At 46.9% G+C, this 127446-nt stretch overlaps 3 protein-coding genes, 2 long non-coding RNA genes and 2 other non-coding genes across 21 annotated transcripts; 4 read left to right on the forward strand and 3 right to left on the reverse strand.

The window, feature by feature from the left end:
- Window positions 1–17621: 17621 nt before the first annotated feature.
- Window positions 17622–45621, reverse strand: LOC140418229 (uncharacterized). Of its 8 annotated transcripts, none has more exons than XR_011944861.1 (3): window positions 21858–21923; window positions 20490–20603; window positions 17622–18750 (listed from the first exon to the last, which is right to left on the reverse strand). XR_011944861.1 is itself a non-coding variant. In XM_072501660.1 (3 exons), the coding sequence occupies exon 3, from the start codon at window positions 35315–35317 to the stop codon at window positions 34118–34120; it is 1200 nt and encodes a 399-aa protein (XP_072357761.1). In that variant the 5' UTR covers window positions 35318–35741; window positions 39247–39370; window positions 45443–45621; the 3' UTR covers window positions 31896–34117. The 8 variants fall into 8 exon arrangements, 3 of the variants coding, with proteins under 3 accessions (XP_072357761.1, XP_072357760.1, XP_072357759.1); XR_011944862.1 differs by having other exon boundaries at window positions 20483–20603; XM_072501660.1 differs by lacking the exons at window positions 17622–18750; window positions 20490–20603; window positions 21858–21923 and adding exons at window positions 31896–35741; window positions 39247–39370; window positions 45443–45621.
- Window positions 22117–28424, forward strand: LOC140418230 (uncharacterized). Its single transcript, XR_011944865.1, has 2 exons — window positions 22117–22504; window positions 24864–28424. It is a non-coding gene; the product is annotated as an uncharacterized lncRNA (long non-coding RNA).
- trnak-cuu (transfer RNA lysine (anticodon CUU)) lies at window positions 44240–44312 on the forward strand. Its single transcript has one exon. It is a non-coding gene; the product is annotated as a tRNA-Lys (tRNA).
- A 365-nt stretch (window positions 45622–45986) lies between the features above and the next one.
- On the forward strand, window positions 45987–58979 carry LOC140418242 (uncharacterized). 3 transcript variants are annotated; one of them, XR_011944881.1, is made up of 6 exons: window positions 45987–46009; window positions 48724–49017; window positions 50091–50177; window positions 53240–53346; window positions 55856–55965; window positions 58104–58979. It is a non-coding gene; the product is annotated as an uncharacterized lncRNA (long non-coding RNA). The 3 variants fall into 3 exon arrangements; XR_011944880.1 differs by lacking the exons at window positions 45987–46009; window positions 48724–49017; window positions 50091–50177 and adding an exon at window positions 52411–52497 and having other exon boundaries at window positions 55856–55972; XR_011944879.1 differs by lacking the exons at window positions 45987–46009; window positions 48724–49017; window positions 50091–50177 and adding an exon at window positions 52411–52497.
- A 6011-nt stretch (window positions 58980–64990) lies between these two features.
- Window positions 64991–96974, reverse strand: LOC140418232 (uncharacterized). Of its 2 annotated transcripts, none has more exons than XM_072501668.1 (2): window positions 96932–96974; window positions 64991–69096 (listed from the first exon to the last, which is right to left on the reverse strand). In XM_072501668.1, exon 2 carries the CDS (start codon window positions 68684–68686, stop codon window positions 67421–67423), a length of 1266 nt encoding a protein of 421 aa, XP_072357769.1. In that variant the 5' UTR covers window positions 68687–69096; window positions 96932–96974; the 3' UTR covers window positions 64991–67420. The 2 variants fall into 2 exon arrangements, with proteins under 2 accessions (XP_072357769.1, XP_072357768.1); XM_072501667.1 differs by lacking the exon at window positions 96932–96974 and adding an exon at window positions 72616–72700.
- Window positions 96975–107263: 10289 nt separating this feature from the next.
- On the forward strand, window positions 107264–119269 carry LOC140418233 (uncharacterized). 5 transcript variants are annotated; one of them, XM_072501672.1, is made up of 3 exons: window positions 107264–107468; window positions 113647–113739; window positions 117429–119269. In XM_072501672.1, the coding sequence occupies exon 3, from the start codon at window positions 117862–117864 to the stop codon at window positions 119050–119052; it is 1191 nt and encodes a 396-aa protein (XP_072357773.1). In that variant the 5' UTR covers window positions 107264–107468; window positions 113647–113739; window positions 117429–117861; the 3' UTR covers window positions 119053–119269. The 5 variants fall into 5 exon arrangements, with proteins under 5 accessions (XP_072357773.1, XP_072357772.1, XP_072357770.1 ...); XM_072501671.1 differs by having other exon boundaries at window positions 107264–107412; XM_072501669.1 differs by having other exon boundaries at window positions 107264–107404.
- trnak-cuu (transfer RNA lysine (anticodon CUU)) lies at window positions 108520–108592 on the reverse strand. Its single transcript has one exon. It is a non-coding gene; the product is annotated as a tRNA-Lys (tRNA).
- Window positions 119270–127446: the final 8177 nt, after the last annotated feature.

Genomic DNA, 127446 nt, shown 5'->3' on the forward strand with positions numbered 1-127446 from the left:
ACGCAAAGTACTTATTCAGTTCCTCAGCTATTTCCTTGTCTCCCATCACAAAATTACCAGCGTCATTTTGGAGCGGCCCAATGTCAACTTTTGCCTCCCGTTTGTTTTTAATGTATTTAAAGAAACTTTTACTATCATTCCTAATGTTACTGGCTAGCCTACCTTCAAATTTGATCCTCTCTTTCCTTATTTCTCTCTTTGTTATCCTCAGTTTGTTTTTGTAGTCTTACCAATCTTCTGACTTCCCACTACTCTTTGCCACATTATAGGCTTTCTCTTTTGTTTTGATGCATTCCCGAACTTCCTTTGTCAGCCATGGCTGCCTAATCCCCCCTCTGATAACCTTTCTTTTCTTTGGGGTGAACCTCTGTACTGTGTCCTCAATTACTCCCAGAAACTCCTGCCATTGCTGTTCTACTGTCTTTCCCACTAGGCTCTGCTCCCAGTTGATTTTCGTCAGTTCCTCCCTCATGCCCCTGTAGTTACCTTTATTTAACTGTAACACCTTTACATCTGATTCTACCTTCTTTCTTTCAAATTGGAGATTGAATTCGACCATATTATGATCACTGCCTCCAGAGTGTTCCCTTACTTTAAGATCTTTAATCAAGTCTGGCTCATTACATAACACTAAGTCCAGAATGGCCTGTTCCCTCGTGGGCTCCATCACAAGCTGTTCCAAAAAGCCCTCCTGTAAGCATTCAATGAATTCCCTTTCCTTGGGTCCACTGGCAGCATTATTTACCCAGTCCACCTGCATGTTGAAGTCCCCCATGATCACTGTGACCTTGCCTTTCTGACATGCACTTTCTATTTCGTGGTGCATTTTGTGTCCCCGGTCCTGACCACTGTTAGGAGGCCTGTACATAACTCCCATTATGGTTTTTTTGCCTTTGTGGTTCCTCAACTCTACCCACACAGACCCCACATCATCTGACCCTCTGTCGTTTAGTGCTATTGATTTAATTTCATTCCTAATTAACATGGCAACCCCGCCCCCTCTGCCCACCTCTCTGTCTTTTCAATAGGTTGTGAATCCCTGGATGTTTAAATGCCAGTCCTGAACCCCTGCAACCATGTCCTTTATATATGGGTTGGTGTAATGCCCCCCTGTGGTTGTGTCACCTCCTTGTGTATCGTGAATGCCCATTAGTCATGTCCCATCTACTTGATCTATTGGTTGAGTGTGTTTGTGTGATGTTTCTGGTGCTCCCTCTAGTGTCTAGTTAGCCTACATGCATTTACATTGATGCACATCACCACAGAGTCTTCCTTCTACCTCCTTTGTGACAGACAAATTAAGCCAAAGTTTTCTGGGTCTTTTGCATAAACGGCCCTCGTCCCTGGCAACATTTACATATACAACATCAGCACTTTCTCCAACGTCCTAACACTACTTCTCATTTGTCGTGCAGGACTTGGAAAGTAACGGCCAGCAAAGAATAATCGATTTAATATCCCTTTCTGACATAAACATCAACAGTAGTCAAAATTGTCTCGTAGCAGATCCAGTTTAGATTTCTGGGAAACATTAGTGTCTTCTTGTGTATTTCAATACGCCCTGAATCCATTCACTGGCTGCATTCCAACAGGAATGAAACTACTCCGGCACCAGAGGGCGCCACCTTCAACCATGGGGATGATGAAGTTCCGTGATGGAACCGCCAAAACCAATGGGCGTCGTGGCCTGAGTGATGTCACAATAGGCATAGCCTCCTGCAGGATGTGGGTGGAACAATGAGCTGAACACAGCACCCCCCGCCCCCCCTCCTCTCAATCTCTCCCTCATCCCATTCCCATTCACTCAGATAGATTCAGCCAGACATGTTTTTGTTAATACTGGCAGCGCTGTTGGACGGTGAGTAATGGACAATGTTCATAATGTCAGATTAGCAGGTTATTTCGTAGAATGTACAATGCAGAAGGATTCCATTCAACCCATTGAGTCTGCACCAGCCAAACACACGCCTCCACCCGATCCCTGTAACCCAGTAACCGCACCTTACCTTTTTGGACACTAAGGGCAAATTAGCATGGCCACATCTTTTGACTGTGGGAGGAAACCGGAGCACTCGGAGGAAACCCACGCAGACACGGGGAGAATGTGCAGACTCCGCACAGACAGTGACCCAGCAGGAAATCGAACCTGGGACCCTGGAGCTGTGAAGTGACTGTGCTAACCACTGTGCTACCATGCCGCCCAAATTATAGATTGTAATAACATTTAATATAATTGACGATCAGAAATATCCACATGATGAGTAGAGTTGAGTTTCCACAAATTCACACATATACAAACAAATTGGATCAATTATGTTTAAACTATTGATATTTCATTTATCTCCCTTTACAGGCGGTCTGAGCGCAGATCCAGTAACTCAATCACCGATGACAAAACCCGTGTCAGAAGGGGGTTCAGTGCGGCTGGATTGTGAATATACAGACTCCAGTATGCAGTACATGCAATGGTATCAGCAACAAGCGGCACATCCACCAATCTGGATTATTAGAAAATTCGTAGCTCTGAAGGAAGATGCAGTTTCAGTTCGATATCTGGCGGCTGCTGACAAATCCAAACAGAACGGTTACCTCAATATCAGCGCCCTCAGTGTGCAGGACGGCGCTGTCTATTACTGTGCAGTGAGGCACAGCGTTAGATAGCAGCTCGAGCACCGTACAAAAACCTCAGCTAGTCTGTACAGCTCCAGTAAACCTGCTTTCCCTTTTCCACGTCAACATGACAACACGTCATTGATGACGATGAACATCTTGCCAAGGTCATCCCCACACCCCCACTACTTGCCTTCAAACAACCGCGCAACCTCAAACAAACCATTGTTTGCAGCAAACTACCCAGTCTTCAGAACAGTGACCACGACACCACACAACCCTGCCATGGCAATCTCTGCAAGACGTGCCAGATCATCGACATGGATACCACTACTACACGTGGGAACACCACCCACCAGGTACGCGGTACATACTCGTGCGACTCGGCCAACGTTGTCTACCTCATACGCTGCAGGAAAGGAAGTCCCGAAGCATGGTACATTGGCGAGACCATGCAGACGCTGCGACAATGAATGAACGGACATCGCGCAACAATCACCAGGCAGGAATGTTCCCTTCCAGTCGGGGAACACTTCAGCAGTCAAGGGCATTCAGCCTCTGATCTCCGGTTAAGCGTTCTCCAAGGCGGCCTTCAGGACGCGCGACAACAACGCAGAATCGCCGAGCAGAAACTTATAGCCAAGTTCCACACACATGAGTGCGGCCTCAACCGGGACCTGGGATTCATGTCGCATTACATTCATCCCCCAGCATCTGGCCTGCAAAATCCTACCAACTGTCCTGGCTTGATACAATTCACGCCTCTTTAACCTGGGGTTACCCCATCTCTGGATCTGTAAAGATTTAATCACCTGCTAATGGTCGCATTCCAAGCATTGTTTGGCATCTTTGAATTTGTCTATATATGTAGTTCTGGAACATACCACTTCATTCACCTGAGGAAGGAGCAGCGCTCCGAAAGCTAGTGACATCGAAACAAACCTGTTGGACTTTAACCTGGTGCTGTAAGACTTCGTACTGTCCTTTCTCAAGTAAGGAGACCAAAACTGAACACAATACTCCAGATGTGGCCTCACTAACACCTTATACAATTGCAGCAGAACCTCCCTAGTCTTAAACTCCATCCCTCTAGCAATGAAGGACCAAATTCCATTTGCCTTCTTAATCACCTGTTGCACCTGTAAACCAACTTTTTGCGACTCATGCACTAGCACACCCAGGTCTCTCTGCACAGCAGCATGTTTTAATATTTTATCATTTAAATAATAATCCCTTTTGCTGTTATTCCTACCAAAATGGATAACCTCACATTTGTCAACATTGTATTCCATCTGCCAGACCCTAGCCCATTCACTTAGCCTATCCAAATCCCTCTGCAGACTTCCAGTATCCTCTGCACTTTTTGCTTTACCACTTATCTTAGTGTCGTCTGCAAACTTGGACACATTGCCCTTGGTCCCCAACTCCAAATCATCTATGTAAATTGTGACCAGTTGTGGGCCCAACACTGATCCCTGAGGGACACCACTAGCTACTGATTGCCAACCAGAGAAACACCCATTAATCCCCACTCTTAGCTTTCTATTAATTAACCAATCCTCTATCCATGCTACTACTTTCCCCTTAATGCCATGCATCTTTATCTTATGCAACAAGATGAGATCAGCCATGGTCGTATTAAGCGGTGGCGTCGGCTCGAGAGGCTAAATTGCCTACTCCTCATTCTTATGTTCTGAGAAAAAAACTACTCAGCATGTTTTCACCATTCAGCTCTTGGTCTGTAGCCCAGGAGGTAACAGCATGCCAGGCACAAATATGGTGTTCATGATCAACGTGGGGATTTCTTGATTAATGTGCAGATCAGGGGTTATGGGGATGAGGAACATATCAGCCATCATCGAATGACGGAGCAGACTCGATGGGCCAAATGGCCTAATTCTGTTCCGATATCTTATGAATTACGAACTATCTAAATCCCTCATAACTTAGTAAACCCCGGCAGCGCATCGCCACCCCCACCCCCACCACTACCCAGAGGCATGAGTTAGCTCTGTAATTGCAGCTATCAATTGAACTGTAGCTGAGGTGGAGTTTGCGTGAATAGTTGCAGGAGCACTCACCGCCAGAGGGCAGTGCGAATCGGTTCGAAATTCTGAATGTGGGCGGCCCTGTGTGAACGCAGTGGCAGTGTGAGCCGCTGCTCGTTTAAAACCTCAAGCGGGTAAAGCCCAAGATACGGCTTCTTTTTCTTCATTTCGACTGGAGGAAGCCTCTGAGTTGCATCTGAACTGGGTCTTTGGCTCATTTTTCGTTCATATTAACTTAATCTACGTTTCCTGGTGCCAATCTGAACATACAGGAGAATTGCTTCCGCCGACATTTCAGGTGATTTGATAATGGTCCGAGTTTACAGAGTCTCTTTGCTGTTTTTCACTCTGATCTACACCGCTGTGACTGCAGAAGATGAGCTGCTGCAGCTCCCTCGGCGGATGGGTGTTAATGAAGCGGGAATTGTGTCCATGAACTGCACCAGCACCGTTGTGATGAACATGCTGCGTTGGTACAGGCAGCAGCCGAATCAGCCACCCCAGCATCTTGTGCTGGCCACAAGAGAAACCGATCAACCCGCCAGGATCACTGCCTCAATCGGGGGAGAAAACAAACTCAGTGTCCTGACTGTGAGAGAAGCCCGAGTTACAGACACTGCCACCTATCTCTGCGCCGTGAGGCACAGTGTCACAAGTAGATGGAGAGCTCGTACAGAAACCTGCACTGAGTGGGAGCACTGCTCTACTGTGCTCGGAGAATCGGCATTGTGATTGGCGCAGTAATAATACAACTGCCTGGGAAATGAGAGCAAGAGCCAGAAAATATAACAGAGGAAGGATTAGAGATGAATGAAATGAAAACCGCTTATTGTCACAAGTAGGCTTCAAATTAAGTTACTGTGAAAAGCCCCTAGTCGCCACATTCCGGCGCCTGTTCGGGGAGGCTGGTACGGGAATTGAACCGTGCTGCTGGCCTGCCTTGGTCTGCTTTCAAAGCCAGCGATTTAGCCCTGTGCTAAACAGCCCCAGATGACGAATGTTAGAAACATAGACAAAGAGAAACGAGGAACAATCAGGCGAGCGAGATTGAGTGCGCAACAAAGGTAAAACTAAAATGTACAGGAATCGCAGAGAATATAAAATCAAAGCACTGTGGAAAAAGAAATGAGATAAAGTGAAAAGGAACAAGCATCATGCGTTGAAAGATGAGATCAAGTCATAATTGTAAATCATCCCAAATCAATTTATATTTTCTCTTCTTTAACACACCTCACATTTCCTTGATAATTAGACAGTTTAATCCTCTGAAAACGTTCTCTAATAACTGGTCCTTGGATATCGCTGCAGTAAATGAACTGTTTTCTCGTTGTTCTGCAAAATTCTTTCCGATCCCCCCCCCCCCCCCCCCGCCCCCCGTCCCAGCCTGCAGTGATTCCCGCGCCCCTCATTATAGCCTGTGAAATGTATTCGTTTTGTACCAACGGTGTCTAAACTAACAATATACTCTGAACAAATAGACAATGTGCACCGGCTGTGGTCAAAGTGACGCAGAAACGGAGAAAGAAGATTGAGAAAGGACTGCACATGAATTCAGACAGACAGGGAAGCTCACAAAAAGACTGAATGCGAGTGAACACAACATACTTTGATTTATGAAATTAATTTTCAGCATGGATCCTAGTTAGAAGTAATTAATATAATTATTCAGTTCCTGCTCAATTGTTTTTGTTTAGTGTTGTGTTTTGTTATTTTATTAATGGCTCTGAGACCCCCACAGGCTGTCGACTCGTTTCTGTCTATCAGTGCGAGCGCGCCCTCTGCTGATCAGTAACTGGAACTCTCAGTGTGGGTTTTTTGTACGAGAGCCCCTCGACCTGCAGCAGTGTGGGCTCCATGGCACAGAAATACACCGCGCTGTCGGATAGACGAGCACTGGCGGTAGTTAAAGTGACCGTTTTGTTTCCGCTGTGCCAAACAGCAGAAAATCTTTCTGGTAAATCTTCAGACGTATCTCCCGAGCTATATATAACGAATAAATAACTGAGTGCTTCTGCGGGAGACTGGATGTGCCAGAGCAGATTTCGAGAACCAGCTGCCGAGTAACTGCAGTCCAATGTGACGGTCTGTTCTTCCAGAACGGTTAATTCAGGGGGATTCTGGGACACTGCATATCTGCCATTGGTTCCTGCAACACATTACAGAATCTGTTAAATGTCTGTAAGAAAACCCTGGCGACAGACACTGACTATTAAAATACAGACTCACTGGGTAACAAGACCAAGAGGATAAGTGAAGAACATCGGGAGAACATGGTTCCTGCTTTGGAATTTCACAGAAGTCACAGCAGTTTTAAAGTATATGAACACTTATAGTCTAACATGAGAAAAGTAAATGCAGATCATGGGCAGGCTTCATTTATTGGGAAACTGAGGGGCGGTGTCCAATGGCATGATTGGCGGACTGTGCGCAGATCCAGTACCTCAGTCACCGGTGACAATATCCGCATCAGAAGAGGGTTCAGTGCGCTTCGATTGCGAATATACAGACTCGACTATGTACCACATGCTCTGGGAGCACAGCCGCCGAAATTGATCATCATTAACATATTGGCGATGAAGAAAGCGGAGATCTCAGGGCGATATCTGGCGGCTGCCAACAAGTCTAAATAAAATGGTTATCTCAATATAAACGCGCTCAGTGTGGAGGACGGGGTCTATTGCTGGACATTGAGTACAGTGTCACAAAGCAGCTAAACCACGTACAAAAACCTCAGAGTTTTTAAATTCCACTAATGTTGTGTTCCTGCCCTTGTCTGATTCTCCATGTCCTCGAACTTCTCCTGCCATTTCTTATGCAGCACCTCGTGCGCCTCCGCCTTCACCGCCAGGCCCAATATCTCGTCCTCATTCTCCGAGGCCTTCTGCCGAACCTCCCGGATCGCAGACCCTTTGGCCTTCTGGGTCTCGACCAGCTTGCCGATAGTAGCCTTCATCGGCTACAGCAGCTCTGCTTTCAATTCCATTAAGCAGTGCTTGAGAAACTCCTGCTGCTCTTGACCCCACTGCGCCTACGCTGCCTGGTCTCCACCCGCCGCCATCTTGGCTTTCCTCCCTCGCACTTTTCGCTGCACCAAAATTACTTTTTTCACCGCTCCACTCCTGGTCCAATCCATACAGTGCCGGGGAAATCGTACTGTCACCTTCCCACACTGGGAACCGTCGAACAAATGCCGCTGGGGCCCCTCAAAAGAGCCCAAAAGTCCGTTTCTGGCAGGAGCTGCCGAACGTGCGACTTAGCTCAGCATAGCCGCAACCGGAAGTCAACCTGTGTATTAGTCAGGTTGATGGTGCTGTCTACCTATTGGACAGGAAGTATTCCTGTATTAGTGTGTGTGTCTGTGGTTCTGTGTATGAGAATGTGGTTGTGTGTCTGCAGAATATCTGTGCTGCTTCTAATCAGCTGCAACACAAACTTCCTCTCTCTGAGCAAATGATGTTGGTTCACTGAGAATCCCATCCAGTGATTTGAAAAGTACCACTCAGAGATTCATAAAATTGTAGGAGGCCATTCGGCCCATCACTTCACCAACAACCCTTTGAAAGACCAATTTAACTAGGCCCAATCCCCTGCCCTATTCCTGCAACCCCACCCTAAGGGGCAATTTAGCATAGCCAATCCACCTAACCTGCACATCATTGAACTATGGACAGAAACCAGAGCACTCTGTTGGAGGAAACTCACGCAGATAAGGGGGGGGGGGAACAATTCAAGGAGACTGTCACCTCCAGCCACAGAGATCACCATCCCCCTGATGTGGGTCCAGTAAACTGTTCCCACCTGATCCAGGGTCATATGCCTTTTCTGTCTATTTAGCTGATGCATTATATCTAAACTGCTGCATCTTAATCAACTGCTTTATATTCACCTATGATTTCAACCCCCTTTTTGGATAATCTGTGACTCCCGGACACTTGTCCGTTAGAGTAGCGGAAGGTCTGAGAACTGAAATAATGCAGAGTAATGATGATGTGTATTTCTATCACCACTTTTCTTTGAAATCTCCCCCTAAACCAAAAAGAGTCAAAAAGGTTCTTTAAATGGTGTACAAGGAGTTTCACTCCTTAAGGCAGACTTAAGTAGGTGCTATTCGACTTCCGGGGGCGGCGATGACCAGCTAAGTCGCATGTTTCGGCAGCTCACGGTGGAACGGACTTTTGGGCTCTTTATAGGAGCCCCAACGGCAATTTTAACGGCTAAAAACGCTGTGCGGTAAACCAGAAGGGAATTCCCCCTGGATACGGATGGAAAAAGGAGGGGAAAGTGACCGGATTGCAGTGGATCCCTTAGAGCAGCGGCAAGGAAGGCAAGCAAAAACCAAGATGGCGTCGGAAGGTGGCAGTTTAACATGGGGCCCTGAACAACAAGAGTTCTTGAAATGCTGTGTGGAAGAACTCAAAAAGGAAATGAAGAAAGAGCTATTGGCCCCGATATTACAGGCGATCAAAGGGCTAAAGGATGAGCAAAAGACCCAGGAGCGGGAGCTTCGGGTCGTGAAGGCAAAGGCTGCCGAGAATGAGGACGACATACAGGGCCTGGTGGTGAAGACGGAGATGCACGAGGCACACCATAAACGATGTGTGGAAAGACTGGAGGTGCTGGGGAACAACGCGAGGAGGAATAACTTAAGGATTCTTGGTCTTCCTGAAGGTGCGGAGGGAGCGGACGTCGGGGCATATGCGAGCACGATGCTGCACTCGTTAATGGGAGCGGAGGCCCCGGCGGGCCCACTGGAGGTGGAGGGAGCATACCGAGTGATGGCGCGAGGACCGAGAGCAGGAGAAATTCCTAGAGCCAGAGTGGTGAGATTCCTCCGTTTTAAGGATAGAGAGATGGTCCTTAGATGGGCAAAGAAAACTCGGAGCAGTAAGTGGGAGAACGCGGTGATCCGCGTATACCAAGACTGGAGTGCGGAGGTGGCGAGAAGGAGGGCGAGCTTTAATCGGGCCAAGGCGGTGCTTCACAAAAAGAAGATAAAATTCGGGATGCTGCAACCGGCAAGACTGTGGGTCACATACCAAGGGAGGCACCACTACTTTGAGACGGCGGATGAGGCGTGGACTTTTATCATGGAAGAAAAATTGGAATGATCGGGTTATTAAAAAGAACGTTTGAAACAAAGTGGCGGGGCGAGTATGGGGGGCGAAGTGGGGGGTAAAAAGGGGGGAAAGAGGAGTTTTATGTTATTAATCCTGCGATGTGGTAACTTTTCTCTCTTCCGCAGGTGGTGGTGGGGGGAGGAAAGGAGGTGGAGGAGATGGGGCGTTGGCCATTGGGGGGCGGGGCCAAGGGGGAAGCGCGGGCTTGGTTCCCGCGCTATGATAATCATGGCGGGAATAGGGAAGCAGGAAGGAGGGGGCGTCGCATGGTGCGAGCCGAGGTCACGGGGGGAAGCCGAGGTCGGCCAGAGTTTGCTGACTTCTGGGAGCAACATGGGGGGTGTAACTACGCTAGTGGGGGATCTAGCTGGGGGGGGGGGGGGAGGGGGGAATTATTGGGTTGCTGCTGCTGGGGAGAGGGGGGAGCTGGTATGGGGTGGGGTGGGCGGGGGGGCACCGCCTGGGGGAGATACAGCTGCGTGGGAACCGGGGGAGGAGCTGGAAAAAGGGGATGGCTAATCGACAAGGGGGGTGGTAAAAAGCCCCCCAACCCGGCTGATCACGTGGAATGTGAGAGGGCTGAACGGGCCGATAAAAAGGGCAAGGGTACTCGCACACCTGAAGAAACTTAAGGCAGACGTGGTTATGTTACAGGAGACGCACTTGAAACTGATAGACCAGGTTAGACTATGCAAAGGATGGGTGGGGCAGGTGTTTCATTCGGGGCTAGATGTGAAAAACAGGGGGGTGGCTATATTAGTGGGGAAGCAGGTCATGTTTGAGGCAAAGACTATAGTGGCGGATAGCGGGGGCAGATACGTGATGGTGAGTGGCAAATTACAGGGGGAGACGGTGGTTTTGGTAAACGTATATGCCCCGAACTGGGATGATGCCAATTTTATGAGGCGTATGCTAGGACGCATCCCGGACCTAGAGGTGGGAAAGTTGGTAATGGGGGGAGATTTCAATACAGTGTTGGAACCAGGGCTGGACAGGTCGAGGTCCAGGACTGGAAGGAGGCCGGCAGCAGCCAAGGTGCTTAAAGATTTTATGGAGCAAATGGGAGGAGTAGACCAGTGGAGATTTAGCAGACCTAGGAGTAAGGAGTTTTCGTTTTTCTCCTATGTCCACAAAGTCTATTCGCGAATAGACTTTTTCGTTTTGGGAAGGGCGTTGATCCCGAACGGAGGGGAACGGAGTATACGGCTATAGCCATTTCGGATCTCGCTCCACACTGGGTGGACTTGGAGATTGGGGAGGAAACAGAAGGGCGCCCACCCTGGGGAATGGACATGGGATTAATGTCAGATGAGGGTGTGTGTCTAAGGGTGAGGGGGTGCATTGAAAAGTACTTGGAACTCAATGATAATGGGGAGGTCCAGGTGGGAGTGGTCTGGGAGGCGCTGAAGGCAGTGGTTAGAGCGGAGCTGATATCAATAAGGGCACATGAAGGAAAGCAGGAGAGTAGGGAACGGGAGCGGTTGCTGCAAGAACTTCTGAGGATGGACAGGCAATATGCGGAGGCACCGGAGGAGGGACTGTACAGGGAGAGGCAAAGGCTACACGTAGAATTTGACTTGCTGACAACGGGTACTGCAGAAGCATAGTGGAGGAAGGCACAGGGTGTACAGTACGAATATGGGGAGAAGGCGAGCAGGTTACTGGCCCACCAATTGAGGAAAAGGGGAGCAGCGAGGGAAATAGGGGGAGTGAGGGATGAGGAAGGAGAGATGGAGCGGGGAGCGGAGAGAGTGAATGGAGTGTTCAAGGCATTTTATAAAAGATTATACGAAGCTCAATCCCTGGATGGGAGGGAGAGAATGATGGGCTTTCTGGACCAGCTGGAATTTCCTAAGGTGGAGGAGCAGGAGAGGGTGGGACTGGGAGCACAGATCGAAATAGAGGAAGTAGTGAAAGGAATTAGGAGCATGCAGGCGGGGAAGGCTCTGGGACCGGATGGATTTCCAGTTGAATTTTATAGGAAATATGTGGACTTGCTCGCCCCGCTACTGATGAGGACCTTTAATGAGGCAAAGGAAAGGGGACAGCTGCCCCCGACTATGTCTGAGGCAACGATATCGCTTCTCCTAAAGAAGGAAAAGGACCCGCTGCAATGCGGGTCCTATAGACCTATTTCCCTCCTAAATGTAGACGCTAAGATTCTGGCCAAGGTAATGGCAATGAGGATAGAGGACTGTGTCCCGGGGGTGGTCCACGAGGACCAAACTGGGTTTGTGAAGGGGAGACAGCTGAATACGAATATACGGAGGCTGCTAGGGGTAATGATGATGCCCCCACCAGAGGGGGAAGCGGAGATAGTGGTGGCGATGGATGCCGAGAAAGCATTTGATAGAGTGGAGTGGGATTACTTGTGGGAGGTGCTGAGGAGATTTGGTTTTGGAGATGAGTATGTTAGATGGGTACAGCTGTTGTATAGGGCCCCGATGGCGAGTGTGGTCACGAATGGACAGGGATCTGCATACTTTCGGCTCCATCGAGGGACAAGGCAGGGATGCCCTCTGTCCCCATTATTGTTTGCACTGGCGATTGAGCCCCTGGCAATAGCATTGAGGGGTTCCAGGAAGTGGAGGGGAGTACTCAGAGGAGGAGAAGAACACCGGGTATCTCTGTATGCGGATGATTTGTTGTTATATGTAGCGGACCCGGCGGAGGGGATGCCAGAGATAATGTGGACACTTCGGGAGTTTGGAGAATTTTCAGGATATAAACTGAACATGTGGTAAAGTGAGTTGTTTGTGGTGCATCCAGGGGCGCAGAGCAGAGAAATAGAGGATTTACCGTTGAGGAAGGTAACGAGGGACTTTCGTTACTTGGGGATCCAGATAGCCAAGAATTGGGGTACATTGCATAGGTTAAATTTAACGCGGTTGGTGGAACAAATGGAGGAGGACTTCAAGAGATCGGACATGGTGTCCCTGTCATTGGCAGGGAGGGTGCAGGCGGTTAAAATGGTAGTCCTCCCGAGATTCCTCTTTGTGTTTCAGTGCCTCCCGGTGGCGATCACGAAGGCTTTTTTCAAAAGGATTGAAAAGAGTATCATGAGTTTTGTGTGGGCCGGGAAGACCCCGAGAGTGAGGAAGGGATTTTTACAGTGTAGTAGGGATAGGTGGGGGGGGGCTGGCACTACCGAGCCTAAGTGGGTACTACTGGGCCGCCAATATCTCAATGGTGAGTAAGTGGATGGGAGAAGAGGAGGGTGCGGCGTGGAAGAGACTGGAGAGGGCATCCTGTAGGGGGACTAGTCTACAAGCTATGGTGACGGCCCCATTGCCGCTCTCACCGAAGAAATACACCACAAGCCTGGTGGTGGTGGCTACTTTGAAAATTTGGGGACAGTGGAGACGGCATAGGGGAAAGACGGAAGCCTTGGTGGGGTCCCCGATAAGAAATAATCATAGGTTTGCCCCGGGGAGAATGGATGGGGGATTTGGAATATGGCAAAGAGCAGGAGTAACACAATTGAAAGATCTGTTTGTGGATGAGAAGTTTGCAAGTCTGGGAGCGCTGACCGAGAAATATGGGTTGCCCCAAGGGAATGCATTCCGGTATATGCAACTAAGGGCTTTTGCGAGGCAACAGGTGAGGGAATTCCCGCAGCTCCCGACGCAGGAGGTGCAGGACAGAGTGATCTCAAAGACATGGGTGGGGGACGGTAAGGTGTCAGATATATATAGGGAAATGAGGGACGAGGGGGAGATTATGGTAGATGAGCTGAAAGGGAAATGGGAAAAAGAGCTGGGGGAGGAGATTGAGGAGGGGCTGTGGGCGGATGCCCTAAGTAGGGTAAACTCATCGTCCTCGTGTGCCAGGCTAAGCCTGATACAATTTAAGGTGTTACACAGGGCGCATATGACTGGAGCACGGCTCAGTAAATTTTTTGGGGTGGAAGATAGGTGTGCGAGATGCTCGAGAAGCCCAGCAAATCACACCCACATGTTCTGGTCATGTCCGGCACTGCAGGGGTTTTGGGTGGGGGTGACAAAGGTGCTTTCGAAAGTAGTGGGGGTCCGGGTCGAACCAAGCTGGGGGTTGGCTATATTTGGGGTTGAAGAAGAGCCGGGAGTGCAGGAGGCGAGAGAGGCTGATGTTTTGGCCTTTGCGTCCCTAGTAGCCCGGTGCAGGATACTGTTGATGTGGAAGGAAGCCAAGCCCCCGGGGGTGGAGACCTGGATAAATGACATGGCAGGGTTTATAAAGCTGGAACGGATTAAGTTCGTCCTAAGGGGATCAGCTCAAGGGTTCACCAGGCGGTGGCAACCGTTCGTCGAATACGTCACAGAATGATAGAGGGAATGGAAAAGAAGAAGGCAGCAGCAGCAGCCCGGGGGGGGGGGAGGAACCAGAAGGACTCTCAGGTCCGTTAATATATATGTATATGTATAGGTTGTTGCTATAGTTAATTGTATATTGGACTGTCAAATCTTATTTTTGGAGAGTGTTTATCTGAGACGAGGCAGTTGCCATTTAGAGTTAGTTTTCGTTTTTTGTTAGATATTATTTATTTTTTGTTTATAAAACAGGCCATTGTTATTTATACTGTTATATTACTGTGTAAAGGATACACAATGTACTGTGATGGTTGGCCAAAAAGTTTCAATTAAAAAAATATATATTTTTTTTAAAAAGTAGGTGCTATTCAGGGTCAAACTAATATTTCAAGTTATTCCTGGTATAACCTATATCTACAAAGAAGTAAAAGATCTTGCTTCTGGAGTGCCTTTCGAGTTGATCAGACCTTTGTGACCCCCTTCCAAATCTCTCTTCTTATCTGTGGGTGTTCTCAGTAGTTTAGATTCTCTGTTCGGCTCCTCAGTACTGCAGTCCCCATGCACCGAAGTAGCTGTAAAAGCTCATGCTGGTAATTAGCGATTCAGGGTATTTATTACCCTTCTAGCAGCCTTACTGTTTACATGGCGTTCTCCTGAAGTAATATCTTCTGCTTATTGATATATATATTTTGTCAATTTCTTAACATATGTTTAATTCTGCTGAAGCGTAAGTACACCTCTTTTTAATGTGGTGTTAACATGACCTTAGCTTGTCAGACTTTTACCTAAAGAGTGATACATCTGACCTTAGCTTGTCAGATCACTGGCAGGGAAGCTTCCTGCTAATTATTTTGTTGTATTTCAGTTTTTTAACCCCTTATCATTTTTAAACATTGCACTTTGTCATATTCCTTTCAAATGTTTCAAATGACATTCTTTCTATTTTACTATTTTACAAAAGTGTTGGTTGCTTTTTGGGAAGAAATTGTACCATAGCAAAGGCAACTGTTATATCCAGATTTCCACTTTTAACTCGTGTCATTAAGTTTCTATCTTTCACAAATAAACATTATTTCAAGTAATTCAAATTTAAGACTCTGGCAACTCCAATCAATTGCTTGCTAAAATAATTACCTTCTATCAAAGGGACTTGTTCCCTTTATGTAACTTAAAATTTAACTTTGCTAGAATTTCTCTAACTTTAAGAAAGGTATTGGGTTACAGCACGAGTTGTTGCGAGGTGTTATCTCAAAGCCTGTGTGATAATAACTGTCTGCAGTCTGAAACCTTTTGCTGCTGTTAACCCTTTGAGAGACTTCTGCTTTAACTTCTCTATCTTATTTTTAAGCATTGCATTTTCTCATATTCCTTCAGGTTGATCATCAGACCTTCATATATCAATTGACATTCTTCCCATTTTAATTTACAGGTGTTAGTGTGGCTCAGTGGTTGCATTCTTATCTCTAAAGTCAGCAGGTTGTGGGTTCAAATCCACCTCCAGAAACATGAGCATCAAATCCAGGTTGATGATCTGATGCAGTCCTGAGGGAGCACTGCACTGTCAAAGGTCCCGTCTTCCAGATCAGATCTTCAACTCTGGCCCCATCTGCTCTCAGTTGGGTGTAAAAGTTTCCATAATGTTATTCCAAAGAGCAGGGGGGTTCGCCCTGGTTTACTGCTTAATATTTATCCCTCAACAAACATCACTGAACAGATTCTCTGGTCACAGTCACATTTCTGTTTGTGGGACCTTGGTGGATTGGCTGTGCTAAATTGCCCCTTAGTGTCCAAAGGTGAAGTGGGGTTACAGGGAAAGGGTGGGGGAAGTGCACCTGAGTGGGGTGCTCTTTTGTAGTATTGGTGGAAGCTCGATGGCCGAATAGCCTCCTTCTGCACTGCAGGGATTCTATGATGCTGCCAGACCTGTTGAGTTAATTTAGCATTTTCTGCTTTTATTCTATATTACACACCCTTTTAATCCACTGATTATATTTATTGAACCACTGTACCATCAACTACCAGGAACAGTGTGTTGATGTTTCAGCTATTCTGGCCTTGGGTGACTGTGTGGAGTTTGCACATTCTCCCCGTGTCTTTGTGGGTTCCCTCCGGGTGTCCCAGTTTTCACTCGCTGTCCAAAGATGTGGTTAGGTGGATTGGCTGTGCTAAATTGCCCCTTAGTGTCCAAAAAAAAGTTAGGTGGAGTTACTGGGTTACGGGGATAGGGTGGAGGCATGGGCTTAAGTAGGGTGCTCTTTCCAAGGACCAGTGCAGGCTCGATGGGCCAAATGGCCTCCTTCTGCACTGTAAATTCTATGATTCAGTATGATTTTCTCTCTCAGTCTGATCCAATGGGTCTGTCTGGTAATATTTCCCTGATGGTGTCACAGTGGTTAGCACTGTTGCTTCATAGCAGCAGGGTCCCGTGTTCAAATCCCGCTTGGGTCACTGTCTGTTCGGATTCTTCCCGTGTCTGCATGGGTTTCCTCCGGGTGCTCCGGTTTCCTCCCACAAGTCCTCAAAGATGTACTTGTTAGGTGAATTGGACAGTCTGAATTCTCCGTGTACCCGAACACACACCAGTGTGGCGACCAGGGGCTTTTCACAGTAACCTCATTGCAGAGTTAATGTAAGCCTACTTGTGACAATAATAATAATCTTTATATGTTTGGGTGTTTGGTATATTAAGGAGCAGGTAGAACTTCCTTGGTTCGACCTGTTGTCCCCTCAGATATTCCATCTGTTTTTGGTTAATGTGTCTGGAGTCTTTGAGTCCTTCCAGTCCGTCTCCAGTTCTCCTTCCTGTCTCGGGTATATGAGTCAAGGGATCTTGGTACTGTAATTCGTGTTGTTTAGTTGTCTGTCTGTCTCCAGCAGGTATTGTTGTCTCTCGATAATGACTATGATGCTACCCTTGCTTCTGGTCTTATGAACATATCCGTGTTTAATCCAAGCTCCCGGATTGTCTGTCTGACTCTCCGGGTAAGATTCTGTTTGTCTCTTGTATTTCACTACTGTGACAGGGCAGATGATTGAAGAGATTTAAACAAGGAGTTCTGGGAAAGATGGGCAAAGATTTGGGAGGTGACAACATGTTCAATAAGTTTGGAGAGGAGAGGGAGGTTGAAGATGGGGCAGTAATTTGTAAGGATGGCAGGGTCAAGGGTTTGTTTTATTGAGGAGGGGGTGATGATGGCAGATTTGAAGGACTGAGGGACAATACCTGAAGAAAGAGAAATGTTGACAATATCCATGGACACAGGGTAGTTGGCTGATCAGTCGCTGAATGGGAATAGGGTCGATGGGAGAGACACTAGAGAAAGATGTAGGTTCAGGGCTCGGGAAAGTATGAAATTTAGAGACAGTTTGGTCCGGTGGGTTCGTGGAAGGGAGGGAAGCAGCAGAGGCAGCTGATCGGATTTACTCAATCTCAGTTACAAAGAAGCTCCTCACACTTCTTGTTGGAGATGAGGATGGAAGAGACAGGGGAGAGCGAGAGTACTTCAAAAGGAACTAACTTGGGTCAGAGATATTAAAAAGTTTCAACACACTGCGTATTTAACACCAATATGATTTATTTGACTTTTAGTCAGATTATTAGCCCCTGTAAATGGGCTGGAGTTTGTCATCAGCAGAAAGAGATCCAAATGAACACGATTCAGTCCTGAATGTGAGGAACAGCAAAATCCAATCACTGTCGTTACTTGTGGCCTCGTTGGTGACTCAGCAGGTGGGATGAAGTGGTGAATCCCTTCCCACACTCAGAGCAGGCGAATGGTCTCTCCCCAGTGTGAATTCGCTGATGTACAGCGAGGTTAGATAATCGCCTGAACCCAGTCCCGCAGTGAGAGCACCTGAACGGTCTCTCGTCAGTGTGAACACGTTGATGGACCATCAGATTCGTAGAACTTTTATAGCACTTCCCGCAGTCTGCACATTGAAACGGTCTTTCATCAGTGTGAACTCGCTGGTGACTCAGCAGGTGGGATGACTGAGTGAATTCCTTCCCACACTTGGAGCAGGTGAATGGTCTCTCCCCTGTGTGAATTCGCTGATGTGCAGTGAGGTCAGATGATTGCCTGAACCCAGTCCCGCAGTGAGAGCACCTGAACGGTCTCTCATCAGTGTGAACACGTTGATGGAACATCAGATTCCCAGAATTTTTATAGCACTTCCCACAGTCTGGACATTGAAACGGTCTCTCAGCAGTGTGAACTCGCTGGTGACTCAGCAGGTTGGATGACCGAGTGAATCCCTTCCCACACTTAGAGCAGGTGAATGGCCTCTCCCCGGTGTGAACTCGCTGGTGTGTAGAAAGACTAGATGACTCAGTGAATCCCTTCCCACACTTGGAGCAGGTGAATGGTCTCTCCCCAGTGTGACTGCGTCGATGAGTTTCAAGCTTGGATGGAGAAGTGAATCCTTTCCCACAGTCCCCACATTTCCATGGTTTCTCCTCAGTGTGACTGCATTTGTGGCTTGTGAGGCCTGATGATCGACTGAATCCTCGTCCACACACACAACACGTGTACGGTTTCTCCTCACTGTGAACAATGCTTTTTCCTTCCATGTTAAAAGTACGCTGATATTCAGGATATGATAAATTGAGGACTCTGTCAGATCCTGAAGTGATGTTAGGTTAGAGTTTCTGGACTTTGAAGCCTCCCCTTCGAACACCCTGTGAAACTGATTTAAAACAGAAATTAGGGAGTGAGAGAGAACCCACAAAAACACAAAAGGCAGGTTGTGAAATTGAGCTGAATGAATCTGGTCATTTGTGGGGCCGGCATTGGGAAAACGCGACTATGAAAACTGCTGGATTGTTATAAAACCCAACTTGCCTCTTTGGGAGGAGAGAGAAAGAGGCAAAGAGGGATTTTGTATATCTACAAGACATATTAAGAGAGTAGTTGGCAAAGCATATTCGACCTTGAGCTTCATAAATTGAAATATTGATACTGAAACTATGCTTTAGGTGGCAACGTGGTTAGCACTGCTGCCTCACAACTCCAGGGGCCCGGGTTCAATTCGAGTCTCGGTGACTGTGTCTGGAGTTTGCAATTTCTCCCCGTGTCTGCGCGGGTTTCCTCCGGTTTCCTCCCACAGTCCAAACATGTGCAGGTTAGGTGGTTTGTCCATGTTAAATTGCCCCTTAGTGTCCGAAGGTTAGTTGGCGTCACTCGGTTCCGGGGACAGGGTGGAGGCATGGTCTTAAGTTGAAGGAGGGTGCTCTTTGCAAAGGCCAGTGCAGACCTGATGGGCTGAAATGCCGCCTCCTGCACTGTAAATTCTATGATTCTGCACTGTAAGAATTCTATGAACCTCTGGTCACCACGCTTCAGGAAGGATGTGAAGTGGGCAGCATGGATGTGAAGGTTCTTGGGGAAGGTGCAGAGGAGATTTACCAGAATGGTTCCAGCAAAGGAGGTTGAGGGGCGATTTGATTCAGGTACACAATATTACGCCAGATTTCCATCGGGTGGTCAAAGGAACTGTTTCCATTCACTGATCTTACAAGCAGTCGGGACACAGATTTAAAGTTTTGGGTAAAACCTGGATTGAACGATATAAGATCCTGAGGGGTTTTGACAGGGTGGATGTGGAGAGGATGTTTCCTCTTGTGGGAGAATCGAGAACGAGGGCATCACTGTTGCAAAATAAGGAGTCGCCCATTTAAGATGGAGATGAGGATTTTTTATTCTCTTGAGGGCTGTAAGACTTTGGAACTCACGTCCTTAAAAGGCAGTGGCAAGAGAGTCCTTGAATATGTTTAAGGCAGAGCAGGATAGATTCTTGATGAGCAAGGAGGTGAAAGGTTATCAGGGGTAGGCAGGAATGTGGAGTTGAGGTTAGAATGAGATCAGCCGCAATCTTATTGAATGCTGATCAGGCTCGAGGGGCCGAGTGGCCTGTTCCGAGTTTGTATGTAAAAGGTACAGGAGATATGAGGTGATATGAGATATGTTTTTACACAGCGAGCGGCAATGACCTGAAACTTGTTGCCTATGAGGGAGTTTGAAAATAGACACAATGAATGATTTGATTTCAAAAGGAAATTGGATAGACATCTGAGGGAAATAAACCTGCGAGGATACAGGGATAGAGCAGGAGAATGGGACTAACTGGATTGCTCCAGAGAGCTAGCATGAACTCAATGGGCCAAATGCCCTTCTCTGTGCCATCATGTCGCTGACTCTTTTGTGCAGGCTAGTTTTGTAATTTAACCCCGGGAGGTTCAGATATCACTCAGGTAAATCTGTGCTACACTCCCTTCGAGGCCATTCTATCCTTCCTCAGGTTTGTTGCCCAGAACTGAACACAGTTCTCCAGGTTTGGTCTAACCAGGGTTTGTGAATCTCGAGGCTTTTCCAGTCACACTGAGACCTGAAATCTTCCCTCACAGACAGAACAGACAAACCTTTTACCTTCCACACCTAGATGCTGCTGAAATTCAGTTTTTAATTAATTGAATGACTGTCAGATCGCATTGTGATGTTTGGTTTGCGTTTCCCGCCTGTTCAACCTCCACTTCCAGTATCCTGTAAATTTACAGAAACCTCACTGTCAGTTTACTTTCCTTGCCAACTTTGATTAAATGTATTCCTGGAGGTTTGATCACATGACCTGCCACCATCCTCCAGCCATTAATCGGTCAACATATCCATCCTTGTGACACACTGCCTTCCTCGGCCAATTGGGAAGCAAAAGGACTCGGTACCTTACAGGACAGTGATTGACTGTCAGCCAAACAACTTTTATTCCATTTTCACTATTTTAATGTCCGCTGAAGAGAAATGTTCAAAGAAAATTACCAAAAATGTTTTTGACTGTCTTAATGATTTCCCAGCTTTGACTCTCACTAAGGCAGAAGGTAAAATTTGAATTCATTGAATGTCTACGGATGACCATGAAACCATGGTAAGAAGTCTTACAACACCAGGTTAAAGTCCAACAGGTTTGTTTGAAATCACTAGCTTTCGGAACGCTGCTCCTTCCTCAGGTGGATGAAGAGGTATGTTCTAGAAACATATAGAGACAAAGTTGATACAAGACGATACTTTGAATGCGAGCATTTGCCGGTAATTAAGTCTTTACAGATCCAGAGAGAGGGGTAATCCCAGGTTAAAGAGGGGAACACTTCAGCAGTCAAGGGCATTCAGCCTCTGATCTCCGGGTAAGCATTCTCCAAGGCAGCCTTCAGGATGTGCGACAACGCAGAATCACCGAGCAGAAACATATAGCCAAGTTCCGCACACGTGAGTACGGGCTCAACCGGGACCTTGGATTCATGTCGCATTACATTCACCTCCCACCATCTGGCCTGGGCTTGCGAAATCCTACCAACTGTCCTGGCTTGAGACAATTCACACCAGAGGAAGGAGCAGTGCTCTGAAAGCTAGTGATTTGAACCTGTTGGACTTTAACCTGGTGTTTTAAGACTTCTTACTGTGCTCACCCCAGTCGAACGCCGTCATCTCCACATCATGAAACCATGGTCATCTTCGATGGTCAGCACGGTAGCATAGTGGTTAGCACAGGACTGACCGAGAGCGGCTGGGCCTCCAACCAATCAGGGTGAATGGGAGGCGGAGCAAAGCCGGCGCTCTCGCCCACTACGCATGCGCTCCGGCGCGTACTTCGTCCACTCGGGCCTGTCTCGGGTAAAAGCCCGAGCAGCATTCGCCGATTCAACTGCCGTGTCCGAGCTCCGTATTCGGGGCTGAGGGCCGACACGGATTGTTTATGAAGCCTCCCGACCCCTCAACCGGCTCTGTCCATCTCTCATGACTTACCGAGCGGGATCTGACCAGTGGATTTCCACCCGACTGCCTGAATCCTGGTCTATCATCGGCACTGCGCATGCTCCAAATCACGTGGGCGACCTCGCTCTGCCCCGCCCCTCATTCACTCCGATTGGTTGGAGGACCAGCCGCTCCGCTGGGTCCCCCAGTCACGCCCCCTCTTCCTATTGGACGGGCTGCCGTCAATCATTCGCAGGGCATGGTGAGCTGGAGCATGCGCAGTGCCGATGCTGGGCTCGGTCGGGAGGTTTCGCTGAAACCGGGTGGAGGCCCCGAACCCCAATAAGAAGTTTCCGGGCCCGGGTTTGCATCGAGCGGGGGGACAGCTGCGGCCTGCTCCCGGTGACAGGCCTGAGTTAACGGCCGCCGTCTTTATAGAGGCTGCAAACCCACACGGGGCAAAACATCAGAGACAGAGTTTGTTGTGAAACCAATGGGATGTAAAACAGGAGGTCAGGGTTACAGTCAACAACAACAACTTCTATTTATATAACACCTTTAACATCATAAATCATCCCAGTCAACCTCACAGGAACATTATAAAACAAAGTGAGACACCCAGACACAAAAGGAGATATTAGGGCAGGTGACCAAAAACTTGGTCCAAGAGGCGAGTTTTAAAGAGAATCTGAAAGGAGGTAAGTGAGGTGGAGACGGGGAGGTTTCGGGAGGGAATTCAGTGCTTGGAGCCGAGGGAACTTAAAACCATGGCGAAGTAATTACAATCGGGGGTGTGCAAGAGTCCAGGATCAGAGCTGTGCAGATATCTCAGGGGGTTGTGGGGCTGGAGGAGATGACAGACACAGGGAGAGACGAGGCCATGGAGGGATTTGAAAACAAGGGTGAGAATTGACTGGGAGCGAATGCAAGTCTCGGAGCACAGAGATCATAGGGGAAAGGAACTTGCTGTGAATTAAGACATGGGTAGCAGACTTTTGGATGGCTTTAATTTGCAGAAGTAGAATGTGGGAGAGCAGCCAGGTGTGTAATGGAATTGTCGAATCGGGAGGTGACGACAGTAAATTGCCTTCGTATCTAAAAAGGTTAGGGGGGGTTACGGGGCTAGGTGGTGGTGTGGGCTTAGCTAGGGTGCTCTTTCCAAGGGCCAGTGCAGATTCGATGGGCCGAATGGCCAGCTTCTGCACTGTAAATTCTATGAGGTCAGAAGCTCCTATTGGATCAAGTGTGAAACCAAGTTTACAAAGAGACTGGCTAAGTCTCAGACTGTTGCGAGGGAGAGGGATAGAGTCGGTATGTCAGGAATGGAGATTGGAGCAGGGACCGAACAGTGTGTTCAGTCTTCTCCATATGTGATTGAAGTTATTTAGTCAGCAGGAAGAGAACCAGAATGAGCCCTGAGTCTGATATCCGGTATAACTTAGTTCGAGAGGAAGAACAAAGGAAACCCAGGAAGGTTTGGAGAAACGACCTTTGCGATTGCTCATCAGATCTCCACACAGTCAGTTCTGGACACAAGGTTCACATCTGTTATTCTAATTGGTCAGTCAGGGTAATTCAGATTAATGTCTGTCACAAGTCATGAAGGAAGTGACTTATGAAGCGTATTCTTACCTCTAATTATATAACTTTGGTAAAAGGATACAGAAATAATGATCTAATACTTTATTTGGATTTCAGCCCAGGGAGGAGGGAGAGTGTGTGGGATGGGGATTTGCACCTTTGGGGACAGAAGAGAAAAAAAATGTTCCACAGAAACTGGAATTGTCTGTTCTGAATTTCTATCTTGTACTGATTGTGTGACCTTTGTAAACTCCTATTCCAGGGCATTAGGAGAGGATTTTTAAACAGGAAACAAACCAAATATCACATTAAGATCCGACAGTGTCACTTAATTGATCAGGACCTGAATATTCTTAGGCTATGAATGTGGAATGAAAAATGTTTGTTCTGTTTGTGGGAAAATATTTCAAACATCAGTGTGACTGGAAAAGCACCGAGACATACATGCACCCGAGTGAATGTGTTCCAGTGAACTGACTGTAGAAAGAGCTTTAACTAGTTACAGCCTGCAAAATCATACCATTCACTAAGGGGAGAAACCATACACGTGTTCTGTGTGAGGAACAAGCTTCACTTGATTGTCTAAAGAGGAAACGGACAACAAGACTGACTCCATGGAGATACCATTGAAACCGTGGGGTATGATTTTCGCTTAGGGGGTTTCCAAAATGTGAGAGTTCCAGGGTTCATATCCTGGACGAGCTCTGCAAAGTGCTTGACTGGGTAGGTGATGGTGTAGTGGGATTGTCACTGGATGAGTAATCCCGAGACCCAGCACAATTCTCTGAGAATGCAGGTTCAAACCCCACCACAGCAGATGCTTCATCGTGGCTTGTATTTGAACTTGAATCCAATAAATCAGGGGCACAGTGGTTAGCACCGTTGCTTCACAGCTCCACTGTCCCAGGTTCGATTCCCGATTGGGTCACTGTCTGTGCAGAGTCTGCACATTCTCCCCATGTCTGCGTGGGTTTACTCCGGGTGCTCCGGTTTTCTCCCACAATCCAAAGATGTGCAGGTTTGGTGGAGTGGCCATGCTAAATTGCCCTTAGTGTCCAAAAGGGTTAAGTGGGGGTTAGGATTACGGGGCTAGGGTAGAGGTGTGTGCTTGAGAAGTGTGCTCTTTTGAAAGGCCAGTGCAGACTCGATGTGCCGAATGGCCTCCTTCTGCACTGTAAATTTTAAGATTGTGAGAATCAGGTCAAAGGAGCAATGGGTAAGTCTCACAGACAAGATGAGCACGATGGGAAATAGCAGGAAAAGAGGGGCAAGATGTGAGTTCAGAATGTGGACAAGAAAGGTCTTCGAGGCAGTTTTACAGAGTGGTTTAGTGGAAGAGGAGCTGTAGAATCAGCTGATCGGATTGTTTCAATGGGAGGGGTTTTCCAGCCCAGCCTGCTGGCTGGATCTTCCAGTCCCACAGATCTCTCAGTCTGCTGTTCTGATTCACTGTTTGTCTCATTGGGTTCGCTTTAGGCCTCTTGGGGTCTGTGGAAGAACTCCCGGTGCCTCATTTGCCTGATGAATTCCCTGGAGCGGAGAAACTACGACATCTTCTTTGCAGCCTTCAACATGTCATCGATAGAGACAAACATCTTGCCAAGGCCATCCCCACTACATTCCATCAAACAACCGCGCAACCTCAAACAGACCATTGATTGCAGCAAACTACCCAGCGTTCAGGAGAACAGCGACCATGACACCACACAACCCTGCCATGGCAACCTTTGCAAGACGTGCCAGATCAACACGGTACCACCATTACACGTAAGAATACCACCCAACCAAGTATGCGGTATATTCTTGTGTGACTCGGCCAACGTTGTCTACCTCATACGCTGCAGCAAAGGATGTCCCGAGGCATGGTGCATTGGTGAGGCCAAGCAGACGCTGTGACAACAGACAAATGGACATCGCGCAACAATCACCAGGCAGGAATGTTCCCTTTAGCAGTAAAGGGCTTTTAGCCTCTGATCTTCGGGTAAGCGTTCTCCAAGGCACGCACGGTGGCATTGTGGTTGGCACAATTGCTTCACAGCTCCAGGGTCCCAGGTTCGATTCCCGGCTTGGGTCACTGTCTGTGCAGAGTCTGCACGTTCTCCCCGTGTGTGTGTGGGTTTCCTCCGGGTGCACCAGTTTTCTCCCACAGCCCAATGATGTGCAGGTTAGGTGGATTGGCCATGCTAAATTGTCCTTTGTGTCCAAAATTGCCCTTAGTGTCCAAAATTGCCCTTAGTGTCCAAAATTGCCCTTAGTGTCCAAAATTGCCCTTAGTGTTGGGTGGGATTACTGGGTAATGGGGATAGGATGGAAGTGTGGGCTTGGATAGGGTGCTCTTTCCAAGAGCTGGTGCAGACTCGATGGGCCGAATAGCCTCCTTCTGCATTGTAAATTCTATGAAAAGGCAACCTTCAGGACTCGCGATAACGCAGAATCGCCGATCAGAAACTGATAGCCAAGTTTCGCACACATGAGTATGGCCTCAAACGGGACCCTGGATTCATGTCACATTACATGCACTTGTGAAATCCTACCAACTGTCCTGGCATGAGACAATTCACACCTCTTTAAGCTGTGATTATCCCTCTCTCCAGTCACACCGTTTTGACCTGTAAAGACTTAATTCCTTGCAAAGCCTCGCATTCAAAGTACCATCTTGCATCATTGAATTTTTCTACATATAGAACATACAGTGCAGAAGGAGGCCATTCGGCCCATCGAGTCTGCACCGACCCACTTAAACTCTCACTTACACCCTATCCCCGTAACCCAATAACCTCTCCTAACCTTTTGGGATAGTATGGCCTATCCACCTAACCTGCACGTCTTTGGACTGTGGGAGGAAACCGGAGCACCCGGAGGAAACCCATGCAGATACAGGGAGAATGTGCAGACTATGCACAAACAGTGACCCAGCGGGAAATTGAACCTGGGACCTGGCACTGTGAAGCCACAGTGCTATCCACTTGTGCTCCCCTGCTGCACATATGTGTTTGTGGAACCCACATCTTCATTCATCTGAGGAAAGGAGCTGCGCTCTGAAAGCCAGTGATTCTAAACAAACCTGTTGGACTTTAACCTGGTGTTGTAAGACCTTTTTACTGTGCTCACCCCAGTCCAACACCAGCATCTCCACATCATAAATTAGAAGCATTTAATGCTTCTGCCAATTTCGAATCCGACACCTTTCGCTCGTGAGGTGAATGTGATAACCTCCATGCTACAGAAACAGCTGGAAGACCAGTAACAATGGACCTGTGCAAGATTCAACTGCACAGTCTTGCTGCGGCTTTCAATGGTTCGGCTGGGAGGCCAGGTCACTTATTACATGAAGACAGTTGTGCCTTTAAAACAGATGTCTCAATTTGTAAGACCATAAGATGTCGAACTTATATTGTACTTTTGCATTTGTTCAGTAAATATGTAATGGAATAATGCTCTCTGTTCAATCATTAATACTTCATTCTTATCTTCCTGCAGAAAATTTCCACCAGTTTTACTCAATATTTGTTTCATTATTCAATGTTGAACATCAGTATATTTATTTGTTATATATGACTTCATTTTGAATTGAATAGCTCTCGAGTTTTCACTCTGAATAACTGAAATATACACCATTGAATTGCAAACATGACTGACCAAGAAAAGAAAGTGTTTCACTGGGTAACAGAAATCCCATGAATCTTTACTCAATATTGGTTCCGTTATTCATTGCATCAGTATATTTATCACGTGTCGTCATTTCAAACTGGATAACTCTGAAATATACACCATTGAATTGCAAACATGACTGACCAAGAAAAGAAAGCGTTTCACTTCGTAATACAGATCCCATGGTGCTTTGTTGAACTTTTAAATAAAGTCAAATATCGTTAAATGGAAGTGAATTGAGAATTATGTGTTGCTTATATTTGGCCCCTCTGTGTTTTGGTGTGAAACATTCTGCAGCCTAAATCCCGTTCAAGTATAAGAAAGGAGGGGTGACAGCAAATCCGCACTGAGCCTGGATTTCCTCATCTCCCCGAGTGGCTTATTCTGATCCTCTGGCATTAAGGCCGAATTTTTTAAAAATGTGGTTCAGTTAAATCTCTGCCATTTCCTCGAATTCAGTGACAGTATCGTTTGTGTCTGTCTATATGAACTGTCTAGCTATGTTTCAGAGGCTGATTAAAATCTTAATCTGCATCTGGAAAGCCATTAAATTCTTTTGTGAACTGAACAAACTGCCAAGATCTGCACTTTGTTTTTTCATGTATGGAACAATCTGTCTGGACTGTACACAGAACAATACTTTTCACTGTGCTCGGTACACGTGACAATAAACCAAATCCAATCAAAGAGACAGTTTCTTACTCGTCTTCAGATTGAACAATGAGCCGCCTTAAAAATTATTCATTCATGGGAGGTGGGGGTCACTGGCTGGGGCATTTACTGCTGTTAAGGGAAATTTACATTAGAGGTTATTCATTTAATCTCTTTATTTTATTATGTTCAATTATTAGCTTATGCCTGCAATAGTGTGGACTGCTGAGTCATTCGACACTAGCTTATGCCTGCAATAGTGTGGACTGACAACGACGGCAATCTAATTCTGCAAGGCCCTGATAAGTAGGGTTAGTGGCGAGTCATTCTTTAACTGATCTACGAACACATCTTCAATGTTCCGATTAATTGCTGAGTCATTCTGTAGCTGACAAACTGACCATTAACTTTTTAGACATCTGTTATCCTTATAATTGGAAACAGAGTTGCGAGCATTAGATAACAAATGGTTTCAGAGGAATGTGATTGGAAGCTAATTGTTGCTGGGGGGGTGCCTAATTGGCCGTGTATGTAACCCCCACAAGCTAGTTAGGAACTAACCCACGTACACGTATAAAAGAGGCGAACTGCCATTGTACAATTGAGAAGGTGACCACGAGCACTGCGGAGTGCCTGGCTTTCTCCCAAAAGCTTTTGCCAATAAATTGACTTGACTCCATTCTTTGGTGTGAATAAGTTATTTACCGAGGATGTTTGGAATGTTAAATACATGGTCGAAGGAGCTTTAGGGAATAAAGATAGTGGACCAGAAATTAGATTAGGGGAATTATTTGCAGTATCAGGAAATGAGAATCTGATGGCAGGAAAGATTTAATGAAAATAGATGCAGGAAAAATTAAGATATTAAAACCAATTGATAACACAGAGGAAGTTTGGGTGAAGCTACCAACTAAAACCACAGGCAAAGTAATCAGTGACGCTGGAAAAAGGAAAGACACAATTGTTCAGAATTTGGGTAAACATACAGTTGAATTAGAGAAGCATGGTGTCTGGAGCAAAAGAAATTGTATCACAATTAAAACACATGACCAATTGGTGGGAAGACTGTGAATTAAAACCCGTTAGCAGCATTGATAGGGCAGATGATAAAGTTAAATGTCATGTTCGGAACTTACCTTCATAACGATCCGGTCATAATCAAAAATAAAGAAATTGAAGTAAAAGCAGCAGCAATACCTGAAATGTATCAGGGTAAGGTTTCGACCGGTTTGGATTACTGAGCGAGCAAAAGAGGAGGAGTGTGAGATTCTTCGAATCTCACTCGGGGGTGCATGACAGAAGGAGGAGGCTTAACAGGCATTAATTGTACGATGTACATTAACGATAAAGACAACAAACCATTCAAAACGAAAAAGGAAATGATGGCAAAGGAAATCTGGAAGTCCTGGAGAGGACACTTCTGGAGTATCCAAACACAAATAGAAAGTACACCTGTTCATTTCATTTTTCAGATGGAAAAAATAATAGACATACATGTTCGGGCGAAGAAAAGAGAACTACACTCCAGAAAAAAATATTTTAGACAGTATTGGGGGGAAACCCGTTTTGTTGATGGGTCCTGTAAATACATGGAGGGGTTACCCCGGACAGGCTGGGCAGTGGTCAATGACAGGTTAAAAACAATAAAGTCAGGAAGGACCGATGGAGGATTTCAGCACAGGTAGCAGAAATAGTGGCACTCACACAAGCCCGAAAATTATCTGAAGGAAAGGTTGTGAATATTTACACTGACAGCCGGTATGCATTCGGGGTAGTACACAACTATATGACATCATGGGGACGACGAGGATTCATAACTACAGACGGAACCCCAATCAAACACAGACAGAGGACGGAAGCCCTATTAAAGGCTAGTGAGCTCCCTTGAGCAGTTTCAGTAATCAAGATCAAGGCCCACCAATGGGAACCAGGAAAGGAGGACCCTGAGTGGACACAATTTAAAGGTAATCAAGCCGCAGATAGAGCAGCACAATTCGCATTAGAACAAGAGGTAGTTGATGAACTCCCAGTAGCTGCAGCAGACCCGACAGAAAACAAAATAGATATCCAAAAGCTGCACGCGGACATCTGAGAGAGAGAGCGAGAGATGGACAGCATACGGAGTCCAGAGAGGGAATGGTGGTGTGTGGAGATGTAATGATAAAGTGGTAGCGCCAGAATGTATACTAAATACCCTCCTGAAATTACATCATGGACTCTCGCACGCAGGAAGGGAAGCCATGACAGCTAGTATGAGAAAGGAATGGTGGTGGAAATGAATGGGGAGAGACATAGCCCGGTATTGCCACCGATATGTGACCTGTGCGCAATATAATCCCGGTCGATCCATAAAAATGGGACACCAGCCCCGGCCCAAAGGCCGTGGGAACATCTACAGATAGACTTCACGGGACCCCGACCACCATCCCATGGGAAGACGTACGGTTTGATGATTATTGATCAATTTACCCGGTGGGTGGAAACGTCCCTTACTGGGAATTGCACGGCCACCACGGTGGCCAGAATATTGGAAGAAGAGGTCATCCCGAGATGGGGAGTACTGCTACAAATTGATTCTGACCACGGAACACACTTTACTGGGAAAGTAATAAAAACAGTGTGCCAACTCATGGGTATAAAACAAAAATTCCACATCCCCTACCATCCACAAAGCTCTGGAATGGTAGAACTAATGAACCGAACCCTTAAAAATGCTTTGGCAAAAGCTATTCAGGTGTCGGGACTAACATGGACTGAGGTGTTACCCGTAATCCTGATGAAATTAAGGGCTACAACAAACCGGACAACTGGTTTGACCCCGTATGAATTAATGACTGGGTGGGCGATGCAACTACCAGAGAACATTATCACTGGTGGGGCTGATGTAGGTCCGCTGAAAGATAGAATCAGATGTTATGTACTGGAGCTGTGCGCCCAACAGAAAGAGATGCGTAAATCAGTAAAGGACAGTCAGGAACAATGAGACAAAAGAACAAAGAAATGTACAGCACAGGAACAGGCCCTTCGGCCCTCCAAGCCCGTGCCGACCATACTGCCCGACACACAGAGAGAACTTGAGACACTTCCTGATGTCCGTGTTGCTGGGAGTCTAATGGTGAAAACGTTATCTGCAAAACCCGATTTTGCCCCTAAATGGAACGGGCCATACCAAGTTATAATTAGTGGCGATACTTGTGCATGTACAGACATGAGAGGGAAAGGGGTCTGGAAACATTGGACTTAACTCAAGACGCACGCAGGCGACAATTGAAACCAATATTTGAATATATGTGATTTGCTTGGCTTACAGACCCTCTCCTCTCTGACCTCCAAGCAAGCTGAACGGGAATGCGGGCAGTAGCGCGCGGCCGGTATAGACTTTGGGACATTTTTTATTTAAAGTAATAAGGATGGATCTGATAAAATTGATACTGTGTTTAGGATTGCTGGGAACAGACAGCTGTCTCCATAAAAGCAAACGAGAATTGCATGTGAATACGTACCTTGTCCTATGTGTATGCAAGGGAATCAGTGGATAGTACACAATATCATAATTTACCATTCGAATGAGAAACGGAAAGCAATTTGGATGATGGAAAATGGGACACTAGACAGCCAGTGATGGACAAAGATCCTTTCGGTTACTGATGGACTGAGTTGTGTGCTGTTTCTAAGGGACATGAGGAAGCTTCTACGGTGCTGCTACCCCAAGGAAGTAAAATGCTTTAGAGGTAGTGGAACATATGGATATAGCCATTGTGTTACCTTCCTGCGCAGCTACAGATGCGGTTCACGGTGATTGGACTTGAGGGAAGAACGAAAAAGGGTCTATCGGCACTGGTCTAAGATATGGATAAATTTATAATTGATTTTGGAGCATAATTTAAAATCGCGACATGAACACACAAATGACAAAGATCAGGGATATATGTTAGTCAGTACAATTAGAAGGGGGATATAAACCCTAAAAATACAGGGTCAGCTCAGAGCCAGCTCTCATAGCTCGGCCATGGGGGTCCTACCTGATGCATGGGTTGATAATACTTGTCGTTATTATAATTGTATGCTGTATAATCATTGGATGCCTTAATCTATGTTGTAAGATGGCTATGGTTCGGATGATGCCAGTAGACATCGCCAAGAAGACATCCCGTTCATGTACACCACCGACCAAGACGGAGAAGAAGACGACGCGGAAAAAGGGGGTGACAAATATGATGATGTGTTTATATAAGAAATGCAAACAAGACAGCAACCGGAATAGTGTTGGTCTGAGGAATTGTTAACACAATTCTTGACCAAAAGGAGGGATTGTTAAGGGAAATTTATATTAGAGGTTATTCATTAGGAATCTCTCTATTTTATGATGTTTAATTATTAGCTTATGCCTGCAATAGTGTGGACTGCGGAGTCATTCTATACTAGCTTACTTACCACGGCAATCTAATTCTGCACTGACCTGATAAGTATACGGTTACTGGCGAGTCATTCTCTCAGTCACCTACTGACATCTGCCACATTCCGATTAATTGCTGAGTCATTCTGTAACTGACAAACTGACCGGTAACTATTGAGACACCTATTATCCTTGTAATTGTGGACCAGGAGATGTGCACGATAGTTAACGGATCGTCTCCGAGGAATGTGATTGGAAACTAATTGTTGCTAGGGGGGCCTAATTGGTAGCGTATGTAACCCCCCCCTCCAAGCTAATTAGGAACTAACCAAGTGTGTGCATGTATAAAAGAGGCTAATTGCCGTTGTATAATTGAGAAGGTGACCACGAGAACTGCGGAGTGCCTGGCTGTCTCCCAAAAGCATTTGCCAATAAATTGACTTGTCTCAATTCTTTGGTGTGAATAAGTTATTTACCACTTCAACGGGGGTGGGTGTTGAGCTGAAGCCAGTATGGATCATTTCAAAATTTCTTATTTGCCCAAAGTGACTTTATTTTCCTCTTGAGAGCCTGTTTTAACCTTTACACAGACAAATGGTTTATGTATGAGTATAGAGATGCAATAGAGATGTAATTGTATCAGAGTTCAAAACATCTAGTTTCAGGATTTGTGCTCAAGACACAGCCTGGGCAGAGAGAACAGATCAGAACACCCAGCAGCTGCTATGGAAATGAGAGAGGAAATGAGCTATTCCTAGAATATTTGGTCGATTTCTTAATATGTTATCGATTATTTATTACAAATCTCCCAACGTGAGAAGGTGATTGACTTCTGAGAACTGATTTCTAGTTAACTTAGTTATTTCACAACTATAAGCTGCTAATTTCTTGATTACATACCGCTGACAACATACTGAAGCTACGAGAATGATCTGAATCAGCAGCACAAATACTTGAGCTGCCACTAAGTATAAATGTAAAACCTTTCGACTAAAATGTTGTAACGATCAACATAGATTCATCCTCCCCACATGCAGACCATCTTTCACAATTCTAAATTATTGGCATGTCATAAATACATCTGCTTCAAACAGAAGTTCATGCACTGACTTTAAAGATTCTCCAGCTCTCTGTTCACCTGCATCCACCTTGTGAATATTTTCTCAATACAAATTCCAGATCCCGCTTCACTTTAATTTTACTCCCTCTGATAGGTACTGTGAGGGGGAAGTTTTGTTACACAAAGGGTGGTGGCCTGGAATGCTCTGCCAAGTGAGGTGGTTGAGGCAGATACATTAGCGACCTTTAAGACTTATCTGGATAGGTACATGAGCAGACAGGGTATATGATACATGTGGTTGGTCTAGATAGGACACGTGACCACCGCAGGTTTGGAGGGCCGAAGGGCCTGTTCCTCGGCTGTATTGTTCTTTGTTCTATACAGGGCCCTGGTGAGGCCGTACTTGGAATATTGTGTGCAGTTTTGGTCTCCTTATCTGAGGAAGGATGTTCTTGCTCTAGAGGGAGCTCAGCGATGGTTTACCAGACTGATTCCTGGGATGGTGGGACTGACGTATGAGAGATTGAATCAGTTAGGATTGTATTCGCTGGAGTTCAGAAGAATGGGGGGATCTCAGAGAAACCTATAATATTCTAACAGGACTTGACAGGGTAGATGCAGGAAAGATTTTCCTGATTGTGGGATTGTACAGAATCAGAGGTCGGAGTCTGTGGATAAGGGGTAGACCATTTAGGCGGAGATGAGGAGAAATCTATTTGACCAGAGAGTGGGGAGCCTGTGGAATTTGTTACCACAGGATATAGTTGAGGCCAATACATTGTATGTTTTCAAGAAGCAGTTAGATATAGCACTCAGGGCGAAGGGGATCAAAGGATATGGAGAGGAAAGCGGGATTAGGCTATTGAGTTGGATGATAAGCCATGATCATAATGAATGGCAGAGCAGGCGCAAAGGGCCAAATGGTCCCTTCCTGCTCCTATTTTCTACGTTTCTCTGTAATCCCTTCCCACACTAAGAGCAGGAGAATGGCCTCTCCCCAGTGTGAACTCGCTGGTGTGTCTGGAGACTGGATAAATCACTGAATCCGTTCCCACACTGAAAGCAGGTGAACAGCTTGTCCCCAGTGTGAACTCGCAGATGGCTCCGCAGGCTGGATGAAGCTCGGAATCTCTGCCCACACGGAGAGCAGGTGAATGGCTTCTCCCCAGTGTGAACTCGCTGGTGTGTCTGCAGGCTGGATGACTGAGTGAATCCCTCCCCACACTGAGAGCAGATGAACGGGCGCTCACCAGTGTGAACTCGCTGATGGATCCGCAGGTTGGATAAATCACGGAATCCCTTCCCACACTGAGAGCAGGTGAACGGTCTCTCCCCAGTGTGAATTCGCTGGTGTCTCTGCAGGTTGGATGAATCAATGAATCTCTTCCCACACTGAGAGCAGGTGAATGGCTTCTCCCCAGTGTGAACACGCTGGTGAGCCTGCAGGCTGGATAACTGAGTGAATCCGTTCCCACACTGAGAGCAGGTGAATGGCCTCTCCCCAGTGTGAACTCGCTGGTGTATCTGCAGGCTGGATAACTGAGTAAATCCCTTCCCACACTGAGAGCAGGTGAACGGCCTCTCCCCAGTGTGACTGCGTCGATGAATCTCCAGCTCCGATGGGAATCTGTATCCCTTCCCACATTCCCCACATTTCCACGGTTTCTCCATGTTTTGGGTCTCCTCTGGTCTCTCCAGATTGGACTGTGTGGATCCCTTTCCACAGAGGGAGCAGGTGAATGGCTTCTCCCCAGTGTGAACTCGCTGATGTCTCGGCAGACTGGACAAATCACAGAATCCCTTCCCACACTGAGAGCAGGTGAATGGCCTCTCCCCAGTGTGAACCCGCTGGTGTCTCCGCAGGGTGGATGAATCAATGAATCCCTTCCCACACTGAGAGCAGGTGAACGGTCTCTCCCCAGTGTGAACTCGCTGGTGTGTCTGCAGGCTGGATAACTGAGTGAATCCCTTCCCACACTGAGAGCAGGTGAACGGCCTCTCCCCTGTGTGAACTCGCTGGTGTGTCTGCAGGCTGATTAACTGAGTGAATCCCTTCCCACACTGGGAGCAGGTGAACGGCCTCTCCCCAGTGTGACTGCGTCGATGAATCTCCAGCTCAGATGGGACTCTGTATCCCTTTCCACAGTCCCCACATTTCCACAGTTTCTCCATGTTTTGAGTCTCCTCTTGTCTCTCCAGATTGGACAATCAGTGGAAGCCGTGTCTACACACAGAACATGTGCACTGTCTCTCCTCACTGTGAATGGTGTGATGTTTTTTCAGGCTGTGTAATAGTTGAAGCTCTTTTCACAGTCAGTTCACTGGAACACTCTCACCCGGGTGTGTGTTGTGTGGGTCTCGGTGCTTTTCCAGTCACACTCCTGTTTAAATTCATCTGAAGCCAACCGATTGGACAAACATTTCTCCTTCTTGCCGATGATATTCAGAGCCTGATGATATTCAGAGCCCGATGATATTCAGAGCCCGATGATATTCAGAGCCCGATGATATTCAGATCAGAAGGAATCGAGTGAGTTTGTCATATCAAGGTGTGACATTTGAGATTTCTGTCTATAATTTCTCCTCTTCCAATATCCTTTAAAAACAATTTACAAAAGCCATCAGTTAGTACAGGATAGAAATTCAGAACAGACAATTCTAGTTCCTATGGAACATTATTTCCTCTCTCGTTCTCCAAAAGCTGTAAATCTCCATCGCACACAATCTCCCTCCATTCTCATTCTGCTGTATCTAATATTCACCCTCCCAATTCTCCTGAAGGTGCTGATTCATGTTGATTGACAGATCCGAGCTCAGCTCACTGCTTCCTGACCAGGATGCAGAGATTATAATAGGAGCAAGAGTAGGCCATTCAGCCCACTGAGTCAGCTCAACTATTCAATGAGATCCTTGGCCGATCTACCTCAGCACCATTTTCCCACATGGTCCCCATATCTCTTAATATCTTCAATATCTAGAAACCTATCAATATTTGTCTTGAACATACCTGATGACTGAGGCTCCACATTCCTCTGGGGTAGAGAATTCCAAAGCTTCACCACATCCTCGAGTTAAGAGATCCCCCCTCATCTCAGCTTTCACTCTACTTTCCTACCTGTTCCCCATAACCCTTAACTCCATTGTCAATAAAATATTTGTCCAACTTGTGCTTCAGTATATTCAATGACCCCCAGATACAACTGGTCCCTGTGGAAGAGAAATCCAAAGACTAACAACCCTCTGAGGGAAGAGATGACTGGAAATCTATAACGTAGCTACAGTCTTATATTACAACACGAGAAATAATAATACATTCACCTTATTCCAGAACGGTAAATAATATATTTAATTTGTTCCATGTAACAACACGAGACACATCTCTGTCCATTATTAATTTGATGTGGAGATGCCGGCGTTGGACTGGGGTGAGCACAGTAAGAAGTCTTACAACACCAGGTTAAAGTCCAACAGGTTTTTTCGAATCACTAGCTTTCGGAGCGCTGCTCCTTCCTCAGGCGAATCTTCTTTTTGCGCGATCTTCCTGGAGATCCTCTCCACTTTGAGCCGGCAGTCTGCGGTGTCAATGGTAGCCATAATGTGGAGATGCCGGCGTTGGACTGGGGTGAGCACAGTAAGAAGTCTTACAACACCAGGTTAAAGTCCAACAGGTTTGTTTCGAATCACTAGCTTTCGGAGCACTGCTCCTTCGTCAGGTGAATGTTTACATTACATTATTAATTTAATTGCCCTGAAATGTCAGCCATCTCCTGGGGAACCCACCCCTTTAATTGTGAACCTGAGGAAAGAGACAATCATTTTTTGAAATTTAGAGTAACCAATTATTGTTTTTCCAATTCAGGTGCAATTTAGCGTGGCCACTCCACCGATCCTGCACATCTTTGGGTTGTGGAGGTGATACCCATGTAGACACAGGGAGAATGTGCGAACTCCACACGGACAGTGACCCGAGGCCGAGATCAAACCCAGGTCCTCGGCGCCGTAAGCCAGCAGTGCTAATCGCTGTGCCACCAGAAACCATTCTTTTAGTCAGACAAATAAATGCGCCAACCTGTTAAGGAGATGGGTGGGAGGAGTTGGAAACACTTGTGGAGCCTTGAACCTTCATGTATTTTTTTTTCCCAATTAAGGTGCAATTTAGCATGGTTCTAGGATGGGCTCAAATGAGGATTCACAAACACCCGCTGGAGGCCCCAAACCCCCAATAAGACCCATTGATTTTATTGTCAGTCTGCAGACAGGATCTGGAGAACTGAACCCAGGCAGAGGAGAGGGAGGGAGAAAACTGGGAGTGGAGGAAAGAAATGGTGCTGATGCTGAGATGGGATTGGATTTCAGCCCAGGGAGGAGGGAGAGTGTGTGGGACGGGGATTTACAGCTTTGGGGGAACAAGAGAGGAAAAAATGTTCCAGAGAAACTAGAATTGTTTCTTCAGAATTTCTATCCTGGACTGACAGTGATGGATTTTGTTTGTTTTAATTACAAAAATAAATAAATTTCGAGTACCAATTCTTTTTTTCCCAATCAAGGAGTAATTTTAGCGTGGCCAATTCACCTACCCTGCACATCTTTTTGGATTGTGAGGGCCAGATCCACGCAGACACGGGGAGAATGTGCAAACTCCATATGGACAGTGACCCAGGACCGGGTCCTCGGCTAACCACTGAGCCACCGTGCCTGCCCATGGTGATGACTTTTGTAAACTCCTTTTACAGAATATTACAAGGGGAGGATTTACAGATGGAAACTCAAATCAAACTTCACATCAGGATTTAACAGTCACTCCATTCATCAGGACCAGCATATCATTGGCCTGTGAACGTGGAAGAAGAAATGTTTGTCTGATCTGTCTGTAGGAAAGATTTTCAAGATCAATACACAGACGACTCGTGTGAGAGTGTTCCAGTGAACTGACTGTGGAAAGAGCTTTAACCAGTTACACAGTCTGAAAAAACATCACACCATTCAGAGCGGGGAGAGACTGTACACATGCTCTCTATGGGGACAAAACACAAACGTGGAAAGCGACAAGGAGACCAGCAGCATCCTGAAATCATGGAAATGTGGAGACTGTGGGAAGGGATTCAGATCCCCATGTGAGCTGGGGACTCATCACCGTAGTCACACCGGCGACAAACCATTCACCTGTTCTGAGTGTAGGAAGGGATTCACTCAGTTATCCCAGTGAGGATGTACCAAGATGTGGGAGCCGAGCTGGTGAGCGGCCTTTAATAAGGTTCAGGCTGCTCTGTGTAAGAAAGGAGTTTGATTCGGGGTGGTATACCCGGCAAAGCTGCGGGTGACAAATGAGTCCAAAGACGTCCATTTCGAGACTATGGAGGAGGCAAACATTGTAAAGCATGGACTGGGGTCCAGTTATCTGTATTGGACAAGATCTACATTTCCTGTGGGGTGGGATGGGTGCTGTGATATCCTCTGCATAGATTTCATATTTTCTGATAAAATCGTTTTTCTGTTCGGAGTGAAGGGAGATTTTCTTTATACATAGAAAATACAGCACAGAACAGGCCCTTCGGCCCACGATGTTGTGCCGAACCTTTGTCCTAGATTAATCATAGATTATCATTGAATTTACAGTGCAGAAGGAGGCCATTTGGCCCTTTGAGTCTGCACCGGCTCTTGGAAAGAGCACCCTAACCAAACTCAACACCTCCACCCAACACCAAGGGCAATTTGGACATTAAGGGCAATTTATCATTGGCCAATTCACCTAACCCGCACATCTTTGGACTGTGGGAGGAAACCGGAGCACCCGGAGGAAACCCACGCAGAATGAAGCACATTACGAAGCACAATGTGGATATATAGGGGGTGGGGAGGGAGACGGGTGAGCTAACTGATGACTAAAGAACTGTTTTTGTTTTACTCTGTGAGTGTATGGGTGCGTATATGGCGGCCATCTTGGGTGGACTCTTGGCCTGTACATTTTGAAGATTTACTGGATAGTCCCTCATGGCAGATTCCGTGATGGAGTGGGTGGGGGCAGACCTCTGATTCAGCTGGTCACCTGGAACGTAAGGGGATTGGGTGGACCAGTGAAGAGGTGGCGGGTTTTCATTCACCTAAAGAATCTAAATGCTGGTGTGGTGTTCTTGCAGGAGACTCACTTGCGGGTTAGAGATCAGACCAGACTGCGGAGGGGTAAGCCAAGTGTTTCACTCGGGCTTTGACAAAGGTTTCGAGGTGCTGCAATAAAAAAAAAAATTTAGAATACCCAATTCATTTTTACAAATTAAGGGGCAATTTAGCGTGGCCAATTCACCTACCCTGCACATCTTTGGGTTGTGGGGCAAAACCCACGCAAACATGAGCAGAATGTGCAAACTCCACACAGGCAGTGACCCAGGGCCGGGATCAAACCTGGGACCTCGGCGCTGTGACACAGCAGTGCTAACCACTGCACCACCGTGCTGCCCCTGAGGTGGTGCAATTCTAAACGATAAACAGGTCCCTCTTTCGGTCACTTAAGATCATTGCGGACACTAATGGGAGATACGTGGTAGTCAGTGGGTCATTGGCGGGTATATTGGTGGTGCTGGTGAATGGCTAAGCCCCTAACTGGGACGATGTGTCATTTGTAAAACAATTGTTGGGATCCATCCCAGATCTGGATACACAACAATTGATTCTTGGAGCAAACATCAATTGCATACTGGATCCTAAAATGGACTGGTCCAAGCCCATTCAACCGCTACAAAAACAGGAAAAAGGAATGAAACCGGACGGATCACCCGGCAGCGACCCAGGCACCGGAAATGACAACGGCAAATCCAGCAAAAGATAAAGAAAAGCTGTTCATTAGCAGATTGTGAAAGGATTATGGGACACATATTTAGGATTGTGAGCAAGACCGACAGGGGAGATATGAGGAAGAAATTTTACACAGTGAGTGGTAATGATTTGAACTCAATGCTCACACACAAAGGTCGATAATCTCTAGGTCCTGATAACTCGAATGGTGCTGTCAGAATTTGATGTGAGGATCGGTTGTGAGTTTCCTGTCTGCGAATCCCTTTCTCAGCCCCCGTGAAAGAAGTTTACAAAGGCATCACTGCGTTCACTTGCTTTGTTCTTTCGAGTTCAAGGTGAGAGGGGAAAAGTTTAAGGGAGATATGCGTGGAAAGTTCTTTACGCAGAGGGTGGTGGGTGCCTGGAACGCATTGCCCGCAGAGGTGGAAGAGGCGGGCACGATAGCGTCATTTAAGATGTATCTAGACAGATACGTACAAGGGCAGGGAGCAGAGGGATACAGATCCTGAGAAAATAGGTCACAATTTTAGATAGAGGATCTGGATCGGCACAGGCTTGGAGGGCCGAAGGGCCTGTTCCTGTGCTATAATTTTTCTTTGTTCTCTTTGTCAGTCTGGAAATAAAATTCAGGAAAGATAACCAGGAAAGATAAAATTGAGTTTGCTGTGTGTAAATCCTCCGACTAATCCCCTTTAAATGAGTTCCCAAAATTAATCACAGTCAGTCCAGGATAGAAATTCAGAACATTCTCCCCTCCTGCTCCCTGGTCCAGGATGACCGCTCATGGCCCGGCGCCCACCCGCCCCCCCCCCCCCCCGCCGGATGCACACTGACCCTCTTGTCATCAGCAGTCCCCTGATTTGAGGGCATTGTCTACTCAGGGTTGGATGTTTCTGCCTTGGGTCTTCATGTGACTGAACAGAGCCGCAGAGCTTTGGACACATGGGACAGGATGTCCAATGAATCTTGTATTTACAGTGCAGAAGGAGGTCATTCAGCCCATCGAGTCTGCACGGCCCTTGGAAAGAGCACCCCATTTCAAGCCACACTTCCAACCTATCCCACCAACCCAGTCACCCCATTGCCCTTTCAACACGAAGGGCAATTTACCATGGCCAGTCCACCGAACCTGCACATCTTTGGACTGTAGAAGGAAACCAGAGCACCCGGCGGAAACCCACGCAGACAGTGAAATGAGACAGTGAAATCCGGAGAGCAGGATTGGCTTCCTTTTCTTTCCATCTCTGCCACCACTTTGCATCATCAATAAGACATTGGGACTCAAAGACTAATCCAGTTTGATGGACAAGTTGTCTCCATTCTGAACAATGGGGAACAAGCTCCTCCCATTGAAACATCGCCCCTACAAAGATGACAAACGCGCATGCGCCCTGATGCACATCCAATAAAGATGGTGGCCGTTAACCCGAGCCGAACATGAGGAGCTGCAGCCCCGCTCGGTACAAACGGGGTCCCGTCAACATTTCCGAGGTTTGCGGTTTCCAACAGCTTTACACAACGTTTCCGCGCACTCCCGCGATCTCTCGCTTCCTCCATATTGTTAAACGCTTCTTACCAATTTCGCATTTGAAAAAGACGCCCTTCTGCTCCGCCATTACCCACACTGCGCATGCTTCAATCAAAGTCTGCCCCCACCCCCCCTCATTCATTCCGATTAGTTGGAGGACCAGCCGCTCCCGGTCGGTCCTCCAGACCCGCCCCTCCTCTTCCTATTTTCCTCGGATGGTGATGTCTCGCATGAGGGGACATAGCTTTAAATTGAGGGGAGATAGATATAGGACAGATGTCAGAGGTAGGTTCCTTACTCAGAGAGTAGTAAGGGCGTGGAATGCCCTGCCTGCAACAGTAGTGGACTCGCCAACATTAAGGGCATTCAAATGGTCATTGGATAGACATTTGGACGATAAGGGAATAGTGTAGAGCTTGAGAGTGGTTTCACAGGTTGGCGCAACGCCAAGGGCCGAAGGGCCTGTACTGCACTGTAATATTCTATGTTCTATTGGTCTGGAGCTACCGTCGGTCACCCGGGCATTGTGACGGTTCCAGATGGTGATAGCGGCCACAGGCTCAGGCTGACTCGCTGATTGTCCAATAATAACAGTGAGAGTCTCAGTGGGACAATCAGACAATAATAGTGGAGATGGGGCCCAGAGGAGAAACAGCAAAGGATTCACTCACTTTGAGAGCAACAAACACAGTGTCTGTTCCCATAATAAGAGTCAGGCTCCATTGTGTGAGTGAACACATCATTGGATCCAATGTAGAATCATAGAATCCCCTCAGTGCAGGAGGTCCCCACAGTGCAGGAGGTAATTCGGCCCATCTGATCTGCAGCAATCCTCTGAAAGGGTAGCATGGTAGCCTTGTAGATAGCACAATTGCTTCACAGCTCCAGGGTCCCAGGTACGATTCCCGGCTTGGGTCACTGTCTGTGCGGAGTCTGCACATCCTCCCTGTGTCTGCGTGGGTTTCCTCCGGGTGCTCCGGTTTCCTCCCACAGTCCAAAGATGTGCAGGTTAGGTGGATTGGCCATGATAAATTGGCCTTAGTGTTGGGTGGGGTTACTGGGTTATGGGGATAGGGTGGAGGTGTTGACCTTGGGTAGGGTGCTCTTTCCAAGAGCCGGTGCAGACTCGATGGGCCGAATGGCCTCCTTCTGCACTGTAAATTCTATGAAAGAGTATCCTACCATGGCGAATTCCCCACCCTATCCCCACAACCCCTCCCAGCGACAATTTAACACAGCCAATCCATCTAACCTGCATATCTGTGGACTGTGGGAGGAAACCAGAGCACCTGGAGGAAATCTACACAGACACAGGAAGAACGTACAAACCCAACACAGACAGTGACCCAAGGTCGGAATTAATCATAGAATCTACAGTGCAGAAGGAGATCATTCGGCCCAATGAGTCTGCACCGGAATTACCTGATCTGGCCAACTCACTGAAATGTGGTTAATTCTGAATTGCCCAGCAAGCCACTCAGTTTAAAGACAATTAGGAATGGGCAACCCAGCTGGTTTGCCCGTGACACTCACATCCCATAAAGAATAGAGAAAATCAAAGGGCTGTTTCCAGTGCCGGTTTCAAAGGAATCAGTACTGGGCCCTTCACCCCTGGTTTACATCACGGATTTGAAAATAAATGCAGGAACATGAATAAGAAGATTACCTGTGACACAAAAATGATTAAACACTTGATAGTGAGGAAGAAAGCTGGAGGGAAAACAAGGCAAAGGATTACATGATAAATGGCAGGACAGGACTAGTTAGGCCAGAGCTAGATTCGTGTCTACAGGAAGATTGCACTCGAGAGAGTAGAACAAAGAAAACTATGGCACAGGAACAGGCCCTTCGGCCCTCCAAGCCTGTGCCGACCATGCTGCCCGTCTAAACTAAAACCTTCTACACTTCCTGGGTCCGTATCCCTCTCTTCCCATCCTATTCATGTATTTGTCAAGATGCCCCTTAAATATCACTATCGTCCCTGCTTCCACCACCTCCTCCGGCAGTGAGTTCCAGGCACCCACTACCCTCTGTGTAAAAAACTTGCCTGTACAGTACATCTCCTCTAAACCTTGCCCCTCGCACCTTAAACCTATGTCCCCTAGTAATTGACCTCTCTACCCTGGGGAAAAGCCTCTGACTATCTACTCTGTCTATGCCCCTCATAATTTTGTAGAACTCTATCAGGTCGCCCCTCAACCTCCGTCGTTCCAACGAGAACAAATCTAGTTTATTCAACCGCTCCTCATAGCTAATGCACTCCACACCAAACAACATCCTGGTAAATCTCTTCTGCACCCTCTCTAAAGCCTCCACATCCTTCTGGTAGTGTGGCAGCCAGAATTGAACACTTTTCTCCAAGTGTGGCCTAACTAAGGTTCTATACAGCTGAAACATGACTTGCCAATTCTTATACTCAATGCCGCGGCCAATGATCATAGATCATAGAACTTACAGTGCAGAAGGAGGCCATTCGGCCCATCGAGTCTGCACCGGCTCTTGGAAAGAACACCCCACCCAAGGTCAACACCTCCACCCTATCCCCACAACCCAGTAACCCCACCCAACACTAAGGCAATTTTGGACACTAAGGGCAATTTATCATGGCCAATCCACTTAACCTGCACATCTTTGGACTGAAGGCAGTACAGAGGGGATTTACGAACATCAGCCAGAAATTGAAAATGTTTGCTCAGAGGAAAGTTTGGATAAACTGGGGCGGTTTTCTTTGGAACAAAAAAGGCTGAAGGGAGACCAAAATGAAATTTTGAAAAGCAGCCTGGCTAGCTCAGTCGGTAGAGCATGGGAGTCTTAATCCCAGGGCAGTGGGTTCAAGTACCACTCTGGGCGCTTCAGCTTCTTTAATCTGAGAACATTGAGCTGAACTGTTTTATGGGCGGCACAGTAGCACAGTGGTTAGCACTGTTGCTTCACAGCACCAGGGTCCCAGGATTCAATTCCCACTTGGGACACTGTCTGTGTGGAGTTTGCATTCTCCAGTGTCTGTATGGGTTTCCTCCCACAAATCCCGAAAGACGTGCTTGTCAGGTGAATTGGGCATTCTGAATTCTCCCTCTGTGTACCCGAATAAGTGCCAGAGAGTTACTAGGTGATTTTCACAGTCACTTCATTGCAGTGTGAATGTAAGCATGCGTGTGACAATAATAACGATTATTCTAAATGTATAAAATTCTGGGGGATCATGGTGGCACAGTGGCTGTGTGCCTGCATGCTGGGGACCCGGGTTCGATCCTGGCCCCGGGTCAGTCTGTAAGGAGTTTGCAGATTCTCCCATCGTCTGTATGGGTTTCACCCCCACAGTCCAAATATGTGCAGGATAGGTGGCTTGGCCAAATTAAATTGCCCCTTAATTGGAAAAATATATACATTTATATTTTTTTAAAACTCAAATTTATATATTTTTTAAATTCTGAGGGATCGAAATAGATTGGATAGGAATGTCCTATTGCCTTTGGTTGAGGGATACAGATAAAAGGGGGCAGAGATTTAGGGAAGGACTCGGAGGTTTAGAGGGTGGTGAGGATCTGTGACATGCTGCCTGAAATGATGGCAGAAACCATCAAAACATTTAAAAGTATTCAGATAGACATTTGAATTGATGTAACTTAAAAAGCTACAGGCCACAATCTGGAAACTGATATTAGGCTGAATACCTACTTTGTAGCCACGATGAGCTGAATGAAATGCAACAGGAACAACAAACTTTAATAAAATCCGGGACAGCATCTCTCACTACTAACAAGGTCAGCAGTTTGCCCCAGTTTAGCTGCCAAGTATGCTAATGCGGTCATTTTAAAATTTACCTGCATACAAAAGAGTACAACAGCAAATTATTTAACTTCCCCAATGTGATCGGTGTATTTAGTCTCAAATTTAAACTGGAATGGTCATTAAAAGTTTCCCAGTCACTCTGATATCTGAAATCTTTGTCCTCAGACAGAACAGACAAACCATTTTACCTCCCAATGATATTCAGGTCCAGATGATTCGAGTAAGTCAGTCAGAGGATGATGTGATGTTTGGTTTCAGATTCCCGGTGGCAAATCCTCCTCTTTCCAAAGGAATTTTACTCTCAGTCCAGGAGAGAAATTCACAAGATTCTCTCTTCCAGCTTCCGGGTCCAGGACGGCCGCACATGCGCCCTGATGGACCTGAGAAAAATGGCGGCCGCGCAGGCGCCTTGCTGCATATCGCCCCCCCGAAACAGATGACAGCCGTTAACAGGGGCCGGTCAGAGAGAAAAACACCGATGCGGCCGCCCCATTCCGTACAAACACCGACCTGTATCAAAAGTGCTGGAACCAAATTATCACCCTGAGGAACGGAATGGAATAATGGTGGATAAAGCTACCCGGAATGTCGGGCGCGGAACAGGAGCCAGAACGCGCAGGCGTCAGAATGTCCCGCCCCCGGAAGTCGCCTCTGTGCGAAGCATGCGCGGTGCTGCTCCGGGCTGAGCGCAGCCGCGGTGAGAGTGAGTGCGGCTCCCAGAGGCTGAATGAGCCCAGCCCCGAGCGGGGACAATGGTGAGAACCCAAACACCCCAATAAGACCCATTGGTTTTATTGTCAGTCTGCAGACAGGAGCTGGAGAACTGAACCCAGGCAGAGGAGAGGGAGGGAGAAAACTGGGAGTGGAGGAAAGAAATGGTGCAGATGGGTTTGGATTTCAGCCCAGGGAGGAGGGAGAGTGTGTGGGACGGGGATTGACAGCTTTGGGGGAACAAGAGAGGGAAAAATGTTCCAGAGAAACTAGAATTGTCTGTTCAGAATTTCTATCCTGGACTGACAGTGATGTGGATGTGATTTGGAGGAAAATGTAACTGGTCTGATTAGTAAGTTTGCAGACGACACAAAGGTTGGTGGAATTGCGGATAGCGATGAGGACTGTCTGAGGATACAGCAGGATTTAGATTGTCTGGAGACTTGGGCGGAGAGATGGCAGATGGAGTTTAACCTGGACAAATGTGAGGTAATGCATTTTGGAAGGGCTAATGCAGGTAGGGAATATACAGTGAATGGTAGAACCCTCAAGAGTATTGAAAGTCAAAGAGATCTAGGAGTACAGGTCCACAGATCACTGAAAGGGGCTACACAGGTGGAGAAGGTAGTCAAGAAGGCATACGGCATGCTTGCCTTCATTGGCCGGGGCATTGAGTATAAGAATTGGCAAGTCATGTTGCAGCTGTATAGAACCTTAGTTAGGCCACACTTGGAGTATAGTGTTCAATTCTGGTCGCCACACTACCAGAAGGATGTGGAGGCTTTAGAGAGGGTGCAGAAGAGATTTACCAGAATGTTGCCTGGTATGGAGGGCATAAGCTATGAGGAGCGATTGAATAAACTCGGTTTGTTCTCACTGGAACGAAGGAGGTTGAGGGGCGACCTGATAGAGGTATACAAAATTATGAGGGGCATAGACAGAGTGGATAGTCAGAGGCTTTTCCCCAGGGTAGAGGGGTCAATTACTAGGGGGCATAGGTTTAAGGTGAGAGGGGCAAAGTTTAGAGTAGATGTACGAGGCAAGTTTTTTACGCAGAGGGTAGTGGGTGCCTGGAACTCACTACCGGAGGAGGTAGTGGAGGCAGGGACGATAGGGACATTTAAGGGGCATCTTGACAAATATATGAATAGGATGGGAATAGAAGGATACGGACCCAGGAAGTGTAGAAGATTGTAGTTTAGTCGGGCAGTATGGTCGGCACGGGCTTGGAGGGCCGAAGGGCCTGTTCCTGTGCTGTACATTTCTTTGTTCTTTGTATTTTCTAAACTCCTTTTACAGGATATTGGAAGTGGAGGATTGGCCAACAGAAAACTCAAACCAAATATCATATCGAAATCACTCAATTCATTCAGAGCTCAATATCTTCAGTCTTTGAATTTGGAAGGAGATGTGTTTGTTCTGTTTCAGCTGTGTGACTGCAAAAGCACCCGAGACCCACCCCCAATGAGAGTTTTCCAGTCCACTGACTATGGAGACAGTTTTAACCAGTTACACAGCCTCAAAAAAAGTATCACATCATTCACTGCAGGGAGAAATTAAACGCTTATTTGTGTGTGGACAAAGCTTCAACCGGGAGAGACATAAAGACCCCTCACCATGGAGAAACTGTGGAAATGTGCGGACTGTGGGAAGGGATTCAGTTACCATCACAACTGGAAGTTCATCATCGCAGTCACACCGGGGAGAGACCATTCATCTACTCCATTTGTGGGAAGGGATTCACCCATTCATACAACCTTATGACACCCCAGCGACTTCACACTGAGGAGAGGCCATTCACCTGCCCTGTGTGTGGGAAGGGATTCACTCGGTCATCCCACATTGTTACTCATCAGCTTGTTCACACTGATAAGAGACCGTTTACATGTCCTGACTGTGAGAAGAGTTTTAAATGTAATAAGGATCTGCTGACACATCAACGTATTCACACTGGGGAGAGACCGTTCTCCTGCTCCTTGTGTGGGAAAGGATTCATTCAGTCATCCCACCTGCAGACACATCAACTTGTTCACTCTGATAACAAACATTTTAACTGTCCTGACTTATGAGAAGAGCTTTAAAAACAAAAAGGATTTACTAACACACCAATATGCTCACACTGGGGAGAGACCATTCACCTGCTCTGACTGTGGGAAAGGATTCATTAATTCATCCAACCTTCTGATACACCAGCAACTTCATACAGGGGATAGACCGTTCACCTGCTCTGAATGTGGGAAGGGATTCACGTTCATACAACCTTCTGACACATTAGCAGGTTCACAGTGAGGAGAGGCCGTTCACTTGCTCAGTGTGTGGGAAGGGATTCACTCGTTCATCCAACCTATTGAATCACCAGCGAGTTCACACTGGGGAGAGGCCATTCACCTGCTCCATGTGTGGGAAGGGATTCAGTCAGTCATCCAACCTGCTGACACACCAGAGAGTTCACAGTGGGGAGAGGCCGTTCACTTGCTCCATATGTGGGAAGGAATTTTCTCATTTATCTTATCTTCTGAAACACCATCGAGTTCACACTGGAGAGCGGCCATTCAACTATAATGTCTGTGGAAAGGGGTTCACTCACTCATCCCACCTGTTAACACACCAGCGAGTTCACAAGCAACCACAAGGTTTAGATTATCCCCTTATTGATGCTGTTAATCATGTACAGGACTGAATAATGTTCACTCTGACAGTCTTAATCTGCTGATGAGGTTTATTATTCTGAATAAATGTGTTTGAAACGTTGTTGCAGATTTTTGTCTTTCCCACCTGAATGTTGAACATCACCTGCCTGCAGCTCAGAAAGGACAATCTGGGGGAGGATCATACGTCAGGAACAGAACTTCAGCCTGGACGCAGTCTTTCAGGGTCACACTGAGAGGGACAAACAACACTTTGGTCTCTTCACTGACAGCAAAGTACCCGTGTGGGTTAATCCTGAGGCGTCGAAGAAATGTGTCCCAGCCGCTCTCTTCCATATCTCAGAGCTCCTAGACACGGAACAGAAGCTCCTTTACAACTGTGTTTAGAGTCAGGAAGAACAATGGTGAATGCTGGAAAAGTGCTGTCAAATCTGAGATTGGTGTAAAACTAATGTTCCTGATTGAATGTAAAGCAGCTGGTTCCAGACTGAAAATGTGTTTGTGTGACAGTCACAATGAATTAATTGAATAGAAACCTACTTAACATAGATTGGTTGAAGTCTGCGTTAAAATAGCAGCTGTTAACTGCTGGGACAATTAGACAATAGTTTCATTCCTGGATAAAGAAGGAGCTCCAGTGTGTGTCCAAGAATTCCCAATTTTATTGATGTGTGCTTCCCACATTCTGTCCTTTTAAATAAACCTCACCCCTACCAGCCTTTAACAATCAGAAACACAAAAGAGAAAAGGGCGAAGCTGTGTCTGCCCCTTTAACTGGGAGCTGAACAGTGTCAGAGCCCCGACTGTCCCTTTAAGAATAAGTGATGTGTTCAGCTGAAGATTCCTATTGGCCGTTTTCTGGGTAGTCTCCTTATTCTGATCATTCTCAGTGATCCTCGGGTATGTGAACCTGCTTTCCTGTCTCTCATTCTCTTCTCTCTCAGATTCTCACCTAACCTCTCTCCGCTCTCTCACACATTCATTTCACATACCTCCCACCTCTCTCTATCTTTCTCTCAGACACTCACTCCTTTAACCTTTCTATTTCACAGAGCGCCTAAACTTAATTTCTCTCTCTGAAGAAGCACCAAACACACTGAACCTCTCCTCCAACATCTCATTTATGGAGACTCAATCCTTTCTCTCTCTATTTCCCACTTTCTTTCTCTCACTGATTGGCCCTGACTAACTTTAAAACTCCTATTTTCTAATAACCCTCTTCGGGGAAAATTTAATTTTGTATAATGTGCCCTTAATTCTCCCAGTTATAATCCTCAGTCCATCTCAGTGAATATGTAAAAAATCTAAATAACCTCATATTTTGATGTTTAAAATGGGAATGGAGGTGAATGTAATGCTGAGACCGGCAGCAATCTGTGTGGGTGTTCTTGATGCTGTTAGAGTGAGGTCACCCTCACAGGCAGGAAGACTGTTCATGGTGACAACATGAAACTGATGCCTGCTGTTTCATTCTCAGGTAACACAACTTCCTGTTTCTCTGCTGCCGGTTCCAAACCGCACATCTCACTTCTGAGCAGAAAATAAATACAAGGACCACAATCTGGTGAGAACATCTGTCAGTGCGGCCTTTATCTGTCCACCGAGTCAGGGCAGAGTCACACAGATCACATTGTGGTGATATTTACAAATGAGCCGGTTATTTCTGTTCAGAGTCTCCATTCCCAGACAGAAGCGGCTGCGTCTGTGAATCAGTCACTGAGTTCCCTCTGCTCTCTGTAGCTGGAAACTGATCACTTTCTCCCTTATATTTTATATAATTCTTTCGGTGTTACTTGTTTCCTCTATTTCTCAACTTTTATTTCTCGCCACCTCATCTTTCTGTTGTTTAAAATCTCAGTTTTTCTCACAGTTCTTCTGCCTCTCCTTTCCTCTGTATGTCTCTCTTCGTGTGTGTATGTTCCAATTTAATAGAGGTGTTGAATTTCATGAAGGGATTGTCATTGATTAAAGAAAGAAAGAAGGAGAAAACCAGTAAATGGTGGAAAAACTCAGCAGTTATGGCAGCATCGGTACTGAGAGAAACAGAGTTAACGTTTCAAGTCCCTGTGACTCCATCAGGAGAAACCGGGATTGGCCCTCTGAGATCAGGGAAAGTGAAGGGGAGATTTAATAGAGGTGTTTAAAATGAGGAAGGATTTGTGATAGTGTCGATGGGGAGAAACTGTTTCCCAAGAGCAGGAGGGTTTGTAACCAGATGACACAGAAATTTAAGATATTTGACAACAGAACCCAAGGGGGTGATGAGGAAAATTGTTTTTACACAGTGATGTTATATGATCTGGAATTCACACTGACAGGCTGCTGGAAGCAGATTTACAGTAACTTTCAAAGGCAGTTACACTTGTAGAGGGTGAATTGGCAGTGTTCTGGTGAATCAGATGAATTCAACAGTTCACTCATAGAATCTCTACAGTGCAAAAGGAGGCCATTCGGCCCATTGAGTTTGCACTATACCGAGGCCCAATCCCCCACCCTATCCCTGTAACCCCACCTAACCAACACATTTTTGGACACTAAGGGGAAATTGCTCATGGCCAATCCAGCTAAGCTGCAAATCTTTGAATGGTGGTCGGAAACCCATGCAGACACTGGGAGAAAGTGCAAACTCCACACACACAGTCACCCAAGGCCAGAATTGAACCAGGGTCCATGGTGCTCTAAGGTAGCAATGATGCCCTTTGCGACAGTCCGAATTTTCCTTTCCTGATGTTTTAACATTTGATCTTTTCAATCACAATATGTCTCAAAGAGAAGATTGAAACTTTGGTTTTAGCTGTCATATATATTTCCTGTGTGACTGTGTAAATCGAGAACCATTAGAATGATTTCAGTTCCTCGACTGATGCACCTCAGATACCAGAAATCTCTGGACTTCCCCATGTCCTCATTGCTCTCACCTTGGGTAGAACAGCTCTGAATCAGGTGGAGTCAGCCACACGTGCACGTCATGATGTTTCCATTCCTATTTTATCACACACCTCCGAGTGACACTGACTATAACACAGAAGCATCAAATTATCATTGCTACCTTGCATCTTGCCCTCCTATTATTGTATAATGATAACAGTGACAGAGTAACACACACCAGAATTGGAATGACAGGCAGGTTATTGTGTAATAATAACAGTAACAGGCCTGTTACTGTTAACAGGCATTCCCGTACCAGCCTCCCCGAACAGGCGCCGGAATGTGGCGACTAGGGGCTTTTCACAGTAACTTCATTTGAAGCCTGCTTGTGACAATAAGCAATTTTCATTTCAGGCAGGTTATTGTCTAATAATAACAGTGACAGAGTTATTATCTGGGACCCTGGATCTGGGAAGCAACAGTGCTACCCACTGTGCTACCATGCCGCCCTAGATTGGCCCAGGTCGGGTGATATTTCATAGGGTCGGTGCAGATTCGATGGGCCGAATGGCCTCCTTCTGCACTGTAGGGATTCATGATTCTACATTGGATCCAATGATATATTCACTCACACACTGCAGCCTGACTCTTATTATGGGAACAGACACTGTGTTTGTCAGTCTCAAAGTGAGTGAATCCTTTGCTGTTTCTCCTCTGGGCCCCATCTCCACTATTATTGTCTGATTGTCCCACTGAGACTCTCACTGTTATTATTGGACAATCAGCGAGTCAGCCTGAGCTTGTGGCCACACTCACCTTCTGGAACCGTCACAATGCCCGGGTAATTGACGGCAGCTCCGAACCAATAGGAAGAGGGGGGCGGGACTGCAGGACGACGGGAGCAGCTGGTCCTCCAACCAATAGGAGTGAATGAGGGGCGGGGCCCGCTGTTATTGAAGCATGCGCAGTGTGGGTAATGGCGACGGAGAAGTGCTGCGTCTTCAGATCCAAAATTGGTAAGGGGCGTTGAACAATATGGAGGGAGCGAGAGATCGCGGGAATGGGCGGAAACATTGTGTAAAGCTGTTGCAAACTGCAATCCTCGGAAAAGAGCTTCCGGGATCCAGTTCGAAACGAACGGGGCTGCAGCTTCTCATGTTATGCTCGGTTTAACGGCTGCCATTTTTATTGGATGTGCATCAGGGCGCATGCGCGTTTGTCATCTTTGTCGGGGCGATGTTTCAATGAGTGGGAGGAGCTTGTTCCCATTGTTCAGAATGGAGACAACCTGTCCATCAAACTGGATTAGTCTTTGAGTCCCAATGTCTTATTGATGATGCAAAGTGGCGGCAGAAATGGAAGGAAAAGGAAGCAAATCCTGCTCTCCGGATTTCACTGTCTTATTAGACATCCTGTCCTATGTGTCCAAAGCTCTGCGGCTCTGTTCAGCCACATGAAGACCCCTAGTAGAAATTCACAACCCTGAGTAGAAGTTACCCTCAAATTGAGGGACTGCTGATGACAAGAGGGTCAGTGTGCAACGGGGGGCATAAGCGGTCATCCTGGACCAGGGAGCAGGAGGGGAGAATGTAGTGAATGTATATCCTGGACTGATAGTGATTAATTTTGGAAACTCCTTTTACAAGGGATTAGTAGGGGAGGATTTACACACAGCAAACTCAAACCAGGAGAAATGTTTATCTTTCCTGAATTTCATTTCTGGACTGACAGTGATGCCTTTGTAAACTTCTTTCACAGGGGCTTAGAAAGGGATACGCAGGCAGGAAACTCACAACTAACCCTCACATCAAATTCTGACAGCACCATTCGAGTTATCAGGACCCAGAGATTATCGACCATTGTGTGTAAGCATTGAGTTCCATATCATTATCGCTCACTGTATAAAATGTCTACCTCCTATCTCCCCTGTAGATCTTGTTCACAATCTTAAATCTGTGTCCCGTAATCCTTTTACAATCTACTGATGGGAACAGTTTTTAAAAAACTTTTGCTGGGTTTGCTGTTGTCGTTTCTGGTGCCTGGGTCGATGCCAGGTGGTCCGTCAGGTTTCATTCCTTTTTCATGTTTTTGTTGTGGTTGAATCAGCTTGGATCAGTCCATTTAGGATCCAGAACACAATTGAAGTCTCCTCCAAGAATCAATTGATCTGTATCCAGGTCTGGGATGGCTTCCAACAATTTTTTAACAAATGTTTCTATGAGAATCCCCTCATTAAAAAAATAGATAGAGAAGCAGAATTAGGCCTATCAGCCCATCGAGTTTGCTCTGCCGTTCGATCATGGCTGATATGTTTCTCATCCCACTTCATCTTGTATTGTAGCTCTCTTGAAATGAATGCGAACATTGCATTTGCCTTTGTAACTGCCGACTTTCCTTTATTTGTTCTTCGGATGTGGGTGTCGCTGGCTGAGCCGTCATTTGCTGCCCACCCCTAATTGCCCTTGAACTGAGTGGCTTGCTGGGCCATTTCAGAGGGGGCAGTTTGGGAGGATGTGAGGCTGAAGTGATTAACTGACAAGGGGGATAATGGTGCAAGACAAAACTGGGAGACAATGAGATAAGTAAATAAACTATTAGGACAAGAGAAGAAATAAAAGACAGGTCCAGGTGAGGTATAAATGGCAACAGCAGAACCGTTACCAGCACCAACTGTCTAAAAATATAGGTGTGATGATTATAATCTGAAATTACTGAAATGAATGTTGTGTCTGGAAGGTCAGAAATTGCCTGATCAAGGATGAGGTTCTGTTCCTCGAGTTTCCTTTGAGCTTTATTGGAGCAGTGCAGGAGGCCGAGGACAGAGTGCGAATGGGGCAGGGAATTAAAATATTAAATGGTCAGAAGCTCAGGATTATGCTTGCAGACTGAATGGTGATGTTCCACAGTCACCAATCCAGATTTAATCTCCTCAGTGTAGGGGAGACCAAATCGTGAGCAGTGAATACACAACACTGGATAGCAAGAAATACAAGTAAATCACTGTCACCTGGAAAGTGTGTTTGGAATCCTGGATTATGGGAAGGATGGCGATTAACTGGTGGTTGTTGCATCTGTTGTGTCTGCATGGAAATGATTTACAGTGATGTTCATAACACAAGAAATGGAAGGGGGTGGAAACCATATGGCTCATCGAGCCTCTGCATTTCTTGCTGGCTGTAACCTCGTTCAGGCATCATTCTGGTACACTTTCCCTGTATCTTCCCCAGTCCTTCCAGAACCATTTTATGATATGGATACATTAGCTCAACAATCCTGTGTACTAATTTAGTCTGGCCTAGTGTCACCGAGCTGAAATCCAGTCTTTCTCTGACACATTATTCTTAATGCCATAACTGACAGGTTAAGAGTGGAAAAAGTCAACTGTTTAGCAGTAAGGGGAAGAGGCAAGTTTGCAGATGCTCTACAGTGTTACAGACTCGTTGGATCTGCTTCTTCTGTCCCATCTTATATTCAGCTAATAGTAAAATTATTAAAATACTGCAACATACAGGCATTTGGGGGCAATTGTGAGTTTGCTGCTCAGATTAGTTAAAGTCTCTATATTGTAAAATGGATCGAGAACTGGAGAAGATGCAGGAAAAGATATTTAAATTATGCCTGAACTGGCAGGTTATACCCGGCAAGAGGGATTGGACAGGGTGTAAACCTTTTCTCTGGAAAAAGGAATGAAGGATGGCCTGATCCTTTAAGATTATAAAAAGGTTTGACATGATCGACAAGTGGAAGATGTTTCCATTGGAAGAGAATAAATATGAGTTAGTCATTAGTTAATCTAATGTGCAGTTCAGAGGGAGATCACTCTCACACTTCACGTGTGCAAAGGGATTTCCTCAGTTTTCCCACCGGTGAACACTCCAACTTTAAAAGCTCAAACTATTTGACCCAATTTGACCCATCCCTAATTGCCCTTGAACTGAGTATATCTCAGAGAGAATTTTAAGAGTCAACCAGCTGACTGGATCTGGAATCACATGTAGGCCAGACCAGGTAAGGATAGAAGATTTCCTTCACTGAAGGACATGAGTGAACCAGATGGGTCTTTACAACAATCAGCAATGGTTTCATGGTCATCAGTATACTTTCAATGAATTCAAATTTTACCTTCTACCTTGATGAGATTCATGTCTGGGAAATCATTAGGACAGTAAAAAAGATTTCTTGAGTCCTTTTGCTTCCAAATGGCCGAGGACGGCAGTGTGTCACAAGGATGGATGTGTTGACCGATTAATGGCTGGAAGATGGGGGCAGGTCATGTGATCAAACCTCCAGAAATACATTTAATCAAAGTTGGCGAGGAGAGAATGTTGTGAATTTCTATCCTAAACTGACAGTGAGGTTTCTGTAAATTTACAGGATACTGGAAGTGGAGGTTTAACAGACGGGAAACGCAAACCAAACGTCACATCTGACAGAGTCACTCGATTCACCAGAACCTGAATATCAGCAGCATCTGGGTGTGGAAGGTAAAAGGTTTGTCTGTTCTGTCTGTGAGGGAAGATTTCAGGTCTCAATGTGACTGGAAAAGCCCCAAGATTCACAAACCCTGGTTAGACCAAACCTGGAGAACTGTGTTCAGTTCTGGGCAACAAACCCGAGAAAGGATAGAATGGCCTCGGAGGGAGTGTAGCACAGATTTACCTGAGTGATATCTGAACCTCTAGGGTTAAATTGCAAGGTGAGATTACACAAAAAAGTTAGAGTCAGCTGACACAAAAAAGGGCATTCGGCTCATTGAGTCCATGATAGCTCGGTAGCGCAGTGGTTAGGACTATTGCTCACAGCGCCAGGGACCCAAGTTCGATTCCCAGCTTGGGTCACTGTCTGTGCGGAGTCTGCACCTTCTCCGTGTCTGCGCGGTTTCCTCCGGGTGCTCCAGTTTCCTCCCACAATTCCACTCCACCCGATCAAAGGCCTTCTCCCTCTGAGGGCATCATGATAACGTTTAAGAGCCTTCTAACATTAGCCGTGAGTACCTAGCCCGTTACAAATCCCGTCTGGTCTTCCCCTACCACCCCCGGGACACAGTCTTCTATCCTTGTGGCCAATATCTTAGCCAGCAGGTTGGCGTCCACATTCAATAGAGAGATTGGTCTGTATGACCCGCATAGCTCAGGGTCCTTCTCCTGTTTCAGAATCAATGTGATCGAGGCCTGCGACATTGTTGGGGGAAGGACTCCCCTCTCCCTTGCCTCATTAAATGCCCTCACCAGCAGTGGGCCCAATATCTCCGAGAACTTCATGTAGAATTCCACCGGGTAGCCGTCAGGCCCTCAGGCCTTGCCCGACTGCATGACCTCCAGCCCCTCCATTATGTCCTCAATTTCAATTGGGGCTCCCAGCCCTTCCACCAGATCCTCATCAACCCTCGGGAACCTCAACTGACCCAAGAACTGCCTCATCCCCTCCACCCCAGCCGGGGTTCTGACTCGTATAAACTTGCTATAAAAGTCCTTAAACACCTCATTCACCGCCACTGGGTCCAGGGCCACATTCCCACCTCTGTTCTTTACTCTCCCTATCTCCCTGGCCGCCTCCCTTTTCCTCAGCTGGTGCGCTAACATTCTGTTGGCCTTTTCCCCAAACTCATACACCGCTCCCCTTGCCTTTCTCAGTTGTTCCACCGGTTTCCCTGTAGATAACAGCCCAAACTCCATCTGTAACCTCCACCGCTCCTTCAATAACCCCCCGTCCGGGGCTTCCGCATAAATCCTATCCACCTGGAGTATCTCCCTAACCAACTTATCCCTCTCTGCTCGTTCCACCTTTTCTCTATGGGCCTGTATCAAAATTAATTCCCTCTAACCACCGTCTTCAGAGCTTCCCACACCGCTGCTGCCGAGACTTCCCCTGTATCATTTATTTCCAGATCGACTTGCTCATCCGCCCACAGACTTCCTCATCTGCGAATAGTCCCACATCCAACCTCCATAATGGACGCTGCCCTCTCTCCATACTAACCCGTAGATCCACCCAATGTGGGGCTGATCCTACAGAGCAGAAGGAGGCCATTCGGCCCATCACATCTGCACTGATTCTCTGAAAGGGCACCCTGCCTAGGCCCACACCCCAACCCTGTCCCTGTAACCCCATAGCCCCACCGAACCTGCACATCCCTGGACACTAAGGGGCAATTTATCAAGGCCAATCCACCTAACCTGCTCTTCTTTGGACTGTTGGAGGAAACCGGAGCACCGGGTGGAAACACACACAGACACGGGAAGAAAGTGCAAACTCCACACAGACAGTCACCAAGGCCGGAATTGAACCCGGGTCCCTGGCGCTGTGAGGCAGCAGTGCTAATCACTGTGCCACCAGAAGCATAGTTTCAGTATCAATATTACTGTTTATGAAGCTCAAGATCGAATTTGCTTTGCCAACTACTCTCTTAATATGTCTTGTAGATATACGAAATCCCTCTTCACCTCTTTCTCTCTCCTCCCAAAGACGGCAGTTGGGTTTTTGTGACAATCCGGCAGTTTTCATGGTCACTTCTTCCCAGTACCGGCCCCACAAATGACCAGAATAATTCAGCTCAATTTCACAACCTGCCTTTGTATTTTTGTGGCTTCTCTCTCACTCCCTATTTTCTGTTTTCAATCAGTTTCACAGGGTGTTCGAAGGGGAAGCTTCAAAATCGGGAAACTCAAACCAAGCATCACATCCGGATCTGACAGAGCCCTCAATTTATCATATCCTGAATATCAGCAGATTTTGAACATGGAAGGAAAAAGCATCGTTCAAAGTGGGGAGAAACCGTACACGTGTTGTGTGTGTGGACGAGGATTCAGTCGATCATCAGGCCTCCGAAGCCACAAATGCAGTCACACTGAAGGGAAACCGTGGAAATGTGCAGACTGTGGCAAAGGATTCACTTCCCCATCCCAGCTGGAAACTCATCGACGCGTTCACACTGGGGAGAGACCATTCACGTGCTCCGAGTGTGGCAAGGGATTCACTCAGTTATCCGACCTGCTGAGACACCAGCAAGTTCACACTGATGAGAGACTGTTTCAATGTCCAGACTGCGGGAAGTGCTATAAACGTTCTGGGGATCTGATGAGCCATCAACGTGTTCACACTGAGGAGAGACCGTTCAGGTGCTCTCACTGCGGGACTGGGTTCAGACACTCATCTTACCTCACTGTACATCAGCGAATTCACACTGGGGAGAGACCATTCTCCTGCGCCCAGTGTGGGAAGGGATTCACTCAGTCATCCGACCTGCGGAAGCACCAGCGAATTCACACTGGGGAGAAGCCATTCGCATGCTCCAAGTGTGGGAAGGGATTCACCACTTCATCCCACCTGCTGAGACACCAACGAGGCCACAAGTAACCATAGTGATTGGATTTTGCTGTTACTCACATTCAGGACTGAACCATGTTCATTTGGGTCTCTTTCTGCTGATAACAAACTCCAGCCCATTTACAGGGGCCAAAATTCTGCGAAAAGTCTAATAAATCAGATTTGTGTGAAATACGCAGTGTGTTGAAACTTTTTAATATCTCTGACACAGGTTAGATCCTTTTGAAGTACTCTCGCTCTCCCCTGTCTCTTCCATCCTCACCTCCAACAAGAAGTGTGAGGAGCTTGTGGAGTTTCTTTGTGACTGAGATTGAGTAAATCCGATCAGCTTCCTCTGCTGCTTCCCTCCCTTCCACGAGCCCACCGGACCAAACTGTCTCTAAATGTCATCCTTTCCCGAGCCCTGAACCCACATCTTTCTCTAGTTTCTCTCCCCTCTCCCCTCGTGCCCCCTCAGAGCTCATCTTGTCCATGAGACCCAGCTCCTGCTCCATCGACCGTATTCCCACTGAGCTACTGATCAGCAAACTACCCTGTGTCCATGGATATTGTCAACATTTCTCTCTCTTCAAGTACTGTCCCTCTGTCCTTCAAATCTGCCATCATCACCCCCTCCTCAATAAAACAAACCCTTGATCCTGCCATCCTTACAAATTTTTGCCCCATCTTCAACCTCCCTCTCCTCAACTTTTTGAACGTGTTGTCACCTCCCAAATCATTGCCCATCTATTCCAGGCCTCCCAAGGACAGCACAGTGGTTAGCACAGTTGCTTCACCGCTCCAGGGGCTCAGGTTAGATTCCCGACTTGGGTCACCGTGTGGAGTCAGCACGTTCTCCCAGTGTCTGCTTGAGTTTCCTCCCACAGTCCAAAAATGTGCAGGTCAGGTGGATTGGCCATGTTAAATTTCCCTTAGTGTCCAAAAAGGTGGGGTAGGGTTAACTGGGTTACGGAAATAGGGTGGAAGTTTGGGCTTGGGTATGCTGCACTTTCTCGGGGTGTTGCAGACTTGATGGGCTGAATGGCCTCCTTCTGCACTGTAAATTCTATGATTCTATGAATCCCTTCAATCATCTGCCCTGTCACAGTGAAATACAAGAGACAAACAGAATCTTACCCGGAGAGAAAGACAGACAATCTGGGAGCTTGGATGCAACACGGATATGTTCATAAGACCAGAAGACAAGGGTAGCAGCACAGTCATTATCGATAGACAACTATACCTGCTGGAGACAGACAGACAATAGAACAACACTAATCACAACACCAAGCTACCTCGACCCATCTACCCGAGACAGGAAGGAGATTTGGAGATGGGCTGGAAGAACTCAGACTCCAGACACGTTAACCAAAAACAGATGGAATATATGAGGGGACAACAGTTAGAACCAAGGAAATTCTACCTGCTCCTTAAAATACCCACACACATAATAATCTTTATTATTGTCACAAGTAGGCTTACATTAGCACTGCAATGAAGTTCCTGTGAAAATCTCCTAGTCGCCATATTCTGGCGCCTGAGTGGGTCCACAAGAGGGAGAATTCAGAATGTCCAATTCACCTGACAAGCTCGTCTTTCAGGAGTTCTGGGAGGTAACCCACGCAGACATGGGGAGAATGTGCAGACTCTGCGTAGACAGTGACCCAAATGGGAATTGAACTGGGGACCCAGGTACTGTGAAGCAACAGTGCTAACCACTGTGCTACCGTCACGGCATTACCACCAGACAGAGCAATCGGAAGAGAATGTGAGATAGAAAATTCGACTGAATGATACAACTAACAGTGCAAAAGGAGATTATTCGGCCCATCAAGCCTGCACTAGCCCTTGGAAAGAGCACCCCACTCAAACCCATGCCTCCACCCTATCCCCATAATCCAGTAACCCCACCGATCCTTTTTTTGGACACTAAGGGCAACTTAGCATGGTCAATCCACCTAACCTGCACATCTTTGGACGGTGGGAGAAAACTAGAGCACCCAGAAGGAACCCACACAGGCACGGGGAGAATGTGCAAACTCCACACAGTCACCCAAGGTCAGAATAGCTGAAACATCAACACACTGCTCCTGGTAGCGATGGTACAGTGGTTCAATAAATATAATTAGTGGATTAAAAAGGTGTGTTATGTAGAGTAAAAACAGAAAATGGGAGATTAACTAAACAGAAAATGGGAGATTAACTTAACAGATCTGGCAGCATCACAGAATCCCTACAGTGCAGAAGGAGGAATCGTCCCATCGAGTTTGCACCAACCCGACAAAAGAGCACCCCACCCAGGCGCACCTCCCCCGCCCTCTCCCCCTAATCCAACTTCACCTTTGGTCACTAAGGGGCAATTTAGCTTGGCCAATCCACCAAACCTGTATATCTTTGGATGGTGGGAGAAAACTGGAGCATCCGGAGGGAACCCACGCAGACATGGGGAGAATGTGCAAACTCCACAGTTACACCAGGCTGGAATTGAACCCAGGTCGCTAGTGCGGCAGTGCTAACCACTGTGCGATGCAGCAGTGCTAACCACTGCGCCACCATGCCACATCTGTGGCAAGTGAAACAGAGTTAACGTTTGTTGTTCCTTGTTGTGACAGTTCTGTAGAAGGCTCAATGGACTCTAAAAGCGTCCACTGAAGTGGAAAGAAATTATTCAAGTTTGACTCAGGAAGCAGTTTCAGTCTGTGTGAAGCTCAATCTTCAATCACACAAAACCTGCAGTCTGATTGGCGGGAGGACCGGGAGAAGTTGCTGAACACAGCGGGTCTGGTGGCCTGAAGTGCATATGTTTTAATGCAAGAAGTATTACGGATAAGGCAGATGAACTTAGAGCTTGGATTAGTACTTGGAACTATGATGTTGTTGCCATTACAGAGACCTGGTTGAGGGAAGGGCAGGATTGGCAGCTAAACGTTCCAGGATTTAGATGTTTCAGGCGGGATAGAGGGGGATGTAAAAGGGGAGGCGGAGTTGCGCTACTGGCTCGGGAGCATATATCACAGCTGTACTGCGAGAGGACACCTCAGAGGGCAGTGAGGCTATATGGGTAGAGATCAGGAATAAGAAGGGTGCAGTCACAATGTTGGGGTTATACTACAGGCCTCCCAATAGCCAGCGGGAGATAGAGGAGCAGATAGGTAGACAGATTTTGGAAAAGAGTAAAAACAACAGGGTTGTGGTGATGGGAGACTTCAACTTCCCCAATATTGACTGGGACTCACTTAGTGCCAGGGGCTTAGACGGGGCGGAGTTTGTAAGGAGCATCCAGGAGGGCTTCTTAAAACAATATGTAGACAGTCCAACTAGGGAAGGGGCGGTACTGGACCTGGTATTGGGGAATGAGCCCGGCCAGATGGTAGATGTTTCAGTAGGGGAGCATTTCGGTAACAGTGACCACAATTCAGTAAGTTTTAAAGTACTGGTGGACAAGGATAGGAGTGGTCCTAGGATGAATGTGCTAAATTGGGGGAAGGCTAATTATACCAATATTAGGCGGGAACTGAAGAACATAGATTGGGGGCGGATGTTTGAGGGCAAATCAACATCTGACATGTGGGAGGCTTTCAAGTGGCAGTTGAAAGGAATACAGGACCGGCATGTTCCTGTGAGGAAGAAGGATAAATACGGCAATTTTCGGGAACCTTGGATGACGAGTGATATTGTAGGCCACGTCAAAAAGAAAGAGGCATTTGTCAGGGCTAAAAGGCTGGGAACAGACGAAGCCTGCGTGGAATATAAGGAAAGTAGGAAGGAACTTAAGCAAGGAGTCAGGAGGGCTAGAAGGGGTCACGAAAAGTCATTGGCAAATAGGGTTAAGGAAAATCCCAAGGCTTTTTACACATACGTAAAAAGCAAGAGGGTAGCCAGGGATAGGGTTGGCCCACTGAAGGATAGGCAAGGGAATCTATGTGTGGAGCCAGAGGAAATGGGCGAGGTACTAAATGAATACTTTGCATCGGTATTCACCAAAGAGAAGGAATTGGTAGATGTTGAGTCTGGAGAAGGGGGTGTAGATAGCCTGGGTCACATTGTGATCCAAAAAGACGAGGTGTTGGGTGTCTTAAAAAATATTAAGGTAGATAAGTCCCCAGGGCCTGATGGGATCTACCCCAGAATACTGAAGGAGGCTGGAGAGGAAATTGCTGAGGCCTTGACAGAAATCTTTGGATCCTCGCTGTATTCAGGGGATGGCCCGGAGGACTGGAGAATAGCCAATGTTGTTCCTCTGTTTAAGAAGGGTAGCAAGGATAATCCCGGGAACTACAGGCCGGTGAGCCTTACTTCAGTGGTAGGGAAATTGCTGGGGAGAATTCTTCGAGACAGGATCTACTCCCATTTGGAAGCAATGGACGTATTAGTGAGAAGCAGCACGGTTTTGTGAAGGGGAGGTCGTGTCTCACTAACTTGATAGAGTTTTTCGAGGAGGTCACTAAGATGATTGATGCAGGCAGGGCAGTGGATGTTGTCTATATGGACTTCAGTAAGGCCTTTGACAAGGTCCCTCATGGTAGACTAGTACAAAAGGTGAAGTCACACGGGATTAGGGGTGAGCTGGCAAGGTGGATACAGAACTGGCTCGGCCATAGAAGGCAGAGAGTAGCAATGGAAGGATGCTTTTCTCATTGGAGGGCTGTGACCAGTGGTGTTCCACAGGGATCAGTGCTGGGACCTTTGCTCTTTGTAGTATATATAAATGATTTGGAGGAAAATGTAACTGGTCTGATTAGTAAGTTTGCAGACGACACAAAGGTTGGTGGAATTGCGGATAGCGATGAGGACTGTCTGAGGATACAGCAGGATTTAGATTGTCTGGAGACTTGGGCGGAGAGATGGCAGATGGAGTTTAATCCGGACAAATGTGAGGTAATGCATTTTGGAAGGACTAACGCAGGTAGGGAATATACAGTGAATGGTAGAACCCTCAAGAGTATTGAAAGTCAAAGAGATCTAGGAGTACAGGTCCACAGGTCATTGAAAGGGGCAACACAGGTGAAGAAGGTAGTCAAGAAGGCATACGGCATGCTTGCCTTCATTGGCCGGGGCATTGAGTATAAGAATTGGCATGTCATGTTGCAGCTATATAGAACCTTAGTTAGGCCACACTTGGAGTATAGTGTTCAATTCTGGTCGCCACACTACCAGAAGGATGTGGAGGCTTTAGAGAGGGTGCAGAAGAGATTTACCAGAATGTTGCCTGGTATGGAGGGCATTAGCTATGAGGAGCGATTGAATAAACTTGGTTTGTTCTCACTGGAACGAAGGAGGTTGAGGGGAGACCTGATAGAGGTATACAAAATTATGAGGGGCATAGACAGAGTGGATAGTCAGAGGCTTTTCCCCAGGGTAGAGGGGTCAATTACTAGGGGGCATAGGTTTAAGGTGAGAGGGGCAAGGTTTAGAGTAGATGTACGAGGCAAGTTTTTCACGCAGAGGGTAGTGGGTGCCTCAAACTCGCTACCGGAGGAGGTGGTGGAATCAGGGACGATAGGGACATTTAAGGGGAATCTTGACAAATACATGAATAGGATGGGAATAGAAGGATACGGACCCAGGAAGTGTAGAAGATTGTAGTTTAGTCGGGCAGCATGGTCGGCGCGGGCTTGGAGGGCCGAAGGGCCTGTTCCTGTGCTGTACATTTCTTTGTTCTTTGTTCTTACTCACTCCAGTACAATCACATTCTTCCTGTAATGTGGTGACCAGAACTGTACTCAGTGGTCTAGCTGTGATATAACTCGTGTTTTTTAGTTCCAGAATAACCATTTTCTCACCTTTCATTGGCATCAATGTGATGGAAACTGACAGCTGCAACCTGTCAGCATTTGAAAGATATTTACAAATGATTTGAGTTTCTTACAAGTGGGATCTTAGCACAGGGCTAAATTGCTGGCTTTGAAAGCAGACCGAGGCAGGCCAGCAACACGGTTCGATTCCCGCAACAGCCTCCCCGAACAGGTGCCAGAATGTGGCGACTAGGGGCTTTTCACAGTAACTTCATTTGAAGCCTACTTGTGACAATAAGTGATTTTCATTTCATTCATTCGAGGTGTTTGATAACAGACTTTCTCCTGTGAATATCCAGCTGGAGTTTTGCGCCTTGATGTGTTTCCTTGTTCATCTTGTTGCCTCTAAACATTGAATCTTGTGGTTTCAGACACCAGAGAATCAAACTCCCAACAACAGATTGTCTTTTACTGATTTCATTAATAGCTCTGCAATAAAACAGAGTCAAATCCTTACATAGTTCCTGGTCCTCAGTGAAATACTTAAATAATGAGTTTTAAATGTACTTCGTATGTTCCACAGGAAACTAAGGACATTTGGTATGTCCACATTGACTCTTGCCAATTTTTACAGATGCACCATAGAAAGCTTTCTGCTGCATCACAGCTTGGTATGGTAACTGATCGGCCCAAGACCGTTCCTTCATAGGTGGATTAACCATGCTCAATTGTCCCTCAGTTTCCAGAAAAGATGCTTAGGTTAGGAGTTATTAAGATAGAGAAGGGGAGTGGGCTTGGGTTGAGTGTTATTCCAGAGGGTCGGTGCAAACTCGATGGGCTGAATGGCCTCCATCTGCACTGGAGTGATTTTAACTAGAGAGAGACGTGAACACAGTCCAGGACGTCACGTGAACCTGCCTCCCACCCACTGACTCTGTCTACACCTCCCGCTGCCTTGGGAAAGTGGGCAGCATAGGGGCTTTTCACAGTAAGTTCATACTTGTGACAATAAAAGATTATCATAATCAAAGACCCTTCCCATCCAGGATATTCTCTCTTCCATCAGGCAGAAGATACAAAAGTTTGAGATCACGCACCAACAGATTCATAAACAGCTTCTTACCCGCTGCTGCCAGACTCCTAAGTGACCCTCTTACAGACTGAACTCATCTCTTCACACATCTTCTCTGGTGTAGCACCATACTCTATACGGTTCACCCGATGTCTGTGTATTTACATTGTATCTATTGTATGCCCTACGTTTTTCATGTATGGACGATCTGACTGGACTGTATGCAGAACAATAATTTTCACTGTACCTCGGTACATGTGACAATAAATGTAAATCTATTTCTGAGCCTGTAATATAGGAATGATGTATAGGTCTGTAACTGTAATATAATTTTCTTTTTTTAAATTTAGAGTACCCAATTCATTTTTTCCAATTAAGGGGCAATTTTGCATTGCCAATCCACCTACCTTGAGCATCTTTGGGTTGTGGGGGTGAGACCCATGCAAACACAGGGAGAATGTACAAACTCCAATTGTAATATAATTTTAATTTAATATTCCTTCTTTTAATATCCCATCCACCATTTCCCTGTCACCTGATTAATTTATTAACTGTTGTTATCACAGGATTGTCTCAGATTTCCATTGTTTTAGCTTGATTCCTTCATCCAAATCTGAATTTTATGTACTTTACACTGCAATTCTGCCTTTGGGCTGTGAACTCGATGCCCCATCCAATGAAGGTAAGCGTTATGTATGTTTTCTTGACTACCTTGTCCACTTGTGTTGCCACCTTCAAAGATTTTAAGGTGATTGGAGGAAGGTATAGGGGAGATGTCAGAAGTAGGTTCTTTGCACAGAGAGTGGTGGGTGTGTGGAATGCACTGCCAGCAGAGGTGGTAGAGTCAGAGCCATTAGGGACATTTAAGCGACTCTTAGACAGGCACATGGACAGCAGTAAATTGAAGGGGTGAAGGTTAGGATAAATGGTCGGCACAACATCGTGAGCTGAAGGGCCTGTATTGTGCTGTACTGTTCTATGGTCTATCTGTGGACCTGCACGCCCAGATCTCTCTGACTTTCTGTATTCCTAAGAGTTTTGCCATTTACGGTCCCCTCAATGTTAGACTTACCAAAATGCATTACCTGACATTTGTCCAGATTAAACTCCATTTGCCATTTCTCTGGGAGATGCTCTGAGACATCAGTCAGTCTTACAACACCAAATTGAAGCCTACTTGTGACAATAAACGATTATTAAAAGAGGCCCCTTCGGCCCATCGTGCCTGTGCCGGCCATCAAGCACCGATTATTCTAATCCCATTTTCCAGCACTTGATCCATAGTATTGTACGTTCTGACGTTTTAAGTGCTGACGTAAATGCTTCTTAAATGTTGTGAGGGTTCCCGCCTCGAGCAGCCTTTCAGGCAGTGAGTTCCAGATTCCCACCACACTCTGTGTGAAAACATTTCGCCTCAAATCCCCTCAATCTCCTGCTCCTTACCATAAAAATCTGCTTCGTGGTTACTGACTCCTCTATTAAGGGAAAAGGTTTCTTTCTATCCACCCTATGGCCCTCATAATTTTGGACACTTCAATAAAGTTTCCCCCCCAGTCGCACAGCCTTCTCTGCTGTAAGGAAAACAACCCCAACCTAACCAGCCTCTCTTCACAGCTGAAAATCTCCAGTCCAGGCAATGTGTCCAGTATCTGAAAGTGATTAACAGACAGGGTTTTGTTTTATTGATCACTGGGAATGTTAGTGATACTTCCCTGGATTCCAAGGCCAGGAGAGGCACTCTGGAAGGTATGGGGAGCTGGGACTTATCCATGAGAGTAACTGGAAGTTTGAGACTGAAATAATCTAGAGTTAGAAAGTAGAAAAGGTTCAATCCTGGGTGTGATTCTCAACAGGAACAACAGAATTCAACTTTTCTGGTAACGTGTGAAGTTTCTGGTGTCTCAGCAGGTTGGATGACTGAGTAAATCTCTTCTCACACACAGAGCAGGTGAGCAGCTTCTTCCTGGTGTGAACTCTCCGGTGTTTCAGCAGATCGAATGACTGAATAAATCTCTTCCCACAAACAGAGCAGGTGAACGGCCTCTTCCCAGTGTGGATGTGGTCGTGTCTCCGGAGGCTGGACAACTCAGGGAAAGCCTTCCCACACACGGAGCAGATAAACGGCTTCTCCCCGGTGTGAACAAGCTGGTGTCTCTGCAGGTGGTGTAAACTAGTAAATCCCTTCCCACATACGTGACAAAGATACCGCCTCTCCCCGGTGTGAACTTGCTCATGTATCAAAACCTGGGACAAACAAGAGAAACTCTTCCCACACACAAAGCAGGTGAATGGCCTCTCCCCGGTGTGAACTCGCTTGTGTGCGCGCAGGGCAGCTGACTGAGTAAATCTCTTCGCACACACAGAGCAAGAGAATGGCCTCTCCCCAGTGTGAACCGTTTTGTGCATCAAAAGGTGGACTAAACGAGTGAATCCCTTCCCACACTCGGAGCAGGCATATGGCCTCTCTCCAGTGTGAATCCTTTTGTGTATCACGAGGTCAGATGAGCGACTGTAGGCTTTCCCACACATGGAACAGGTGAATGGTCTCTCCCCAGTGTGAACTTGCTTGTGTCTCCGAAGGTGGAATGAATGAGCAAATCTCTTCCCACATCTAGAGCAGGGGAACGGCCTCTCCCCAGTGTGAGTGCGCTGGTGTCTCAGCAGATTAAAGTTTCTTTTAAAGGTCTTCTCACACACTGAGCATTTAAAAGGTCCCTTCCTCTCACCAACGGAGGAAATGAGCTGGTGCTCAGTGTAGTGGGAGGACTGAGTGAATCTCTTTCCATGCTGAGAGCTGCTGAATGGCCTGTCCTTGTTGTGAACTTGCTGGTGCTCAATGAGATGCACAGAATCAGTGAACAACTCCCCACAGTGGGAGCAGCTGAATGGTCTGGCATCAGTGTGAACTCGCTGGTATTGGACCAGTTCCTCGGAGGTATCAGAGCCATCCTCAGAATCAGAGCTTTGAAGAGGCTCCTCATCAATATGATCGAGTTGGTGAGCCAGCAGGTTGGATGAACACATGAATTTCTTCCCACACACGGAGCAGGGGAACGGACTCTCGCTATTGCGAGCTCGCTGTCGTGTCAACATGTTTACAGCTGTATCAATCCCCTCCCACACAAGGTGAACGGACTCTCACTATTGCAAGCTCGCTGTCGTGTCTGCATGTTTACAGCTGTATCAATCCCCTCTCACACACGGAGCAGGTCAACTCTCACTATTGCGACCTCGCTGTCGTGTCAGCATGTTTACAGCTGTATCAATCACCTCCCACACAAGGAGCAGGTTAATGGACTCTCACTATTGCGAGCTTGCTGTCGTGTCTGCATGTTTACAGCTGTATCAGTCCCTTCCCACACACGGAGCAGGCGAACGGACTCTCACCAATTTCCAGCTGAGTCATCAATTAAATTCCTTCAGATCCCGATGATTCGATTGACTCCGTCAGACCTGAGAACTGGTTTGATTCTCCGGACTGCAAATCCTCCTCTTCTATTACCCTGTAAAATAATTTACAATTAATTACAAAGAATATATGATACATAATTGGCCATTCGACCCATCTGGTCCGTACTAGAGTTTCTGCTTCACACAAGACTCTCCTCATTCTGCTGACCTCATCTCAGCTCGAGAGCTTCGCATTCTGATCCCATTTCTCTCAGCTCCTCATTTAGTTTCCTGGTGTACGCAACTCAGTTATTTATGTCAACCACTTCCAGTCTTAGTGAACTCCACATTTTAGCAACTGTCTGAAGAAAGGATTATTTCCTATTTTTCTTTAGGATTTATTAGTCTCGATTGTGTTTCAGAGATGTTATGGTGCAGCGGTAGATTACCCTGACTCTGAACCAGCTCTGGATTCCAGTCCCACTCTAGGAGTTGATGACCAAGGAAAGTGCATTTAAAACTTGGCCAAACGGATTGAGTATCAAGAAAAGTAAAGTCCTGTGGATGCTGGAATCTGAAACAGAGATAGAGAATGCTGGAAAACGCAGCAGGTCTGGCAGCGTCTGTGGAGAGTGAAAATAGAGTTAACATTTTGAGTCTGTATGACTCTTCTTCACAGCATCAGCCTGTAAATCCTTCCAACAGACACCAACAGCAGACGCCAGGAGTGGGAGAGATTCCTGGTCAGCCACATGATAGAATGAAATTGGAGCCTCCCCATCTCAATCTTCAGCTCCAAGCTGCAACCCAGTAAAAGACCTATCTCAGAAGAGACAAACATTTCTCTTGGTTTGAGTTTGCTGTGTTTAAATCCTCCCCTTCTAACCCCCTGCAAAAGGAGTATCCAGAATCCATCACTGTTCGTCTGGGTTAGAAATTCACAATATTCTCTCCTGCTGACAGGGAGCACCACACGTGCACCCTGCTGCACATTGCCCCCTATAAAGATGGCGGCTCTGCATGCACATTATTATCGTTGCCTCCCATAAAGATGGCGGCCGTTCACTTGGGCCTGGTGAATCGCTATTTGTTCTCAGACATGATGGGCCAAGGGGCCTCTTTCTGTGCTGTAAAACTCTATGATGTTGCCTGGGCTGTTGCGGTCCCAGCACTGATCCTTATGGCACATCACTCAATATATCTTGCCAACCTCAAAAAGACGCATTGTGCCTAATCTCTGCTTTCTGTCATAGTGTCATAGAGTTTTAAAGCATAGGAAGAGGCTCTTCAGCCCATTGTGTCTGTGCTGGCCATCAAACACCTATCTATCTATTCCCATTTTCCTGTGCTTTCTATTAATTAACTAATCCTTTATCCATGCTACTACTTTCCCCTTAATGCCATGCATCTTTATCTTATGCAGCATCCTTTTGTGTGGCACCTTGTCAAAGACTTTCTGGAAATCCAGATATACCACATCCAGGGCAGCACGGTAGCATTGTGGATAGCATAATTGCTTCACAGCTCCAGGGTCCCAGGTTCGATTCCGGCTTGGGTCACTGTCTGTGCGGAGTCTGCACATCCTCCCCGTGTGTGCGTGGGTTTCCTCCGGGTGCTCCGGTTTCCTCCCACAGTCCAAAGATGTGCAGGTTAGGTGGATTGGCCATGATAAATGGCCCTTAGTGTTGGGTGGGGTTGCTGGGTTGTGGGGATAGGGTGGAGGTGTTGGCCTTCGGTAGGGTGCTCTTTCCAACAGCCGGTGCAGACTCGATGGGCCGAATGGCCTCCTTCTGCACTGTAAATTCTATGATTGGCTCCCTGTTATCTACTGCACTGGTAATGTCCTCAAAAAATTCCACTAAATTAGTTAGGCACGACCTGCCCTTTATGAACCCATGCTGCGTATGCCCAATGGGACAATTTTCAACCAGATGCCTCCCTTTTTCGTTCTTGATGATAGATTCCAGCATCTTCCCTACTACTGAAGTTAAGCTCACTGGCCTATAATTACCCACTTTCTGCCTACCTCCTTTTTTAAACAGTGGTGTCACGTTTGCTAATTTCCACTCCGCCGGGACCACCCCAGAGTCTAGTGAATTTTGGTAAATTATTAGTGCATTTGCAATTTCCTTATCCATCTCTTTTCGCACTCTGGGATGCATTCCATCAGAGCCAGGAGACTTGTCTACCTTTAGCCCCATTAGCTTGCCCATCACTACTTCCTTAGTGATAACAATCCTCTCAAGGTCCTCACCTGTCATGGCCTCATTTCTATCAGTCACTGGCATGTTATTTGTGTCTTCCACTGTGAATACCGACCCAAAAAACCTGTTCAGTTCCTCAGCCATTTCCTCATCTCCCATTATGAAATCTCCCTCCTCATCCTCTAAAGGACCAATATTTACCTTAGCCACTCTTTTTTTGTTTTATATATTTGTAGAAACTTTTACTGTCTGTTTTTATATTCTGAGCAAGTTTACTCTCATAATCTATCTTACTCTTCTTTATAGCTTTTTTAAGTAGCTTTCTGTTGCCTCCTAAAGATTCCCCAGTCCTCTAGTCTCCCACTAATCTTTGCCACTTTGTATGGTTTTTCCTTCAATGTGATACTCTCCCTTATTTCCTCAGATATCCACGGTCGATTTTCCCATCGAGGCTACACCGGTTCTTTGAAAGAGTGCCCTACCCAAACCCACACCTCCACCCGATCTCCATAATCCAATAACCCCACCCAACATTAAGGGCAATTTTGGACACTAAGGGCAATTTAGCATGGCCAATCCACCTAACCTGCACATCTTTGGACTGTGGGAGGAAACCGGAGCACCCAGAGGAAACCCACGCACACACGAGAACGTGCAGACTCCGCACAGTGACTCGAACCTGGGACCCTGGAGCTGTGAAGCAATTGTGCGAACCACTATGCTACCATGCTGCCCATCTCACCATCTGCACCATTTCTTTCCTCCACTCTGTTTCTCCCTCCGTCTCCTCTGCCTGGGTTCAGTTCTCCAGCTCCTGTCTGCAGACTGACAATAAAACCAATGGATCTTATTGGGGTTTGGGGCCTCCAACAGGTGTTTGTGAATCCTCCCCGCCCACCTGCCAGGGTTTCCTTCCTTGCCAGAGATCAGACTCCTCATTGATTTGAGTGCGAAGTGGAAGCGCTTATTTCTTGTCCCCCTCCGCCATCCTCTGATGTGAACCATCCTCCAGTGTCTGAAGCAGGATGGTGCCCGTTAACCTGGGCCTGTTCCCGGGAGGGAGGGAGAAGCTCCGCAGCTGCAAACCAGGGAGCTGACAATGATTGGGAAGGGTTTGCTCCAGCTCACAATGCACGGGGACTGATTGACGGCGGTTTCGGACCAATAGGAAGAGGGGACGGGGCTGGAGAATCGAACAAGAGCAGCTGGCCCTCCAGCCAATCAGAGTGAATGGGAGGCGGAGCAAAGCCGGGGCTCTCGCTCCCTGCGCATGCACCCGGCCACTCGGACCTGTCTCGGGGAAAAGCCCGAGCAGCTTTCGCCGGTTCAACTGCTGTATGTAGCTTCGTATTCGGGGCTTGGGCTGCACGGAGTGTTTATGAAGCCTCGCGACCCATCCGGCGGCTCCATCCCTCCCTCATGACTCACCAGACCGAATTTGACCGGCTGAGTATTTCCGCCCGACCACCTGAATCCGGAGTTGTCATTTGTACTGCGCATGCTCCAAATCACGTGGTAGACCGGGCTCAGCTCCGCCCCTCATTCACTCCGATTGGTTGGAGGACCCGGTGCAACCACTTGGTCTCCAGACCCACCCCTCTCTTCCTATTGGTTTACAGCTGCCGTCAATCACTCTCTGAGCCTTGTGAACTGGAGCATGCGCAGTGCCGATGCTGGACTCGGCCGGGAGGTTTCACTGAAATCCGGTGCAGACTCCAAATTCCAATAAGAAGTTTCCGGGCCCGGGTTTGCATCGAGCGGGGGGACAGCTGCGGCCTGCTCCCGGTGACAGGCCTGAGTTAACGGCTGCCGTCTGTCATGATATTCAAACACACACATCATGATGGACACACCAACAGACAAATCAGAGCACACAACACCACAACCAATCACACACAAGGACAGCAACCACATAAAAGCACGAGCACGACACCTAGTGGACAGTAGGTCTGGGGACAAAGACACGGACAAGACCTGTTACAAGATCACAAACAGGGAATCCCCACGTGCAGAGTATCAAGACAAAACTGTACATAGAAAGTTTAAATAAAATAGCGTTGTACCATATACAACCGTGTTGGCTCATCTGTGTGTCAGAACGCCCAACACCACATGGTACAGGAGTGGATCGATACCTGCCAACTAACCTGCCATTCTGGACATGAACCGCACCGACAAACCGCAGCCGTTGCAAGTCGCGGGGAACCTCGGTACCAATTGGAAGCTCTTCAGGCAGCGATTTGACCTGTACATCCGAGCCAACGAAAAACAGAGTGCCTCGGATGAAACGAAGATTGCAATGCTCCTCTTCTACGCAGGTCAGCACGCCCTCGACGTCTTCAACTCACTGGTGTTCGAAGAAGGCGATAACCAATCCAAGTATGACACGGTCATCCTCAAACTGGACCAGCACTTTAAGGTTGAAGTGAATGAAAGTTTTGAAAGATACCTCTTTCAGCAACGCCTGCAAGGTAAGGAGGAGCTTTTTCAACCGTTTTTGACGCACCTCCGAATTCTAGCGCAGTCCTGCGGTTACGGCAGCACCACAGAGTCCATGATCAGGGACCAGATTGTTTTTGGCATTGCCTCTAGTGGCCTACGCCAGCAGCTTCTTAAAATAAAAAGCCTCACCTTAGCGTCTGCTGTGGAAGCCTGTGTCCTCCACGAGAATGCAACCTGCCGTTTTGCCCGATTTCAGGCGTCCGAGGTGGCACGGAGGGGGTCCCCAGCCGTCGAATCGGCAAGCCAGGCCGCCCACGACGCCGAACTCATCCAGGCCGTCGATTACTTCCCGACCCACGGCCCGGACGACAGCGGCCGCTTCCCGCGCTTTTCGCGGTCTCCCGCGCTGGTGCGCGCCAAAAATAACGGCCACATCGAGGGACGCACTGTGCAGGCGCGCCCACCGCAAGATCGCACTGCGCATGTGCAGTGGCGCAACGAACGCCGTGACGTCATGACGTGCGGCAATTGTGGAGCTGTACACTTAAAAGGGCAATGTCCTGCTAAAAACCGACAGTGCCTCAGATGTGGCAAGATGGGCCACTATGCTGCCCACTGTCGGTCGGCTCAACCCATGGATCCTGCACATCCCCGACAATCGCGCAGACAAGTCAGGACCGTCCAGCCCACGCATCAAGACTTCCAGTTAAGTGATGCAGATGACCAGGATGCCTTCCGCATTTCCGTCATCGATGTCAACAAGGTCAATGCCATCAATCCAGCCGATGAGTGGTATGCCACCCTGACGGTCAACCCGAACTCGTCGCAAGCCCATTAGACTGGACTTATAACACCTTTCATATGTCTAACAAGTTACACAATTTTATATGATAACCTGTTGTTGTTTATCGTTCCAGATATCGTCTGACTGGACCACTGTTCAAGTTTTTTTTCTCGTTCGCATTCATGTTCTGTTATGGTACAACCTTGTTCATGTGACGCACCCGACATCGCCCCATGTAAATAGTTACGTCATATGCACATGCTGTACACAACACACACACACTCTTAGATGCACTCACGACGCGATCATATTTATTACCACGTAGGCACATATCTTTGTAAAAAGGGGGGATGTCATGATATTCAAACACACACATCATGATGGACACACCAACAGACAAATCAGAGCACACAACACCACAACCAATCACACACAAGGACAGCAACCACATAAAAGCACGAGCACGACACCTAGTGGACAGTAGGTCTGGGGACAAAGACACGGACAAGACCTGTTACAAGATCACAAACAGGGAATCCCCACGTGCAGAGTATCAAGACAAAACTGTACATAGAAAGTTTAAATAAAATAGCGTTGTACCATATACAACCGTGTTGGCTCATCTGTGTGTCAGAACGCCCAACACCACACCGTCTTTATTGAGGCTGCAAACCCGCAGGGGGCAAAACATCAGAGATAGAGTTTGTTGTGAAACCAATGGGATATTGTAAAACAGGAGGTCAGGGTTACAGTCAACAACAACAACTTATATTTATATAACACCTTTAACATCATAAATCATCCCAGTCAACCTCACAGGAACATTATAAAACAAAGTGAGACACCCAGACACAAAAGGAGAAATTAGGACAGGTGACCAAAAACTTGGTTAAAGAGGTGACTTTTGAAGAGTCTTCAAGGAGGTAAGTGAGGTGGAGACGGGGAGGTTTCGGGAGGGAATTCAGTGCTTGGGGCCGAGGGAACTTAAAACCATGGCAGAGTAATTAGAATCCGGGGGCGGGGGCGGGGAGGGGGGGCGGGGAATGCAAGAGTCCAGGATCAGTGTAGATATCTCGGGGGGTTGTGGGGCTGGAGGAGATGACAGACACAGGGAGAGATGAGGCCATGGAGGGATTTGAAAACAAGGGTGAGAATTGACTGGGAGCGAATGCAAGTCTCGGAGCACAGAGATCATAGGGGAAAGGAACTTGCTGTGAATTAAGGCACAGGCAGCAGACTTTTGGATGGCTTTGTTTACCGAGGCAGAATGTGGGAGAGCAGCCAGGTGTGTAATGGAATTGCCGAATCGGGAGGTGACAATGGTAAATTGCCTTAGTATCTAAAATGGTTAGGGGGTTACGGGGATAGGTGGAGGTGTGGGTTTAGCCAGGGTGCTCTTTCCAAGGGCAGGCGCAGACTCGATAGGCCGAATGGCCTCCCTCTGCACTGTAAATTCTATGAGGTCAGAAGCTCATATCGGATCAAGTATGAAATCAAGTTTACAAAGAGACTGGCTAAGTCTCAGACTGTTGCGAGGGAGAGGGGTAGAGTCGGTATGTCAGGAATGGAGATTGGAGCAGGGACCGAACAGTGGATTCAGTCTTCTCCATATTTGATTGAAGTTATTTAGTCAGCAGCAAGAGAACCAGAATGGGCCCTGAGTCTGATATCCGGTATAACTTAGTTCGAGAGGGAGAGGAAGAACGAAGGAAACCCTGGAAGGTTTGGAGAAACGACCTTTGTGATTGCTCATCAAATCTCCACACAGTCAGTTCTGGACACAAGTTTAACATCTGTTATTATGTCTGCTCAGTCAGCGTGATTCAGATTAATGTCTGTCACAAGTCATGGATGAAGTGACTTATAAAGCATATTCTTATCTCTAATTCTATAAATTTGGTAACAGGAGACAGAAATAATGATTTGAATACTTTATTTGGATTTCTGCCCAGGGTGGAGGGAGATTGTGTGCAACGGGGATTTACAGCTTTGGGGAAAGAAGAGAGAAAAATATGTTCCCCACCAACTGGAATTAACTGTTCTGAATTTCTATCCTGTACTGATAGTGTGACCTTTGTAAACTCCTTTTCCAGGGCATTAGGAGAAGATTTTCAGACAGGAAACACAAACCAAATATCACATTAAGATCCGACAGTGTCACTCAATTGATCAGGACCTGAATATCCTCAGACTATAAATGTGGAATGAAAAATGTTTGTTCTGTTTGTGGGAAAATATTTCAAACATCAGTGTGACTGGAAAAGTACCGAGACACACACGCACCCGAGTGAGTGTGTTCCAGTGAACTGACTGTGGAAAGAGCTTTAACCAGTTACAGCCTGGAAAAACACCACACCATTCACTGGGGAGAAACCATACACGTGTTCTGTGTGAGGACCAAGCTTCACTTGATTATCTAAAGAGGAAACACACAAAGACACTGACTCCATGAAGATACCATGGAAACCGTGGGGTATGATTTTCGCTTCGGGGTTTCCAAAATACGAGAGGTCCCGGGTTCATATCCCGGACGAGCTCTGCAAAGCGCTTGACTGGGGAGGTGATGGTGTAGTGGTATTGTCACTGGATGAGTAATCCTGAGACCCAGCACAATTCTCTGAGAATGCAGGTTCAAACCACGGCAGATGCTTCATTGTGGCTTGTATTTGAACTTGTATCCAATAAATCAGGGGCAGCACGGTAGCACAAGGTTAGCAAGTTGCTTCACAGCTCCAGGGTCCCAGGTTCGGTTCCCGGTTTGGGTCACTGTCTGTGCGGAGTCTGCACATTCTCCCCGTGTCTGCGTGGGTTTCCTCTGGGTGCTCCGGTTTTCTCCCACAGTCCAAAGATGTGCAGGTTATGTGGAGAGGCCATACTAAATTGCCCTTAGTGTCCAAACGGGTTATGTTGGGTTACGGGGATCTTCCAGTCCCACAGATCTCTCGCTCTGCTGTTCCAGTTCATAGGTTGTCTCATTGAGTTCGGTGTAGGCCTCTTGGGGTCTGTGGAAAAACTCCCGGAGCCTCATTCGCCTGATGAATTCCCCGGAGGAGAAAAACTACATTTTCTTCACAGCCTTCAACACGTCATCGATGAAGACGAACATTTTGCCAAGGCCATCCCCACACCCCCACTACTTTCCTTCAAATAACTGCGCAAACTCAAACAGACCATTGATTGCAGCAAACGACCCAGCCTTCAGAAGAACAGCGACCACGACACCACACAACCCTGCCATGGCAAAATCTGCATGACGTGCCAGATCATCGACATAGGTACCACCACATAGGTGGAACACAATCCACCGACTTCCGGTGACGGCGGGCGGGAGGCGGCCGCACAATGGAGGGCTCCCGTTCAGGAACGGCATTTTCGGGGCTTTAAGCCCGGTCCCAGGGTCCACGCAGGCGGCAAAAGCAGGAAGAAACAGTGAAGGCACAGTGAAGAAAAATGTCGAGGGTAAGCAAAAAATCGTCCGTAAAGAAAACAGCTGAAGGTCCGTCGGGGAGTGGAAAGGCCACTGTGGGGTCATCAAGGAAAATGGAGGCTGGAGCACCAGTGGAGGCCGCATTGCTTACGGCTGAAGAAATAACTAAGGTGATGGCTGCGGAATTCGAAAGGCAGTTTACAAGATACATGGAGACAATGAGGAAGGAGATGAGAGAGGTTTTGAGTGTGCTGGTGGAGGAGGCGATTTCCCCAGTGATGACAGCGGTGACGAGCGCAGTGGCGGAGGTGCGTGAACAAGGGGAGGCGCTGACGGAAGTGGAGGAGACATTATTGCAGCACGGTGATCAACTTGCCTCGATGGGGAAGGAGATGCGGAAGGTGATGGATACTAACAAGGATCTGCGAGGAAAAATGGAAGACCTGGGAAACCGATCCAGGCGACAGAATCTGAGGATTGTGGGGCTGCCCGAAGGAGTTGAAGGACCGAGGCCGATTGCGTATTTTGCCGAGATGCTGGCAAAACTATCGGGGGAGGGGGAGGATCCCTCCCGATGTGAACTGGATCAGGCTCATCGGTCGTGGAGGCCTGTACCAATGGCGAGTGAGCCGCCAAGGGTAGTGACTCTGTGCTTCCATAGGTACAGTGTGAAGGAAAAGGTCCTGAGCTGGGCCAAGCAGAAGCTGGTGGTGCAGTGGGCTGGAGCTGGTATACGTGTATACCAGGAATTTACGGTGGAGCGAGGAGGCGGGCTGCCTTCAACCGGGTGAAGAGGGCACTGTACATTAGCAAGGTATTGCGGCATTGTATTTCCAGCGAAGCTGAGGGTGACTTACAAGCTCAGGGACTTTTATTTTGGAACGGCGGAAGCAGCGGAGGAGTTTGCGAAGGCAGAAGGACTGTGGCAGAACTGAGAAATTGAGAAATGGCCACGTGCCGATGTGACCTCATGACTGACTGTATTTTCTTCTTTTTCTGTTTCACTGCGTGCGGGTGTAGGGGCTAAAGGAGCCAATGTTGTATATATTTGGACAAGGGAAGTGACGGGACTTTCACTCGAAATGAGGGCTCTTTGGGGTGTAGGTGGATATGCGGGGTTTGTGTGCTAAAGGGGATTTCTGGGCTTTCCTAGGGCCGGGCAAGGGGGAAAGGGACCCGGGCGGGGCTCTCCACGCTGGCTGGTTTAAGTCGGCCAGTGAACGGGAGTGAGGTGGGGGGACGGGCTGTGGCCATCGGAGCCTGGCAGAACAGGGTCCGAGTGGTCTAGCTGGGGTGGAAAGTTGGGGGGAAGGAACCGATGTTGGGGGGAGGAGTTTTACAAGAGGCAGTGGACGGGAGGAGTTGGAGACTGGGGGGGGGGGGGAAGAGGAGAAACTCTTGGGTATCATGTACGGTCCTCTTTCAGAGGTTGGATGGCGTTGAGTGTATGGGGGGGGGGGGGAGGGGGAGTGGACTCTATAGGTCAATGGTGACCATGGGCGGTCCCGGACTCCTTTTTCTCCTTTGTTTTTTGTTGCCACCGTGGGAGGGTTTGTTTTATTGGATGCATATATTGACAGGTGGGCCGTTTGGGGTGGTGGGAGGATGGGATCGTTGGTATTGTTAAGGGGATTGATTTTGTATTTGTTACCGTTTACTGTTTATGGGTGGGGTGTAAATTTTGAAGGAAAATGTGAAAATGGAGAATAAAAACATTTTTTAAAAAAAGAACACAATCCACCAGTACGCGGTACATACTTGTGTGACTCGGCCAACGTTGTCTACCTCATACGCTGCAGGAAAGGATGTCCCGAGGCGTGGTACATTGGCAAGACCATGCAGACGCTGCGACAATGGATGAACAGACATCACGCAACAATCGTCAGGCAGGAGTGTTCCCTTCCAGAGGGGAACACTTTAGCAGTCAAGGGCATTCAGCCTCTGATCTTCAGGTAAGCGTTCTCCAAGGCAGATTTCAGGACGCGCGGCAACGCAGAATCGCCGAGCAGTAACTTCTGGCCAAGTTCCGCACACGGGTATGGCCTCCATCGGGACCTTGGATTCATGTCACATTACATTCACCCCCTACCATCTGGCCTGGGCTTGCAAAATCCTACCAACTGTCTTGGTTTGAGACAATTCACACCTCTTTAATCTGTGATTATCTCTCTCTCCAGAGGCACCGTCTGGACCTGTAAAGCCTTAATTACTCACATTCAAAGAATCATCTTGCATCATTGACATTGCCCATATATGTGTTTGTGGAACCCACCCCTTCATTCACCCGAGGAAAGAGCTGCACTCCGAAAGCTAGTGATTCAAAACAAACCTGTTGGACTTTAACCTGGCGTTGTAAGACTTCTTACTGTGCCCACCCCTGTCCAATGCCATCATCTCCACATCATAAATGAGAAGCATTTAATGCTTCTGCCAGTTTCGTACCAGGCACCTTTCGTGCATTAGGTGAATGTGATAACATCTAAGGGATAACATATCTACAGAAACAGCTGGCAGCACAGTACCCAGTGGCCCTGTGCAACGTTTAACTGCACAGTCTTGCTGCAGATTTCAATGGTTCGGCTGGGAGGCCAGGTCACTGATTACATGAAGACAGCTGTTCCTTTAAATCAAATGTCTCAACTTGTCAGACCATAAGCTATGGAACTTGTGTTGAACTTTAGCATTTGTTCAGCAAATATCTAATGGAACAATGCTCTCTGTTCAATCATTAATGCATCATTCTTATCTTCCTGCAGAAAATTTCCACCAATTTTACTCAATATTTGTTTCATTATTCAATGTTGAACATCAGTATATTTATTTGTTATATATGACTTCATTTTGAATTGAATAGCTCTCGGGTCTTCACTCTGAATAACTCTGAAATATACACCATTGAATTGCAAACACGACTGACCAAGAAAAGAAAGCGTTTCACTGGGTAATACAAATCCCATGAATTTTTGTTGAGATTGACCACAATCAGCCTTTGAACAAAGTCAAATATAGTTAAATGGAAGTGAATTGAGAATTATGTGTTGTGTATATTTGACCCCTATGTGTTTTGGTGTGAAACGTTCTGCAGCCTAAATCCCGTTCATGTATAAGAAAGGAGGGCTGACAGCAAATCCGCACTGAGCCTGGATTTCCTCATCTCCCTGAGTGGCTTTTCCTGTTTCTCCATCATGAAGGCCGAATTATTCAAGACAGTGGTTCAGTTAAATCTCTGCCATTTCCTCTAATTCAGTTACAGTATCGTATGTGTCTGTCTATACGAGTGCACATTACGGTTAGAAATGTTTTGGATGGTAATTAAAATTTAATCTACGTTTACAAAGCCATTAAATTCTTTTGTGAACTGAGCAAACTGCCAAGATCCACGCTTTGTTTTTTCATGTATGGAACGATCTGTCTGGACTGTACACAGAACAATACTTTTCACTGTACCTCGGTACACATGACAATAAATCAAATCCAATCAAAGAGACAGTTTCTTACTCGTCTTCAGATTGAACAATGAGTCTTCTTAAAAATTATTCATTCATGGGAGGTGGGCGTCACTGGCCGGGTAGCATTGTGGATAGCACGATTGCTTCACAGCTCCAGGGTTCCAGGTTTGATTCCCAGCTTGGGTCACTGTCTGTGTGGAGTCTGCACATTCTCCCCGTGTGTGCGTGGGTTCCCCCCGGGTGGTCCGGTTTCCTCCCACAGCCCAAAGATGTGCAGGTTAGGTGGATTGGCCATGCTAAATTGCCCTTAAGTGTCCAAAATTGCCTTTAGCATTGGGTGGGGCTACTGGGTTATGGGGATAGGGTGGAGGTGTGGGCTTGTGTAGGGTGCTCTTTCAAAGAGCCGGTGCAGACTCGATGGGACAAATGGCCTCCTTCTGCACTGTAAATTCTATGATTCTATGATTTACTGCTCATTCCAATTGCCTTTGAACTGCGTGTCTTGTGAGGTTATTTCCTGGGGCAGTTACAAATCAATCACAACATTGCTGTGGATCTGGAGTCACGTGTAGGCCAGGCCACATAAGGAGAGCGGATTTCCTGAAGGACATCAGTGAACCAGGTGGGTTTTTACAACAATTGACAATGTTATCATCAGATTTTTAATTCAAGACTTTTATCAATTTCAATTTCACCATCTGTCAAAGGCAAATTCTATCCCAGATCCCCAGAGCATTAACCTGGGTCTCTGGATTACTCGCCCAGTAACAATACAGGGCAGCACCGTGGCTGAGTGGTTAGCATTGCTGCTTCACGGCACCCAGGTTCGATCACACCTCTGGGTCACTGTCTGTGTGGAGTTTGCACATTCTCCCCATGTTTGCGTGGGTTTCGTCCCCACAACCCAAAGATGTGCAGGGTAGGTGGATTGGCCACGCTAAATTGCCCCTTAATTGGAAAAAATTAATTGGGTACTCTTTAAAAAACATTTTTTAAACAATACCATTACACCACTGCCGAGAATAAGTTGTCTGGTGTTGTATTCTGTGATCTTGTCTTGCAATGATTCTACAGAACTGCTGGTGACTTAGCCAGAATGATGATTTATTAATGTACACGTGGTAAGGTAATGATCAGAATGCTATACAGACCAAGTTATCACAGTTACATTGGACACTCTTGGAACTACACTGACGTGCGACTGTCCTCGTGCACGCCTCACAAAGTTCTGCTGGTAGCCGGATGTCACCTGACTGATGCCGGACGCCTCCTACTGGTGGGAGTTCACACTGCTGAGTACATGTAATATTATATACAGGCTTATCACCACATCTCGTAACTTCTCAAAATTATCGAGTAATTTATTTTTTTCAAACAAATTCTGATAGCTCTGCAGTTTCTGGAAACATTTTGGTTGATTGTGTTATTTTTAAAAATAAATATCTAGTCTTTGCAATATAATTACCAAACACACCAATTCACTTATGATAATCAATGTTCACTACTGAATAATCATGACTATAATTATTGTTTTTTGCTATGAAATCAATGCATAGTTAATTTGGAAAAGGTACAGAAGGTGAAATGGTTGCAGGAAGCCACATGTTAAAGGTATAAAAGGGCTTCCTTGACCTTGTTACAAATGACAGTGAATACACTATGAAAAAGACAATTTTATAACTAAATGTGATCACACCTGGTGCTTACAGTTTCCTACATTACAGCAGTTAATATATATTTCAAAAGTACTCCATTGGCTTTAAAACACTTTAGGAGGTCCAGTGGTAGTGAGGGGTTTTATAGAATTGTACACTTGTTCTAATTGTTCGCAAACTCGGATACATTACACTTGGTGTCCTCACCAGAATCATTAATAAAGATTGAGTCTTAATTTTGTGTAATAACCACAACATTGACACCATTTTGAAAACTCTGTGAAACTCCAGACGCACTATATGCACAATTATTTGTAGTAAAATACAGCAATTTGTTGTGGTTTAGCATACACTGTCTATAAATGGTACTGGAATCTCATTGGACTGTCACATCCAAAAGATTATTTGATTCATTCTGAATAAGAAAACAAAATCGTTGAACTCTGGGATTAAATGGGTCGCTGTACAGAGAGCTGGCATAGGGAAAATGGGTCAAATAGACTCCTCTGTGCTCGAGGAGCCTTATGTACATGTAAAGCGAGTGGTAATGACCTGGAACCTACTGCCTATGTGGGTAGGAGATGCAGAGATGACGGATGGATTTCAATCGGAAATTGGATAGGCACTGAGAGAAATAAACCTGCACAGATTTGGGGCTAGAACAGGGCAATGGACAGACTGGCTTCCTCCACAGGGAGCCGACACAGTCTCAAAGGGCTGAATGGCCCCATTCCCCACCCTCCAGATGCTGTGATCTCAGGAGAGAAATTCAGCTGCTCCAGTCACTCCAACTAACTGGAGTCCCTCATCTCTGGTGTCATTCTATCACAATGGTTAGCACTAATGCTTCACAGCACCAGGGTCCCAGGTTTGATTCCCGGTTTGGGTCACTGACTGTGCAGAGTCTGCACATTCTACCCGTGTCTGGGTGGGTTTCCTCCGGGTGCTCCAGTTTCTATCAAGAAAACACAAGTCCCAAAAAATGTGCAGGTTAGGTGAATTGGACATTTTGAATTCTCCCTCGATGTACCTGAACAGGTGCCGGAGTGTGGCGACGAGGGGATTTTCACAGTAACTTCATTGCACTGTAATCTTTATAGTGACCATAAAGATTATTATTGTTAATGCCCTCTACACCCTGTCAAAGAACTTCACATCTTTCCTAAAGTGTGGGACCCATATATAGGCTAGCATTCCAGAGGGATAGAATTGAAAAGCACGGAGGAAATGTTCAACTTGTTTAGAACCAGGGTTAGACGACACTGGGAGCTCTGTCAACATTGGTGATCTCCATTTAGAAAATGGAAATAGAGGCACTGGAGAAGGTGCAACAAAGATTCATAATATACAGATCTGAGAGCATTTAACACTCAGGAAAGGCTGGGGCTGCTTTTTTCTGGAAAAGAGAAGGCTGATGGGTGAAGGAATTCAATAATCCAATTGGAATTTCAGTAGAAACCTCTTTACTCAGCGAGTGGTTGAGATGAACAGCATGAATCCATTGACGTAAAGCTAGATACACACGAGGGAGAAAGAATAGGAAATGCTAATAGGGGGAGATGTAGAGGGGTGGGTGGCAGCTCATGTGGAGCATAAATACTGACACAGACCATGGCTAACTTCAGCCAGTATGGGAATTTAACCTGTGCTGTTGGTGTCACTCAGCACGAACCAGCCATCCAGCCAACTGAGCGAACCGATCCCCGTGTAAATCTGTAATAATTCCTTAAATATTAGTGATTGCCTGTCTCCCACCATACTATTTAATGTAGTTTCCCAGGGCACCTCAGACAACTTGCCCCTCACACCCGGATAGTTTCCTTCTGTGAGAAGCACCAAGATAAAATAAACCAAACAACCATGTAACCACCATAGCCCAACTTCATGGCAATGTGGCATGATTTTTGAAGTTTCCAAACAGATATGGTAATGAAACATCTTCTAACCTCCAAACACCCTTTCACTCTTTGATCTTTGTGAAATGCGAAACCAGATATTCACAAGAAGGCTGAGAGAATCAGCCCACTGGAGGCAAAGTCGTGAGACCGGCCAGTCCAGCAGAAAGAAACCCTCTGACCATCCCCATTGACCAACAGAATGAACAAACTGCAGTCCTGAATGTAATTGAGAACTGAAACAATAACAGCAGAATCCAATCCCTGTAATAAGTTGTGAACCTATTGGTGTCTCAGAAAGTGCGATAAATTACAAAATCCCTTCACACATTGAGAGCAGGTGAACGGCCTCTCCCCAGTATGAACTCCCTGGTGTGACTGTAGACGGCATAACCGAGTGAATCACGCAAAGAGACGTAAACGGATGTGAGATAATGGGGATTATGGAGACACGGCTGCAGGATGACCAGGGATGGGAATTGAATATATTCAGTATTTAGGAAGGACAGACAAAAAGGAAAAGGCAGTGGAGTGGCAGTGCTGGTTAAAGAGGAAATTAATGCAATAGTGAGGAAGGATATTAGCTCTGACAATGTGGAATCTGTATGGTTGGAGCTGAGAAACACCAAGGGGCAAAAGAAATTAGTGGGCATCGTACACAGACCCCAAACTGCAGTGGTGATGTTGGGAATGGCATAAAAGAGGAAATTACGCTGATTGTAAAAGTTTCTATCGGAATGTGAAGAGAAAAAGGTTGGTGAAGACAAATGTAGGTTCCTTATGATGGGGAAATCGTGCTTGACAAATCTACTGGAATTCTTCGCAGGTATAACTGGTAGAGTTGACAAGGGAGAGCCAGTGGATACAAAGAACAAAGAAAAGTACAGCACAGGAACAGGCCCTTCGGCCCTCCAAGCCTGCGCTGACCATGCTGCCCGTCAAAACTAAAATTGTCTACACTTCCTGGGTCTGTATCCCTCTATTCCCATCCTGTTCATGTATTTGTCAAGATGCCCCTGAAACATCACTACCATCCCTGCTTCCACCACCTCCTCCGGCAGCGAGTTCCAGGCACCCACTACCCTCTGTGTAAAAAACTTGCTTCATACATCTCCACGAAACCTTGCCCCTCACACCTAAGACCTATGCTCCTTAATAATTGACACCTCTACCCTGGGAAAAAGTCTCTGACTATCCACTCTGTCTATGCCCCTCATAATTTTGTAGATCTCTATCAGGTCACCCCTCAACCTCATTCCAATGAGAACAAACCAAGTTTATTCAACCTCTCCTCATAGCTAATGCACTCCATACCAGGCAACATCCTAGTAAATCTCTTCTGCACCCTCTCTAAAGCCTCCACATCCTTCTGGTAGTGTGACAACCAGAATTGAACACTATACTCCAAGTGTGGCCAACTAAGGTTCTATAGAGCTACAACATGACTTGCCAATTTTTACACTCAATGCCCCGGCCAATGAAGGCAAGCATGCCGTATGCCTTCTTGACTACCTTCTTCACCTGTGTTGGCCCTTTCAGTGACCTGTGGACCTAGATCTCTCTGACTGTCAATACTCTTGAGGGTTCTACCATTCACTGTATATTCCCTCCCTGTAATAGACCTTCCAAAATTCATTACGTCACATTTTTCCGGATTAAACTCCATCTGCCATCTCTCCTCCCAAGTCTCCAAACAATCTAAATCCTGCTGTATCCTCTGACAGTCCTCATCGCTATACGCAATTCCACCAATCTTTGTGTCGTCTGCAAACTTACTAATTAGACCAGTTACATTTTCCTCCAAATCATTTATTTCTACTACGTACAGCAAAAGTCCCAGCACTGATCCCTGCAGAACACCACTAGTTACAGCCCTCCAATCAGAAAACCACCCTTCCATTGTTACTCTCTGCCTTCTCTGACTTGGCCAGTTCTGTCTCTATCTTGCCAGCTCACCTCTGATCCCGTGTGACTTCATCTTTTGTACCAGTCTGCCTTGAGCGACCTTGTCAAAGGCCTTACTGAAGTCCATATGGACAACATCTACTGCCCCACCTGCATCAACCATCTTTGTGACCTCTTCGAAAAACTCTATCAAGCTAGTCAGACACGACCTCCCCTTCACAAAACCATGCTGCCTCTCACTAATACGTCCATGTGCTTCCAAATGGGAGTAAATCCTGTCTCGAATTCTCTCCAGTAATTTCCCTACCACTGATGTAAGGCTCACCGGCCTGGAGTTCCCTTGCTACCCTTCTTAAAAAAGGAACAACATTGGCTACTCTGCCATCCTCCGGGACATCACCTGAAGACAGTGAGGATTTAAAGATTTCTGTCAAGGCCTCAGCAATTTCCTCTCTTGCCTCCTTCCGTATTCTTGGGTAGATCCCATCAGGCCCTTGGGACTTATCCACCTTAATATTTTTCAAAACGTATGTGGTATATTTGGACTTTCAGATGGCTTTCGATAAAGTCCCGCATCAGTACTTAGCGTGTAAAATTAAAGCACATGGGATTAGGGGTAGTGTATTGAGATGGATAGAAAAACTGGTTGGCAGACAGGAAACAAAGAGTCAGAATTAATGGATCCTTTTCAAATTAGCAGGCAGCGGCTAGTGGGGTACCGCAGAGATTGGTGCTCGGATTCCAGATATATTAATGAATTTATTTTTCAAATTTAAAGTACCCAATTCTTTTTTCAATTAAGGTGCAATTTAGCCTGGCCAGTTTACTTACCCTGCGCATCTTTGGGTTATGGGGGTCAGACCCACACAGACATGGGCAGAACTTGTCTCCACATAGACAGTGATCCGGGGCCAGGATTGAACCCTGGTCCTCAGCTCCGTGAGGCAGCAGTGCTAACCACTGCATCACCCTATATATGAATGATTTAGATGAGGGAACAAAATGCAATATCTCCAAATTTGCAGATGACACCAAATTGCGTGGGTGGGTGAGCTGTGAGGAGGATGCAGAGCTCCTTCAGTATGATTGGGACAAGTTGAGTGAGTGGGCAAATGAATGGCAGATACAGTATAATTTGGAGAAATTTGAGGTTATCCACTTTGGTTGCAAAAACGAGAAGGCAGACTATTAGCTGAACGGCCATAGATTAGGAGAAGGGAATGTGGAACGAGACCTGGGTATCCTTGTACATGGAGGTTGAGGGGCGACCTGATAGAGATCTACAAAATTATGAGGGGCATGGAGAGAGTGGATAGTCAGAGGCTTTTTCCCAGAGTAGAGGGGTCAATTACTAGGGGGCATAAGTTTAAGGTGCGAGGGGCAAGGTTTAGAGATGTACGAGGCAACTGTTTTATACAGAGGGTAGTGGGTGCCTGGAACTCGCTGCCGGAGGAAGTGGTGGAAGCAGGGACGATAGTGACGTTTAAGGGGCATCTTGACAAATACATGAATAGGATGGGAATAGAGGGTTGCGGACCCCGGAAGTGTGGAAGATTTTACTTTAGATGGGCAGCATGTTCGGCGCAGGCTTGGAGGGCCGAAGGGCCTGATCCCATGCTGTACTTTCCTTTGTTCTTTTGTAGCTGAAGGTAAGCATGCAGCTACAGCAGGCGGTAAATGTTATGCCAGCCTTCATTGCGAGTGGATTCAAGTACAGGAGCAGGGAATCTTGCTGCAATTATACAGGATCTTGGCACGACCATACCTGGAATATTGTGTGCAGTTTTGGTCTCCTTATCTGAGGAAGGATGTTCTTGCTCTAGCGAGAGTGCAGCGAAGGTTTACCAGACTGATTGCTGGGATGGTGCAACTGACATATGGGAGAATGAATCAGTTAGGTTTGAATTCGCTGGAGTTCAGAACAATGGGGGATCTCATAGAACCCTATAATATTGAATATAGGACTTGACAGGGTAGATCGGGCTGATTTAGCCCAGTGGGCTAAACAGTTGGTTTGTGATACAGAAGAAAACCAGCAGCGCGGGTTCAATTCCCGTACCAGCTGATCCTAATACGCGCCAGAATTTGGTGACTAGGGGCTTTACACATTAACTTTATACTTGTGACAATAAAAGATTATTATTATTATTAGATGCAGGAAAGATTTTCCTAATGGTGGGAGTGTACAGAACCAGAAGTCGCAGTCTGAGGATATAAGGTAGATCTCATATGAGGGCGAAGGGGATCAAAGGATATGGAGGGGAAAGCAGGATTAGGCTATTGAGTTGGATGATGAGCCATGATCATAATGAATGGCAGAGCAGGCGCAAAGGGCCAAATGGTCCCTTCCTGCTCCTATTTTCTATGTTTCTATGTAATCCCTTCCCACACTAAGAGCAGGTGAACGGCCTCTCCCCAGTGTGAACTCGCTGATGTCTCTGCAGACTGGATAACTGTGTGAATCCCTTCCCACACTGAGAGCAGCTGAATGGCCTCTCCCCAGTGTGAATTCGCTGATGTCTCTGCAGACTGGATAAAGCACGGAATCTCTGCCAACACTGAGAGCAGGTGAATGGTTTCTCCCCAGTGTGAACTCGCTGGTGTTTCCGCAAGTTGAATGAATGGCTGAATCCCTTCCCACACTGAGAGCAGGTGAACGGCTTCTCCCCAGTGTGGACTCGCTGGTGTGACTGCAGGCTGGACAACTGAGTGAATACCTTCCCACACTGAGAGCAGGTGAATGGCATCTCCCCAGTGTGAATTCGTTGATGTTTCCGCAGGGCGGATGAATCAATGAATCCCTTCCCACACTGAAAGCAGGTAAACGGCCTCTCCCCAGTGTGAACTCGCTGGTGTGTCTGCAGACTGGATAACCGAGTGAATCCATTCCCACAGAGGGAGCAGGTGAATGGCCTCTCCCCAGTGTGGACTCGCTGGTGTGTCTGCAGACTGGATAACCGAGTAAATCCATTCCCACAGAGGGAGCAGGTGAATGGCCTCTCCCCAGTGTGAACTCGCTGATGTTACTGCAGGGTGGATGAATCAATGAATTGCTTCCCACACTGAGAGCAGGTGAACGGCCTCTCCCCAGTGTGAACTCGCTGATGTGTCTGCAGGTGGGATGCTTGAGTGAATCCCTTCCCACAATAAGAGCAGGTGAACGGTCCCTTCCCAGTGTGAACTCGCTGGTGTGACTGCAGGGTGGATAACTGAGTGAATCCCTGCCCACATGTCGAGCAGGTGAACGGCCTCTCCCCAGTGTGACTGCGGCGATGAACCTCCAGCTGAGATGGGAATCTGTATCCCTTCCCACAGTCACCACATTTCCACGGTTTCTCCATGTTTTGGGTCTCCTTGTGTCTCTCCAGATTGGTCAATCAGTGGAAGCCTTGTCTACACTCAGAACATGTGCACTGTCTCACCTCACTGTGAATGGCGTGATGTCTACACACAGAACGTGTGCACTGTCTCTCCGCACTCTGAATGGTGTGATGTTTTTTCAGGCTGTGTAACTGGTTTAGGCTCTTTTCACAGTCAGTTCACTGGAACACTCTCACTCGGGTGTGTGTTGTGTGGGTCTCGGTGCTTTTCCAGTCACACTGATGTTTCCACAGTCAGTTCACTGGAACACTCTCACTCGGGTGTGTGTTGTGTGGGTCTTGGTGCTTTTCCAGTCACGCTAAAGTTTAAAATCTTTTGAAGCCGACAGATCGGACAAAACATTTTCCTTCTCACCGATGATATTCAGATCAGAAGGAATCGATTGAGTTTGTCACATTGTGACGTGATGTTTGAGATTTCTGTCTATAATTCCTCCTCTTCCAATATCCTTTAAAAACAATTTACAAAAGTCATCAGTTAGAAATTCAGAACAGACAATTCTAGTTCCTATGGAACATTATTTCCTCTCTCATTCTCCAAAAGCTGTAAATCTCCATCGCACACAATCTCCCTCCATTCTCACTCTGCTGTATCGAATATTCACCCTCCCAATTCTCCTGAAGGTGCTGATTCATGTTGATTGACAGATCCGAGCTCAGCTCACTGCTTCCTGACCAGGACACAGAGATTATACCAGGAGCAAGAGTAGGCCATTCGGCCCACCAAGACCGCTCACATATTCAATGAGATCCTTGGTCGATCTACCTCAGCACCATTTTCTCACACAATCCCCATATCCCTCGATATCTTCAACATCTAGAAACATGTCAATATTTGTCTTGAACATACTTGATGGCTGAGACTCCACATTCCTCAGGGGTAGAGAATTCCAAAGCTTCACCACATCCTCGAGTGAAGAAATCCCTCATCTCAGTTTTCTCTCTATTTTCCTACCTGTTCCCCATAACCCTGAACTCCATTGTCAATAAAATATCTGTCAAACTTGTGCTTCAATATATTCAATGACCCCCAGATACAACTGGTCCCTGTGGAAGAGAAATCCAAAGACTAACATCCCTCTGAGAGAAGAGATGAAGAGATCAATCTATAACGGAGCTGCAGTCTTATATTACAAGATGAGAAATAATAATTTATTTACTTTATTACAAACATCTAATCATACATCTAATCTGTACCACGCAACAACACGAGACATATCTCTGTCCATTATTAATTTAATGTCCCCTGAGATGTCAGCCATCTCCTGGGGAACCCACCTCCTTTTTGAAGTAAACCCATTTTTGAAATAAATTTAGAGTAACCATTTTTTTTTTTGCGATTACGGTGCAGTTTAGCGTGGCCAATCCTGTGAGACCCATTCAGACACAGGGAGAATGTGCAAAGTCCACACGGACAGCGACCTGGGGCCGGGATTGAACCCGGGTCCTTGGCGCCGTGGAGCAGCAGTTCTAAGCACCAGGCTTTTAGTCAGTCAAATATATGCATGAACCTGTTAAGGAGATGGGTGGCAGGAGTTGGAAACACTTTGTGGAGCCGCGAACCTTCATATCATTCTTTTTCTCCCAATTAAGGGACAATTTAGCGTGGCTCCTGTTTGGGCTCAAATCATCAATGAGGACTCTGATCTGGGAAGGAAGGAAACACTGGGAGGTGGGCGGGAGGATTCACAAACACCGACTGGAGGCCCTAAACCCCCAATGAGACCCATTGATTTTATTGTCAGTCTGCAGACAGGAGCTGGAGAACTGAACCCAGGCGGAGGAGAGGGAGGGAGAAAAAGCTGGGAGTGGAGGAAAGAAATGGTGCAGATGGTGAGATGGGTTTGGATTTCAGCCCAGGGAGGAGGGAGAGTGTGTGGGACGGAGAAAAATGTTCCAGAGAAACTAGAATTGTCTGTTCAAAATTTCTATCCTGGACTGACAGTGATGACTTTTGTAAACTCCTTTGCAGGATATTACAAGGGGAGGATTTACAGATGGAAAGTCAAATCAACCTTCACATTGGATTGGATTTGTTTATTGTCACGTGTACCGAGGTACAGTGAAAAGTATTTTTCTGCGAGCAGCTCAACAGATCATTAAGTACATGGGATGAAAAGGGAATAAAAGAAAATACATAATAGGGCAACACAGCATATACAATGTAACTACATTAGCACTGGCATCGGATGAAGCATACAGCGTGTAGTGTTAATGAGGTCAGTCCATAAGGGGGTCATTTAGGAGTTTGGTGACTGTGGGGAAGAAGCTGTTTTTGAATCTGTTTGTGTGTGTTCTCAGACTTCTGTATCTCCTGCCCGATGGAAGAAGTTGGAAGAGTGAGTAAGCCGGGTGGGAGGGATCTTTGATTATGCCGCCCGCTTTCCCCAGGCAGCGGGTGGTGTAGATGGAATCAATGGATGGGAGGCAGGTTTGTGTGATGGACTGGGCGGTGTTCACGACTCTCTGAAGTTTCTTGCGGTCGAGCAGTTGCCATACCAGGCTGTGATGCAGCCCGATAGGATGCTTTCTATGGTACATCTGTAAAAGTTGGTAAGGGTTAATGTGGACATGCCGAATTTCCTTAGTTTCCTGAGGAAGTATAGGCGCTGTTGTGCTTACTTGCTGGTAGCGTCGACGTGGGTGGACCAGGGCAGATTTTTGGAGATGTGCACCCCTAGGAATTTGAAACTGCTAACCATCTCCACCTAGGCCCTAACCATCTCCACCTAGGGTGTGTACAGTACTTTGCTTCCTGAAGTCAATGACCAGCTCTTTAGTTTTGCTGGCATTGAGGGAGAGATTGTTGTCGCTCCACCACTCCACTAGGTTCTCTATATCCCGCCTGTATTCGGACTCGTCGTTATTCGAGATCCGGCCCACTATGCTCATATCGTCAGCAAACTTGTAGATGGAGTTGGAACCAAGTTTTGCCACGCAGTCGTGTGTGTACAGGGAGTAGAGTAGGGGGCTAAGTAGGCAGCCTTGCGGGGCCCCGGTGTTGAGGACTATTATGGAGGAGGTGTTGTTGTTAATTCTTACTGATTGTGGTCTGTTGGTCAGAAAATCGAGGATCCAGTTGCAGAGTGGGGAGCCAAGTCCTAGGTTTTGGAGCTTTGATATGAGCTTGGTTGGGATTATGGTGTTGAAGGCGGAGCTGTAGTCAATAAACAGGAGTTTGATGTAGGAGTCCTTGTTTTCGAGATGCTGTAGGGATGAGTGTAGGGCCAGGGAAATGGCGTCCGATGTGGACCAGTTGCAGCGGTATGCGAATTGCAGTGGATCAAGGCGTTCTGGGAGTATGGAGGTGATGCGCTTCGTGATCAATCTCTCGAAGCACTTCATTACGATTGAAGTCAGGGCCACTGGACGGTAGTCATTGAGGCACGTTGCCTGGTTCTTCTTTGGTGCCAGTATGATGGTGGTCTTCTTAAAGCAGGTGGGGACCTCGGAGTGGAGTAGGGACAGGTTAAAGATGTCCGGAAATACCTCTGCCAGCTGGTCCGCGCAGGCTCTGAGTGCACGACCAGGGATCCCATCCGGGCCCGTCACCTTCCGAGGGTTCACTTTCAGGAAGACCAATCTGACTTTGGAAGCTGTGATGGTGGGTATGGGTGAATTACGGGCTGCTGGGGCACTCGACAGTGGATTGTTGGTTACCTGCTCGAACCGAGCATAGAATGCATTGAGTTCATCGGGGAGGGGTGCGCTGCTGCCAGAGATACTGTTCGGCTTCGGTTTGTAACCCGTTATGTTGTTTAGTCCTTGCCACAACTGCTGAGAGTCTGTCTGTGACTCTAGCTTGGTTTGATATTCTCTCTTGGCATCTCGGATGGCTTTGCGGAGGTCGTACCTGGATTTCTTGCGTAGGTCAAGGTCGTCTGTCTTGAACGCCTCAGATCTGTCCTTCAGTAGGGAGTCAATCTCGTGATTGAGCCATGGTTTCCGGTTGGGGAACGCACGTACTGCTTTCTTTGGCACGCAGTCGTCCACGCATTTGCTGATGAAGCCTGTGATGGTGATGGCATACTCATTTAAGTTGGTCGCTGAGTTCTTAAATATGGACCAGTCCACTGTCTCTAAACAGTCACCTAAGAGCTCTTCTGTCTTCTCGAACCAGCACTGCACAACCTTCTTAGCTGGATTCTCCCACTTGAGTTTCTGCTTGTATTCCGGGAGAAGGAGCACCGTCTCAGGGACTGATTTCCCAAAGTGCGGTCGGGGGATAGAACGGTAGGCGCCCTTGATTTTTGAGTAGCAGTGGTCAAGAGTGTTGTCGCCCTGGTGGGACAGGAGATGTGCTGGTGGAATTTTGGCAGTACACTCTTGAGGTTGGTCTTGTTGAAGTCTCCGGCCACGATGAACATGGCCTCCGGATGTTCTGTTTCGTAGTTGTTTATTACTGTGTATAGTTCGTCCAGCGACTTCCTCACTTCTGCCTGGGGTGGGATGTAGACTGCTGTGATAATGGCTGAAGTGAACTCACGTGGAAGATAATATGGGCGGCACTTCACGGTCAGGTATTCCAGGTCTGGGAGCAGGAGGTCGCCAAGGTCACCACATCCAAGCACCAGGAGTTGATGAGGAGGCACACCCCTCCACCCTTCGCTTCGCCTGATGATGCCGTGCGGTCCGCCCGGTGAATTGAGAAGCCTTCAGGTTGTATGGCACAGTCCGGTGAGGCCGGGGTGAGCCATGTCTCTGTGAAACAGAGCACCTCTGAGAGGTAAGTCTGGCGTTAAGTTCATCCAGCTTGTTTTCGATCGCTTGGACGTTTGCCAGGAGTATGCTGGGGAGAGGGGTCTTGAAACCGCGTTGCTTCAGTCTAACCTGCAGCCAGCCGCATTTTCCTCGGTCGGCGGCTGCTGCTGGATGACCTGGGATCCGATGGGAGATGTCAGCTCTTGTGGAAGGTAGGTGGTTGCGTCTGGTGGGGTCCAGGGCGCTGACGGGGACCAGGGCGCTGTTTACGTATCTGGGGTCGCGTCTGGCAGGGTCCCAGGCACTGGCTGAGGTAGAGGGGTTGCTAGGGGGGGCATGTTTGCGATCTGGATGGGTCCCGGCGTTCTGCGGGCGTGGGAATGCCTTGCAGGGCGTTTGGGTCCTCGCACGGGGTCTCTGCCATTTTGGGGGTCCTGGGTCGTGGGCAGGGGCTTCCTGAGGCAGGTTGGGCTCGGTCCCATGGTCTGTTCCCTCCCTGGGCGCTCCTGGGGATGGATCTTGAAGTAGGCCCGGTCGGGCCTCCATGTGGACTTCTCTTTCTTCCATCACCAGGTATGTCAGCTTGTTGGGCGGGCGTCTCCAGGTCGGGTCGCTGGGCGGGTCTCTCGGGGTCGCATTGGGCCGGGCCGGGTTTTGCCGTCGGGGATCGGGTCGGGAGCTCCGGGGACTGGGCAAGACGATCCGGGGGCTGGCGTCGGTAGTCAAGATTAAACACAGTTGGGTAGCAAGGTGGCACAGTGGATAGCACTGCTGCCTCACGGCATGAAGGTCCCAGGTTCGCTCCGGCTCTGGGTCACTGTCCAAGTGGAGTTTGCACATTCTCCCCGTGTTTGCGTGGGTTTCGCCCCCACAACCCAGAGATGTGCAGGATAGGTGGATTGGCCATGCTAAATTGCCCCTTAATTGGAAAAAATAAATTGGGTACTCTAATTTTTTATTTTTTTTTAAAGATTTAACAGAGTCACTCCATTCATCAGGGCCTGAATATCATTGGCCTGTGAATGTGGCAGAAGAAATGTTTGTCTGTTCTGCCTGTAGGAAAAGATTTTCAAGTTCAGTGTGAACGAAAAAAACCCCGATCCACACACACTTGACTCGAGTGAGAATGTTCCAGGGAACTGACTGTGGAAAGAGGTTTAACCAGTTACACAGTCTGAAAAAACATCACCCATCCAGAGCGGGGAGAGACCGTACACGTTCTCTCTGTGGGGACAAGACACAAACTGATCTTCAAACGTGGAAAGCGACAAGGACACCAGCAGCATGCTGAAACCGTGGGAATGTGGAAAAGGATTCACTCAGTTATCCTACTGAGCATTTACCAAGATGTGGGAACCGAGCTGGTGAGGAAGCGAGCCCCCTTTAGTAAGGTTCAGGCTGCTCTATGTAAGAAAGAAATTTAATTTGGGTGGTACACCCGGCAAATCTGCGGCTCACATGAGTCCAAAGACTTCCATTGAGACACTGGAGGAGGCAAATGGCTTCATTGTAAAGCATGGACTGGGGTCCATTTATCTGTATTGGGCAAGATCTACGTTTCCTGTGGGGTGGGGTGGGTGTTGTGAGAACCTCTATATAGTTTTTGATCTTTTCTGATAAAATCTGTTTTTCTGTGTGGGGACTAAGGGAGATTTTCTTTTTGAAGCACAATGTAGACATATGGGGAGGGCGGAGAGAGAAATTAGAGAGAGAGATATTAATAAGACAGTGAAATCTGGAGAGCAGGATTGGCTTCCTTTTTTTTCCATCTCTGCCACCGCTTTGCCTCATCAATAAGACATTGGGACTCAAAGACTAATCTAGTTTGATGGACAAGTTGTCTCCATTCTGAACAATGGGGAACAAGCTCCTCCCACTCATTGAAACATCGCACCGACAAAGATGACAATCGCGCATGCGCACTGATGCACATCCAACAAAGATGGCGGCTATTAACCCGAGCGAATATGAGGAGTTGCAGCCCCGCTCGGTACAAACGGGGTCCCGCAACCTTTTCCGAGGTTTGCGACTCACAATAGCTTTACACAACGTTTCCGCCCACTCCCGCAATCTCTCACTCCCTCCATATTGTCAAACGCCCCTTACCAATTTCGGATCTGAAGACAGTCCTTCTCCTTCACCATTACCCACACTGCGCATGCTTCAATCACAGCGGGCCCCGCCCCTCATTCACTCCGATTGGTTGGAGGACCAGCCGCTCCAGTCGTCCTCCAGTCCCGCCCCTCCTCTTCCTATTGGTCCGGAACCGCCGTCAATCAGCCGGGCATTGTGACGGTGACAGATGCTGAGAGTGGCCACAGGCTCAGGCTGACTCGCTGATTGTCCAATAATAACAGTGAGAGTCTCAGTGGGACAGTCAGACAATAATAGTGGAGATGGGGCCCAGAGGATAAACAGCAAAGGATTCACTCACTTTGAGAGTAACAAGCAGTGTCTGTTCCCATAATAAATCAGACTGCAATGTGTGAGTGAATATATCATTGGATCTAATGTAGAAACATGCGCCTGTACTGCGCTGTAATGTTCTATGTCCGCAACAGTAGTGGACTCGCCAACACAAAGTGCATTCAAATGGTCATTGGATAGACATGGATGATAAGGGAATAGTGTAGTTGAGCTTTAGAGTGGTAATCAGGTCGGCGCAACATCGAGGGCCGAAGGGCCTGTACTGTGCTGTAATGTTCCCTACAGTGCAGAAGGAGGCCATTCGGCCCATCGAATCTGCACCGACCCTATGAAATATCACCCTACCTGGGCCAATCTAGGACGGCAGGTAGCACAGTGGGTAGCACTGTTGCTTCCCAGATCCAGGATCCCAGATAATAATTCTGTCACTGTTATTATTAGACAATAACCTGCCTGTCATTCCAATTCTGGTGTGTGTTACTCTGAAGTTATCATTAGACAATAATAAGAGGGCAAGATGCAAGATAGCAATGATATTTTGAAGTTTCTGTGTTACAATGAGTGTCACTTGGAGGTGTGTGATAAAATAGGAATGGAAACATCATGACAGAGACACGTGTGACTGACTCCACCTGATTCAGAGCTGTTCTACCCAAGGTGAGAGCAATGAGGACTTGTGGAATTCCAGAGATTTCTGGTATCTGAGGTGCATCTGTAGAGGAACTGAAATCATTCTAGTGGTTCTCGATTTACTCAGTCACACAGGAAATATATCTGACAGCTAAAACCAAAGTTTCAATCTTCTCTTTGAGACACATTGTGATTGAAAAGATCAATGGTAAAACATCAGGAGAGGAAAATTCAGACTGTCGCAAAGGGCATCATTGCTACCTCACAGCACCATGGACCCTGGTTCAATTCCGGCCTTGGGTGACTGTCTGTGCGGAGTTTGCACTTTCTCCCAGTGTCTGCATGGGTTTCCTACCAGCATTCAAAGATTTGCAGCTGAGGTGGATTGGCCATGATCAACTTCCCATCAGTGTCTAAAAATGTGTTGGTTAGGTGGGGTTATAGGGATAGGATGGGGGATTGGGCCTCGGTATAGTGCAAACTCAATGGGCCGAATGGCCTCCTTTTGCACTGTGAGATTCTGAGTGAACTGTCGAATTCATCTGATTCACCTTAAAAACTACCAATTTACCCGCAAAAGTGGAACTCCCTTTGAAAGTTACTGTAAATCTGTTTCCAGCAGCCTGTCAGTCTGAATTCCAGATCACATCACATCACTGTGTAAAAACAATTCTCTTCATCACCCCCTTGGGTTCTGTTGTCAAATATCTTAAATCTCTGTGTCCTCTGGTTACAAACCCTCCTGCTCTTGGGAAACAGTTTCTCCCCATCGACACCATCACAAATCCTTCCTCATTTTAAACACCTCTATTAAATCTCCCCTTCACCTTCCCTGATCTCAGAGGGACAATCCCTGTTTCTCCTGCTCTGAGTCACAGGGACTCGAAACGTTAACTCTGATTCTCTCAGTGCCGATGCTGCCAGAACTGCTGAGCTTTCCCACCATTTACTGGTTTTCTCCCTCTTTCTTTCTTTAATCTATTACAACACCCTCATGAAATTCAACACTTCTATTAAATAGGATCAGACAGACATAGAGAGAGATACAGAGGAAAGGAGAGACAGAAGAATTGTGAGAAAAAATGAGATTTTAAACAGCAGAAAGGTGAGGTGGCGAGAGATAAAAGCTGAGAAATAGAGGAAACAAGCAACACAGAAAGAATGATATAAAATATAAGGGAGCAGGTTATCAGTTCCCAGCTACAGAGAGCAGAGGGAACTCAGCGACTGATCCACAGTCACAGCCGCTTCTGTCCGGGAATGGAGACTCTGAACAGAAATAACCGGCTCATTTGTAAATGTCACCACAATGTGATCTGTGTGACTCTGCACTGACTCTGTGGACAGATATAGGCCGCCTTGACAGATGTTCTCACCAGATTGTGGTCCCTGGATTTATTTTCAGCTCAGAAGTGAGATGTGCGGTTTGGAACCGGCAGCAGAGAAACAGGAAGTTGTGTCTCCTGAGAATGAAACAGCAGGCATCAGTCTCATGTTATCACCGTGAACAGTCTTCCTGCCTGTGAGGGTGAGCTCACTCTGACAGCATCAAGAACACACACAGATTGCTGCCGGTCTCAGCATCACATTCACCTCCATTCCCATTTTAAACATCAAAATAGGAGGTTATTTAGATTTTTAACATATTCACTGAACAGGAAGATGGACTGAGGATTATCACTGGGAGAAATGAGGGGACATTATAAAAATTAAATTTTCCTCAAAGAGGGTTATTAGAAAATAGGAGATTTAAAGTTAATCTGAGCCAATCAGAGAGAGAGAAAGTGGGAGATAGAGAGAGAAAGGATTCAGTCTCCAGAAATGAGATGTTGGAGGAGAGGTTCAGTGTGTTCTGTGCTTCTTCAGAGAGAGAAATTAAGTAAGTTTAGGTGCTCTCTGAAATAGAAAGTTTAAAGGAGAGAGTGTCAGAGAGAAAGATAGAGAGAGGTGGGAGGTATGTGAAATGAGTGAGTGTGAGAGCGGAGAGAGGTTAAGTGAGAATATGAGAGAGAACAGAGATGTTCTGTGAATGAGAGACAGGAGAGCAGGTTCATATACCTGAGGATCACTGAGAATGATCAGAATAAGGAGACCACCCAGAAAACGGCCAATAGGAATCTTCAGCTGAACACATCACTCATTCTTAAAGGGACAGTCCGGGCTCTGACACTGTTCAGCTCCCAGTTAAAGGGGCAGGCACAGCTTCGCCCTTTTCTCTGTTATGTTTATGATTGTTCAAGGCTGGTAGGAGTGAGATTCATTTAAAAGGGCAGAATGTGGGAAGCATACAAGTCCAAAGATGTGCAGGTTTGGTGGATTGCCCTGATTTTAAATTGCCCTCAGTGTCCGAAAAGGTGCAGTGGGGTTGCTGGGTTATGGGGATGGGGTAGAGGTGTGGGCTTAAGTAGGGTGCTCTTTCCAAGAGCCGATGCAGACTCGATGGGCCGAATGACCTCCTTCTGCACTGTAAATTCTATGATTCTATGAAAACTGGGAATTCTTGGACACAAGCATCAGCTCCTTCTTTATCTGGGAATCAAACTGTTGTCTAATTGTCCCAGCAGTTACCAGGCTCCTGTGAGCTGCTCCAGCTGCTATTTTAATGCAGACTTCAACCAATCTATTTTAAGTAGGGTTCTATTCAATTCATTGTGACTGTCACACAAGCACATTTTCATTCTGGAAACATAAACCAGCTGCTTTACATTCAATCAGGAACATCGCAGTTTTACACCAATCTCAGATTTGACAGCACGTTTCCAGCATTCACCATTGTTCTTCCTGACTCTAAACACAATTGTAAAGGTGCTTCTGTTCTGTGTCTATGAGCCCTGAGATATGGAAGATACTGGGACACATTTCTTACACGCCTCAGGATTAACCCACACGGGTATTTTGCTGACAGTGAAGAGAGATGAGAAAGACCAAAGTGTTGTTTGTCCCTCTCAGTGTGACCCTGAAGGACTGTGTCCAGGCTCAAGTTCTGTTCCTGCCGTATGATCCTTCCCCAGATTGTCCTTTCTGAGCTCCAGACCGGTGATGTTCAGCACTCAGGTGGGAAAGACAAAAGTCTGTAACAACGTTTCAAACACATTAATTCAGAATAATAAACATCATCAGCAGATTAAGACAGTCAGAGTGAACATTATTAGGTCCTGTACATGATTAACAGCATCAATCAGGGTATAATCTAAACCTTGTAGTCGCTTGTGAACTCGCTGGTGTGTTAGCAGGTGGGATGAGTGAGTAAACCCCTTTCCTCAGACATTGCAGTTGAATGGCCCCTCCCCAGTGTGAACTCTCTGGTGATTCAATAGGCTGGATGAACGAGTGAATCCCTTCCCACACACTGAGCAAGTGAACGGCCTCTCCTCACTGTGAACCTGCTGATGTGTCAGAAGATTGTATGAACGTGTGAATCCCTTCCCACATTCAGAGCAGGTGAACGGTCTATCCCCTGTATGAAGTTGCTGGTGTATCAGAAGGTTGGATGAATTAATGAATCCTTTCCCACAGTCAGAGCAAGTGAATGGCCTCTCCCCAGTGAGAATTCTCTTGTGGTTCAGTAGGGCAGGTGGACGGTTGAATCCTTTCCCATGCACAGAGCAGGTGAATGGTCTCTCCCCAGTGTAAGCATATTGGTGTGTTAGTAAATTCTTTGTGTTTTCAAAGCTCTTCTCACAGTCAGGACAGTTAAAAAATGTGTTATCAGAGTGAACAAGTTGATGTGTCTGCAGGTGGGATGACTAAATGAATCCTTTCCCACACAGGGAGCAGGAGAACATTCTCTCCCCAGTGTTAATACGTTGATGTGTCAGCAGATCCTTTTTACATTTAAAACTCTTCTCACAGTCAGGACATATAAATGGTCTCTTATCAGTATGAACAAGTTGGTGAATCCCTTCCCACAAACAGGGCAGGTGAATGACCTTTCCTCAGTGTTAACTCGCTGGTGTGTCAGACGTTTGTATGAATGGGTGAATCCCTTCCCACAAATGGAGCAGATGAACGGTCTCTCCCCAGTGTGACTTCGACGATGAACTTCCAGCTGTGATGGGTAACTGAATCCCTTCCCACAGTCCGCACATTTCCACAGTTTCTCCATGGTGAGGGGTCTTTCTGTCTCTCCCGGTTGAAGCTTTGTCCACACACAAACAAGTGTTTAATTTCTCCCTGCAGTGAATGATGTGATACTTTTTTTGAGGCTGTGTAACTGGTTAAAACTCTCTCCACAGTCAGTGGATTGGTAAACTCTCATTGGGGGTGGGTCTCGGTGCTTTTGCAGTCACACTGCTGAAACAGAACAAACACTTCTCCTTCCAAATTCAAAGACTGAAGATATTGAGCTCTTAATGAATTGAGTGACTGTCAGATTTCGATGTGATGTTTGGTTTGAATTTTCTGTCGGCCAATCCTCCACTTCGAATATCCTGGAAAAGGAGTTTACAAAAGTCATCACTGTCAATCCAGGGTAGAAATTCTGAACAGACAATTCCAGTTTATCTGGAACTTTTTTCCCTCTCTTGTTCCCCCAAAGCTGTAAATCCCCGTCCCACACACTCTCCCTCCTCCCTGGGCTGAAATCCAAACCCATCTCACCATCTGCACCATTTCTTTCCTCCACTCCCAGTTTTCTGCCTCACTCACCCTAACTTGAAGGTGGTCTGTGGAGGAGCTGTTGTCAAGTGACACTTAAACCTGAAACACTTCTTCAGTGTTTCCCTCCCTACCCCCTTCTCTAACCAAAAAAAAACAACCGCTGTAAAGATCAAGACTTCTACCTCTAGTCGAGGTAGAAGTAGAAAGCAGTTGAACCGTGAGGTCAAAGCCTGCAGGTAAAGGATTGGCTGGTGACTGGTAAGTAGTTTTTCTTTTATTTTCCCTCAGGTGTTATCGTGCGGGGCACAGAGGTTGCTGAGTGAGTGCTTGCTGAGAAGGGGAGTGAATAAGAAGTAAGCTCTTTCATTCTTTTTCTTTTTTTTTCTAGAGGGAATGGCAGTGAAGGTAGTGCAATGTTCCTCCTGCAGAATGTTTGAGGTGAGGGACGCCGTCAGTTTCTGTGCTGATTTCATCTGTGGGAAGTGCACCCATCTCAGCTCCTCAGGAACCGCATTAAGGAACTGGAGATCGAGCTGGATGAACTTCGGATCATTCTGGAGGCAGAGGTCATCATCGATAGAAGCTTCAGGGATGTAGTTACTCCGAAGAATAAAGATAGATGGGTGATGGTGAAAGGGGCTGGGAGGAAGCAGTCAGTACAGGGAACCCTTGTGGTCATTCCCCTTAGTAACAAGTATACCGCTTTGGGTACTGTTGGGGGGGCGGGCACTTACCAGGAGTAAGCCATGGGGTACAGGTCTCTGGCACAGAGTCTGTCCCTGTTGCTCAGAATGGAAGGGGGGAGAGGAGTAGAGCATTCGTCATTGGAGACGCCATAGTTAGGGGGATAGAAAGGAGATTCAGTGGGAACGAGAGAGACTCGCGGTTGGTGTGTTGCCTCCCAGGTGCCAGGGTGCGTGATGTCTTGGATCGTGTTTTCGGGATCCTTAAGGGGGAGGGGGAGCAGCCCCAAGTCGTGGTCCACATAGGTACCAATAACATAGGTAGGAAAAGGGATAGGGATGTAAGGCAGGAATTCAGGGAGCTAGGGTGGGAACTTAGATCCAGGACAAACAGAGTTATTATCGCTGGGTTGTTACCCGTGCCACGTGATAGTGAGACGAGGAATAGGGAGAGAGAGGAGTTGAACACTTGGCTACAGGGATGGTGCAGGATGGGGGGGTTTCAGATTTCTGGATAATTGGGGCTCATTCTGGGGTCGGTAGGACCTCTACAAATGGGATGGTCTACACCTGGACCAGAGGGGTACCAATATCCTGGGGGGGAAATTTGCTAATGCCTTTCGGGAGGGTTTAAACAAGTTCAGCAGGGGCTTGGGAACCTGAATTGTAGCTCCAGTATACAGGAGGTTGAGAGTAGTGAGGTCATGAGTAAGGTTTCAAAGTTGCAGGAGTGTACCGGCAGGCAGGAAGGTGGTTTAAAGTGTGTCTTCTTCAATGCCAGGAACATCCAGAATAAGGTGGGTGAACTTGCGGCATGGGTTGGTACCTGGGACTTCGATGTTGTGGCCATTTCGGAGACATGGATAGAGCAGGGACAGGAATGGTTGTTGCAGGTGCCGGGGTTTAGATATTTCATTAAGCTCAGGGAAGGTGGTAACAGAGGTGGAGGGGTGGCACTGTTAGTCAAGGACAGTATTACGGTGGCAGAAAGGACGTTTGATGAGGACTCGTCTACTGAGGTAGTATGGGCTGAGGTTAGAAACAGGAAAGGAGAGGTCACCCTGTTAGGGGTTTTCTCTAGGTCTCCGAAAAGTTCCAGAGATGTAGAGGAAAGGATTGCAAAGATGATTCTCGATAGGAGCGAAAGCAACAGGGTAGTTGTTATGGGGGACTTTAACTTTCCAAATATTGACTGGAAACGCTATAGTTCGAGTACATTAGATGGGTCCGTTTTTGTCCAATGTGTGCAGGAGGGTTTCCTGACACAGTATGTAGATAGGCCAATGAGAGGTGAGGCCATATTGGATTTGGTACTGGGTAATGAACCAGGACAGGTGTTAGATTTGGAGGTAGATGAGCACTTTGGTGATAGTGACCACAATTCGATTACGTTTACTTTAGTGATGGAAAGGGATAGGTATATACTGCAGGGCAAGAGTTATATCTGGGGGAAAGGCAATTATGATGCAATGAGGCATGACTTAGGATGCATCGGATGGAGAGGAAAACTCTCAGGGGATGGGCACAATGGTAATGTGGAGCTTGTTCAAGGAACAGCTACTGCGTGTCCTTGATAAGTATGTACCTGTCAGGCAGGGAGGAAGTGGTCGAGCAAGGGAACCATGGTTTACTAACTCAGTCAAAACACTTGTCAAGAGGAAGAAGGAGGCTTATGTAAAGATGAGACATGAAGGTTCAGTTAGGGCGCTCGAGAGTTACAAGTTAGCTAGAAAGGACCTAAAGAGAGAGCTAAGAAGAGCCAGGAGGGGACATGAGAAGTCTTTGGCAGGTAGGATCAAGGATAACCCTAAAACTTTTTATAGATGTGTCAGGAATAAACGAATGACTAGGGTAAGAGTAGGGCCAGTCAAGGACAGTCGTGGGAAGCTGTGCTTGGAGTCCGAGGAGATAGGAGAGGTGCTAAATTAATTTTTTTCATTGGTATTCTCACAGGAAAAAGACAATGTTGTCGAGGAGAATACTGAGATTCAGGCTACTCGACTAGAAGGGCTTGAGGTTCATAAGGAGGAGGTGTTAGCAATTCTGGAAAGTGTGAAAATAGATAAGTCCCCTGGGCCGGATGGGATTTATCCTAGGATTCTCTGGGAAGCTAGGGAGGAGATTGCTGAGCCTTTGGCTTTGATCTTTAAGTCATCTTTGTCTACAGGAATAGTGCCAGAAGACTGGAGGATAGCAAATGTTGTCCCCTTGTTCAAGAAGGGGAGTAGAGACAAACCCGGTAATTATAGACCAGTGAGCCTTACTTCTGTTGTGGGAAAAATCTTGGAAAGGTTTATAAGAGATAGGATGTATAATCATCTGGAAAGGAATAATTTGATTAGAGATAGTCAACACGGTTTTGTGAAGAGTAGGTCGTGCCTCACAAACCTTATTGAGTTCTTTGAGAAGGTGACCAAACAGGTGGATGAGGGTAAAGCATTTGATGTGGTGTATATGGATTTCAGTAAAGCATTTGATAAGGTTCCCCACGGTAGGCTACTGCAGAAAATACGGAGGCATGGGATTCAGGGTGATTTAGCAGTTTGGATCAGAAATTGGCTAGCTGGAAGAAGTCAAAGAGTGGTGGTTGATGGGAAATGTTCAGACTGGAGTCCAGTTACTAGTGGTGTACCACAAGGATCTGCTTTGGGGCCACTGCTGTTTGTCATTTTTATAAATGACCTGGAGGAGGGCGTAGAAGGATGGGTGAGTAAATTTGCAGATGACACTAAAGTCGGTGGAGTTGTGGACAGTGCGGAAGGATGTTACAAGTTACAGAGGGACATAGATAAGCTGCAGCGCTGGGCTGAGAGGTGGCAAATGGAGTTTAATGCAGAAAAGTGTGAGGTGATTCATTTTGGAAGGAATAACAGGAAGACAGAGTACTGGGTTAATGGTAAGATTCTTGGCAGTGTGGATGAGCAGAGAGATCGCGGTGTCCATGTACATAGATCCCTGAAAGTTGCCACCCAGGTTGAGAGGGTTGGTAAGAAGGCATACGGTGTGTTAGCGTTTATTGGTAGAGGGATTGAGTTTCGGAGCCATGAGGTCATGTTGCAGCTGTACAAAACTCTGGTGCGGCCGCATTTGGAGTCTTGCGGGCAATTCTGGTCGCTGCATTATAGGAAGGATGTGGAAGCATTGGAAAGGGTGCAGAGGAGATTTACCAGAATGTTGCCTGGTATGGAGGGAAGATCTTATGAGGAAAGGCTGAGGGACTTGAGGCTGTTTTCGTTAGAGAGAAGGTCAAGAGGTGACTTAATTGAGGCATACAAGATGATCAGAGGATTGGATAGGGTGGACAGTGAGAGCCTTTTTCCTCGGATGGTGATGTCGAGCACGAGGGGACATAGCTTTAAATTGAGGGGAAATAGATATAAGACAGACTACTCAGAGAGTAGTAAGGGTGTGGAATGCCCTGCCTGCAACAGTACTGGACTCGCCAACACTAAGGGCATTCAAATGGTCATTGGAAAGACATATGGAAGATAGCCGAATAGTATAGATGGGCTTTAGAGTGGTTTCACAGGTCGGCGCAACATCGAGGGCGGTAGGACCGGTACTGCGCTGTAATGTTCTATGTTCTCCTCTGCCTGGGTTCAGTTCTGCAGCTCCTGTCTGCAGACTGACACTAAAATCAATGGGTCTTATTGGGGGGTTTGGGTTCTCCCCATTGTCCCCGCTCGCGGAGGCTCTAATTCAGCCTCTGGGAGCCGCACTCACTCTCACTGCGGCTACGCTGAGCCAGGAGCAGCACCGCGCATGCTCCGTACAGGGAGGCAACTTCCGGGGGCGGGACATTCGGACGCCTGCGCCTCCTGTGATGGAGATAGGGCGTATTCATCCGCGCCTGGCATTCCGGGTAGTCTTATCCGCCATTATTCCATTACGTTTCTCAGGGTGATAAATTGGTTCCGGCACCTTTGATACAGTTCGGTGTTTGCACCGAATGGGGCGGCCGCCTCGGTGTCTTTCTCTCTGATTGGCCTCTGTTAACGGCTGTCATCTGTTTAGGAGGCGATATGCAGCAGGACACCTGCGCGGCCGCCATCTTTCTCAGGTGCAGCAGGGCGCATGTGCGGCCGTCGTTGAACCGGAAGCCGGAAGAGAGAATCTTGTGAAATTCCTTTGGAAACTCCTTTCGAAATACGAGGATTTACTGATGGGAACGTCAAACCAAACATCACATCATCCTCTGACTGAGTTACTCGATTCATCAGGACCTGAAAATCATTGGGCGGTAAAATGGTTTTTCTGTTCTGTCTGAGGGCAAAGATTTCAGATATCAGAGTGACTGGGAAAATGTAAATGACCATTCCGGGTTAAATTTGAGACTAATTACACCGATCACATTGGGGAAGTTAAATAATTTGCTGTTGTACTCTTATGTATGCAGATACATTTTAAAATTACCGCATTAGCATACTTGGCAGTTAAACTGGGCAAACTGCTGACCTTGTTCGTAGTGAGAGTTACTATCCGGGGATTTTGTTAAAGTTTGTTGTTTTGTGTTGCATTTCATTCAGCTCATCGTGGCTACAAAGTAGGTATTCAGCCGAATCCCAATTTCCAGATTGTGGTCTGTAGCTTTTTAAGTTACATCAATTCGAATGTCTATCTGAATACTTTTTAAATGTTATGAGGGTTTCTGCCATAATTTCAGGCAGCATGTCACAGATCCTCACCACCCTCTAAACCTCCTAGTCCTTCCCTAAATCTCTGTCCCCTTTTATATGTATCCCTCAACCAAAGGGAATAGGACCCTCCTTTCCAATCTATTTAAATCCCTCTGAATTTAAAAAATATATAAATTTATATTTTTCTCCAATTAAGGGGCAATTTAATTTTGCCAAGCCATCTAACGTGCACATTTTTGGGTTGTGGGGGTGAAACCCACACAGAAAATGGGAGAATGTGCAAACTCCTTACAGACTGTGACCCAGGGCCAGGATCGAACCCGTGTCCCCAACACGCAGGCGCACAACCACTGTGCCACCATGAAACGCCAGAATTTTATACATTTAGAATAATCTTTACTATTGTCACAAGTAGTCTTACATTAACACTGCAATGAAGTTACTGTGAAAATCCCCGTAATCACATTCAGGCACCTATTCGGGTACGCAGAGGGAGAATTCGGAATGTCCAATTCACCTAACAAGCATGTCTTTCGGGACATGTGGGAGGAAACCCATACAGACACTGGGAGAACCTGTTGACTCTACGCAGACAGTGTCCCAAGTGGGAATTGAACCCTGGGACCCTGGTGCTGTGAAGCAACAGTGCTAACCACTGTGCTACCGTGCCGCCCATAAAACAGTCCAGCTCTATGTTCTCAGATTAAAGAAGCTGAAGCGCCCAGAGTGGGTCTTGAACCCATGGCCCTGGGATTAAGACTCCCATGCTCTGCCGACTGAGCTAGCCAGGCTGCTTTTCACAATTTCATTTGGGGGGGTTTAAACTAATGCAGCAGGGGCATGGGAACCTGGATTGTAGTTTTAGGGTAAGGGAGAATGAGAGTATAGAGGTCAGGAGCTCAGATTTGACGTCGGAGGAGGGGGCCAGTGTTCAGGTAGGTGGTTTGAAGTGTGTCTACTTCAATGCCAGGAGTATACGAAATAAGGTAGGGGAACTGGCAGCATGGGTTGGTACCTGGGACTTCGATGTTGTGGCCATTTCGGAGACGTGGATAGAGCAGGGACAGGAATGGATGTTGCAGGTTCCGGGGTTTAGGTGTTTTAGTAAGCTCAGGGAAGGAGGCAAAAGAGGGGGAGGTGTGGCGCTGCTAGTCAAGAGCAGTATTACGGTGGCGGAGAGGATGCTAGATGGGGACTCATCTTCCGAGGTAGTATGGGCTGAGGTTAGAAACAGGAAAGGAGAGGTCACCCTGTTGGGAGTTTTCTATAGGCCTCCAAATAGTTCTAGGGATGTAGAGGAAAGGATGGCGAAGATGATCCTGGATATGAGCGAAAGTAACAGGGTAGTTATTATGGGAGACTTTAACTTTCCAAATATTGACTGGAAAAGATATAGTTCGAGTACATTAGATGGGTCGTTTTTTGTTCAGTGTGTGCAGGAGGGTTTCCTGACACAGTTTGTTGACAGGCCAACAAGAGGTGAGGCCACATTGGATTTGGTTTTGGGTAATGAACCAGGCCAGGTGTTGGATTTGGAGGTAGGTGAGCACTTTGGGGACAGTGACCACAATTCGGTGACGTTTACGTTAAGGATGGAAAGGGATAAGTATACACCGCAGGGCAAGAGTTATAGCTGGGGGAAGGGAAATTATGATGCCATTAGACGTGACTTGGGGGGGATAAGGTGGAGAAGTAGGCTGCAAGTTTTGGACACACTGGATAAGTGGAGCTTGTTCAAGGATCAGCTATTGCGTGTTCTTGATAAGTATGTACCGGTCAGGCAGGGAGGAAGGTGCCGAGCGAGGGAACCGTGGTTTACCAAAGAAGTGGAATCTCTTGTTAAGAGGAAGAAGGAGGCCTATGTGAAGATGAGGTGTGAAGTTTCAGTTGGGGCGATGGATAGTTACAAGGTAGCGAGGAAGGATCTAAAGAGAGAGCTAAGACGAGCAAGGAGGGGACATGAGAAGTATTTGGCAGGAAGGATCAAGGAAAACCCAAAAGCTTTCTATAGGTATGTCAGGAATAAGCGAATGACTAGGGACAGAGTAGGACCAGTCAAGGACAGGGATGGGAAGTTGTGTGTAGAGTCTGAAGAGATAGGCGAGATACTAAATGAATATTTTTCGTCAGTATTCACTCAGGAAAAAGATAATGTTGTGGAGGAGAATGCTGAGCTCCAGGTAAATAGATTAGATGGCATTGAGGTAAGTAGGGAAGAGGTGTTGGCAATTCTGGACAGGCTGAAAATTGATAAGTCCCCGGGGCCTGATGGGATTTATCCTAGGATTCTCTGGGAGGCCAGGGAAGAGATTGCTGGACCATTGGCTTTGATTTTTATGTCATCATTGGATACAGGAATAGTGCCAGAGGACTGGAGGATAGCAAATGTGGTCCCTTTGTTCAAAAAGGGGAGCAGAGACAACCCCGGCAACTATAGACCGGTGAGCCTCACGTCTGTAGTGGGTAAAGTCTTGGAGGGCATTATAAGAGACAAGATTTATAATCATCTAGATAGGAATAATATGATCAGGGATAGTCAGCATGGCTTTGTGAAGGGTAGGTCATGCCTCACAAACCTTATCGAGTTCTTTGAGAAGGTGACTGAACAGGTAGACGAGGGTAGAGCAGTTGATGTGGTGTATATGGATTTCAGCAAAGCGTTTGATAAGGTTCCCCACGGTAGGCTATTGCAGAAAATACGGAGGCTGGGGATTGAGGGTGATTTAGAGATGTGGATCAGAAATTGGCTAGCTGAAAGAAGACAGAGGGTGGTGGTTGATGGGAAATGTTCAGAATGGAGTTCTGTCACAAGTGGAGTACCACAAGGATCTGTTCTGGGGCCGTTGCTGTTTGTCATTTTTATCAATGACCTAGAGGAAGGCGCAGAAGGGTGGGTGAGTAAATTTGCAGACGATACTAAAGTCGGTGGTGTTGTCGATAGTGAGGAAGGAAGTAGCAGGTTACAGAGGGATATAGATAAGCTGCAGTGCTGGGCTGAGAGGTGGCAAATGGAGTTTAATGTAGAGAAGTGTGAGGTGATTCACTTTGGAAGGAAAAACAGGAATGTGGAATATGTGGCTAATGGAAAAGTTCTTGAAAGTGTGGATGAGCAGAGGGATCTAGGTGTCCATGTACATAGATCCCTGAAAGTTGCCACCCAGGTTGATAGGGTGGTGAAGAAGGCCTATGGAGTGTTGGCCTTTATTGGTAGAGGGATTGAGTTCCGGAGTCAGGAGGTCATGTTGCAGCTGTACAGAACTCTGGTACGGCCGCATTTGGAGTATTGCGTACAGTTCTGGTCACCGCATTATAGGAAGGACGTGGAGGCTTTGGAACGGGTGCAGAGGAGATTTACCAGGATGTTGCCTGGTATGGAGGGAAAATCTTATGAGGAAAGGCTGATGGACTTGAGGTTGTTTTCGTTAGAGAGAAGAAGGTTAAGAGGAGACTTAATAGAGGCATACAAAATGATCAGAGGGTTAGATAGGGTGGACAGTGAGAGCCTTCTCCCGCGGATGGAAATGGCTAGCACGAGGGGACATAGCCTTAAACTGAGGGGTAATAGATATAGGACAGAGGTCAGGGGTAGGTTCTTTACGCAAAGAGTAGTGAGGCCGTGGAATGCCCTACCTGCTACAGTAGTGAACTCGCCAACATTAAGGGCATTTAAAAGTTTATTGGATAAACATATGGATGATAATGGTATAGTGTAGGTTAGATGGCTTTTGTTTCGGTGCAACATCGTGGGCCGAAGGGCCTGTACTGCGCTGTATTGTTCTATGTTCTATGTTCTATGTTCTATGTCTCTCCTCAGTCTTTTCTGTTCCAAAGAAAACAGTCCCAGTTTATCCAAACTTTCCTCAGAGCAAACATTGTCAATTTCTGGCTGATGTTCGTAAATCCCCTCTGTACTTTCTCTAGTGCAATCTTCCTGTACATGAATCTAGCTCTGGCCTAACTAGTCCTGTCCTGCCATTTATCATGTAATCCTTTGCCTTGTTTTCCATCCAGTTTTCTTCCTCACTATCACCAATGTTTAATCATTTTTGTGTCACATGTAAACTTCTTATTCATGTTCCTACATTTACTTTCAAATCAATGATGTAAACCAGGAGTGAAGGGCCAGTACTGATTGCTTTGAAACCGGCACTGGAAACAGCCCTTTGATTTTCTCTTTTTTATGGGATGTGAGTGTCACGGGCAAACCAGTTTGGTTGCCCATTCCTAATTGCCCTTAAACTGAGGGGCTTGCTAGGCAATTCAGAATTAAGTACATTTCAGTGAGTTGGCCAGATCAGGTAACACAGGTACAGACTTAATGGGCCGAATGGTCTCCTTCTGCACTGTAGATTCTATGATTAATTCTGACCTTGGGTCACTGTCTCTGCGGAGTTTTCCTGCGTCTGCGTAGATTTCCTTTCCGGGTGCTCTGGTTTCCTCCCACAGTCCAAGAATGTGCAGATTAGGTGGATTGGCTGTGCTAAATTGTCCCTGGGAGGTGTTACGGGGAAAGGGTGGGGAATTTGCCAAGGTAGGGTGCTCTTTCAGAGGGTTGCTATGGGCTCGATTGGCCGAATGGCCTCCTTCTGCACTGGGGGGATTCTATGATTCTACATTGGATCCAATGATGTGTTCACTCACACACTGCAGCCTGACTCTTATTATTGGAACAGACAGTGTTTGTTACACTCAAAGTGAGTGAATCCTTTGCTGTTTCTCCTCTGGGCCCCATCTCCACTATTAGTGTCTAATTGTCCTACTGAGACTCTCACTGTTATTATTGGACAATCAGCGCACAGTCTGAGCCTGTGGCCGCTCTCACCATCTGTAACCGTCATAATGCCTGGGTGATTGACGGCAGCTCCAGACCAATAGGAGGTGGAGGGGCAGGATTGGAGGACCGACCGAGAGCGGCTAGTCCTCCAACCAATCGGAGTGAATGAGGGGTGGGGCCCGCTGTGATTGAAGCATGCGCTGTGTGGGTAATGGAGATGCAGAAGGGCTGTGTCTTCAGATCCGAAATCGTGAGAGGCGATTAACAATATGGAGGGAGCGAGAGATCGTGGGGGTGGGCGGAAACATCGTGTAAAGCTGTTGTAAGCCGCAAACTTCGGAAGAGAGTTCACGGTTGTTTATAAATATGAGAAATGCCAATAAAAAGTTTTTTTTTTAAAAAAGGAAAAGAGTTTAAGGTACCCAGTTTGTACTGAGCGGAGCTACGGCTCCTCATGTTCGGCTCGGGTTAATGGCCGTCATCTTTATTGGATGTGCATCAGGTCGCATGCGCGTTTGTCATCTTTGTCGGGGCGATGTTTCAAAGAGTGGGAGGAGCTTGTTCCCCATTGTTCAGAATGGAGGCAACTTGTCCATCAAACTGGATTAGTCTTTGAGTCCCAATGTCTTATTGATGATGCAAAGTGGCGGCAGAGATGGAAAGAAAAGGAAGCCAATCCTGCTCTCCGGATTTCACTGTCTCATTGGACGTCCTGTCCCATGTGTCGAAAGCTCTGCGGCTCTGTTCAGTCACATGAAGACCCAGGGTAGAAATTCACAACCTTGAGTCAACATCACCCTCAAATCAGGGGACTGCTGATGACAAGAGGGACAGTGTGCAGCGGAGAGGGGGCGGGGGGGCATGAGCGATCGTCCTGGACCAGGGAGCAGGAGGAGAGAATGTTGTGAATTTCTATCCTGGACTGACGGTGATTAATTTTGGAAACTCCTTTTACAGGGGATTAGTAGGGGAGGATTTATACTCAGCAAATTCAAACCGGGAGAAATGTTTATCTTTCCCAAATTTTATTTCTGGACTGACAGTGATGCCTTTTGTAATCTTCTTTCACAGGGACTTAGCTAGGGTTTCGCAGACAGGAAATTCACAACCAATCCTCACATCAATTCTGACAGCACCATTCGAGTTATCAGGACCTGGAGATGTGTAAGCATTGAATTCCATATCATTATCACTCACTGCGTAAAATTTCTTCCTCATATCCTCCCTGTAGATCTTGCTCACAACCTTAAATCTGTGTCCCGTAATCCTTTTACAATCTACTGATGGGAACAGATTGATTTATCTTTTTTCCGGGTTTGCTGTTATCGTTTCCGGTGTCTGGGTCATGCCAGATGGTCCGTCCAGGTTCCACTCCGTTATTGTGTATTTATAGCGGTTGAATGGACTTGGACCAGTCCATTTCCAGATCCAGTACACAAGTGAAGTCTCCGCCAAGCATTGATTGACGTGTATCCAGGTCTGGGATGGATCGCAACCATTTTTTTTACAAATGCCAGATCGGCCCAGTTAGGGGCTTAGCCATTCACTAGCACCCAATGACCCACTGACCACCACGTAACTCTCATTAGTGTCCGCAATGATCCCAGTGACCGAAAGAGGAATCTTTATTGATTAGAATTGCAGCAGCTCGAGCCCTTTGTCAAAGCCCGAGTGAAACACTTGGCTCACCCCTCCGCAGTCTGGTCTGATCTCTAACCCGCAAGTGAGTCTCCTGCAAGAACACCACACCAGCATTTTGATTCTTTAGGTGAGCGAAAACCCTTGACCTTCACTGGTCCACTCAATCCCCTTGCGTTCCAGGTGACCAGCTGTATCAAGGGTCTCTGCACCAGCCCCCATCATGGACTCAGCCATTTCCACCGTGAGGGTCTATCCAGCAAATTTTCAAAAAGTACAGGCCAAGGGTCCACCCAAGATGACCGCCACACACACACATCTTCAGAGTAAAACAAAAACAGTTTTATAGTCTTCATCAGCAAAGTAACCCCCCTCCCCCATTTTTCACCAACGTCCCACCGAGACACACAAATCTAACCGCCCCCCCCCCCCCCCCCCCCCCCCCGGGCTGAGCTTGTCGAACCAGCTAAAACTGGTTCACCGGCTGCAGCCCCCCCCTCCATCTCACTCCCATTCACCAGCTGACTGCTGGCAGGGCAGCTCCTCTCAGGACACCAAGAAAATAAAAACAACAATGTTGCCCACTCGAGAATAAAATGTGCCGTCACCCCCCACCCCTCCCCATAGATCTACGTTGTGCTTTGTAAAGAAAATCTCTCTTCATCTCCACACAGAAAAACAATCTATCAGAAAATGTCAAAACTATAGACAGGATATCACAACACCCACCCCACCCCACAGGGAACGTACATCTTGTCCAATACAGATAACTGGACCCAGTCCATGCTTTACAATAAAGGCATTCGCCTCCTCCAGTGTCTCAAAATGGAATTCTTTGGACTCATTTGTCACCTGCAGCTTTGCCGGGTATACCACCCCGAATCAAACTCCTTTCTTACACCGAGCAGCCTGAACCTTATTAAAGGCCGCTCGCTTCCTCACCAGCTCGGCTCCCACATCCTGGTAAATCCTCACTCGGATAACTGAGTGAATCCCTTCCCACACTCAGAACAGGTGAAAGGTCTGTCGCTGGTGTGATTGAGGTGATGAATTTCCAGCTCACATGTGGACTTGAATCCCTTCCCACTGTCCCCACATGAAAAATGAAATGAAAATCGCTTATTGTCACAAGTAGGCTTCAAATGAAGTTACTGTGAGAAACCCCTAGTCACCACATTCCGGCGCCTGTTCAGGAGGCTGGTACGGGAATTGAACCGTGCTGCTGGCCTGCCATGGTCTGCTTTAAAAGGCAGCTATTTAGCCCTGTGCTAAACCAGCTCCTGTTTCCACGGTTTCAGCATGCTGTTGGTGTCCTTGTCCCTCTCCACGTTTGATGATCAGTTGAATAATAAACTTTATTAGTGTCACAAATAGGCTTACATTAACACTGCAATGATGACTGAGAAAATCCCTTAGTCGCCACACTCCGGCGTCTGTTCGGGTAATCAGAGGGAGAATTCAGAATGTCCAAATCACCAAACAAGCACGTTTTTGGGGACTTGTGGGAGGAAACAGGAACACCCGGAGGAAACCTACACAGACACTGGGAGATCGTGCAGACTCTGCACAGACAATGACCCAAGCCGGGAATCGAACCCAGGTCCGTGGTGCTGTGAATCGACAAAGCTACCCACTGTGCTATCGTGGTGCCCTTGTCTCCACAGAAGCATGAGTGGGTCTCTCTCCGCTCTGGTTTGATGTTTCAGATTATCCAGTACCGATGACAACTCAGGATTCAGGCGGTAGGGTGGAAATCCTCAGCCGGTCAAATTCGGTCGGGTGAGGCATGAGGGAGGGATGGAGCCGGCGCATGGGTCAGTAGGCTTCATAAACACTCCGTGTAGCCCGAAGCCCCGAATACGAAGCTAGGATACAGCAGTTGAACTGGCGAAAGCTGCTCGTCTTTTCCCCGAGACAGGCCTGAGTGGACGAAGTGTGGGGCCGGGTGAATGCGGAGGGAGCGATAGCCCCGGCTTAGCTCCACCTCCCATTCACTCTGATTGGCTGGAGGACCAGCCGCTCATATTTGGTCTTCCAGGCCCGTCGCCTCTTCCTATTGGTCCGAACCTGCCGTCAATCAGTCCCCGGGCATTGTGAGCTGGAGCAAACCCTTCACAATCATTGTCAGCTCCCTGGTTTGCAGCTGCGGGGCTTCTCCCTCCCTCCCGGGAACAGGCCCAGGTTAATGGGCACCATCCTGCTTCAGCCACTGGAGGCTGATTCACATCAGAGGATGGGGAGGGGGACAAGAAATAAGAGCTTCCACTTTGCACTCAAATCAATGAGGACCCTGATCTCTGGCAAGGAAGCAAACCGTGGCAGGTGGGCGGGGAGGATTCACAAACCCGCACTGGAGGCCCCAAACCCCCAATAAGACCCATTGGTTTTATTGTCAGTCTGCAGACAGGAGCTGGAGAACTGAACCCAGGCAGAGGAGAGGGAGGGAGAAAACTGGGAGTGGAGGAAAGAAATGGTGAGATGGGTTTGGATTTCAGCCCAAGGAGGAGGGAGAGTGTGTGGGACGGGGATTTACAGCTTTGGGGGAACAAGAGAGGAAAAAATGTTCCAGAGAAACTAGAATTGCCTGTTCAGAATTTCTATCCTGGACTGACAGTGGTAGCTTTTGTAAACTCCTTTCACAGGGGGTTAGAACTGGAGAATTTGCACAGAACAAACTGAACCCAACAGAAAGGTTTGTCTGTTTGCGAATTCTATCCTGCATTGATAGTGATGACTTTTGTAACATGAGAGATTACAGCGATCAGGAAAGATTAAATGGAGTGGGGCCTTTTTTCTATCGACAACAACAAATTTAGCAGTGACCTGCTATAAATCTTTTAAATTATCAGTAGTTTGGAGAGGGGCGATGTGAGAGAATCCAAAACCAGGGACCATCAATAAACAACAAGTCATAAATACAAGATAGTTACGAATAAATCCAAGGGGGCAATACGGACAAATTTATTTATCACATGTTGAGAATGTGCAACTCATTACAATGGAAAGGAGTTGAGGAAAGTGCTGAGATGTTTTCAAAAGGAAACGGGACAAGCACATGAGAGAAAATGGAATTGAAAATCAGCTGAAAGGCTGAGATTTGATAGGTGTGACAGTCGGAGATGTGTGCCGAGTATTGACAGCAGCAAAATCTGTGACAGAATGGCCTGTTTGTGTCTTATATTTTCACAGTAATTCAATGTAATCTCCTTTTACAGAATATTTGCAGATGCAAACATCATGTTGAGATCTGACCGAGTCACTTGATTCATCAGGACCGGCCTTTCAACGTGGAAGGAGAAATGTTTGTCTGTTTTGTCTTTCGGAAAAAAATTCAAAAGTCACTGTGATTGGAAAAGCACCGAGACACAGACATCTAAGTCATTTTCCACAGTTAGCTGGAACTGAGCTTTAACCAATCACACAGCATGAAATTAAATTGCAGCATTTACATCAGGGAGACACCGTACTCAGGCTTCAACTGATGATCCAAGTTGAAGAGACATAAGGACATTCGCACCAAAGGAATCAAGAAGCAGCAATAGGACATTCAGCCCCGTGAGCCTGTTCCACCATTTAATAACATCACGGCTGATCTGATAGTGACCTCAAATCTGCATCCCACCTACACCTGATAACCTGTCAATAACCATGGAGAAACCGTGGCAATGTGGGGACTGTGGGATGGGATTCAATTACCCGTCTGAATTGGAAACTCATCGACGTATTCACACTGGGGAAAGGCCATTTACCTGCTCCGTGTGTGGGAAGGGATTCACTAAGCTATCCAACCTCATCACACACCAGCATGTTCATACTGACCAGAGACCATTTAAATGTGCTGACTGTGAGAAGAGCTTTAAAAGCAGAAAGGATTTACTGATACATCAACGAACTCACACTGGGGAGAGGCCGTTCACCTGCTCCGTGTGTGGGAAGGGATTCACTCTGTCACCCCACCTCCTCAAACACCAACTTGTTCATAATGATGAGAGACCGTTTAAATGTTCTGACTGTGAGAAGAGCTTTAAAAGCAGAAAGGATTTACTGATACACGAACGTACTCATACTGGGGAGAGGCCGTTCACCTGCTCAGTGTGTGGGAAGGGATTCACTCGGTCATCCGACCTCCTGAAACATCAACTTGTTCACACTGATCAGAGACCTTTTAAATGTTCTGACTGTGAAAAGAGCTTTAAAAGCAGAAAGAATTTACTGTCACATCACCGCACTCACACTGGGGAGAGGCCATTCACCTGTCTGGAATGTGGGAAGGGTTTTAATGATTTGTCAAACCTCCGGACTCACCATCAGGTTCACTCTGACCAGAGACCGTTTAAATGTGCTGACTGTGAGAAGAAGTATAAAAGCAGAAAGAATTTACTGATCCATCAATGCACTCACACTGGGGAGAGACCATTCAGCTGCTCCGTGTGTGGGATGGGATTTACTCAGTCATCACTCCTCCTGAGCCATCAACTTGTTCATACTGATCAGAAACCTTTTAAATGTGCTGACTGTGAGAAGAGCTATAAAAGCAGAAAGAATTTACTGATCCATCAACGCACTCACACTGGGGAGAGGCCATTCACTTGCTCCGTGTGTGGGAAGGGATTCATTTGTTCATCCCAGCTTCTGAGACACCAGCGAGTTCACACTGGACAGAGACCGTACACGTGCCCCGTATGTGACAAGAAATTCACTCAGTCATCCCACCTGACTTCACACCAACTTGTTCACACTGACCAGAAACCTTTAAAATGTTCTGACTGTGAAAAGAGATTTAAAAGTAAACTGAATCTGCTGAAACACCAGCGAGTTCACACGGAAACAGAATCATAGAATTTACAGTGCAGAAGGAGGGCATTCGGCCCATCGCGTGCACCGGCCCTCGCAAAGAGCACCTTACTTAAGCCCATACCTCCAACCTAACCCATAACCCCACCTCAATTTTTGGACACTCAGGGTAATTTAGCATGGCCAATCCATCTAACCCGTGACAAATGTTGAATTCTTTACCCATCAGTCTGGTCTCAATAAAACTCGAGATGGATTTGTAGGCATAGTATTATTTATTTTAAACCAACTTGCAAGTCTGACTCGCTTCTCAGGGACACAGAACACAGAACCAGTCTCCTGGACCCCTTGGAAACGAATGAGGTAGGATACAAAGGGATCTCTGCAAATACATTCAAATGGCATCAAGTTTCACAGACACGATTCCCATAGGTCATCCTATGCCCCTCCTGACCTGGCCATACATCCTAATTGGCTCACTTCTCATTCCTTAACCCTGGCCACTTGTTACCCAGCATCCTTTTCTCCTCCTCTACCAGACACACCTCCCCTTCCTTACCATGCTTTCTGAAATCCTTTGTCTGTGAACTCACTAGAATTAGACCGGCCTACATCTACATTACTATAACTAATATATTTAAACTAACTATTTTATATCACATTCGTCACCCGCACATCTTTGGACTGTGGGGGGGAAACCGGAGCACCCGGAGGAAACCCACACAGACACTGGGACAACACGCAGACGCCGCACAGCCAGTGACCCAAGCCGGGAATAAAACCAGGGACCTTGGAGCTGTGAAGCAACAGTGCTAGCCACTGTGCTGCCGTGTCTCCCACACGTGGGAGCGGTACTGGGGCGAGGTTGTTCAACTGCTCCGTGCGTGGGAGGAGATTCATTCAGTCAAACAACCTAAACAGACATCAGCCAGCAAGTTCACAGGCAACAGCGGGGTTTGGATTCAGCTGTTGTTGCTGCTGTTAGTCACATCCAGGACTGAATGATGCCTTGACGTCTGATTCCAGTGAGGCGCCACAGTTTTCTGGTGTATTTAATCAGTGATTTAGACTTAAATGCATACTCCAGGATTATACAAAAGTTGCTCATGTGTTTTAGACAATGAGGGAGAAAGCCATGGACTGGGTCAGGTGGACAGAAAAGTGGTAAATGAAAATTTAGATAATGAGCCATTGGGAACGCACTTCAGTTAACTCCCGATAAAAATAAGGTCACTTTAGGGGAATGGAAAAAACTGATTGGTGGGGAAGTTTAAAAAAAATAAATTCAGACCCAATTATTATTATTATTTTTCCAATCAAGTGGCAATTTAGCAATTTTACCAATCCACCTAACCTGCACATCTTTGGGTTGTGGGGGTGAAACCCATGCAGACACGTGGAGAATGTGCGAACTCCACACGGACAGTGACCCAGGGCCGGGACTCAAACCCGGGTCCTCAGCGCTGCAGTCCCAGTGCGAACCACTGCTCCACGTGCTGCCTTAGCTACAAATAATTCTAATAACTTTATTGAACAGTTCTCAAATGGAAAGGCACTTGACCACATTAAAACTAAGGATCTGCAATAGACGTTTGATCTAGCAAGTCATATTTAGGGCAAGATTATAAACAGAGGGCATTCATTTAAAGTGATTAGAAAAATAAGCAATGCTGAGCAAGGCTAGGAGAGTGGGCAAAGTGGCAGATGGAATACAATGTGGAAAAGTGTGAGGTTATCCACTTTGGAAGGAGAAATGGAGGCATAGACTATTTTCTAAATGGGAAAATGCTGAGGAAATCACAAGCACAAAGGGACTTGGGAGACCTTGTTCAAGATTCTCTTCAGGTTAACGTGCAGGTGCACTGCAGCCTCACGGCACCGAGATCCCAGATTCGATCCCGGCTCTGGGTCACTGTCCATGTGGAGTTTGCACATTCTCCCCGTGTTTGCATGGGTTTCGCTCCCACAACCCAAAGATGTGCAGGGTAGGTGGATAGGGCACACTAAATTGCCCCTTAATTGGAAAAATGAATTGGGAACTCCAAATTTTTTTTTTAAATGTAAAAAAAAGGTTAACGTGCAGGTTCAGTCGGCAGTTAGGAAGGCAAATGCAATGTCTTCAAGTCAAGAGGGCTAGAATACAAGACCAGGGATGTACTTCTGAGGTTATATAGGGGCTGGTTTAGCACACTGGGCTAAATCGCTGGCATTTAAAGCAGACCAAGGCAGGCCAGCAGCACGGTTCAATTTCTGTACCAGCCTCCCCGAACAGGCACGGAATGTGGTGACTAGGGGCTTTTCACAGTAACTTCATTTGAAGCCTACTTGTGACAATAAGCAATTTTCATTTCATTTAAGGCCCTGATCAGACCTCATTTGGAGTATTTTGAGCAGTTTGGGGCCCCGTATCTAATGAAGGATGTGTTGGCCTTGGAAAGCGTCCAGAGGAGGTTTACAAGAATGATCCCTGGAATGAAGGGCTTGTCGTATGAGGAACGGTTGAGGACTCTGGGTCTGTACTCGTTGGAGTTTAGAAGGATATGGGGGAATCTTATTAAAACTTACGGGATACTGCGAGGCCTGGGTAGAGTGGACATGGAGAAGATGTTTCCACTTGTAGGAAAAACTAGAAGCAGAGGACACAATCTCAGACTAAAGGGCGATCCTTCAAAACAGAGGAAGAAATCGTACAACACCAGGTTAAAGTCCAACCGGTTTGTTTCGACTCACTAGCTTCAGGGGCACAGTTCCTTCCTCACGTCATGAGGAGGAATTCAAACAGATGAGGAATTTCTTCAGCCAGAGGGTGGTGAATCTGTGGAACTCTTTGCCACAGAATGCCGTGGAGGCCAAATCACTGAGTGTCTTTAAGATAGAGATAGATAGATTCTTGATTAATAAGCGGATCAGGGGTTATGGGGAGAAGGCAGAATGGGGATGAGAAAAATATCAGCCATGATTGAATGGCGGAGCAGATGGGCCGAGTGGCCTAATTCTGTTCCGATATTTTATGATGTGAAGAAAAACATTCTGTGCTGCGTGTGGGATCATGAAGGCACTGCTCGAAAATGTGGTGGAGGCAGATTCAATTGATGCCTTGAAAATAATTGGACAACTATCTGTGACTATCAGATCAGCCATGAGCTTATTAAATGGTGGAGCAGACTGGGCTGAATAGCCAACTCCAGCTCCTTGCTCATCTGTTCGTATCCTTTGAGGAGAAAAATATCTGCAGAGTTCAGGGCCAAGGACAGGGGATTGTGACTGTTGCAGAAAGTTGGCACAGGTACAATTTGTTGAGTGCCTTTGTTTTGTGCTGTCACCTTTCTATGCCACTGTGTTATGAGGGAAATGCAGTGCACCAATGCAAGAGAGGCAGATTACTCCCTCGATATGGATTGGATTGGTTTATTGTCACGTGTACCGAGGTACAGTGGAAAGTATTATTCTGCGAGCAGCTCAAACAGATCATTTCGTACATGAAAAAGTAAACTAAAAAGAAAATACATAATATGGCAACACAAGGTACACAATGTCAATATATAGACAAAGGCATTGAGTGAAGCATACAGGAGTGTAGTACTAATTCGGTCAGTCCATAAGACGTTTAGCGGGGAAGAAGCTGTTTTGAATCTGTTCATGCGTGTTCTCAGACTTTTGTATCTCCTGCCTGATGGAAGAAGTTGGAAGAGTGAGTAAGCTGGGTGGGAGGGATCTTTGATTATGCTGCCTGCTTTCCCAAGACAGCGGGAGGTGTGGATAGAGTCACTGAATGGGGGGCAGGTTTGTGTGATGGACTGGGCTGTGTTCACTACTCTCTGAAGTTTCTTGCGGTCTTGGGCCGAGCAGTTGCCATATCAGGTTGTGATGCAGTCAGATAAGATGCTTTCTATGGTGCATCTGTAAAAGTTGGTAAGAGTCAGTGTGGACATGCCAAATTTCCTTAATTTCCTGAAGAAGTAAAGGCGCTGTTGTGCTTTCTTGGTCGTAGCGTCGATGTGGGTGGACCAGGACAGATTTTTGGTGATGGAAACCCTGTGCCCAGTGCAGGAGAGGCTGGTTGTTGGGCAGTGTGAGCTGAACATACATGGCTGGATAAAAACTAAGGCAGATGTCAAGACCCTTGGAGCGAAAACAGGTCTGGAGGGAGTGGGTCAGTGAACCTGGGGAGTTGCATTTTGCATGAATCGTATGACCCAGTCACAATTATGAACAGTAAACAAACCTATCACTGGTTTGATGAGATGATTTACCGTGTCCCAGGTGTTGTAAATACTGTACATACAGTAGATCAGCCTGGTTGCTGCCCATGTCTAAGTGATATCTTATCAGAATAATGTGCTTCTGTATTAAATAAAGTATCCAAACCTCTCATTGTGCTTCATGCCCAGCATCTTGCCTAACTGTGGATCTTCTGTTTTGCGGACTGGGAAATAGAATCTTCCTGTTTACTAATTGCTCTATATGGCGGCTGCATTACCCAGAATCCCCCATGCTGCAGAAAGTCCCCGATCAGTTAGTGTACGAGGCCCGTGCACAGGTGCAGTGTGGGTGTGTGCTCTGAGCATGCTCAGTGTCAGTCATACTGAGAGAGTGAGGAGGAGCTGGGTTGAACACAACAGTGAGCTGTACCCCTGTGAGAAGGGCATCGCCCAGTCTCTGTTTGACTCTCCTGCAGCTTCCTGTCATGGTTGAGTTGGTCGAGGAACTCTCATCATTTGAGCTGGAAAAGGCCATTGATTGCTGAGCAAGCAGAAAGGTGCCCGGCAAGGATGGAATTCCAGCTGAACGGCTCACACACAGAAAGTCCCATCGACTGTCACACCTTCCTGCCCTCCCCTTTTGGGCTGTGAGACTGGTCCACGGAACATGTGTGATGCAATAAAAACAGCAGTGACAGAAGAGACAGCATCGACTACAGGGACATCTCACTCCTTAGAGTCAGGGGAAGACCTTCACTTGGGTGATGTTTAAAAGATTCATCTACTTGCAGACTGAGTGTATCCAGAAGCACAGTGCGGTTTCTGTGCTGACAGATCTACAGTGAACATGATCTCCGCACACCAGCTACAGGGGAAGAGAACAATTGGGATTTAATCTAAAGTGTCAGTGCTGAGAAAGTGAAATGTTCTAATTACTGAGTGAAAGTAAACCTTTCAGTGTGAATCATAATTTACTGGTCCAATTGGAAAAGGCACCAAAACGTTTCATTCTCTGAAGATAAACTTCAGCATTGAAGTAATGTTTCGGAGATCACAAGCTGTGGGATGCTTTGTGAATGTTTCCTCTTCCCTTTTGTAAATAAGCAGAGAAGTTAACCCTTTCCCTGACAGCACGGCAATGATTTGAAATAAAGACTTTGACTTTTAAAGATTTGGCTTCATCCCATTTGTTGGGGTCATATTTCCGGCTGCGGGAATCATCGCAGGCGGGATGGAAATTTGCCGGAACATTTTTTTTAAATAATCCTAATCTTCATTGTCACAAGTAGTCTTACATGAACACTGCAATGAAGTTACAGTGAAAATCCCCCAGTCAGCACATTCCGGAGCCTGTTCAGGTACACAGAGGGAGAATTTAGAATTGCCATGTGAGAATACCTTTAAGAAATGGGTGTTTATCAAATAGCTGCAGTGAAGACAGACAGCCCAGCTACACTCACACTCTGGGGGGAAGCTGGAGCATCCGGAGGAAACCCACGCAGACACAGGGAGAACGTGCAGACTCTGCACAGACAGTGACCCAAACCGGAATCGAACCTGGAACCCTAGCTCTGTGAAGCAACTGTGCTAATCACTGTGCCACCCCTTTAAAGGTCTTTTACCTTGGGCGGGAATTTCCAGTCTCGGGTTGGGGGAAGTGGGGGGTGCAGTGGGTGGCGATGGATGGGGTGGGGGGCGCAACCGGAAAAAAATCCCTTCCCACTCTCGGAGCAGTGAACAGTCTGTCTCCAGTGTGAGCGCGTTGGTGAGTCAGCAGATCCATTTTGCTTCCAAAGTTCTTCTCACAGTCAGAACACACAAAATGTCTTGTGTCAGAGTGAAGATGTTGGTGTGAAGTGAGATGGGTTCGAGTTGTAGAGTTTTACAGCGCAAAACAAGCCCCTTTGTCCCATTGTGTCTGTGCCGGCGATCAAGCACCAATCTATTCTAATCTCAGTTTCAGGGATTATTAACAATCAACTCAAACAAAGTCCAGCTGTCAGAATGAACATGGTTCAGTCCTGGATGTGATTAACATCAATAACAGCAGAGTCCTGGAGGCAATTGTGAACTCGCTGGTGTGTCTGCAGGGTAGATGACCGAATGAATCCCTTCCCACACAGGGAACAGATGAACGCTCCCTCCCTGGTGTGAATGCGGAGTGAATCCATTCCCACACACGGAGCAGGTTAACGGCCTCTCTCCAGTGTGACTGCGCTGGTGAATCAGCAGATCCATTTTGCCTTTGAAGCTCTTCTCACAGGGGGAACGTTTAAAAGGTCTCATTTCAGAGTGAATACGTTGGTGTGAAGTGAGGTGGGCAGACTGAGTGAATCCCTTCCCACACTCCAGGCAGGTGAATGGTCCCTCCCCAGTGTGAACGCACTGGTGTCTCATCGGGATTGATAACGGAGTGAATCCCTTCCCACACACAGAACAAGAGAACGGTCTCTCCCCAGTGTGAACTCACTGGTGATCCAACAGTTTGCAGAACTGAGTGAATGCCATCCCACACTTGGGACAGGCAAATGGTTTCTCCCCAGTGTGAACTCGCTGGTGTAACAGAAAGCTGGATCACTGAGTGAATCTCTTCCCACACTCAGAGCAGGTGAATGGTCTTTCGCCGGTGTGACTGCAGCGATGAATATAGATCAACATAGAATTTACAGTGCAGAAGGAGGTCATTCGGCCCATCGAGACTGCGCCGGCTCTTGGAAAGAGCACCCTACCCAAGGTCAACACCTCCACCCGATCCCCATAACCCAGTAACCCCACCCAACACTAAGGGCAATTTTGGACATGAAGGGCAATTTATCATGGCCAATCCACCTAACCTGCACATATTTGGACTGGGGGAGGAAACAGGAGGAAACCCACGCACACACGGGGAGGATGTGCAGACTCCGCACAGACAGTGACCCAAGCCGGAATCAAACCTGGGACCCAGGAGCTGTGAAGCAAATGTGCTATCCACGATGCTACCATGCTGCCCATATCCAGCACAAACGGGGATATGAATCCCTTCCCACAGTGCCCACATTTCCACGGTTTGTCCATGGTGCCGGTGTCCTTGTGCCTCTCCTTTTGGGGTTATGGGGAGAGGACAGGGTAAGTACACCTGGATGGGGTGCTCTTTTGTCGGTTTAGTTCTAACTCGATGGGCCTAATGGCCTCCTTCTGCACTGCAGGGATTCTATGATGCTGCCAGACCTGTTGAGTTCATCCAGCATAGGGCAGCACCGTAGCATAGTGGTTGTCACTGTTGCTTCACAGCTCCAGGGTCCAAGGTTTGATTCCTGGCTTGGGTCACTGTCTGTGTGGAGTCTGCACGTTCTCCCCGTGTCTGTGTGGGTTTCCTCCGGGTGCTCCAGTTTCCTCCCAAAGTCCTGAAAGACGTGCTGTTGGGTGAATTGGACATTCTCCCTCAGTGTACCCAAACAGGCGTCTGAGTGTGGCGACGAGGGGATTTTCACAGCAACTTCATTGCAGTGTTAATGTAAGTCTACTTGTGACAATAATAAATATTATTATTATTTCCTGTTTTTACTCTATATTACACACATTTTTCATCCACACATTATATTTATTGAACCACTATACCATCAACTACCAGGACCAGGGGCAGCACAGTATCATGGTGATTAGCATTGCGGCGCCGAGGTCCCAGGTTCGTTCCCGGCCCTGGGTCACTGTCCATGTGGAGTTTGCACATTCTCCCCGTGTTTGAGTGGGTTTCGCCCCCACAACCTAAAGGTGTGCAGGGTAGGTGGATTGGTCACACTCAATTGTCCCTTAATTGGAAAAAATGAATTGGGTACTCTAAATTTATTTAAAAACTATGAGGATCAGTGTGTTGATGTTTCAGCAATTCTGTAGGATTTTCTCAGTGATCTGATGGGTCTGTCTGGTGGTATTTCCCTGGTACTGTCCATTCGTTTGTGTGTTTGTGTATTTTAGGGAGCAGATAGAACTTCCTTGGTTCTGCCTGTTGTACCTCAGATATTCCACCTGTTTTTGGTTAATGTATCTGGAATCTTTGAGTTCTTCCAGTCTGTCTCCAATTCTCCTTCCTGTCTCGGGTATATGGGTCCAGGTAGGTTGGTGTTGTGATTCGTGTTGTCAAGTTGTCTGTCTTATCTCCGGCATGTATTGTTGTCTCTCAATAATGACTATGCTCCTTTGGATCGGAGGACCTGGGTTCCAACCTGGCCCTGGGTTCCAACCTGGCCCTGGGTCA

Source organism: Scyliorhinus torazame, chromosome 5 (assembly GCF_047496885.1).
Source record: "Scyliorhinus torazame isolate Kashiwa2021f chromosome 5, sScyTor2.1, whole genome shotgun sequence".
NCBI classification, from domain to species: Eukaryota; Metazoa; Chordata; class Chondrichthyes; order Carcharhiniformes; family Scyliorhinidae; genus Scyliorhinus; species Scyliorhinus torazame.

Coding starts and splice junctions, on each gene's coding strand:
- LOC140418229 (XM_072501660.1), bottom strand. CDS start 35,317: ATGGAGAAACTGTGGAAATGTGGGGACTGTGGAAAGGGATACAGAGTC.
- LOC140418232 (XM_072501668.1), bottom strand. CDS start 68,686: ATGTTGACACGACAGCGAGCTCGCAATAGCGAGAGTCCGTTCCCCTGC.
- LOC140418233 (XM_072501672.1), top strand. CDS start 117,862: ATGGAGAAACCGTGGCAATGTGGGGACTGTGGGATGGGATTCAATTAC.